A 144,179-nucleotide genomic window follows, 5' to 3' on the forward strand; every position below is an offset into this window, starting at 1 on the left:
GGCTCATAGAGCTGCGAGCAAAAATCAGTGGAGAAATTACAGTAGTAGAACACAGTTTATTGAATCTGCCTAAAGTGCTGTGGTTTAGGTACAGTAACTCCTCAAACAGTATAGTTTGTACTAATGGAAAAGTAAAACTGCATTTTTTTGTATTACTGCTTTGCGAAAAATTAGTACAATCTGGTTTGCGATACAGTTGCAAGTTAACAGTCAAGGGCTACACTGTATCTTTCTATGGATACTTTTTCTTATTAGCTTCCTATGAGATGGATCTGTCCTTATATCAAGCCCTGGAAACAAATACAAATAGTGTACAATACCTTGTAAAATACTTTCCACACTTACCTAAATATTACAGTTGAGTCCTCGGAAGGAATTAAATTCCCCCCAGAATTCCGCCGCAGTAACTGTATTACCATTAATACAGTAAATTTAACACAGCGTTAAGCCGGTATTGAAATTATCATATTACCGTAATATCTGTAATAGTGTGCAGGTAGCGTTACTTTTTACTGTAACACAGCCGATTGAATTTCCACCCTAAAGTTTGGCATGCTCGGGTGTAGGCACTCAGCAGTAAAGCTTGCCGGTAGCAAAAGAGAATCCATACTTTATATCATCAATTTAAACAGGATGCACTTACCAGTAGAGCAAATCCAGCTAAAGGTGCAAATGTGCAGGGAAAATACTGCCTGCTTTTGCATGTAGCACACAAACACTAGGCAGCTCTATTTTGGCACCGTGATTTAGAGTTGAGCTACGACACCCCCCCCCCCAACTCTGAATAACACAATTTAAAGCTATCCTGCATGTAGCACAGATATCTTCTTCAGCCTGCATGCCTTAGACTACTGTGTCTTGGGATCTTGTTAATGCACTATTGCAGATTAAGCAACACACATTTCACAGTGACTTATCTGGCTGTACAAGATGTTTTTTGCTTGATAAGGTTTATTGTTCACTTCACATGGGTGTCATCCTGTTTAAAAGTTTACTACTCACTGGTTTATATGGGTCATTTTATTGTTAATTGTTGTTCACTATACCTCTGTGACGTCAAAGAGTCGCTCAAACCTACACTCCTGATATATTTCATTGTGAAACCCAGAATCACTATGGGGCGTATTCAATTGTGAGTGTTAACACTGAAAAACGAGCGCTCGAAAAATATTACCGTTTAAACGGTAATATTGCACGGAAAAAGCGTTAATACGGTAGTTTACTCGCGGAATTTCAGCTCACAGCTCAGGGAGCAGCGAGCTGAAATTCCGCGAGTAATTACTGTATTAACGCTAAGATTTTTCGAGCGCTCGTTTGTTAGCATTAACGCTAACAATTGAATACGCCCCTATATGTCAGCAGACTAGGAACTTGGCTGCTTTTCCATATGTTTCTTTATTAAATGTAGTTTTCCTTTTAATTTTATTCTTGTTTGTAGTTTTACATACAATGCCTATAATTATAAATGATGGGGGACACTTAGAGTTGGATGGATAATTGTTTTGAGTTGCACATGTTTTACTATACAGAAAAAAATATGAGAAACAGTGTACAATCCACCCACACATAGAACTCAAAGGGCCTGATTCATTTGTTATCGGATCTGCCGTTTTTTGCGGATCTTATGAAAATCTTCTCTGCGCATGCAGGGCTGCCAAGAAGAATTCAGGGCCCGGGTACAACAAATTCATGGGGCCCCCCTCATAGTGAAGTAAGCCCCAAAATTTTTTTGCGCCGCCTTACGGCGGCGCAAAAAAATTTGGTATATGGTCATATATTCAGGGGCGTGGCTAGCCAAACGGCAGTGCAAAAATTTTGGGAGGTGCGGTCATGCATTTGGGGGCGTGGCAAACGTGCCATTGGGGCGTGGCTAACATAAAAACCACTAGGCTCTCAATTCGCCGGAGCGTCACATATGTTTAAGCACTCCTGACTTTCAGGACATCTACCACCACAGGGTAGTATACAAACAATGCAGTGTGTACACAAACAGTTCAGTCTTGGCCTACACCTTACATTGGACACAACATTCACCAAAAATTGGTATTGTCCCTACTAGAATCACAACATTTCACACACTGTGCTGCTCTCTCCTACCTGTTCTTCTCCACTTTCTCCACCTGTGGCTGCTGCTTTCTTTAGTTGTGGCTTGTCCGGATCCAGAAATGTTGAAGGACCTATTTTGAAAAAAAAATGGCTACATTTAGAAAATTACAGCCAGCCCCAGCGTTAAATCAATAGCACCCACGATTAATAATTAGGCCTTCCTCCAGCTCCAATATTACAATAATGTGCCCCTTCATCATCGCCATGCCTTATGATCACACTGTGCCCTCCATGCTGTTTTTGCCCCCTTCATCTGGCTCCCCTTCATCAGACTATACTATGCTGCTCCCCCCCTTTTTCAATCCCACTGTGCCATGCCTCCCCCCCCCCTTTGTAACCCCACTGTGTCATGCTGCCCACCATTTTTTAACCCCACTGTGCCATGCTGACCCCTGTTTATTAACCCCACTGTGCCATACTGCCCCGTTTTTTAACCCATCTGTGCCCCTCTCATTTTTTCACCCCCTCTGTCATGCTGCTTTCCCATTTTTTAACCCCTCTGTGCTCCCCCTCAATTTTTAACCCCTCTGACATGCTGCTTTCCCATTTTTTAACCCATCTGTGCCCCTCTCATTTTTTAACCCCTCTGACATGCTGCTTTCCCGTTTTTTAACCCCTCTGTGCTCCCCCCTCAATTTTTAACCCCTCTGACATGCTGCTTTCCCATTTTTTAACCCCTCTGTGCCCCCACTCATTTTTTAACCCCTCTGACATGCTGCTTTCCCATTTTTTAACCCCTCTGTGCTCCCCCTCATTTTTTAACCCCTCTGACATGCTGCTGCCCCGTTTTTAACCCCTTTGACATGCTGCTTTCCCGTTTTTTAACCCCTCTGTGCTCCCCCTAATTTTTTAACCCCTCTGACATGCTGCTTCCCCGTTTTTTAACCCCTCTGTGCCCCCCCTTATTTTTTAACCCCTCTGTCATGCTGCCCCCCCGTTTTTTAACCCCTTTGTGCCCCCTCATTTTTTAACCCCTCTGTCATGCTGCCCCCCCCGTTTTTTAACCCCTTTGTGCTCCCCCTCATTTTTTAACCCCTCTGTCATGCTGCCCCCCCCCCCCCCCCGTTTTTTAACCCCTCTGTGCCCCCCTCGTTTTCCTCCCTTCACTTACCTTTTCTCCTCTCTTGGTCTTCTCTGCTGCTCTGTGCTCCATTGTTCCAGACTGACTGAATGCTGGGCATGACATGATGACATCACACCCAGCATTCAGACAGTCTGAATAGAGCACAGAGCAGCAGAGAGGAGGGATGCCGGCTCCGCGATCAGGTGAGTATGTTTTTTTTTTTTTTTAAACTAGCCTGCTCCCCCCACCAACGACCGAGCCCCCCCCCACCCCCCCCCCCGCCAAAAAAAAAAAAAAAAAGGAAAGGAAAAAAAAACGTTTTGAAAAAAAAAATTAAAACATTAAAAAAAATCAGCAGCGCAAGGGCCCGGGCCGGGCCCCCTGACATGCCGGGCCCGGGTAATTAGTACCCGCTCCCCCCCCCTCTCGGCGGCCCTGTGCGCATGCCCAGAAAAGAGAGATACGGAAGAAATTCCGTTGCGTAATTTCTTACGTTTAGGTGAAACGCCATCGTAACAGCACTTAAGAAGTTTTCTGACCACTTAAGAAAAAGGGTTGGGAATGGGAGGGGAATCGGCGGAGAACCCGAAAGAAGGTAAGAAGAGTAGGCGTTATTTGTACTGACTTAAGAAGAGTAGGTGTTACCTCCAGGTCAGTCGGATAGTTAAGAAAAAAACATGTGAGTTTAAACTTAACTCCTTGCTGAAATTTAAGAAAGCTCAGGGTCATGTTTCAATCCAAACCAGCTACAGCAGCAGCGCTGAGTAACAATCACAATTAAATATGCACAACAAACATCTTAATACACTTCACCAGAAAATTACATTTAAAAAAAAAAAAAAATTGGGAACATAAAGCGGCCCTGGAAAAAAATCTGGAAGTGGCCTCATGTGGGCGGGACCAAGTCAAGTGTAGGCAGGGCAAACACAAAAAGAGGCGGGGTTTATACAAAGTTGATTATGCCATCAGAGAGCTGAATATTGCTCATACCGCTGTTGTCCCAACATTTCCACTCATGGGACAGAGCCCTAAATCAGGACTGTCCCGCTGAAACATATTCATGTTTATTTAATAACATGTTGCAGAGGAACTGCCAATATAGAAAAATACAGTTGGCAGACTGTCCTGCTCTCTCCTACCTGTTCTTGATGCTTTCCCTACCTGTGGTTGCTGGTGTCTCTTGATCAGTTGCTGCTTGTCTGGATCCTGGAATGATGGGGGCCCTATTTGGAAAAAAAATAGTACATAAAATTTAGAAAACTCCAACCAGCTCCGGTTTAAATCAAAAGCACCCACATTTAATAAATAGGCTTCCCTCCAGCCCCAACATTATAATGCTAGAATTCACATTTAATTAATAAACATATTTCCCTCCCTCCAAACAGCCCCAGCAATAAATCAACAGCATTTACATTTAATAAATATAACCATTTCCCACGACCATGCCGGCATTAAATAATTCATATTTAATAAATAGCCCTCTTCCCAAACTCACCCCTACATTCAATAGCCCCCAAACCATCCCATCTTAAATTGCCCCACCATCAATCCACAAACCAAATAGCACCCATTAATTAACCACCACCAACCTCACACCTATATTACATTGCCACAAGCTCCCTTTGCCAACACACACCATTTCCACAAGCCCCCTTTGCCAACACACACCATTGCCACAAGCTCCCTTTGCCATCACACACAATTGCCACAAGCCCCCTTTGCCATCACACACACATTGCCATCAGCCCCCCCCTGCTGCCTTCACATACACATTGCCATCATCCCCTCCCCTGCTGCCTTCACACACACATTGCTATCAAACCCCCCTGCTGCCTTCACACACACATTGCCATTAACCCCCCCCCTGCTTCTGCCTTCACACACACATTGCCATCAGCCCCCCCCCTGCTGCTGCCTTCACACACATTGCCATCAATCCCCCACCCCCTGCTGCTGCCTTCACACACATTGCCATCACCCACCCCCCCTGCTGCCTTCACACACACATTGCCATCATCCCCTCCCCTGCTGCCTTCACACACACATTGCCATCATCCCCTCCCCTGCTGCCTTCACACACACATTGCTATCAAACCCCCCTGTTGCTGCCTTCACACACACACATTGCCATCATCCCCCCCTGCTGCCTTCACACACACATTGCCATCAACTTCCCCCCCCGCTTCTGCCTTCACACACACATTGCCATCAGCCCCCCCCCCTGCTGCCTTCACACACATTGCCATCAACCCCCCCCTGCTGCTGCCTTCACACACATTGCCATCAACCCCCCCCCCTGCTGCTGCCTTCACACACATTGCCATCACCCACCCCCCCTGCTGCCTTCACACACACATTGCAATCAGCCCCATCTCCACTCACATACACACACTGGTATCAGCCCCCCTTCCTCTCATACATACATTAGAATCAGCCCCCTGCCGCTGCGCACACATAGACTAGAATCAGTCACCCCCTCTGCTCACACACAAACACTGGAATCAGTCCCCCCCGCCGCTCTCACACACACACACACAGGAATCAGGCCCCCTGCCGCTGCGCGCACACACTAAAATCAGCCTCCTCTCACACACACTAGAATCGGCCTCCGCTCACACACGCTAGAATTAGCCTCCGCTCACACACGCTAGAATCAGCATCCGCTCACACACGCACACTGGAGTCAGCCCCCCCTCCACACACGCACACAGACTCTGCCATAAGCTCGCTGCTTCCGCGCTCACTTACCTGTCAGCTGCTTCCAGCTGCGCTACTCTGCTCACATGGGACGGCACCTGTCACATGGTGCGCGTCCCATGTGATTATGGAATAGGCCACTCACAGGGGGAGATCCGCGGCACTTGTTTAAAAAAACAAAAAAAAAACCAGACAGGCGGCCTCATTAGGTCATCGGCCTACTGGTAAAGTTCCCGGTAAGGTCTATGACCAATCTGCCCCTGCTGTACCCTCACACAAACCATGATACACTGCAAGTGCTGCAAATTACATCTAAGTAGTACACACATTTGTGGACCACGCAATAAGGAACGGACAGCTCTAAATGTTTGGAGATTGGTCAGAAATGCGTCAATTAAACATCCATGATACTCATTTTTAAATATTGTAGTGTACTCTGACATTACACACTTGGGCCTGTGGAGCAAACAATTTGAGGGTCCTAAAGTATGGCTCATAGTTTACTATGTACCTTGGAGTTTGGGGGTATTGTCTTGTTGTGAGTGGATGCTTGGGTATATGTATGATTTCCCTCTACCCAAACTTTGTCCAAATAAGACATAGGATTAGAGTTTGCAAACACTTTGTAGGTCCATTTAAAATTGAAATGTATTGTAAGACAGTTGGAAATGAGCGCTTTAAGTGATGTGCATGGCCGGAATAAGGGGGGGGGGGCACAGGGGGCACGTGCCCCGGGCCCCCCTCTCTCTGAGGGCCCCCCGCCGCCGGCCACACGCTGATCGGATCACCTGTCAGTTGGTGATCCGATTCTTTTGCGGCTGTGGGCCCCCTGGCGCAGTCACACACCCCCCCCTCCCCCCTCACAAAATGTGACAGCTAGCTTAATGTACAGCAGCACCGCGGCTGCTGTACATTCTAAGATGCTGTAATGGAGCTGCTGCGCATGTGCAGCCACAGCATCTCCTAATCCCGGGACGACTTCATAGACCAGAGAGCCGGCGGTGCCCCAGGGGCTGATCAAAGCGGCCATGAAGAGTGTCCAGTTAAAACTGCCAGCCAGAGGCCTGACCAAAGGAGACTGAACACGGGGGGAGGGTCTGTGGTCTGTGGGTGACAGGAGAGGGACTGGGTGTTTGTAGGTGACAGGAGAGGGACTGGGTGTCTGTGGGTGACAGGAGAGAGACTGGGTGTCTGTGGGTGACAGGAGAGGGACTGGGTGTCTGTAGGTGACAGGAGAGGGACTGGGTGTATGTGGATGACAGGAGTGGGTCTAGGTGTATGTGGGTGACAGGAGTGGGTCTGGCTGTTTGTAGGTGACAGGAGTGGGACTGGCTGTTTATATGTGACAGGGGAGGGACTGGGAGTCTGTGGGTGACAGGAGTGGGTCTGGGTGTCTGTGGGTGACAGGAGTGGGTCTGGCTGTTTGTAGGTGACAGAAGTGGGACTGGCTGTTTGTAGGTGACAGGAGAGGGACTGGGTGTCTGTGGGTGACAGGAGTGGGTCTGGGTGTCTGTGGGTGACAGGAGTGGGTCTGGCAGCTTGTAAGTGACAGGAGTGGGACTGACTGTTTGTAGGTGACAGGAGTGGGCCTGAGTGTGACTGGGCGTCAAGAGTGGGTCTGGCTCAGGATCATCAATCATCTAATCATATATATATATATATATATATACACACACATATATATATATTGTGGCAAGAGCCTGCTACTGCAGAAGAACACGCGTACAACTTCTTCCTTTTTATGGTTCTTTATTGTCAGGATGGTAATAATGTTTTGACACCGTATACTTGCACAGCAATTATGGAGACCCTCAACGCTTACTATACATAGTCCAGCTCTCTGTCCAGATCAGCCAGCTAGCCCAGCGTTGATCTCCCTGAACAATGAAACAAGCAGGGTTTTATACCTGACACTCCTCCCACAGGCCTAGCTTGATGGACAGGTAACACACCCAGGGGCGCACGCAGGGGGGGCTTCTGAGTCTCCAGAAACCCACCCCCCCCCCTCCGCGGATTGTAGCTGGCAAAAGCATGTTTTTAAACATGCAAAACATTTTTTCTATTACAGCACCGCCGCGACGCCTCTGTCACAGCGCCGCCGCTGCTGTATAGCTCACGTTCTGCGTTTGCCCCTGACACCCACCTTCTCTTTAAAAGGAAACGCCCATCCCTGGCTCTGTTTAGACTATGAGACCCACCCTGTCTGTTTGCTGAGAGGAAGCAGCTTTTAAATTAGGGATGTGCACCGGCCACTTTTGGTGTCTCGTGTTTTGTGTTTTGGATTCGGATTTGCTTGAGGTTTTGGGTTTGGATTTGTTTCGCAAAACACCTGACGAAAGGTTTTGGATTCGGATTTATTTTGAAAAAAAACATAAAAACTGTTAAAATCAAGTTTTTTTGGTTTATTTTCACTCCTACGCTAACCTCAATAACATTCAATAACAATCATTTACACTAATTCACAGTCTATTCTGCAGAATCAGTGAACTTTGTAATATTGCAGTACCAATGAACCTATATTGCAGGATTGTTTTTGGATATTTTTTTTAATTTCTTTTTTTTATAATTATTTTTTATAACTTTTTTTTAAAAAAATTCGTGCTGTGCTGTGCTGTGCTGTGTCCTTCTAAGGGCATTGTTATTTCCCCAGCACAGCACAGCACAGCACAGCACAGCACGAGATATAGCAGGACAGAGGACCACCTAACACAACCTCCCTCTACCCTGATCAATGCCCGAGTGAAGATGGCGGCAGCTAGCGGGGAATTTATAGGATCCGAGTATCGCGAGATCCGACAGCGGGATTATGACTCAGAGCCTCGGTTTCAGTTTTGCAATAGGCGGGAATACCCGTATCTGTCTCGGATCCGGCTCGGATCGGCAACGTTCGGGTGGGCTCGGATTTCAGATATCCGAGCCCGCTCATCTCTATTTTAAATCATGTAAGTAAACCAATTCTAAACTACACATATGTTCTTACCTGGTTTAATCTCCACCTAAGTACATAACTGTGCCAATGTTTTACTCTACTTCCCTGCTTTATCTGCATATTGCCAGCTAAATGCCTACTTTTGTTACAATATATATATATATATATATATATATATATATATATATATATACACACACGTATATATCCCTGTTTTCTTGTCTATACAGTGTGGGCAACCCCCTCTTGCACCCCAGTCTGTACATGGTGAGTGCAGAGGACCTATGTCTGTTTTTGTTTATACAATGTAAGTCCCATGACTCTTGCCCCCCATTCTTTACATTAATTAATTCCAACTTGTGTCAGGTGAGTCCCAGGTCTCCTATGGCTGCTAGTGCTAGGGAAAGACTTGCCTTTAAAAGCTGTGTGCAGGTAAGCCTTAAGCCCAGATAAAATAGCATAGCATTTGATCATGTTAGGACTGACCAGAATGGGAAGACTTTGGCGTGAGTTGGTCAGCTTACACATATATTGCAATATGTGGAACTAACATATATAAATATATATATATATATATATATATATATATATATATATATATATACACCACACATATATATATATATATGTATTATATATATATATATATATATACACACAGGGGGGGAGCGGGTACTAAGTACCTGGTCCCGGGCATGTCAGGGGCCCTCGCGCCAACGTTTTTTTTATTATTATTATTATTATTTTTTTATTATTATTATTTTTTTCAAAACTATTTTTTTGTTGTTGTTTTTTTTTTCTTTGCGGTGGGGGGCTCGGTCGTTGGTGGGGGGAGCAGTATGAAAATATTCATACTCTCGTGATCGCGGCACCAGCATCCCTCCTCTCTGCTGCTCTGTGCTCCATTCAGACTCTCTGAATGCTGGGTGTGACGTCATCATGTCACACCCAGCATTCAGTCAGTCTGGAGCAATGGAGCACAGAGCAGCAGAGAGGACCAAGAGAGAAGAAAAGGAAAAGATAAGTAAAGGGAGGAAAACGGGGGGGGGGGGGGAGGGCTGTCATAGAGGGGTTAAAAAACGAGGGGCGGCCTGTCATTGAGGGGTTAAAAAATGGGGGAAGTCCTGTCATAGAAGGGTTAAAAAATGAGGGGGGCCTGTCATAGAGGGGTTAAAAAAGCGAGGGGGGGGCCTGTCATAGAGGGGTTAAAAAAACGAGGGGGGGCCTGTCATAGAGGGGTTAAAAAACGAGGGGGGGGGGCTGTCATAGAGGGGTTAAAAAACGAGGGGGGGTGGTCTGTCATAGAGGGGTTAAAAAAGCAAGGGGGGCCTGTCATAGAGGGGTTAAAAAATGAGGGGGGGTGGCCTGTCATAGAGGGGTTAAAAAAGCGAGGGGGGCCTGTCATAGAGGGGTTAAAAAAACAAGGGGGGGCCTGTCATAGAGTGGTTAAAAAATGAGGGGGGGCCTGTCATAGAGGGGTTAAAAAACGAGGGGGGGCTGTCATAGAGGGGTTAAAAAATGAGGGGGGCTGTCATAGAGGGGTTAAAAAATGAAGGGGGGGCCTGTCATAGAGGGGTTAAAAAACGAGGGGGGGGGTCTGTCATAGAGGGGTTAAAAAAGAGCCTATTGATTTTGATGTGTTAGCCACGCCCCAATGGTGCATTTGCCACGCCCCCAAATGCATGACCACACATCCGAAAACTTTTTTTTACCATACTCGACTATAAGGGGGGCCCCATTAATTTGTTGTACCGGGACCCTGAATTTCTCTTGGCAGCCCTGTATATACACACACACACATATATATATATATATATATATATATATATATATGTATATATAGTCAAAACTGATGTCATTTTATCAGTGTTTCTTTTTTTTTAATGTGCAGTATCAATGCTAGTTTCAGGGACGAGCTGGGACGGAGAGCTGGGTAGCATATGCCCGCTGGGCTGGACAGAAGAAAAGACTATTTTAGGCCGGTCCCTGCACTGGCCCAAGTCTCTATTACTTGGTAGCTGGCCCCTCCTCCGAGACCAGCCACCTTCTATCATTGGCCGCGGATCCTTACGATCCTTTCCCCCCTTCCCCTATGTGTCTCCTGCTATTGGTGTCACATGGGACGTGCACCACGTGACAGGTGCCGTCCCATGTGTGAAGAGGAACAAGGCCATAAAGCACACGGATAGAACAAATTTAGGGGGGTGCAGTATGTTAATATAATGTGTGTGTGAGGGGGTAGCATGTTAATAAAATGTGTGAGGGATGCGGGGTTCTTAATATAATGTGATAGGTAGGTTATTAATTTAATGGTGGATTGCAGGTGGATGCTAATTATTTAATGGGTGCTATTTTATTGTGGGGTGATGGTGGGACAATTTAATAGTGGGGTCTATCAATTTAAGATGGGGTGATTGGACCTTAAAATTTAATGCTAGGGTGGTTTGGAAGTTCATAAAGGAATGTGGGGCTGTTTTGGAGAAAATTAGGTCTTTTTATTAAATGTGAATCTGAATTACTTAATGCCATGGATGTGGGAAATGGTTATATTTTTTAAACGCCATTTAATTTATTGCTGGGGCTGTTTGGAGGGAAATATGTTTATATATTAAAAGGGAATACCATTGTTTTAATGCTGGGGCTGGTTGGAATTTTCTAAAATTACATGTATTTTTTTTTCCATATAGGGCCTCCAACATTCCAGAATCCAGACAAGCAGCAACTGAGCTAAAGACACCAGCAGCCACAGGTGGGGACAGTGACAAGAACAGAAAGGACACAGCAGAACAGTCTGCCAACTGTCCAGAATCTGGTTGGGCAGTCCTGAATTTGGGTGACTGCCTTGCGTAGTCAGGATTGGGTCCGACTACAAGGACAGTTGGGAGGTATGTCCTCCTTCACACTGTACTGCATGTGAAGGCAGAGCTGTGTGCACCTAATAGTAGTGCACACTGTATTGTCTGTGCATTTGTATAAAATGATAACCATGTTACATCATAGGGGCCCCGGGCCCCCCAGAGCCTTAATCCAGCTCTGGTGATGTAGACTCAGTGTACTGATGTAACAATGTACTGATAGACGCCAATATGTTGAAATTAGCACTGAAATCCTAATATGTCTACAATAACCAACAACCAGTTATAAACGCAAGTGTAATTTAGTTTTAATTACAATATATATGTGTTTCACACATAAAAAAAAAATAAGAACATTATTTTTTTCCCCGTTTTTTTCCCCCGCTTAGGTCTCACAACCTGTGCCTGGCTTCGAGTCACCCGTGATGTGGAGGGCTCAGAGCAAGCATCGGAGCTCTCTTGGGCAGCAGGTTGTGACCGACGGCATAACGAAGGGCCAGGGAGATAGCCAGGGGGTGAGGAAGGGTGTACCGCTGGACATGCCGAGGGGGGTGCGAAAGCCAGAGAAGGGGCAGGGGCAGCACCCACAGAAGGGATAGGGGCAGCAGCCAGAGAAGGGGCAGGGGCAGCAGCCAGAGAAGGGACAGGGGCAGCAGCCAGAGAAGGGACAGGGGCAGCAGCCAGAGAAGGGGCAGGGGCAGCAGCCAAGAAGGGGCAGGGGCAGCAGCCACAGAAGGAGCAGGGGTAGCAGCCACAGAAAGGGCAGGGGCAGCAACCACAGAAGGGAAAGGAGCAGGAAAAGTTGAAATGTGTGAATCATTATGAAGAGTGAGCTGGTGGTCTTTGGAGGAGAAGGTAGTGTGTGTGGTATGAGTTAAAATGGGTGAAGAAGTGAGTTAGTTGAGGGCGTTGTGTGTTGTCCTGGTAGATTTTGTGCAAGAGGGTGGCAATATTTGTGAGTGTAGCATTTAAAGTGGTCAGTTGATTGTCAAATTTGTGCTCCATACGGGTGAGGGTTGTGGAAATTTTTGCAACATGTATGTCTAAGGACTGAGTGGCGGATTCAAAATGGTGACTTATGTGCAACAGTGTCTGCTGCCTCAAGAGTCATGCATCCTAACTCCGAGAAGCCTCCACATCTCGGGCAGGCACCCCCACTTCTAGCCACCTCCTCTGCCTCACGTTCTGTATATAGAGAAAAAGAAAATAAAAGCAAAAATTACCTTCTAAACTAAGCAACCTAAAAAAATGCTCATTGTGTAAATGTTAATTCTGGTCAAGTGTGAAGCATCCATTTTGACGATGATGACTACAGGGAATTTAGCCACAATCATGACTTAGTATTCCAAACTAACACCATGGGGTAAGTGTATCAATCTGCGGGTTCTTCAACACCCGCGTGTTCAGCCTCTTTCGCGATTAAATTTCAAGCGGCGCTGCATTGTAAAGGGAAGTTAACCCTTTACAATGCAGCGCCGCTTGAAATTTAATCGCGGAAGAGGCTGAACACGCGGGTGTTGAAGAACCCGCAGATTGATACATTTACCCCCATGTCTGTTAAGTATATGTGGTTTGGACATAGGAAAGAGCCATATTTATGTTTTGAATTAGATTGCAACAACACATTAGCACATGTGCAAGTCAGTGTGGACATTTCATTCCCTATTATGTGGTGCACAAACAGAGTGTGAATGGAAAGGTTGCATTAAGGCAAATACTGATATAGGTGCCACATGTTCCTAAACACAACATAAACATTAACAGACAGAAATATTAAATATTTCTAATGTACCTAGGGGAGATAGCAGCCGTGTTAGGGGTGGGTCACAGCCTGTATCAATATGGCCCACCCCAGGGCCGGACTGGGACTAAAAATCAGCCCTGGCACTTATAGTCCACAGGCCCACCTTAGTTCCAGCGGAAAGAAACCGAGGTGGGCCTGCGCGGCAGCACCGAAAAAGGCGTGACCACATTGTGTTGTGGGTGTGGCTATATGGGGCAATGATACATACATTAAAATAAAACATTACATTTATCACCCCATCCCCCGAGGCACATTATGACACCCCCAGCCCACTGTACTTATCTATGCTTCTGGTGCTGCTGACATCCATCAGGGTGGGAACTTCCTGTAGAGTGAGCAGGGAAGCTCTTAGTCTCACAAGATTACCAAATCTTGTGAGACCTAGAGCTCCTCGGCTTACTCTGCAGGCTGTGTCCTATCCAGAAACTTGGAGCAGCTATCCGCTCCCTCCTGCTAACCAGAGCTGGATTAACACTTGGGGGGCCTGGGGTGTTTAAGACAGGGAGACCCTATTATGTAACATGGCTATCATTTTAGAAAAAATGTTAGCCAAATACACAGGCAATACTGTTAGTTGCACACAGCTCTGCCTTCACAAGCAGTACAGTGTGAAGTGGGACATACCTCCCAACTGTCCTTGTAGTCGGATCAAATCTCACTAAACAAGACAGTCACCAAAATTCGGGACTTCCCCACCAGATTCAGGACAGTTGGCAGACTGTCCTGCTCTCTCCTACCTGTCTTGTTACTTTCACCACCTATGGCTCCTGGTGTCTTTAGTTCACCAGGAATGCTTGTCTGGATACTGGAATGTTGGAGGCCCTATTTGGGGAAAAAAATGGGTACATGTAATTTAGAAAACTCCAACCAGCCCTGGTGTTTAATCAATACAACCCATGTTTTATAATTAGGCCTCCATCCAGTCCCAACATTAAAATACTAGTATTCACATTTAATATAAATAGCTGCTGCTGCTGATAAATAAACCCTATTTCCCTCCCTCCAAAGAATCCCAGCCATAAATGAAATAGGTATATTTATTAAACGTAAATGCTATTTCATTTATGGCTGGGATTGTTTGGAGGGAGGGAAATAGGTTTATTTATTAAACATAAATGCTATTTCCCGCCAACCATCACTGCCATTAAATTCATATTTTTTTCCCAAACAGCCCTACTTTAATTTAATGCTGGGGTGGTTTGGGGACTATTAATTGAAAGGTCCAATCACCCTATCTTAAATTGCTAACCCCTAATATAAAATTAACTCACATCACCCCACAAATAAAATAGCACAAATTAAATAATTAGCCCCCACCTAAACTTCACCATTAAATTAATAGCCTGCCTCCCACATTATATTAACATTCTCCTCCTTCCCTCATGCCTGAGTACATGCCCCCAATTGATATTATGCCACACAGTAGTGCCCCAAAATCATATTTTACCACACAGTAGTGCCCTCAGTTGATATTATGCCACAAAAGTGCCCCCAGTTGATATTATGCCCCAATAGTGCCCCCAGTTGATATAATGCCCCAATAGTGCCCCCAGTTGATATTATGCCCCAATAGTGCCCCCAGTTGATATTATGTCCCAATAGTGCTCGCAGTTGATATTATGCCCCAATAGTGCCCCCAGTTGATATTATGCCCCAATAGTGCCCCCAGTTCATATTATGCCCCAATAGTGCTCGCAGTTGATATTATGCCCCAATAGTGCCCCCAGTTGATATTATGCTACACAGTAGTGGGCAATATTATTTCCCCCCGTTTAATGTGTCAGGGAGGGTATTGTTAGCAGAGCAGGGTGTAGGGAGACAGGGGGTGGGGGTGAAGGGTAGGGAGGTCAGGAAAGTCTTGGTGTATTGGTTTGTCTGTTTTTGGGGGTGTCTGGAGATTGACTGATCCTTTACATTACCACTCTTTTCTCCCCTGTTTTCTGTCTGTCTGTCACCTTTCCTCTCCCCCCCCCCCCCGTTTTCTGTCTGTCTGTCACCTTTTCTCTCCCCCCCTCCCCCGTTTTCTGTACTTACCTTCTCAGCTTCTTGTCTGTCTGCTTCTCTCCGCTCTTCATCTGCTGACCAGGAGTTGTCAGTGCACACACCGTGCAGTGCACGGTCAGTGCACTGGCAGATCAGACCGGCCCTTCTGACCATTGGCCCTTCTGGCATTTGCCAGAAGTGCCAGATGGCCAGTCCGGCCCTGGCCCACCCCAACAGGAGACTCTTTGGGAAAGACGACACTTGCACGCTCCTCTAGGGTTATTAATCGCAGTTCTGCCGGTGGACCCCCACCGGTTTGCTGAGCGTGCCTCCTTTCATCTGTAATTTTCTTTTTCAATTGTTGCTTATAGTTAGCCCAGCTATCAAAATTTGTCAAAACTATTAGCCTTTAAATGGTTTGATAGTCAAAACATGGCACATAATAGTCCATTTACTATTTACACACAGAAGTCACACTACAACTACACTGTTAAATGTATGTGGCTTTTCTAGGGTGGATAATGGACCAAACGTGACCTTTAAATTTGTAAAAGTACACTTTGAGCCAACCATGGCCATTTGCTAGTTTAAGAAAGGCCTTGACAGACAAATGACTTACACAGGCACAATATGTGTCAAGCTCACAGTGGTCAGACTTGTACTATATTTTAAAGCATCAAAAGTAAATTGAGGGTTAGATCAAGCAAATTCATATTACTGTTTCTAGACTTCATGGGGCATACGGCCATATGGAGCTATGGCATTCACTTGATTGGTGACCTCTTCCCATGGGCGTGATTTCTCAAATGCGGGAAGTCGTCTGGTGCTTGTATGAAATTTTGCAGCCACTTGCTCCACAAGCACCTGTAATTCGCTATCTGTAAAATTAATTCGCCTAGTTCTTTCATCTGGACCGGGTGATGAGCTGGGCCTAGTATCAGACATTGTTAGCTATAATAGAAATCGAGTGTGAACATTGACAAATCAAACACTCATGTTTAACTTTGCAAATTTGAACACCCCCACCCCCTTAATCGACTTTATTGCATGCTTAAGCTAAACAATGCATTTCTCAGACTCCTACATAGTTTCCAATTTCATGCACATTAATATATAAATTTGGTAATGAACAGGAGTGAATAAAGAGCTTAGGTGCGTTTAAATCTAAATTTTAATGATAGGCCAGATGTACATGAATCATCTTCATTGCAAAGCACGGAGTACTCGTCTCATCGCTCCGTTCTCCACCTTTTGGATTACTAGGAATGACAGGCAGCCATTTTACACACAGGTGTAGGGAAGATCAGCGTGCGACGTGAGCTTGCCCATATGTGCTCAGACGACCAATCAGAGCGCATAGGGAATTGCGGGTTCTGACCGAGGGAATGGACAGCATGCCCTCGGTAAGATACATTTCCAACTAAATAGATATCTGCGGGTGTGCTTTAATATGCGGCGGACGGTTGTCCAACTTCAGCAGCGCTGGAGCGACCTTCACTGACATCAACCTGAGCTATTAAAAGAGCTCAGGGAGGAGATTAGGAGATGTGAGTTCTCTATTAGTCGCATAAATTCGTGCTTAAATCACATGACATGGCCTACCACTACATATCAAGCTTCCTCCAGACTAGAAATGTAACTCCCCCTCCAATGCAACATGCTTTTGTCCCTGTTTCATAATTTTTGTGGCTGAACATTTACTTTCATTAATGATTGAGGGACAAACTCCCGACCATTAAGCAGGTTTTGGATTCCAACTCTTGGCTCCAGTACTGTGATGCAGAAGTGCTACCCACTAAGGAAACTTGTTGACCTTACCTTAAAATCATTTTTAATATTACAGTGGCAGATGTGTTTTTGCTATTGCAAAAAGAATTGAACGCCATATTTCAAAACAATGTCCACACTCATAGTTGTCCTTCGATGATTTTCACATATTAGCAGGGCAAACAAAAATACCTACTGTATTATATCTCCCTAATCAGTCATTCATTATCTGGCTGTTTGAATTATGATGTGCCCCCAAAAATGATTATTTGACAATTGCTGAGTAAAACCGAGACAGTCCACATCTCCTAAGCCTAAAGCAAACATTGTTACAGGCCATGTGAAAGTGGTGTGTGTCTGTCATGTTTCTCTCCTTTTGGAAAAGATTAGCTTTATCTGTGTTGGCGAAAACATGATTCACAATGTCTGATCACAATATTATCTGACTACATCTGTATAATTGTCAACCAGGGTTGATTTTTGAACAATACACTTATATGTTATATTTATTCGAACAGACGTTGTGAAAGACATCAGGCGATGGAAGAGGTGGAGGCCAAGGATGAGGAGAAGAGGCAAGAGGTGGTGGTGGAGGCTGAGGAGGAGGGGCCAAAGGCAGTTGTGGCGGCTAAGGAGAAGGAGGGGCCAGAGGCAGTGGTGGAGGCCAAGCAGGAGGAGGAGGGGCCAGAGGCGGTTGTGGAGGGCGAGCAGGATGAGGAGGGGCCAGAGACAGTGGTGGAGGCAGAGGAGGAGGGGCCAGAGGCGGTTGTGGAGGCCGAGCAGGAGGAGGGGCCAGAGGTGGTGGTGGAGGCCGAGCCGGAGGAGGAGGAGCTAGAGGAGGTGGCGGAGGACAGGCAAGAGGCATAGGCCTTGGTAGATGATAAGTATTTACATTAAAGCCTTTACATAATTTTAAAACATTTACATGTCCATTGTACTGGTAATAAATCCATGATCAATTAAAGTTGACATAAATGTCACAGGTTTTCATCATGATGAGCCTACAAAGTATATTAGAAAAATACGCTCTCCACGCCCCCCCCCCCCCCCCCCCCAGCACAACAGAATTGTGTATATATATAAAACTGCAACACAAAAGCCTTAGGCCTCTTGCATCCCATTACACATTGCTGTCAGTTTAAAGTTATGTAACAGTACACATCTCTGCTAACTCCTGTCTGTTTTCAAAATTAGGTTGCCATGGATTTTTTTTTTTTTACATTTTCTTTTCCAGCTCCTCAAGACGCATCACTAAGTACCAGAACCCCTCATCGGTGGGTGAAATCGCTTTCAAAATGACCAAATATACTCAAAAATTTAAAATATATCTAAAAAAAAAAATTCAAACCCAATTATTGAAGAACCTGTATGAATATATATATTTTTTTTATACATGTACATAGTTTAACGGTTTTCAAAATTTGATAGATAAGCATATATATTCAAACACAATCATTGCTGTGTGTGTCTTTATTAATATATTACAATTGCACAACATGTGGGTATTAGGACAATAAAGACTGGATATTTCAATAAAACAATAATAGCATTTAAGGTACATTGTTTTGTTACTACTACATCATCATTGCAACATTTGTAGAGCACCACTAATTCTGCCTCTGTATACAGAGAAGGCAATCTGTCCCAAAAGATCTTACAATGTAAAACAGACAGATTCCAGTCAATTTGTTAGCAGCAAATGAAGATACTAGTATGTATTTGGATTTTAGGATGAAATCCACACTAACACGGGGAGAACACAAACTCCATACAGATAAGGAAATGGTCAGGAATCAAACTCATGACACAAGCACAGGGAGGCAGATGTGCTAGATGCTAAGCCACCATGCTGACCCAATCTTGGCTATAGTATTTGTCTATACAAGATTGATAAATAACATACAAGCAGTAGATGATGAAAAAAAGGTTTGCATTTGCTAATTGCATTTCACCTCCAAGAGGTAGCCCATCCGTAGTAATAGCATACACATAATGTGCCCTGAGGGGCAGAATCATTAAGAAAGGTATATGGCAAATGGCATACAAAATTAAAATCTTCCCAAAATCATGTGGCATTGGAGTGGGAGGCAAATATTAAATCTGCGCTCAAATTTAAATGTGAGAAAAAGCATATCTTACATCAACTTACAATGGCAGAGTAAACCTTTACAAACATGGAAGAGAACATACAAACTCCACACAGATAAGGCTATGGTTGGGAATTGAACTCATGACCTCTGAGCTGTAAGGCAGAAGTGCAAGCGACTAAAACCACCATGGTGCTTGACTGTGGTCTGTGTTCTTTTTTGTTAAAGCTGACTACATAACATAACATATAAACCGTAGATGCAGAAAAAACAGTGGGAGTGGAAGATACATGTAAAATATATGAGGGCAGATTTGTCATTGTGGTCGAGCGTGTAGTAGATCACGTTTAAACGAAAAAGTAAAAAAAAAAAGCTGGTGTGCCCAATGTTCCTGTGGTGTTTCTTTCATTGATGAATAAAGGTCACACACTGTACACAGATGCTACAGCCATGCTTGGTATTTGAACTCAAGGTGCCAGTTTTATGAGACAGAAATGCTAACCACTAAGGTACCTGTGAGGACCATACTTGACATGTATTTTTGGATAGTAATTAAGAGTACTATTAGCTAGCACTTTCATCTGTAGCACGCATGCTGTATTGTTGAGCTTCTCATTCTTTTTTCAAAATCAACATTGGCTTAGTGGTTAGCCAATCCACCTTCCAACAATGGAATTATGAGTTCAAATCCTGACATACACCCTTTCTCTGTTTGGAGGTTGTATGTATTGATTATGAAAGAGTGAGCTATGCATTTTTTTTTACGGTCGGAACATAATTTTAAAGCAATATGAATTTTAAGGATTAATATGCATATTTATTTATGCTAGCAAATTACATGCATTTGCATCTATATGTGCCAAGTTGAACTCAAACACAAACAAACCCATCATACGATCTTTCTTTCATGTAGCGGAGTAAGAAGGTGTGTGGATTTAGCTTATTAAAAACACTCTAATGTCATTTATTCCAGGTTCACAAAACATGTAAATGGGAAAAAGGAATAAGGAGATTACAAGTGTCCTGTATAAATACATACCGGATTGTGTTTTAACATTTGTAAACAAACTCAATGCACCTCCTGCTTGGCCTGACATATACATTTCTTATTTTAAAGAAGTGGAAGTTAAAAATCGGCTTTTTAAGATGGGCTAATTGCTTAAGATCCGTTGTATCTTATATTCCGTTGCGTAAAGGACTGAACATGGGTGTCTTTTTCAACTTTCCGTTCCTTATTGAATTGCAAATTTCTTATCTTGCCCGTTTCTTCTTAAAGTACTCATCGCAACTTAAGATGAGGAAAGATAAGATCCAATCGCTACTGAATCAGGCCCAAAGGCATTAATTCTATAGACTACTTTTAATTCACCATATCCTTTTGGACATAGATTTTCACACACCAAGTAGAATGTCATTTCTGCGACTTCCCCTTCACATTATTTGAATCTTAAACCTTAATAAAGACAGGGGGCCTGATTCATTAAAGAACTTAAATTAAGAAGTTTCTTATTTAAGTCTTCTGGACAAAACCATGTTACAATGCAAAGGGTGAAAATTAGCATTCTGTTTTGCACGTAAGTTAAATACTGACTGTTTTTTCATGTAGCATTATCTGCAAAAAAAAGCCCACAAACTCAGATTCAGGAAAAGGAATTCATTCTATAACACATCTTTGTGCATAGTGTATTCATTTGGAACTGCACATTTCCAATTTATTTTAATATAATGTACATAGTTAAACAACAACAAACTTGAGGTCTTTTGCTACTCGCTATGACAAGAACACTGCAAGCACAGACCCGGAGGGAAAGAAGGAGAAAGAATTGGACCTGTTGGACCAAAGAGTGGTTCCAGAGGAGAGAATCATTTTCTCATATGCAGGGCCATCTTAGCAACATTATGGGCCCCCGGGCAAAGCAGTGCACCGGGGCCCCTAGATATAGATATATATATATATATATATATATATATATATATAGATATATAGATATATAGATGTATACAGATACAGATATAGATATATAGAGATAGATAGATGTACTTGCTCAGTGACCCTTGTAGCTTTATTTTGCAGCTTTTTTTCTTTTGCAGGATTATTTTTTCTCATTAAGAGCTGTGCCTATGGGGCCCCCTTGCCCTTGGGGCCCCCGGGCAGCTACCCATCGTGCCCAAGGGAAAAGATGGCCCTCCTCATATGCCCTTGCTACAGGAGATACAGGACAACAACCCTGGTGACTTCAGGAATTTCCTGAGGATGAATGAACCCACATTCCAGGAGCTGCTCCAACTTGTCACCCCTGCATCCAAAAGGAGGACACCCATTTAACGAGACCCATATCTGTAGGGCAGAGACTGGTTATTATCCTGAGATTTTTGGCCACGGTAAGGACATTAGCTGATCTCAAATACAGCACAGCAATTTCACCTCAAGCTCTGGGTTTGATCATATCTTAGACTTGTGATGCTATAGTTCAAGTTCTGAATGGATAATATATGAAGGTTGGTAAAAGAAAGGTTGGTTAACAGATTAGCATCCCATGATGGGTTGTTGCATGTGGAGTGGTAGTGGCCGAAAGGTATATGATTGGGCTGAACTGAAATGTCTTGTGTGTGGGGAGATTGTGTTAATACATTATCTGGTGATCGTCCCTTGCTGACCTACAAAAGATGGCAGACACAAAGCTTTCCACCTCTATTCGTATCTCTGTACTTGCATTTCCCGTTTTGTTAGCAAGAGTTTCTCCTAGTAGATCAAATTCGTCCTGTGGTTGTTGTGATATCAATTGGGTTGCAGACTCTATTATCTCTCGTGTGAGAGCATCTCTTTGCTCAAGCTCACAGACCCTTTTTTTTCTTCCTTTCACTTTGATCCCCTTGTGGTTGTGTGGGTAGATCTGTTATGTCCTGACTGCCTACTGTCAGCTGGCTGGCATGCGTTGGTGTGCCATGTTGCTCTGCCACATTAGAGATTGCAGCTTCAGGTACGACAGCAGGCTGTGTAATGAAAACAGAATGTAAACTAATTAGTATAACATTACATGCATGTAACAATTTAACATTTCAACAATCTTTCTCTTTCAGTTTCCTGCAATGGCTGAGCAAAGGCAAGTTATTTCTGAAGATTTTAAAAGCCTTTGGATTTTCCCAAACTGTGGCGGTGCCATTGATGGCAAACATGTTAGCCACCCTCAAAAAGTGGATCCTATTACTGCAACTATAAAGGTAAAAAAGTATAAAGGTGTCAGGACACGAATAAGTAGATGGTGCCCACTTGCTGAGATGGACGCTGCTGCACCTGGAGGTGTGGAGTCTAACGAGCCCCTGGTCTTCTCCAGGGACCCTCGCAAGTGAGTTTAGGTTTCGCCTGACAAAAGTATTCTTCAGCATTATTCTGATGGCCATAATGGATGTCAACTATGAATTCCTATTTGTGGACATTGGAAAAAATGGAAAGACTGCTTTCCATGCCAAACTTAAAAACAATGAACTTAATTTGCCAACACGAAGTGACATGAGATATGGACAAAATTTTGTATTTGTAGCAGATGAAGTGTTTGCGATACACACCAAAGTGTTAAAACGTTATCCAGAATGAAATCTGTTAACAAAAAGGAGACTCTTTAATTATAGATTGTCAAGACCTAGGCGCATTGTGGAAAATGCCTTTGTTATTTTGAGCAACAGGTTTAGAATTTTTCATTCAGATATAAATCTACGCCTATACAAGGTTGTGATGGCTTTTTATGTTCTACACAACTTCCTCAGGTGTAAAAGCCCCAGTGTGTGCAGTACACCTAGCAATATGGAGAACATTGTAGAACTTGTAGGGTTGACACCACTGGAGTCATCCCAGGTGAGAAATGCCAGTCACATGGCAAAATTAAACAGGGAGGCCTATTTAGATTATTTTAATGGTGAGGATGCTGTGCTGTGGCAGAATGACATTGCATGACATTAGTATTGTATGCTTGTAAACGGTATTGTGAGGTACATGAAGGTAAATAAATATTTTTCGCATTTACAATGTTGTATGTTTCACATAGTGTTCTACTTGGCAATATGTAATCTGTTTGTACACGTTCAGGTGAGGAACTACTATCTGTCTCTTTGTTGCAGGTGGACTGTCTAGCAATTTCCTCATCACAGGTGAAGCCCAGGAAGTCAAAGTACCACAACTTGGGCTCATACACATCATCAGTCCCTGCCCCTGATTTTTTGGCAGCCTCAATTGTATTAATTTATTTTTTAAGTACAGTCCTAAGTTTCTGTATCTTTCCCTTTGCCCACAGTTGCTCTGGGATAATGTGGAAGATACACTTTCACAACATCTTCCAAAGCTGTACTCCTCTTTTGCCTGTTTGAGTATTCTTTGGACTTTGTTTTACACAACAGGCATGAGATCTTTAGGCCTCAATGAAGTCCCTCATGAGCTCCACATTTCAGTTAGATGCCATGGCAAATTATTTTCTAAGAAAAATAAACCATATATATTATCATATTACCATACACACAAAAAATAAACAAAAAGTGTAAACAGCTAGTGGCATTATTATTAAATACACACATATATTATCAGATTTACATACACACCACAAAACATACAAACATTCCAGTGCAAAACAAATAAAACATATACTATCATATTTTACATACAAAACCATAAATGAAAACTACAGAAAGTCTTGTGCTATAAAGTACATACCTTGCTGTAATACCAATGAAATCAGGTAAATTGTTCAATGGTATCCATTCGTTTGCTATAGAAAGTACAGGGCATATTATTTCAGACACATTTGCAAACACGAGGTTATTATACATGAATGAACATTCACCCACAATGCTCCATTATGTACCTATAGCTGCCGTGATTGGTCCATACCAACTGCGTACTCCTATATCTGCGTTTATAAAATTATAGAGGAGTCACTCTGGCGGTGGCGGTCTGAGAGAAGATGCAGGATGAGGAGCAGGTGCAGGAGAAAATTGACAGGAGTGATGTACGAGTAGAGGTGGGTGGAGAAGAAGGAATGCAATTGGTGGACATTAAAGAGCAAAGCTAATGAGCCCAAGGGAGATGGAGATGATGGTGAGAGTGCTGGACCAACACGACTACAACTGTTAAAAGTGAAAATACCGAAAAGTTAACAGAAAAGAAGTGATTATGCAAAAACTCATAAATCAGATCAGAAATGAACTTTGGGGGAAAAAGGACAAAATTCCAAATACAAAAACGGTGGTCCGACTTAAAAAATAAAGAACAAAGAAGGCTTTTGGGAATCCAAAAGAACATTAAAAAAAGTGAATATTTAAAATGTATAAAAGTAGTTAGTAAACGGTGTTAATAATTAACGGTAACAATAATGATTAGTTCGATTAATAAACGTTTGACATCTATTTACAGAAAGAAGAATGCATTAAAAAGTGTGCTGCGTAGCTTCTCCAAAAATTTAAGTGGAAGAAGATGCTGTAGCGACTACAAAATAAATTGTAGAAATAAAAGTGGAACGTAAAGAAGGTAATTAAATAAACGTTTAAAACTTTAAGAAAACTTAAGGTGCACCCTGTTCCGTTATAGTGAAAAAATGGCATCTATATTTCAGTTGGTATGGACCAGCATGGCAGCATGCCTGGCAAGACCCAGCATAAATTGATTTTAAACATTATCCAAGGTGAGCAAATGGTAGAGGTCCTTCAGGTAAAAATGCTGTGTTCCGTTTCTTCGTTAAACATAATTAAAATACTTGTCCTTTCCTTATATAGATACTATCTTTAGATCTAACAAAAGATCAGAAGGAGAGAAGGATGCAACATGCACTAATATTTATAGTGCCTTCGGTGATGGAAATGGTGTGGTCGAAAAGATGGAAAAGCTGAACGAATATTTTAAAGAATTGAGGGCTAACATAAATGATGAGAAAAGTTCCACAAACTGGAGAAAAATTACCTGGAATTATTTCAAACATACGAGAAAGTAATGTTAGAATGCAGTAGCCAGGTTAAACATTAAATATGTTAGTGGATTAAGAAGTTCTGCTATTTCTTTGTTTTCTGCATCTATCTTACTGGATATTGTTTCAAAATAAATGCTATTGATAACACCTTTGTGGTTTATTTGGTGCAAGAAAGAAAGATGGACTTCAAATAAAGGGAAAACCAATTACCATGTTTACTACACATCAATGGTCTTTAGGAGACATACAGGGGATGTAGGTGAAAAATTATCCAAGGTGACAAATGCAATACACAACTATGTAATACACAGCTCTGTTCTTTTGGTCTAGACAGGATGGAGACCTGTGTCTAATTATGCAAGGAGACATATGCACTACACAGCTATATTAATTGCTTTCTACTCAGCCATTACTTTATGATAGTTTTATACACACAGAGGTTTTAAACTTTTAATGACCATACAATGTACAATCATTACACATTAATATAAGGCTGCTATGCCATTGTATTTTAAAAATAATTACATATAATACGAAATAAAATACATTGACACATATGACATCAGGAAATAAATGATACTTTAATGAGAATGTGTTTTCACATGTGGTAAGAATATATGTTGCACACACTAGCACACAGGAACACATAAATGTCATGGATCATGAAAAACAGGTATATTATTGCTTCTCCTTTAAAAGCACATTATTCCCATTTGACCAACATTCTGACACCGCACCACGTTGGAGAGGTTGAGACAACATCATAAATCTAAACATGCACACCCAGAAAGGAGACGCTGATTGGGGAACTATCAGCAGTTGGTCGAGCAATTGGTAATTATTTCATACACACTACGGGATCGGAAGGTGGTTGGAACTAGATTTATAGTTCTGCTGAATGAATTCAAACGACGACAAGTACTTTTAGGCTCTGAATGGCTCTTGTTTATCAATATTCTTACACAGAGAAACAGTCACAATGCAACATAGACTGTAAACTTTATAGTTTTTTTTATAATGTGATGTTAATCAGATTTAAATGGGATGGGAACGTGGGGTTTAAGGACACAAAAGTAAATATTTAGTACTCATTTTATGGTAGGAAATGAAATAATTATCAGAAATGGCATTGCAAGAAAAGGAACTTCTTGGGGGTAAATTTATCAAGCAGCGGGATTGAAAAAGGATGTTGCCAATAGCAACCAATCAGATTCTAGGGGGTAAATGTATTAACATGCGGGTTCTTCAACACCCATGAGTTCAGCGTCTTCGGTGATTAAATTTAAAGCGGCGCTGCATTGCCGCTTTAAATTTAATCGCCGAAAACGCTGAACTCGCGGGTGTTGAAGAACCCGCATGTTAATACATTTACCCCCAGCTGTCATTTTGAAGAATGTACTAAATAAATAACTAGAATCTGATTGGTTGCTATAGGCAACATCTCCACTCACAAGTTTTCAGTCTATGTTTCATTGTAACTGTTTCTCTTTGTAAGAATATTGAAAAACATAAGAGCCATTCAGAGCCTAAAATGTCTAGCAATTAAGGGCAATAGTTTGCAGCTAAATACATACCAAGAACATGTATAATGTTAAACCAATCAAATTCTATTATAAAATGAAAGTGTTTGCTATATTCTTTTTAAATATATTTAATTGATTTTTTCAGGCATGTATTAAGGTTGGGAGTACAGAGGAAGCATTTTTTGATTGAAAAAGTAACTTTATTTGTATAAAGTACAAAAAACACAGGTCATACGTTTCATTCAAGTGTACACAGTACACCATAATACATGATCATGCATACATTTTAGTACAATACAGGGCATAAAGTACAAGACATGACATCCTACACTATATACATCAAGTACTGCACTAACCATTCAAACTTTAAACCATTTTACACTGCAATAAAATTACATTGGATGTGAGGGGGAGGTAGGTGAGAGGGGTAGGGTGGGGGAGTCACGAGCAAAAAGTTTTTATTGAGGACAGACACAAAGGGAAGGGTGCATAAATAGACATTACATTCAATAAAACTTCAAGCTGTGAAGGGGAATGGGTTGGAGGGGGTAAGGGGGGAGCACAAACCAAAGTTTTTTATTGAAAATAGACACAATGGGGAGAAGGAGAAGAGGGAGACAACAATCAATCATCGTCTTCATCTTCCTCAGGACTGTCAAGGGTGTAGTCTCTTAGCAGGCTGTGGATCAGCCTGCGACAGTCCTGAATGGTCATCTTCTCCCGCTTCAAAATGAGGCGATTCCTGGCAAGCCACATAGCGTCCTTAAAACAGTTCATAAGGCGCCAGGCCTCCTGGATTGCCCCAACGGTGTGTGTCCCAGGAAATAATCCATAAAATACCGAATGGTATGAAAGGCAAGTCCTGGGCACATTGTCCTTAAGTTCATGTTCCAGGGCATCCAACAATGCCTGTGCAGTGGGGCAGTCCCAAAAGATATGCTGAGCAGTCTCCCTTCTGGTGATACAAAAGGGGCAGTGAACATATCTGCACAGGTTCCGGGAGTGCATGAATGTCCTGAGAGGCAGACCCCCCTGGATAGCCATCCATGCAATGTCTTTACGTCTATTAGTCAACCTCTTAGAGGCCACATTCTCCCAGACATGTTTGGCCGTAGCCACAGGGAGCCCTGGAACAGACTCTATAATGTCCTTTGCTCTGATGATCTTGTGGATAGTTTTTGGCTTCCACAAGTCTGGTTTAAGTCCCTCCAGATGGTGCTCCCTCACAAATTGTCCAACATCCAGGTAAAACCAAGGTGTAGTCCAGTTGTAAGGGAAGGCGCTGTCCCACTTGTCCCAACCAAGGTTCCTCCAAAGAGGCAGAAGGAAAAAACGCCTGATGGACATCACGAAGAGCTCTATACAACAGACAAAAAGAAGAGGTGAAAGAGGGCAGCCTTGTCTGACCCCAGACATGACAAAAAAGGGGTCAATCTTCCAGTCGTTCACCAACACCGAGCTGTAAATATCAAGGTACATCAGGTTAACATAAGAACAAAACATATCACCCAATCCAAACCTGCACAGAACCTTACGCATAAAATCATGAGAAACATCGATCAAAGGCCTTCTCCTGATCAAGACTGACCAGGGCCACGTGTGCATGTCGATATTTGATGTAATGGACCGTGTCCCTCAGCAGCACAAGGCTGTCTGCAATCCTGCGACCAGGAATGCCACAAGTCTGGTCAGGATGAACAATTCACCCAATGACAACCTTTAGCCTGTTGGCTAGTACCTTGGCCAGGATCTTGTAGTCCACGTTCAGGAGGGAGATGGGCCTCCAATTTTTGAGGTCGCATCTCTCTCCTTTGCGCTTATACAAAATCTTGATCAAGCCCTCTCTCAGAGTCAGAGGCATTCTGCCCTCCACCACCATCTCCTCGTACAGCTCTAGCAGGTCCGGGCCAATAAGGTCCCACAGCGCTACATAGAGCTCCGCTGGGAGACCATCACTGCCCGGGGTCCTGCCCGGCCTAAAGGATTTAGCGGCAGAGTGCAGCTCCCTCCTGAAAAGAAAGGTAAACACAGACTGACGTCTAATCTTATCCTTCACACTCCTCACATTAATGGTAAAAAGAGAAAAATTAGCCATTAGTTGGGAGAAAAAAGAAAGTCAGAACAGTCAATACATTAGTTAAACTCCTTGTCCGGTGGGACTTGGTCCGGTCTGCCCGTGTCCCCATGGGGTGGGAGGAGACCTCGCTCTTCAAGTTGGTCGAAGAGGCAGATGTGCGGCAACTGCAGGAATTCCTCCCCTTCCTCCTCCTGCTCGGAATCCAGCAACTCATCCACCATCTCTTCCAGGGCCTCCTCCGCCGGGAGGAGGTCCTCGCCGAGCTCGACCGCTTTTTTCTTTGAAGGGTCAGAGTCGCCAGCTGGGCTGTCTAGCTCTTTCCGCTTCCTCCTTAGCTTGTTCTCTTTACCTGCAGAAACAAAAGGGGGAAAATCTTCCAGGGAAAGGGAGGGAGCTGCAGTAGCAGTGGAGAGGGTTAGTGCTACTACAGGGGAGAGAGGGTGGCGACAGGGGGAGGGGTGAAGGCAGGAAGAGGGCGGGAGGGGGTTGGGGAGGAAGGGGGTGTTTTAACAGCGGGACAGGAGGGAGGTGCTGTCACAACAGGGGTAGGGAGGGAAAGAGGGGGGAGAGAGGGTGGAAGGGGGGTGGGAAGAGAAGGGGTGGAAGAGCTCATACCCACTCGTGGCTGCATTATGGGCTTCTGTTGCTTCCTCTGGGCTGGCTTGGGCTGCAGGGCAGGGGCAGGTCCACCTTCCGACAGTCCATTCCCGGCAGCTGCAGCGTAGGTTCTGGCCCTCTGGGGGCAGTCCCTGTAGATGTGGCTGGCCAGGCCACAGAGGTTGCACAACAGTTTTCTTGGGCAGTCCCTGGTCTCGTGCCCTGCCACCTTGCAGTTCCTGCAGGCTGAGACTTTGCAGCTTCTCGCCATGTGGTCAGCACTTCCTGCAGTTCCTCGGCTGATCGGCATAGTGGAGAAGGCTGGCAGAGCCGCCCAGGGCGAAGCATGATGGCAGGTGTTGGAGACCGTCAGTTGTAGAGTTGTCTTTCCTCAGCCTGATAATGATGGACCACTTGCCTGTTCAGAAACCGTTGGCATCCAGGATCTGCGGCTCAGGAAGGTAGCGATGTCTTTACCAGGGGTGTGAGGATTTCTCATGGAGACCGTGACTCTTCTCTCCTCTCTCTGGATGGGGCAGTTCCCAACGAAGCAGGAGAAGGGAGACTCCGGTCTCGCAGTCTTCACTGCCTCCCAATACCTCTTATAGATGGCAATGGAGGCGAAGGTGATGTACCAGATCCCCTTCAGGTAGTTCTGCATGCTGAGGGTTTCAGCCTTGGAGAAGCCCTGGTCGAGAATCATCTTCTTCCCGAAAGTCTCAGCCGTCATGTCTGGGACTCTTCCGTCCACCTCCTTCAACTTCAGGACGACGGTCTGCCTCATCCAGGGTTCCAGAGTGGGAGTCTTCTGGGGGGTATCCTGGCTGGGCTTCCCTTGTCCAGCAGCAGCAGGGGCAGTGGAGGCAGAGGTTCCAGCCACGGGGAGAGGCTTTGGAGCGGTGGTCTTTCCTCCCTTCTTTCCAGGGGCAGGAGCAGGGGTGGAGGCAGGAGCTGCGGCAGCTGAAGCCATCGTCCTGGCTATTCTTCTTGGGGCAGAGAGGCTGGTCTGGAGGGCGATCTTCCGGGAGGGCAGGAGCAGTGCAGGTATCCTCCCGCTGGGCAGAGAGGAGCAGGGGCTTCCGCTGAAGGGGAGGCGCTTCTTCCGCTGGAGCAGGTCTCGAGGAGAGGAAGGCTTCTTCAGCTGGAGTTGCTCCCGGCGTCTTCTTCCCGGCAGGCAGGGATCAGCAGCGCTTCTTCCCCGGAGTCGATCTTCCTCGCAGTCGTCTTCTTGCTCCTGGCCGGCTTCGTTCGGGTAACACAAGTCTCAAATAGTTCCTCACCAGGGTTAGATTGTGCCATCGATGAGCCCCAAACGGGTTCTGTCCACTGGGTTTTGGGCAGGAGTGAGACAAGTGCACCATGCAGCAGAGTCTACATCAGCCCCCCAGATTTTTTTGGATTGAAAAAGTAACTTTATTTGTATAAAGTACAAAAAACACAGGTCATACGTTTCATTCAAGTGTACACAATACACCGTAATGGGCAGATACTACACTTGATCTTAGCCAAAAGGCCGAGAAGCGATCAGAGGAAGCATTGGGGGACCAGCAGGTAGATACAAAGATCAAACGTATTAGAGAGCAGTACAGTATATTTGTTACACATCAGAATATTTATATAAGAGAACAGAAAAACCTTTTAAGTTGGAGTGAATCAGCATGATGTTTTGATCACACTGCGTGTGCATGTGCTGAATTAGGAGAGGCGGTGGGAATATCAGGGGGCAGAAGAAGGGGAAGGGACAAGTTTGTTATGATGAATAGAGCAGCATCGGAGTCTCTCTGTCCTGGTAAATACCCAGTTTAAGTCACTAGCTGGAATGGGGGGTGGGGCCCTATACAATGCAATCCAAGCTGCCCAAGTGCTTATGGATTTATTAGAGGTGTCACAAATTATGCTTGTGATATGTTCCATATGATAGATTTGCTATATATATGATTGGATCGAGGGTGGCTCTGTGATTTTCCAATTTGCAGCTAATTTGCACTTGTCTGCCTTCAGTATATGCCATATGAACTTTAAAAGTCCATGGTATGAAATGCGCTAGAAAACAGGAAGAGGGGTGGGGGGATTGGTAGATGAACACCCATTATTGTCTTTTGTTACATGGTGTATTTCCTTCCATAATTTTAAGACATTTCACCATATGCAAGACAAAGTGCCATTCCGTACACAACCTTACCAATAAATGTTGAAAAAATTGTGAATATTGCATGTGGCGTATTGGTACTAGATGCCACCTATAGAAGACTTTGTAGGTATTCACACACAATTTTAGCATTTTGGAATATAATCTCGAATTGCTCTCCATTCTTCAGAATTAAGGATGTCCACTACGTCCTCTTTCCGCTTAGATTCATGAGGGTCTTTAGTTGTTTGATAACGTGCATATGATGTTAGGTGGATCTGTGCAAACAGAGACTCCACAGAATCATATAGGTAGAGAGCAGCTTAGCGAGTTCTACTTTAATATCTGCCCATATTGTGCCCAAGAGGGGTGCATGCAGCACACGTATATATTCGAAATGGGCATACGTATTCTAGTTTTCCCACCCAACAATATCATATTAGCGGTTTTAATTTTTTGAGACTCTCTGAAGCACTCATATGCAGTAGCGAACCATTTTTGTTGCGATTATTCACCCGATCCATAATAATAATAATTATTAAAAAAAAAAATAGATTGTCCTAACTAATTAACTATTTTTTTTCTGGATTTGAAGTTTGCTGCATATAGTTCATTATAGTTTCAGGTTAGGTGGGTACCCTGTTATTTAATTTTGAGTGTTTGTCATCAGTAAGCTTTGAGTATCAAGTTGAGATCTCTAACTTGTCAGTATTCGTTCAGTACTTCACCATACTTTTGGAGCTCTCTAAGCAAGTTGGAAAGGGCGATAGGGGTTCTGTAATCATTAATAATACATCATCCATGTAGAAGGCTATTTGAATACTTATGGAGGAGTTTGTTGCATAACGAGCCAGGCCTCTGTCAAATGCCTATCGGGTTCAAGGCCAGCACTATTGCAGGAAGAGCCTGTTTGTTAGCTGCATATACAAGGTCTGTTATTCTCCTACTGCTGCTTAACATTCCATTATGATGCCAACCTGGTCGAATCACCAATGTCAGCCAATTTATCAAAATGTTGCCCTGACTCTTTGATATGTAATATATTATATTACGAACTGCATCTAGGACAGTTGCACACTGATATTAGGGGTTAGGAACTTCTTTTGAAAGACGGTTGACCAATGGAACTACTTTTATGGAATTTACTATTTTCAGTGCACTCTGCTCTTAATTTTTGGCCAAGTAAAGTATAACTTTGTCCCCCTTTTCTTTCTTTGTTGTAACCATGAAGTATTGTGGCTGCTTTGTAAGAATAATTGGTTGACTTGGCCTTATGTTTAAGGTGGGTGTTGCTATAAGGGTGACATTACTGTTTAGCTGTTAGCGGTCAACAATTTTGGTCTCTAATTCAATCATATTTTTTCTGTACCATGGCCAAGCTTATGAATATACCATGAATGGTCACCTTGTGGGCATGTCGTCATACATTGTATATCAAAATATTTTCAATGTTTTCCTTTTTTGAGAAGTGATTCAGGGAGACCGCAGCACAATTTGGTGGGTATTAAAGTCTAATACTACCTCTGTGTGGTCCCCCCAGAAAACAGGGGAGATCCTGATATTCAGCAATTCTTCTGTGGCATTATGATCAACATACAAAAGATCTATGTGCAAATATATGTTGTTCGGAGCAGAGCAATAACTATATTCTGTGGCCGAAGGATGCAGTACCTGCCATAGATGTGTGGTTTTAAGAGTGAAGTAAGTTTACAAGCTGCTCTGGTAAGTTCAGAGTGTGATTTTTAGGGTTAAGGAGTGAACGTGTTTAGAAATAAGTATGGTATTGAAGTCACCACATAGTATAATTTGTCCTTAGGCAATCTGGGATAACTGTTGAAAAAAAAAAAAAATCAGAGATGAAAGCACCACATTGGTGGCATAGACAGACACAAGTGTGATATGGGATGCTCTCATTTTGCCCACTTGGATTATGTACCTTTGTTGAGGGTCTAATATGGTACAGTCTACCAGAAAACTTTTTATAGTACTGCTGTGCATTTTCATTTATAGTTTGCTGATGAGTAGCAATCCTGTTTTGTTTTTTTTCTTGCAAGTCCGAGGTGTGAACATTGAAAGTGTGTTTCTTGAAGAAGTACCAAGTTTGCATCGTGTGCCTTAAAGTATTTTATTGTATTGTATTATAGGGTATGGCTTGTTGTAGGGTACAGTTGTTAAGAGAGTTTTGGCCTTTCACATTTAATGATAGAATTGTTAAGCTACATGGAGTGGGGATATACTATAAAAGTTGATGGACACAAAAAAAAAAGTTGCATTATAGGTTTTCCAAACATCTCACGAAGTTGTTTTAGAGCAGGGGTCAGGGAACTTTTTTACCTTTTATCCCCAAATATATTTAGATACGCCGACGTTGCCCCCTTAATTTGAAAGGAAGGAAATCATATATTATTAATTATTGGAATTCAAAATTTATTTGATAACTTCCACTTCAAAACTTCAGGTTTTGGAGAAATGATGTTGCTTCATTTGTGATATGAGAGCATCAATATTGGGGCATTTTGATGTCAGAGCAATTTGGATACAGTCTTCAGCATCCAATCAATTTCTCTGCTTTGTTTTTATGTTCGTTAGAGTGGAAAATCCTTGTTCACAAAGGTAGGTTGTTGCAAAAGGCAGTCTCCTCATGTGCAGTTTTGAATGCCTTTGCAGCTGTTGACATCCAAATATATGACAGATCTGCTTTGTTTTCAAATGCAATACGTGCTTCATTATTGCATCGAAGCTCAAGAAGTGCCTCTGCCAACCCTTGAGGCTCTTCTGGTACAACAGCAATTTCACATTTAAAGGGATCTACAATCCAACTGACAGCATGCGAATCGGCAGCATTACCCACAGGAATTTAATTTTTACCCCATTTGGGGTAATTTACCGCTGTTCCCTGACCACTGTTTTAGGGTATGTAATGCACTTGATGACACTTTCCACTCAAATAATACTCTAGAGCAGAAAACTGCAGAGGAAAAAGCACAGCATAGAGATCTACTGTGCTTTGCAAAGAATAAAACAAGACATAATTTCCATTAACTTGTGTGTCCAAAGCACATTAAAAAGACACAACAGAACTGGCAATCATAAATGGAGTACAGTAATGATGTGTTCACGAGGGTGCGTTACTCCCGTTAGCAATGCAACGTTAGACTTCGACGTATCCTTAGACACACCATCTAGGAGGCTTGGTGTAAATATATGCAGTGATGATGACAGCAGCACAATCTTGCCACCTCGTACCTTTCCAGCTGATAGTACTTTATTCACCAACGTTGCGGCTAAATTATGTCAAGCAATGGCTGATTATTCACATTACGTATTTGTCAATTACCTATGTTTCCCATTGGATTTTGAAGGGGGCAAACAACGGGTGTGGGGGGTTTTGTATTTCACTGCATCTTATAAGGTAAATGTGACTTTCAAATTCTCTTTTATGTATATGACACTTCATTACATTGTTATATTGTGTACAGACAGGGTAATGTGACTTTTGCATTTACTATTAATACATTAAAGCTGCACTTGCGCTTCCCAAACGCGGGCTGGGAGAGGGATGGCCGGGGGGCACACAGGCGGCCGCATCATATGACAGGGGATGCAGCCGCGGGGGGGAGAAACTATGTTTTTTGCATCCGAGGGGCGGCCGGCCGGCCTACCCCCCGGCCCTAATAGCCGTCTGACCCAGCGGCCCGGGGGGCCGTTGCCCCCCTGCCTAGCCCGCCCCTGTCGCTACCATTAGGTGTAAGTATACCCATTTGTATCCTTTCTCTCGGTTATTTACATACAGAGTTAACATAAATAAACATCAGCCTTTCTGCACAACAACTAGCAATCTTACTTTTCACCTATGTGCAATCCATGTGAGGGCCTGTGCTTTGTTATTAAATAACGAACAAAAAAAAAAAGTTACATTTTATTTTTTCATGTTATTTATTAAAAGTAAAAATCTTTTACAAAGTCAGCCAAATGACAATCTGCATGGTCAAATATGTAATATTGAGCATTTTGGAATAATAAAGGACAGGTTAAGCTGGTCAGACATGTGCCTTTCATAGCAATATCTCTGCAATATATTATAATGTCAGATATGGGGCAGCACAGTGGCCTAGTGGTTAGCACTTCTGCCTCACAGCGCTGGGTTCACGAGTTCGATTCCCAACCATGGCCTTATCTGTGTGGATTTTGTATGTTCTCCCTGTGTTTGCGTGGGTTTCCTCCGGGTGCTCCGGTTTCCTCCCACACTCCAAAAATATACTAGTAGGTTAATTGGCTGCTATCAAAAATTGACCCCAGTTTCTCCCTGTCTGTCTGTGTCTGTGTGTGTGTCTATATTAGGGAATTTAGACTGTAAGCTCCAATGGGGCTGGGACTGATGTGAATGAGTTCTCTGTACAGCGCTACGGAATTAGTGGCGCGATATAAATAAATGATGATGATGATATGTATAGTATCCAAAATACTTGAATAAAGCTTGCCACAAATTAAGGTCTGGAAGTTTGGCTAAATTCATGTCCAATTGGACACACGCATTGAATAAAACCCAATTCTCAACATTTTCAGCCGGGAGGAATTAAAATCATGACAGATTTAAATAATTTACAGGCCACCTTTGGTCAGTGGGCAACCCACATGCAGCAATTAAGGGCCCATTTGCTACAGACAAGATCACTGACAAGATTGCCAGGTACAGCCAGTTTGAGGGAACAAAAAGTGTAAGAAAAAAAAAAATTAGGAAAAATAACAGAAGTGGTATTAAGAGGCTATTCTATGGGTTCTGGCTCTCATGGAAAATATGGATGAAGATGAGAGGGTTTCATAAGACGTCATAAAAGTATACTTGAGTGAGTAACGACCATAGTTTGGAGTCATTATAGGAACTGCGCATGTTACATCTTCCTTTTGTCTTTACAGTGGAGATAGTGAACATCACTAAGTTTCAGACTTCAAGTCCTAGAGAGGAGACAGGAATGTTAGGAGCAGCCTGAACACATAGAACTTCATGCATGTGCACAATGAATGATCAATCTAAAGTTGGTTAATCAGCTCATACCTTTTTGTAATGTCCTTTTTTCTTCATATTGACATTTTCCTCCTGCACAATCTCTGCTTCTCTCTGTAGATGTGAAAATTAAAAATTATTTTACACGTTTTTCCAAATTATTCTTATCTTATTTAATGTCATTCCATTTCAGTTCAAAAGCAGACATAATGAAGCTTGCATTTCCATATGTTGGATCTAGCACAAATTACCTAAGATTAATAGACACATATTCCTTAGAACTACCATAATAATGAATTAAACACACATGACATGAAAGAAAGTAAGAAAAGCACCCAAGACAGGAGATGGGGTCAGACAGGCCAGAAGCCCATGTTACAAGGAAACAAGACAGATAAAGGAATAAAAATACATAATATTATAGATTATATAAGATTACTGTGATAATTTCCTGACATTATTTTGTAATAATACATGTATAGACATAACTACTATGTGTCTTGTATAAATAGGATAAAGAGAGAGTACTTATTTGCAATTTGAAATATTCTTAACAAATCCAGTAGTTTGTACTTTATCCCTTCTATAGCTGGTTAGTGATGATGTTAATACTCTACATTAGGGAGTTCCTAACCTATGGGTTTAGACTCAAAACACTGGTCATCAAACCATTTAGGGTGGGTCCCTACTATCCTCAGTAATAATGTCTAATAATTAAATAATAAATAAATTATTTCTTAGGTTAGCTATACTATCCTTTAATATGATTTTAACAATAAAATACATTACTTACATTTGTTGACAACACTAATTAAAAAGAAATCCATTAGTAATAACTAAAGGATGACCATTGCTATAAATAACCTCAGAACCCAGTATATAACACTCAGCCTGCAGCCTTGTACTTTTGTATAACCAGAGAACGCCTTCCAGACTTTCAATATGCTTAAATACAATACACTCTAGGGGCTAGATTTACTAAAGGGCGATTTGCTCAAACTGCCACTTTTTGGCTATTTTTCTGGCGGTTTTGAAACCGCCGGATTTACTTAAGTCCAATCCGCCGTTAAAACGTCCAGAATTTTTTTTTTTTTTTTTTTTAAAACCACCACTTTACAACCCGCCATCCTGATGTTTTATTTCTTTTTCAATAATAATTTTTATTTAAGTTCTTTATAGTTACAGGGTAAACATACACAAAATCAAAACAAACCAATACAGTAAAGGGGTAAATGGGATAAAAGAGGGAAAAGAAAGGGAGAGCAATACATTATAATAGGCAGTGAAAATATACAAAATCCTCTCAAAATATTTACAATCACTATAGCTAAACTAGAGACAATACACTCTAGTAATTACAGTGGAGGAGATAGAGGAAAAGGGGGACTCTCTAAATGCGGTAGGGTTTGAGTTTTAAAGACAAATTAAGTCCAAGCTAACCATTTACTATGCGGAGAGGAAGCAGAAGAAGTGTATGGCACTCCCATACTTTCCATATCACAACTTAACTGAACCTTGGAGTTTATCTTATCTATCGGTGGAAGGGTGGGGGATTTACACTCTTCAGCAATTACCGCTAGAGTCGCTAGGAAAATGTGACCAATGACATAACGGTCACCCAGCAGGGCTTGAGAGGAAAAGAGTGTAAGAGCGCCACTTCTGGAGTGTTAGGAATTGCAGAATGGGTAACCTTAGAAATTAAATTAAAAACCTCTGCCCAAAAGGTACGGGCCACCGGACAGGTCCAAAAGATATGAAAAATGTCGCCTATCTCTCCACACCCACGCCAACAAGCCCTGGACTGGGACGCCCAAATCCTGTGGAGTTTATCCGGAGACATATAAAGTCTATGAAGTTTGTATAACATCTCCGTGTGATTCAAGCATTTCAACATCTTATGGGCATTATGGTAGCTAGTGTCCCATTGATTTGGTTCAAATATCCTGCCAAGATCTCTCTCCCAAAGTAGTTGAGAGGAGGCCTTAACCGGTTGACTATGAACTTTAAGATGGGAGTACCAGAAGGAGATGGCCGCCTTGTTAGTTCCAGAGGTTAATCTGGCAAGGAAAAGAGCTGGAGGTTGTTGTAGAGCAAGACGACACTTGCTAAGGGAAGTTAAACAATGCCGTATCTGAAAACTCTTGATTAGGAATCTGGAATTGCTCTCTTAAATCAGAAAAGGGCAATATGGACAAATTAGAGAGGCTAGTTTTAATGCTGGTAATGCCCCTAACATGCCACGACGACAGGTTTAGATTTGGTATAAGGTTAGCTAACGCAGGGAGAGAAAGATTGGTAGTGGGGAGAGTGACCACATTAGATACCCTTAAAAACGTGTCCCAAGTTACTAGAGCATCTCGAGAGAGACGGGGGAGGTCTGTGTGCGTGGGTTTACAAGGTTTAGGGATCCAGAGAGAATGGAAATAAAGTATTGAGACCTCTTTCCAAATCAACCCAAGGTTTAGAAGAACTCGGGAGGGACCAGACCCATAACTGGGCTAAAATGGCCGCTTCCTGATATTTGATTAAATCTGGTAGGGCTAACCCTCCTGTCTTTTTGGTCGAGACATAATCAAATGGGCTAATTTAGGTGGTTTACCCTTCCAAACATAAAAAGTGAGTATGTATCGTAACCTATCAATATAGAACTTGGGCAGAATAAAAGGTAACGTCCGAAATAGGTACGTCATTTTGGGTAGGAGAGATATTTTAAACAGTGCAATTCTACCTAGCCAGGAGACCTTGGCTAGCATCCAATTGAGTCCGCCATCCTGATTTTAACAATGATGAACATACAAACAGCCGTATTTACCAAGTTGGGGTTTTCAAAACCGCAGCAAAACAGCCAAACGGCCAAAATGAAAGAGGTGGTTGTGAGTGGCGAGATTGCTCAAACTGCTGCTGTTTGAAGTATTTTGCCATTCAGAACATAAGAGAAAGCACCATTGACATTTAAATTATTTGGGCAATCATTATTTATTGATTAAGGGGCAAAATTAATTTAATATTAAGTTATCAGGGTATTTTGTTTTATATTTTTTAAGGGGACACTATTCTAGCATTATATTATGTGGGAAATGTGAATATATAATAATATTGACTGATTGTTAATGGTGGATATAATTATTTATGTTGCAGAATTTGGCATTACATAGTGCCCAAATAATATAATAATTAAATAATTTTGTCCCCCTTAATATAATGATTTTTTTCCCCCCCATAAGTTAATATGAAATACATTTTCCCCTTAATCAATAAATAATGATTGCCCAAATAAATTAAATGTCAATAGTGCTTTCTCTTATGTTCTGAATGGCAAAATATTTAAAAACAGCATGTTTGAGCTATCAAGCCATTCTGAAGCAGGTATTAAAACTGTCCTGTCCTGTCTTTTGGATGGCGGTTTTGATAAAACTGCCTACGGTTTAGCTTTTTCAATCCGCCATCCATCGCCATTCATTTTAAAATGAAGCCTCAAACCGCCCTATAGTAAATGAGGCAGTTTGAAACAGCCATCCATCGCCGGCGGTTTAGTGGTCCAAACTGCCACCAACTCGATTCTTAGTAAATCTAGTCCTAGGCCTACATTATGCTATAAATACTGAACAGCATATCATCATCATCATTTATTTATACAGCACCACTAATTCCGCAGTGCTGTACAGAGAACTCACTCACATCAGTCCCTGCTCCATTGGGGCTTACAGTCTAAATTCCCCAACATACACACACAGACTAGGGTCAATTTGTTAGCAGCCAATTAACCTACTAATATGTTTCTGGAGTGTGGGAGGAAACCGGAGCACCCGGAGGAAACTGACGCAAACACAGGGAGAACATACAAACTCCTCCCAGATAAGTCCATGGTCGGGAATTGAACTCATGACCCCAGTGCTGTGAGGCAGAAGTGCTAACAACTTAGCAATCGTGCTGCCATAGCATATACACAACTTTGCATATTCAACATCCACATGTGCAATGTAAACAATGAAGAATACAAAGTAGGTAACAGTGTGAAAGAAATGACTTCATAAATAATATTAGCCACAAGTACCTGATCCACCGGGACCTCTACACGTGTTTGTTCATCTTCCTTCACTTCTTGGGCATCAACTAGCTCATGTCGAGTTTCTTTGACTTTGAATACTCCCCCTTCTTATGATAAAAGAATTGGCATCAGTTTAAGTTGAACAACATCAACACACAAACTTTGCCTTTACCCACTTACAATGTAAAATACAATAAAAAAAGTCCCTATGTCAGGGCTATAATGTACGGTTTAACATGACTGACACAGTAAAGAGTAACTGGGTAAAGTCCTTACCCCTGGTATCTTCCTGGTTGAGTCTTTGTTTCCGAGTTGGACGTACCCTCACTGGTTTGGCATAGAATACAGAATCCTCCTCTTTGGTTGGGTGTTTGTCACTAGAAAAATTCAGAGCTGCACCTGTGGAATGAACCCTACGACTATCGCCCTAAGAGAAAAAGAACATGGGTAAAGCACTACAGCAATTCAAAGGCTCATACAAATTCAATACACTTTACACTTCAAACCCCTAAAACGAAGTTTACTTGCCTGAGTTGGAGAGTCATTAAGAGCAGAGTCACTGACTCCATCTTGTGATAAACTATGTACCTTACCAGTCTAAGAATAAGAGAACATAACATAAATGGGTTTTTATCATGCATATGCTTATTATAATTCAGAGAAAAATACTAAAACAAGCAAATGTGGCATTTTTACAACTAGGACACATTAGCAAACTTGTTCCCCGTTTAAGTACACTGTGATCTTAAATCAGGAAACAATGACACTACAGTCATGGCCAAAAGTTTTGAGAATGACACAAATATTATTTTTCACAAAGTCTGCTGTCTCAGTTTTTATGATGGCAATTTGCATATACTCCAGAATGTCATGAAGAGTGATCAGATGAATTGCAATTCATTTCAAAGTCCCTCATTGCCATGACAATGAACTTTATCCCAAAAACGTTTACACTGCATTTCAGCCCTGCCACAAAAGCACCAGGTAGTGATTCTCTCGTTAACACATGTGAGTGTGACAAGGCTGGAGATCACTCTGTCATGCTGATTGAGTTAGAATTACAGACTGAAAGCTTTAAAAGGAGGGTGGTGCTTGAAATCCTTGTTCTTCCTCTGTTAACCATGGTTACCTACAAGGAAACATGCGCAGTCATCATTGCTTTGCACAAAAAGGGCTTCATAGGCAAGAATTTTGCTCCTAGTATGATTGCATCTAAATAAACCATTTATTGGATCATCAAGAACTTCAGGGTTAGAGGTTCAATAGTTGTGAAGAAGGCTTCAGGATGCCCAAAAACCTCCAGGAAGCTCCAGGACAGTCTCCTAAAGTTGATTTAGCTGCAGGATTCGAGGCACCACCAGTGCAGAGCTTACTCAGGAATGGCAGCAGGCAGGTGTGAGTGCATCTGCACGCACAGTCAGGCGAAGAGTTTTGGAGGATGGCCTAGTGTCAAGAAGGCCAGCAAAGAAGCCACTTCTCTCCAGGAAAAACATCAGGGACAGGCTGATATTCTGCAAAATGTACAGGGATTGGACTGCTGAGGACTGGGGTAAAGTAATTATCTCTGATGAATCCCCTTTCAGATTGTTTGGGACATCTGGAAAAACACTTGTCCGGAAAAGAAAAGGCGAGCACTACCATCAGTCCTGTGTCATGCCAACAGTAAAGCATCCTGAGACCATTCATGTGTAGGGATTCTTCTCAGCCAAGGGAGTGGCCTCAATCACAATTTTACCTAAGAACACAGCCATGAATAAAGAATGGTACCAAAACATCCTCCAAAAGCAACTTCTCCCAACCATCCAAGAACAATTTGGTGACAAACAATGCCTTTTTCAGCATGATGGAGCACCTTGCCATAAGGCAAAAGTTATAACTAAGTGGCTCGGGGATCAAAACAGAGAAATTTTGGGTCCATGGCCAGGAAACTCCCCAGAACTTGTGGTCAATCCTCAAGAGGTGGGTGGACAAACAAAAACCCACAAATTCTGACAAACTCCAAGCACTGATTAGGCAAGAATGGGCGTCCATCAGTCTGTATGTGACCCAGAAGTTGATTGACAGCATGCCAGGGCAAATTGCAGAGTTCTTCAAAACGAAGGGTCAACACTGCAAATATTGACTCTTTGCATAAACTTAATGTAATTGTCAATAAAAGCCTTTGACACTAATGAAATGCTGGTAATTTTACTTCAATATACCATAGCAACATCTGACAAAAAGGTCTAAAAACACTGAAGCAGCAAATTTTGTGAAAACCAATACTTGTGTCATTCTTCAAACTTTTGGCCATGACTGTACATATTGCTACAAAGAAACTGCAGGTTTTCCGCGAAATGGTTGAGTTTTAAGACAGCATAATAAGGCTCATTTAAGGATTACATGAAAACTCAATCTAAATATAAAGAAATGGTTATCAACAGCAAATTAAATTGCCAAAATAAGAGGCCACAATCACAGACAAGGAGGATTGTGACAAACAAATCATTTTAATACATTTCAGGCACACTGCAACCCAAAACCACCAACACAAAAGCAATAAACATCCTGGCCGGCCACGTACACAAGTCACAGAAATGAGGCTCCATACATCGTGCCATATACAGATCATCTTCAAAAAGACATCTGCTTACCACAACTTTCGGATTCCTGCGCTTAACGCCAGGGTGATTCCTACAGTAGACAGAAGGCTCAGGTTAAACAAATAAAAAATGAAAAGTGATAAATATGCTTATTATAAAACATAACAGGAAGGAAAGATTTGGAGAGAAATATGCAGAAATAGTTCAAGTGCTGTACTTGTTTCCTCCAGGTGGAGTGAGAAGTTCTTCATATGGGAGGCATTTATATTTCTCTGATCCAACAGCAACATAATATTCACCAGACACCAGCTCAGCTCCACATGAGATAGAGACTCCATCTAAAGTGCAGAGCCTGGGGACAGAGTTAGATGCACCCAAGAGATCAGAACACATACAGAACACACAACCCTATTTATGCCCACATACTGCACTTACTTCCTAACAGCTCCAGTGTACAGGTTGGCCTTCTCCGTTAGCAGGGTAAGGACCAGCTCCCACTCCTTCAGGATGCCTGAGGGTATAACAACCCGGATAGGTGGGGTCATAAGATCTCCATTACGGAAAACACTGTCAAAAGAGTATGCCAGTTAATAAGCTATGGGGCATATGAGAAAACAATAGTGAGGATGGAAAATGATCAGAAGAGACAAATAATGCATAATCAAACAGCAATCTCACATTGTACCATTATCATTATCAACTCATAGGCCTATCAATTTCCAGCAGTAGAAGATGTGAGGATTACATGAGAAATCCAAGTAATGGCAAATTCATACTCCCATTTTCTCTTATTTGTTTCTGCTACTATAAAGCCACTAAATTAAGAGCGAGTTGGGATAAAACACAACTAAATCATAAACACAAATAACCCCCAGTGTACAGTAAAAGCTTATCTGTAGGGAATTCTCACCATCAAAGCCACCATTTCATATCTTGTATTGATGAAAGCTAATCAACTGCAAACAGGTCTGCAAGTTGAAAATATGCCTCCAGATATGAACGTACCTGTGTTTCAGCTATCAACCAGCATTTTCTGTATATAATTGGCCAGAAAGGACATATATCCATTTGCCTCTTTCTATCCTCTTGAGAACTAAACACTTAATTTGGGAATTTTGTAAGGCATTCTTTTTTGTAAGAAAGTATTTACTGTATCTTAGGCACCGTAGAGGGTTTTTTGGTCTTTTAAAGCACCTCACCTTAATATCAATGGTCACTATTGTATGGAATCACTACAGTGTTCTCCCCAGAAAATTTTGCCAGCCAGGTGGCATTAAGAACTAGCCGGGTAAAGACAGTTGTAATACTTTGTAATAATATGGAAAAGTTTTGGAGGTTATTGTCCACACCTGCCAGGACTGGTCAGACTGGTGGCCAGTGGTCTAACACACACACTGCTGGCTGTAGTGCTCACATAGTGCGTATTATTATAGGAAAAAACAATGGTTTATTCTATTATACTAGGATTGTGTTGCGCTCCAAGAGCCAGATGGCAAGTAAAAATAGCTGGGTGGAACACCCAGGAAATAGGTGCTGGGGAGAACACTGCACTACAAGTCCTACATTGTAGACACCAGTTGCCCATACCTTGCACAGATGAGCGCTATTAAGTTAGTCAAAAGGCCGGTAAGCATACAGTTGTTTCTAAGATCGAGTGTAGATCTGTCTGTATGTAGAGGGGTTTAAAAGGCACCCCCTGCAGGTGAAGCAGCATCACTTGGACCTCTGACCAGGGTTTGATGTGCTGAAGGCATCCCATGGTATCTGACCTTCTGGATGTGAATCATCGTCACATGGTAGAAAGCATAATACCTAATCATGTGGTATACATACACAAACAGCATCTATTGCCACAAAGCGCAACACTTTTCCATTGATCTGTTTTTAAGACAGATATATATATATATATCTATATCCAGCCAAAAAAGGTTTGATCTTAAAAGGCGCTTATTGAAATAATTGACACCATGTTTAAATCACTCTACTTGTTTTGCTTGCCGTTTATCACATATTTGTTTTTGATAGGGTAGGAGATCAGCCCTTATGGGTCCCTCTATCTATAGCAACCAATCAGATTCTAGCTTTCATTTATTTAGTACCTTCTACAAAATAACAGCTAGAATCTGATTGGTTGCTATAGGCAACATCCCCACTTTTTCAAACCCGCAGCTTAGTAAATCTAGCCCTAAGTGTCCTTGTTTCTCCAGGACTAAAAGGAGTCTTTCTACATTTGGAGGGGGTCTAAAGAACCTAAAAAAATCCTGGGCCTGTCATGTAGGGACACAACTTGCATGCAAGTTGCATTTTAAAAAAGAACACAGAACTTGAGCACAGTTCCGACCATATTCAGATCTCAAGATGCGTTTTGATTTGAATCTGGGAGTAAGTATGCCTTGCCTAAACAGACAAACTGAACAGACTGCAGTATACACACAATAGTATGTGCAGCATTATATTATCAAATAAATGAACAACTATTAACAGTGTGAACATTAAAACTAATATGAATAATGAATTTTCAAAGAATTATTTTTTTCACATTCAATGCATAAATTGTAAGATACTTGCAAAATATACAGTACATCTTACTTGCATACACATGTTCTGTGCTAGCTAGCTGCATGCACATGTGTAGTTAAAAAAAAAGAACTATGCTGTTGTCAGCCATCAGAGGGAGGAGACAGACGTTGAGCAGGAGAGGGGGAGGGGTGAGACAGTTGAGTGGGGGAGGGCCAAGGGCGAAACGACATGCGAAAGGGGGCGAGACGTTGAGCAATAGAGGGGGAGGAGGGCGAGACATCGAGTGAGAGATGCAGACAGACAGAGATACAGCGAGAGACAGGTTAAGAGAGAGAGCACAAGAGACGTAAGAGACATTGTTTATAACAAACAAAACCGGTTGTCAGGAGAAGAAACTAAAAATGTCCGCAACAGCCCGTAGCAGTAAAAGACGACGACTAAATCCAACTTTATAGCTAAAACATGTAAATATTTCAGTCTCAAAACTGCACTGGTGCTAATGAAGTTACATCTACTGCACCTATGAATTACAGTACTAAAATTTCTCTAAATAAATGCCAAGCCTTATTTCTTGAAACTTTGCCACACCAGTTGATATAGATGAGTCAATACTCACTGAATGATACAAGGAAGGCGATATTCCTCCCTCCAACGGCCTGTGACTTTCAGCTTGTGAGAAACCTAGAGACATCAAGATAAAGGTGAGAATATATCGCTGCCAAAATTAAATTATACTGTAGTATATTAGGTTCATGCTCTTCCTGAATTCACATCCGAACACCATGACACCAGTTTAACACACATCCTGGTGACCTAATTCACACGCCTCTCCCTGCTGAACTTGTGATTCACTGAAGCAGAGAAAACCAACCCTGCACTGCAAATGGTTTAGAATGTGGAAAACTCCTAAAAGCATTTGAGAATGTGGTAGATTCTTGAAATTTTTTCCCAGTTCTGTGAAAGACAAATAGGTCCTTATCAAGCAAAAAAGGTTGTGTAAAATACACCAAGCTGTGTAGAATTATAGTTTACATAAACCACTCATATTAACACACTATAGTTACCAAATAGTAAATTTGATAGCAATATTACGGATACAACTGATACCCGTCTGCCAATAAAGAATAACAGTATAGTAATAAAAAGTGCTGAAATTTAGCAAGACTGAAAGTCAGAGCCATGGATATAATTTTTTCAAATCCAAACTCCTTTTGTCCCATGACTCCTCTAGATATCCCTCCACAACCAGTTACCACTCCCCCTCCCCCACTTCTCTTCTATCGCTTGCTCTGCTTTCTTTTTCTTTTATTGACAGTTTTCCACACCGCCTTCTAATCTATCTTGCCTACTTTTCTCTGACTGGCCTCTCTTTTCTGTTTCTTCTCTCTTTTTATCTTTATAGTAAAATTTTGGTCAATATCATGATTCTTCTCTTTATAATATGCACTGATTGTATTAGTCCCTGAATATGTATAACTCGATTGTAACGGATTTTGTCTTGGACTGATGCTCATTATTGACCTTTTCAAAAATAAAACTTTAAAAAAAAAAAAAAAAAGAAATTTAGCAAGACTTAACAAGAGACACGAAGGGCCAAATTCACAAATGTGCAGTTAGGTCAAAAACAGTGTTAACAACAAACTTTCTTAACTCCATAATCACAAGCCATTTTTATCACCTATAAAATCAAAATGATAAATGTGATCTGTGATCTGAAAACAGAAATAGACCAGTTACGTTTAATGGCAAAATTCAAGAACATAGTGTTAAAACAGATTAGAATGTTAAATCCATATAATCAATGCTAGATTGTTCAATTTTTGTGAATTGAAAACTTCTCTAAAAACGTAACTCCAACAAAAACTGAAAATTCCTTTTTGAGAATATAATATGACAAAGAAATTAAGCCCGATTAATTACAAACTATCCAGTGGGTCGTCCAAAGTCTGGCACTAACCTAAAGCTGCTCTGCTGGCACCGGATGACAGACAGTTTTTGTTGATTATCAACATGCTGTCTGTATGAAAAGTCTGTTAGTTAGAAAGAGCTAGGAGAGACCTATGATGTCTGCCACTGTCTGCTGACCTGTCATTTTGCATTGTAGCAACGTGTTGCATGCTGGCAGCACAGTGGGAACGCCAGACCACAGGTAAATAATCATCTGTAATTGGGTTAAATTGATAAAATTCCACCTAAAATTGGATTATCAGTTAAGGGTTCGAATTGGCCCTTATTAAAGTAGTGTCTTTTATGAACTTACCTGTCGGATGTCTTTATCTTTAGCAGCCACAGGTAGCTTAACCTTAGTGTGAAGGTAACTGTGTCAAAACATTAAATAAGCAAAGTCAGATATGCAGGGCTCTACACCATAAAGTACACTGGTAGCAATTTCCATTCAGAGAACTAACTTTATCACGAACGATTAGTTCATCTCAATGTCAAATAAGAGAAAGTCTAGAAATCATCAATGTTGTAAAACATGAGAAAGCTTTATCTGTTGCCATCTGCTTGCTACAACTAAGCATACAAAATGTACACTATATGTCATGGGTAACAAGTACATCCAAAACATTTATAAGAGGAAAAAAGAAAAATTACTATAAAACCTCATTTTGAAAACCAAAAAAATCGTATAGGACAATTTCTTGCATAAATTCAGAGCATTCTAGTGTGTGATCTATAGAATGTTATTGCTTATGCATTCTACTATTTTCCACAATACACTATCAATGATACTATTGTGTACATATAGAAGTTTTGTTTTTTATTTACATAGGATTACAGAACAGTAACAGCCCTCAATCCATGAATATACACATCCAGCACAGGGACACCTGTATTTCTTATCCTCTTTAATAAAAGGTATCCAATCTCTTAAACAGAAACCCATTATCCAGAACAATTTAAAAACAGATGGAAATCACAGGGCAGTGTGGGGAACAACAGGGGTCATTTTTAACTTTGTTAAGTAGATTTTAGGCATGGTACTCCAAATCACAGAACAATCCCAAGTCCCAAGCAGACACCACAGACATGTGTTTTAAAGAAAAAATATATAGCCATATACACATGTAATGTATGTCTGCCTACATTTAATATATTGAAGAAAATATAAATTACACACACACACACATTATATATATATAACAAAAACATACATATTTGATATAAAGCGACAATTACACATAAAGTATCACAAATACTCACTCAAGATTTCTGAATTTCTCTGTCCCTGCAGCCACATATTGACCCTTATTAAGCAGGTCACTGAGCTGTGTCACACGGTGGCCATTGCGTGGGGTGTAGATATTGCGCACGGCGGTTGAAGCTTGGATGCAAGCGGTCACCTCGTTCAAGAAAGCCTCAAATGTCACAAATTGCCTTTCGTTGACTACCATCCGGCGCCCATTGTGGAAATGGTCACCATTCCTAAACATCAGCACATTTTTGCCATGTGGGACCAACACTACCCCTGTAGTGGAGCTCATCTTCCAGAAATGATTATTTTATTTTAAAAAACAAAATAAAAAGGTAACAGCAACCTTGTCACCCTTAAATCTGCTCCTTATGTAGCCCAATTACAACAAACATATCACAGTGCTATTCCTGCATAAAGCACACACAGTTCCACTCACAGCTCTGCGCCCTCCCTTTCTGTCATTCAGTTTCCGTGACTCTTTGCTGTTGCCAGGTGACAATAGCTGGTAACCACCATGTGTAGGAGAGCAGAGTGCTCGGTAACAAGAGACACGCCCCCTAGAGAAGAATAGCAGCTCCTTGTACTAATCATGCATACCTATACCTGACAATAACTGACACTGGATTTTCACTAATTCACAACGGCTCACAAACAATAGTGATCATTATTTCATCTGGTTCAGTTTCCTAGTTCAACATGACATGATCTTACCACAATTCTATTATACACTTATTATCATGAGCAAAGCTTATATCACGCAGGATATTCAAAGACACAGAATTTAATACATTTAGGGGGGTGATTCAATTCCTCACATTGTTCTACAACACGAGGGGGTAAATGTATCAAGCTGAGAGTTTTCCGGCGGGTTTGAAAAGTGGAGCTGTTGCCTATAGCAACCAATCAGATTCTAGCTATCATTTTGTAGAATGTACTAAATAAATGATAGCTAGAATTTGATTGGTTTTTCAAACCCGCCGGAAACCATTAGTACGGTGATTTCAACGCTCATTTTTGCTCACAACTCCCGAAGCCGCGAGTAGACATCAGTGTTAAAATTACCGCACCAGCAATAATAATGCGCACCTCGCGTTGTTCTAAATAACGCAGGGAATTGAATCTACCCCCTAGAATGAAACACAAAAACTGGGCAGTTACTAAATGGAAAGTAAATCAGAGAGAGTGGGTGACTGGCATTTAGTGAATGTTGACAAGCGTTAATGAAAACAAATTTCATATGGTACTTTACTTTATTACGCATTAGTGTATTGTCAACAGTGAACATTATTATGTTGTATAAAATGTCTGTTATCTGTTAGAACAGTCAGCAAAAATACAACATGATCTCCACTTAATCAACGGATGCAGCATAGTCCAACAGATCTTGCACCAACTGCACAGTGTCCAGCATTTCATAGGGTTGGTGGAGATTGGAAAGGCCTGTGGTGAATACAGAACAGCATTCTGGCTTCCATATTGCTCTCGGAATGAGATATAATGTCCTGATCAGTTCCGGATCTCCAACTGTTGTCTTACCATTAGATACTGTGGGGAAAAGAAGATTGATTACACAAGTTATATAAAATTGAATAAACACCAAATGTGTTGGGGCTGTGGGTTTGGAAGGATAACAGAAATATATATATATATATATATATATATATATATATATATATATATATATATATATATATATATATATATATTTATATTTGAGCAAACTCTGAAAAGGATTTATTTCCATCAAAACCCTTTTAGTTGCTAAGAGTGAGTGTGCACCTTAAAATGTGTTTGTGCATTAACATTAATAGTACATGGACAGTGTTTTTTTTTAAAAAAAAACCTTTTTATTTATAACAGCAGATATATGTATAAAGCACAACAGTACAGGTCATACATCTTATCCAAGTACCAAGATTACTAAATATAAGGACATCATATAAGAAAAATGAGAAACGCATAAAAATAACAGACAAAAAAGATACATTCTTCTCATCCAGGTACATTCCGAGAGGGAGTTAAAGATCTGCAAAGTGAACAATTGAGATAGAAAGTTTTCCCAATAGCAAAGGTGCATCTTGTACCATTGTACATATCTAGCGAATAGAACACACTACTATGATTTTTTATTTTTTGGGGAGGTGCGAGGGGAAGGGAGGAAGGGGGAGGGACAGAAGGGGAGAGGTGGATAGAGGGAACACAAAGAGAATAGGAGAAAGAGAGTTATCGAGATTGAAGAAAGAAAAGGAGGGAGAAGCAACTTAGGCTTATGAGAGGCCTGGCATAGTACTGTTGTTAAAGCTATACCAAGGATCCCATATTTTGTGGAACGTGGGAACTTTGTCATGGAGGAGACTAGTCATATATTCCATGGATGCCGTGTGCCAAGTTCTTTTCATAACTCCCTCTTTAGAAGGTTGTGAGGCCTTCTTCCATTCACTGGCTATTTGTAACTTAGCTGCATTATAGATGTGTCGGATCAGCTTATCTGATGTTTTAGTAATGCCCTTGATAGGTTGGTATAGAAGCACCGAGAGTGGATTCTTAGGCACGTTAATTGAGGTAACCTGTCGGACCAGCGATATAACTTCGTCCCAGAATTTAGCCACCAAAGGGCAATCCCACCAAACATGAAGAAAAGAGCCCACCGCCCCACAATCACGCCAACATAAATTTGAAGTTTGGGGAAAGATAGAATGGAGCCTCTCAGGGACCATATACCATCTGGTGTAGACCTTGTATGAGTTTTCACGGATAGCTGTATTAATAGATGACCTTGAGATTTTTCACCAATGAGCGACCATCTCTCCTCGTCTAGGGTCACCCCAAGATCCTGTTCCCAAGCCTGCTCAAATGGTTCCTTAGGAGGAGATGAGGAGGACATGAGGGAACTATACAGGATCGATATATAGCCACGGCGACCCGGACTATAAATACAGTGTCTCTCGAAGGATGTTGGCAACCGCAACCTAGATGAATGAGTCTGGGCTTGAATAAAGCTTTTAATTTGTACATAGTGAAAGTAAAGGTTGCTTGGAAGTGCATGTCTCTCGCTCAGGTCTGTGAAAGAGCGTGAAGCATGCTCTCCCATCAAATGAAGAAAACGGTCTAATCCTGCTTTCCTCCAAGGGTAAGCAAAAGCATTGATGCACCCCTGTGGGAAACTAGGGTGTCTCCACAGCTGGGTGAGAGGCGAAGGGTATGGGGCCAGTGTATATTTTTTGTTCAATTTGTCCCAAACCTCCAGTGTAAAAAGGATGGAGGGCGTAACAAGGGCTGAGGCTGGTCTGACACTCCTAGGAATCCAAGGTAAAAAGTGAACTCCTATATCTGGAGACAAAAAAAATAAATCTTCAATATCCACCCACCTCTTGATTCCCAGTGGCGAGAGCCAAGAAATGAGATGAGTCAATTGTGTAGCTTGGTAATATTTGTCAAACAGGGGGAGACCCAGGCCACCATTATATTTAGATTTAGCTAGACAAAGTTTGCTGCGTCTGGGCCTCTTACCCTGCCATACAAACACACCGCATATAGATTGAATAGAGCCCAAGAAAGAGTCAGGGACTTTAACCGGAAGGGTCTGAAATAAATAAAAAAGTCTGGGTAAGACATTCATTTTGATGGCATTGATCCTTCCGAACCATGAGATGTAAAGAGAACCCCAGGTCGATAGGTCATGTTTTATTGTGGACAACCAAAGGGGGAATATAAGCTCCTACGAAACTTTGTTTCAGGCTAGTTATATAGACTCCCAGATATCGGATTGCTTTGGGCCGCCACTGAAACTCAAAATTAAGCTCTAAGACTTTCTTTATGTGAGGTGAAAGATGTAGCGCAAGCGCTTCCCATTTGGAGTTATTTACTTTATATCCGGAAAGAAAGCCGAAATTTTGCAGTTCCGTGAATAAATTAGGAAGAGAGGTTTGCAGATGATGTCCTTCTAACATTATCATCACCTCAAACAGCGATATTTTATATTGTCTACTCTTGACCTGGATTCCCCTCACATCTGGGTTCAGCCGAATCCAAGCAGCAAGTGGTTCGATACATAGTGCATAGATAAGAGGGGAGAGAGGGCATACTTGTCTCGTCCCATATTTAATGCCAAACACGGAAGAGCTCAAACCATTTGTCAACACCGAGGAGGATGAGCTATGATATAAGGCTTGAATACCTTGAAGAAAATTGCCAAAGAATCCAAAGGATTGGAGGGTTTGAAACATAAATGGCCAGGAGAGCCTATCAAAAGGTTTTCTCTGCGTCTAATGCCAAAACTACAGAAGTAAGTTTGGTCTGGTTTATGTAAGAAATCAGGTCTATAGTTCTCCTAGTATTGTCTAGAGCTTGTCTGTTTGGGACAAATCCAACTTGATCTGGGTCTATAAGGTGCGACAGATGGTTGTTCAACCTATTCGTTTAGAATTTTGGCAAATAGCTTAATATCCGCATTTAGCAACGAGATGGGCCGATAGTTAGCACATAATGTGGTATCCTTATTAGGCTTGGGTATTACTATAATATTGGAACGTGTGGTGTCTCTGTGAAATTGTTCCCCCCGTAGGATAGAATTGAAAATAGTAAGTAAGTGCGGAGACAAGATATGCTTAAAGGTTTTATAGTAAGAGGTGGTGAATCCATCAGGACCAGGAGCGATGGAAGTCTTTTGAGATTTAAGAGCTGCCTTAAGCTCCTCCTCACTGATGTCTTCGTTCAGTTTGGAAGCTATGTTCTTGTCTAGCTTTGGAAGGTTACGTGTCTTTAGGAATTGTTGAATAATGGACGGTGAGGGGGGTACAGGGGTGCCCTCTTTATTCAGATTATATAGAGATTTGTAGTAACTATAAAAAGTCATTGATAACTTTCGGGTCATAACTCATCGTACCCTTCTTGTCCCTTACTGCCATTATTGCCTGAGCAGCCCGTTTTGCCTTCAATTTGTTTGCTAGCATAGTGTCAGACTTATTACTTTTCTCATAAAATTTTTGATTGAGCCAGCGGAGGGCCCTCTCAGTCTTCTCCGCTAACAAAGATTGGATTTCACCTCTAATGGAGAGAATTTGCTTATATACTAATTTTGAATGAGTTTGTTTGTGAATACCCTCGAGCTGTTGCAACTAGGCAGTAAGAGAGTTTAGTTTCAAGGTTTGTTGTTTTTTACGAAAGGAGGCAAACTTAATGGCCCCTCTGATAACTGATTTATGCGCCTCCCAGATCGTGGGAAGAGGGGTGCCAGGAGTTAGAATAAGATCAAAGTATTCTTGGAGGTGAGACTCAATCTGCTCTTTAAACACGGGTAGCTTGAGTAAAGATTTGTTTAATCTCCAGGATGAGTTACTTTTAGATTTATCCAACAGATCAAATGAAGCCGTGACTATTGAGTGATCCGACCACGGGTTGGTGAGTATATCAGTACGAGTGAGAAGTTGTATAACTTTACTGCAGCCCATGATCATATCAATTCTGGAGTAAGAATTGTGTGGATGTGAGTAAAAAGTATAGTCCCGAGAGGAGGGGTTATGGGCTCTCCAAGAGTCGAACAGACCAGCCCCAGCAGGTGGGGGGACATGACGTGTTCCTGACCTATCTAGATCCTCTGACAGTATAGTATTAAAGTCTCGGCCTATCAGGAGAAGACCTCTCTGTATTTTACTTAGCTCAAGGAAAAATTTGTTAAAGAAGCTAGATTGTCCCGTGTTAGGGGCATACATATTCGCCACAGTAATAGTTTGATGTCCTACCTGACCCACCAATATAACGAAGCGACCTTCCCTGTCTAGACTAGACGCTGTAAGCTGAAAGGGCACGGAGTTCCTAATCATGACAGCAACTCCACATCTCTTGACTGGTAGGGAGGCATATTCCACAGTGGGAAATCTACGGGAGGACAAGGAGGGATGGTCGCCCTGTTTAAAATGAGTCTCCTGTAAGAATACAAAATCAGCTTTCAAATCTTTTACAGTTCTATGTAGTAATGATCTCTTTTGTGGTGTGTTCAGCCCCTTAACATTAATGGAAGCAAAAGTCAAAGACATGATGCTCTGTAAAAGTACTAAAGTGCATACCAAGTTAATCAAGGGGAGCAAGTAAAGCTTGGGTAGCAAAAAAAGAAGAGAAGGAAGAGAAGATAAAGAAAGGGGGAGGGGAAGTGTGGAAGGGGAGTATTGGTGAAGGGATAAGGGTAGCTAGTGATCGACCACCTCGCCCAGCAAAGTGAGGGGGAAGAGGTGACCACTGAGGTTGAGCCCACAGAAAAGTGGGAATCCGAACCGTCTCAAGTAGAACGGGTCGAATGGGCTCAGGAGTTGGGTTTCAAGTTACTAAAGTTAGAGTAATATGAATAGGGAGATTATGAGGACTAACCTGTCCACACACTCCAATGACCCAGTATATATGGGGTGCGAGGCCAATAACGTAAATGAAGGAACATTTTAAGCATTTTTAAAGACTTAAATTCAAAAACAGAATTCCAGGGGACCTTAAGTCTCCATCCAGACTCCGGCACCAGGAGGCCGCCATGTCCCACGAGCAATCCAACAGATTCCAAAATACCGACTATAAACAGGACCATATTGTCGACCAGGCCCCAACACTCACAGTGTGCAAAACAGCAGGAGGGCCCAGGAGACATGGCCGACCCTCAACATCAGGGAGTTATCCTAAAGAACAATTTGAAAAACAAAGTATAGACAGAACCTGAACACATTGAAACGTGCAATAACAAGAACATGTGAATAAATGAGCAACATATTAAGTATGACATATTTATAGAACAAATTAGCAAATATAATTTGTAATTCAAACTTTACTTAATCAACTACACATAGTTCCTTTCAGTTGAGAGTGTCAGGACCAATGGTACTTGCCCAGGGCGACAGATTTTGGTTTGTGGAACCGTCACACCAGCCTGGAAGCCGTAGAAGTCCAGCCTCCAAACCAGAAGGCTGACGTTTAGAATGGACACCTGGAACCAAAAGAAATAGTTTCTATCTCTGACTGGAGATCGGATCCGGAACCGGACGGCCCAAATCAAGTTTACGTAGCAAGTCCTTGCCTTCGGTAGAGTCCCTTATGGTGATTTGGCGACCACCTGCATCTACAATTAAACGAAAGGGAAAACCCCACTTATATTTATATCCATGCTCTCGTAAAGTTCTTGTGACGTCCTTCATTTCCCTGCGCTTCAAAATTGTGGAAGGAGCCAGATCCTGGAAGATTTGAATCCTGGAATCTTCAAATAAAATATAAGGAGAGTTTCTTCTTGCGGTAGTGATGCTTTCCTTGGTTTTAAAGGACAAGAACTTAAGGACCACATCCCTGGGAGGTTCTGTGTCTTTAGGCTTAGGGCGCAGGGCCCTATGTTAGCGTTCAATGCAAATGGTTTGTTCTGAGAGCTCAGGAACTAATTTTTGGAATAATCGGACCAGATAGGGTTCCAACTGCTGATGGTCCACCGATTCCGGAATATTACGAATCCGAAGATTATTCCGCCGTTCTCTGTTTTCAAGATCTTCTGATTTCTCTTTGTAGAACAAAAGCTCCCTATTCAGATAGTCAATATCTTGCGTTCTTTCCTGCAACACTTTAGAGTTGAAATCCACTTTATGCTTCAATAGAAGCAGTACGCTTAGACAACAGCGCAATTTTGCCGCGGAGATCCGCCGACAGTTTTTGAAATTCAGTTGTGAAGGTGTTCTGGAGTGAAACCATCATGGCCTGAATAGTGGCTAAAGCGTCCACAGAATCAGTCGGGTTTCCCGCTGAGGCTTGAGGAGACGGAGGGGGAGAGGTGGTATGCATGGGAGAATCCTGTCTTGTCATGTGTTGGAGGATTCCCGTCTGCGTTCCCCTTTTACCTCTGGAGCTGTTTTTATGCATGATTAATAGCAGAGCACCAGGCAGGATTTAAAGATGTGAACAAGAGTGTCTCCAGGTGGGCCGGGCCAGAAAGTATTATTTAAACGGTCATGCCTACTCTGAAATGAAAAGCAGAAGATTTTGTTTAAGGCTTGAGTGGTTAAAAATTCACTTGGTTGTGTTAAACTCGCTTCAGCTGAACCGTCGTTGTCTGGCCACTAGATTGCAGTATAGACACAGTAACAGAGAAACTGTATTGTGCAGCAGGCATAAGGCAGCACCTTCAATTACAAGTTTTGAGTTAGACAGTAGAGGGTGGTAAATCTTCACTCTTCTTATAGGAACAGAGTTGAGCTGGATTTATTTGATGTTAACCTCTTAATGCCTTGAGACTTTTTATATCTGTAGACTGCGGGCAACTGGTGCTACAGTATCCCTGGATCACACACTGGGGGGTTCCCACGGGTTTATCTGATGACAGCACAGGTCCCCCTGCTGCAATAATGGAAACTGATGCGTTGATAACTGTTGTGAAGCTCTGCAGTCAGGTTACTTTCCAAACTGTGACCTAAGCCAATCCCCCGTTTTGCATCTGAATATGAATGGCCACTATGCACTGTGTACTGCGCATGCCTTCAGGGCTGACTTCAGTGGCAAAATGAATAAATAAATGAGATGACTCACTGAGAATTGAAGACTGCTGCCTGGGGAGTTATAATTATCGGAGGAGTGCTTTGCCCTACCTCCGTAGTGTAGTACAGCGTAGCTCCGCCCCCTTCTGCGCCACAGCAGGTCCCAGCAGGCACCACGAGGATCCACTCGCCGGAAGAGAAGGGCGAGATGGCGTCCAGGGACTTCCGGTCCCACAGCACTATGTTCCCCCAGTCCACCACGGACAGCGAAAGCAGCTGAAGAGAAGGTCCTGCGCCTGGACACCATGGATGAGTGTCGCGACACCCGCCCCGCGGTCCCCCGATCGGGGCTGCTGAACTTCTAACCGCAGCGCTTCTCAGACTGCCGGGATCGTGGGGAGAGCTCCAGGATAACAGTTGCTTCAGCTGTCGGAGCCCCGGATAGGTAAGCAGCAACTCCCATATGGAGTATAAAAGCTCTTTGGGGTGGAATATTTTAGTGTGGGTGGACTATAACTGGCGATTTTAGCCTCTTGGCACGGAGCTACAGGCAAGTGCGACCGTCTTGAGTGGCTACCTAGCCACGCCCCCGGACAGTGTTTTTTAAATTTAATAAAGGACACTCTCTTTACGGAGTTTGTACGTTTTATGGTTTCCTCTGGGTGCGCCGTTTCTTCCCACAGTCCAAAGACCCAACGATCAATTAACTGGCTGCTGACAAAATGCACCCTAGTGTGCATATGTGCGTTTGTATGGTAGAGAATTTAGACTAAGCTCCAATGTGATAGTGACTGATGTGAATGATTAAATATTCTCTGTAAAGAGCTGCATAATATTGTGGTACTGTATAAACAACAATAATAATAATAAAGATATCCATGTTAATTTATGTGTATAAGAATGGATATATTAGTGATGGGCAACAGGTGGCTCTCCTAGTTCTCATCTGAGGCCCTCAGCTCCATCCAGCTTTGTTATAGCTTGTAACACTTATTTAAAATGACAGTTATTAAAGATAGACGTCTCTTATTTTATTAAATGTATTGTTTTAACTTATTACAGAGATTAATGTGCGGCTCTTTGAAGGTTAGAGGGTGACCCCACATGGCCCCTAACACGTGTACAATGTACAAGGTTCCCTATCACTGTGCTATATGGTTTACTCTGTTAAACGAAGATGTAATGTCATACAAAAACTGCAAAGATCCTTGTAGGACAGACATTTAAGAACCTCTAAAAAAGTAATATTTTGCACTAACTCTCAATTAAAAAATAATATAATGATATATTGATACTATATATTAAATACTGATACACAAGGGTCTCAGAATTTGAATTACAATCACAAATAAAAACTCTATATCCGTGGTAATAGGCAGTGCTCCAAGGAGAACAAATATATTGAAAATTTTAAAAAATTACCCCAATTTTATGAGTAAACACATAGATGCGTTGGCAAAGATTGCGGGAGCTGCAAGAATGATGAAGTTTGCATCATGAGCGGAGTTGTGAGGATTACTTGCCAAGTGCAGATTACGCGCTCAAGTACTCCTAGTTTTGCGCAAAAGTGAAAAAACAAGATTCCATTTTGCAGGACATTATTATTTAAATGAGCTAGCAGGGAGGAGAATGCTCATTGACCACAGCCGTTTTCCTCCCTGCGCTAGCCTTGAATTCTATGGCTGGATGCATTTAAAGTTTTCTACATGCACAAAGTAATAAAACATTTCAAAACACACAAAAGTTATACATATAATAAAGACCGGTATTATCACTCTTACAATTAACTGAAGACATAAATGAGACAAACTCGAGAAGCATTTGGGAACAAAAATTAAAAAAAGGTAATTTAATAAAAAGGTGCTTATCCGAAAGTAGAAGTAGGTAGCCTTTTCTAAAAACCATGAAGTTAGCGTGCACGTTCAAATGCGCTTTGTTGGACAATTAGGGGCACTTGTACAAATAAAAAGAAAATAATTAAGAAAGCAGTGCGGTCCTGGTTTTTGTAGTTTTGTAAATTACCCTGTGTGTCACTGTTTGCTCTACTTAGCACCAGGCTAGTTCTCCTCCCAATGCTGAAAGATTATACTGGATCTCAGAGAAGAGTACATTAGATCCAGTTTACATGGAACTAGAGTCTAAGCAGCAGCAGGTGCTGATTGTACTCACATTCTTTCTACTGGCAATTGCTTGTTGCACCCACAGGATCTCCATTGCTAAATGGCTCCTATGCTTTCGGAGTTCATTCACATTCTTCAAAGTCAGCTCTATGAAAAAGTAAATAAAAATAGCACAATAGTAAAATTCAAACAAACATCATTTATATTAGATGTATTACAAGTTTAAAAAGGGTTCAGCACTATGGATGGACCAGTGTTTTTTTTCCCCCCAACCTATGTACAGGTAGTGTTCAAATAATGGAAGCACCAACAAAAAGCCACTTAAAAGGGCGTTGGGCCAGCTTGCAGCCACTATGGTCTTTATGCGCCATGACATGGATTTTATCAATGCCTTGGACTGTGCAGGTTCCACAAGAAAAGTCTTACTGCTTGTTATACGAGCTACCCAGGGCCGCCTTTAAAGATACAGCTGTAACTAAACATGTCCGGTAGCTTATGGGCTGTTCGGTTGATGCATATAGTGCAATAGTGAACAGAATGATTTAAATGTCGGAGAAGTTATTGAAAAGGACACATAGCGGTGAGACCTTATCGTTTATTTACAACATCAGGCAGTCTTGAAATTATAGGAACAGACACTTAATTACATTACCGTGATATGTTCATGCATTGAAAAACTATATTTATGTAGTAGTGACTGCCGGTTAATGCTCTCCTACATGAAAAAAAAAATCTGTGCTCTTACCGAGTGATTATCATCCTTATTGAAATATAGTCGTTAAAATATATGTATTTATATTTACATTTTATGGCATAATAAAAAAGCATGCTACCTTAGTAACACTAAGCAAACTTAATAATTATTTCATTGGAATATTTATGTTGTATGTTTTGTATCTATATTGTTAGGAAGATTTATTTATTTATTTCAAGTGGAAATGGTAATCAGCGCAGCAGAGGCGTGGTTTATTGGTTAGATTTGGGACTGTGCAGCCTGCCTTCAGCTGCAGCTACTGTTTTTGACTTGTAGGAGCAGAATGCCATTACTAGGAAACTTTTTGGAATTATTCATTCAGTTTCCATATCTCTGTCCACTATCTGTATGTAACTATGTGAGATAGATCACATAAACAGGTTGATGCAATATATTGCTGTATCCAACCCCAGTTCACACTAGAGGAAGTCAGAAATTCACCCACACATTCCATATCTAGCAGGGTCCAACATTGAGGAAGAAACATGCTGATGCTTGGTCTTACCAATATTTGACTACAAACTACACAGCACTATATAAGCAATATTGTAAATACAAAGAGGTTAGTGCTTGTCCACATCTGTCTATCTAAAAAAACAACGCTCCCCTCTGTATACTGTCAGCTTAGAACACAGGCTAACAAAAACAACAACATTCCATCAAGTATGACATTAGAAAAAATAATTAAACAGCAAGCAGAGTCCGACACTGTTCCCTATCCCTATTGAGAAAGTTGCTAACGGAAGCCTCTTTTGAATGAGCCACAACATCCTCACCACAGTCCTCCTATTCTCTCAGCTTCGGACATAATCACCGGTGCAGAATTATTGGAGAATATTCCCCTGTGGTTCCAAAATTATCAACTATGCGACCGGAGAAAGGGATGGAGCCCCCAAAATATACAACACTTTTGTTTATGGAATACAATTAATCCTATGGGAGAATATGCTTTGTCATTTGACTGCATGGCAGCTTCTTGGTTCTTTTTGTATATAATTAGAAAGATGTTGACATATAGTGGAATGAATACATTTGAATGCACTTTTGTTAACAGAATATACTTGGAGGTTAACAAGGGAGGAGAGATCATCACACTACCAAAGCATGTAATCAAAGCTGCTCATTCAACATGAAAATTACAGCGATTTACTTTCCTTGTACTATGAAAATTTACATGAAATGTGTTTTTATTCAACACCCACACAATAGCCCTTTCATGATCAGTATGACATGTTATGTCCTAAAGATCTACCAATTTTCACATGTATACAATGTGTATGTTACACTGGGGATATCTGCTTATTACTTAGAGTAACCAAATGTTAATTGTTTGACAGAACAGCCAGCCTATCATTACCCTATCGGAATAAATATTTGGATTGAGCGGGATAAAAAGAGCAGACATAGAAACGAAATTGTAGTTTACCATAGTTCTAACAAAAACAGAAAAACAGCAGGGATAAGTGCAGGATATGCTAAAGACTCTAAATTGACATGTGTATTCACAACATTTATGGCAATTTCTGTGTTCTGATGTCCATGTCATGCGTCTCCCAAGAAAGTTTCTGGAACGTGGCCTTACACGCTGCTGTACCCAGCACTGAGAAATAATAGTAACAGATGTACTAATAAACGATGCAGTTATTGGCTGTTAAGGCAAGTGTAGTTGTACTAATTTTTGTTTCCATAAAGAGTTTTCCGCAATTCTGCTGCCATTTCTTCAAAAGTACCATTTAAAATAACAAATGGGCCAAGCTAATGTCATACCCAATCATAAAGTCAACCCATGATAAATCAGAGCTGATGAAACGCTGATTAGGGCAGAGAAACGCATCAGAATATGAGTGACATCACTTCCGGTACACGATCGGCTGTTAGGACGCTAACAGCTGTTTACTGTGAAGTAACCATAAACTTTCTCCCCGGACTGAATGGCCATTCCAAGCGATGGCAGCATATAAGATTCTCCATTAAGATAAGTTATATCAAATCATATCATCGAACTGTAAACATTGGATGTGTCATGGCGTCCTAATTTATCTGTCTTTGGAGATCTTTACACATTGAATGAAACGCCGTCTTAGGAAAATCATCCACATATTGATGGATATTAGTTATGAATGCATAATAGATCTGTTTTATGGACTGAGGATTTATGCTGATACAGTTTTAACTGGACTTTCAGAGATCATTGTTTCACTACAACCCCTACACATTATTTATGTTATGGGAACAAACTGAATTGATCTTATCTATTGTTCCAAACATCATGATGTGTTAAGACCCATATTGATTATATATGTGCTGGTTTATAATTCAATCCGGATTGATTTGGTTTTGGGAGATACTGGTAATAATACATTTATTATACATAACTTTGGATTTAGTTTTATTTATTAGTATTGTTTTTAATAATGTGTCTGCAACACTAGTGAATAAAGTAATTGATATTTTTATCAGCGCTTTCCTCACTTATCTACATACTTGTTTTTTTCTGGGGAAATTTCTGCAGATTGCCAAGAAGGGGCTGCAGATAAGAATTCCTTCCAGAGAGAATTGTTTTTTTTAGCGCCTGTGTTTTCTTGTTGCTTACTTAAAAAAAACATAACCCTTTCTTTCTCACCTGTGTCCAAAAGTTTGTCACTCCATAATAAGTTGTCTCTTCTCCACTCTAGACTTTGATCTGTACTCACTGTAGTGTAGCGCTCCCTTTCCGGGCCAACAGTCTCTGGAGGGCAGCGCTCCCTTTCCGGGCCAACAGTCTCTGGAGGGCAGCGCTCCCTTTCCGGACCAACAGTCTCTGGAGGGCAGCGCTCCCTTTCCGGGCCAACAGTCTCTGGAGGGCAGCGCTCCCTTTCCGGGCCAACAGTCTCTGGAGGGCAGCGCTCCCTTTCCGGGCCAACAGTCTCTGGAGGGCAGCGCTCTCTTTCCGGGCCAATTATATCTGTTTCTTTATCAACCCAAGACATAATGATTTGTGAGCTTTTGGCATGTAGACAATCATGATCTCCACCTCCTCTGCAAGTCACCCTGACAGGTGTTTCTCTGTGATGGGTATAATGCTTAGTACCACAAGACCACTGTTCTTTGACTCCATCCTGAAAACAAAGAAAATGCATCGTTAGAGAAGGGGAGATAATATTTAGAACCTTAAACGAATCATAATACACACCATTGTTATGAACTGTGGGGTGGAGAGGAGCCATTTCCCCCAATACACAGCAACCTCCTCTCCCTCGATCTCCCGCACTACCTCTAAGTACTCCTGCAGCACCCTCCGGAGCCTCTGGCGGGTCAGCAGACCACGGATGTGTTTCTGTGGGAGAGAGGATGCATCAATAATTCAGTAAGAGCTCAGTATCGCAAAGGCTATAACGCTTTTCAAGTTCTCATACCCACCCCCGGGATACTATGTCAATACTGTGATTTGATCAATTATACTATCACTGCCGATCTCTCACCTGCAGGAATCTCGCAGCTGCTTCTTTCCGTTCTTCCATCATTCAACCGCCGTTTCCTTAGCAACTATTCTGGCAACTTTTGATTACGTCATTGACAGAGTTTACACAAAGCTCAAGTTTTTTGAAGGAGTGAAAGAACTGCCACTTTATATTAGCGGCCATTTTGTAGAAGATCGCGATTAGCTCAGGTCATTGTTTTCCCGTAAAAGAGACAGGCATGTTACATTGCCTAGGGAAAGTTATGGAAGCTAGAAGTTGGTGTAATTGTTTTTATATATATATTTTGCTTTTATTATTTGTTTAATAATCTACCCTAGTAAATTAGAATAGACTAGACTAGAGTTTGGGGGATAATGCTGTCGTGATTAGGGCCTAAGCACAAGATAATAAAATAATATATGAGAATATACATGTTCATTCCCCAAGAGTGTATAGTACCTTCTTTGTGCTGATACATCAGGAGTTAAAATTATAAGAAATGGATTGTGTTTAATTTCTGAACTCAGTGTGGAAGTAGATATGGGGTTAATCTAATTTTGCTACATCTTCCCTGTCCATCTGCTGTGGCCAGTGGCCCTGCTGCTGATTATGCATGGCTTCAGGGAGGTCTCGGGGTGAGGTGGGCAGCTTGATGAATCACATCATTTTGGCCCCACCCCCTAAATGATTGTCACAATTTTGGCCAATTACAACAGGGTGAAGCTAAGATGATGCGATATTTGCGTAATTAAGCCCCTCCACCACTTATCTATTGCGGGGATGTGAACCGGGAGGTTGCCCTGTGCTCTACTGAGAGGTTTCCCAGAAATGCGGGAGTCTCCCGGACATTCCGGGAGAGTAGGCAACTATGCGTTTTACATTTCTGTTTCCATTTCTGAAGTCATTTTGTCTTACCTGTCAGTCTTTGATTAAATCTTGGTCTCCATGAAAATGGCCACCTCCATAGGCATCAATACATAGGACACAATTTCTGAACCGTGTCATCATGCCACAGATGGCGAAGCCAACCACGTCTTGTACTGGCTCAGCATCAGGGAGAATGCCAGACTCTTCAGGGAGTGAGGGAGATCACCCCTATTTCACGGAGACTAGCAGGGCAAGGTCAGGGCAAAAAATATCCCACTTTGTTACACACAAAACACCTGTTTCCCATGCCAACCCTGATGATGGGTTGGCATGGGAAACAATGTTTCCAATGGGCTTATCCACTTTCCAGCTGGCAAGAGCATGTTTATGAGCCTCTGCCCGTCAGTTGCCAGAATAGGCATCCACAATCTGTGCTTCCTCATCTGCAGTTTTGGGTACACGGTCCTGCACAAACATCCACACTTCCTCAAGGCAAATATGAAGAAACTGGTCTGTAACCATCAGATCCTCCAAATCCTCAAAAGTAGTAATATACAGTACACCGACCCATGGTTGGAGGGTGACCCTCAGATTATCTACCATATCATTAGGTCCACATTGAAAAGTCTGGAGCCTTTTACGACACACCTCTAGGGTAAGGTTATATTTCCAGATTAATGCTTGCTTTATAGTGTCATAATCCTCATCAAGGTCAGGGACAGGGCTGCAAACACTTTAAGGGTTTTGCGAACACCTTCTGGGTTTTTTCCCATTTGTCCCTGGGCAGCTGATATTGTCTGCAAGTCTTTTCAAATCATTGTATTATTATTATTATTGCAGATTTGTAAGGCCCCACAGTGCTCCACAGCACCATATAGTAGGGAAAACAGGACATACTAGGCAGACAAAATAAATGCAGACATGAAAACACAGGGTATGGAGGACCCTGCTCATTAGAGAGCTTACATTCTAAGTGGAAAAGGGCACAGCTGAAGCAAGAAGTGGTGATTGGGACAGCTGTGAGGGTGTATTAGTGTGAATAGTATCACAAGGAATACGGTAAGCTTTAAAAAAGAGATGGGGTTTTAGAGAACTTCTAAAGATTTGAAGGCCCTGGGAAAGCCTGATTGGGTGTGGAAAGGAAAATCCATAAGTGGGGAGCAGCATGGGTGAAGTCTTGTAGGTGCGAGTAAGAGGTGGTTACCAGAGAAAAGACAAGGCGGGAGGAAGAGTATTTTGATTTCAGATTTGAGGTGTAAGAAGGGGTGTTGTTGTTGAGGGCTTTGTAGGTAAGGATAATTTGAATTGGAATTTGGAGGACACAGGTAGCCAGTGTAGGGATTTGCAAGGTGATGCAGCAGATGTGGAGCGGTGAGAGAGGAAGATCATTTTTGCAGCAGCATTTAGGATAGACTGAAGTGTGGATATATGGGTGTCAGGAATGCCAGAAAGCAGGAGGTTGCAGTAGTCAAGATAGTTGATAAGAGAATGGATAAGAGTTTTGGTAGCATGTTGAATAAGAAAAGGGCATATTCTGGCAATGTTTTTAAGGTGGAATCGACAGGACTGGGATGTGAGGAATAAAGCAGAGGGCGGAGACAACTTTGACACCAAGGCAGCGGGCTTGGGAGACTGAGGAAATTGTGGTGTTATTGACAGTGAGGGAGATTTGAGGGCAGGTGGTAACTCTGGCAGGAGGGAAGATAATAAGCTCTGTTTTGGACATGTTGAGCTTTAGGGAGCATTGGGACATCCATGTGGAGATAGCAGAAAGACAGCTGGTTACACAAGATAGTACAGAAAGGAGAGTTGTCAGGGGAAGAGATATATATTTGGTTGTCATCAGCGTAGGGGTGGTACTGGAAGCCGAATGAGTGAATTAGTGCTCAAAGAGAAGAGGTGTACAATGTGTTATGAGCCACGGCACAACTCACTGTGCCCGTAGACGCATCCTGGTCGTCTCCATAACGACCGGGATGTCACTTCCTGTATTCACCCCGGCTGTTGCTAAGGCAATGGTCGGGACGCTATCTTGTTTAAACGCCGCGTCCTGGCATTAGGAGCAGTCGGGTGCGTGCACAATTAATTGGAGTATGACCCTCTTCTTGTTTCTTGGATTTTGATTGTGTGCTTATTGCCATGACCTCTGCTTGGCTACCTGGACTCACTTTGTTTGCTGCCAACCCCAACCACTTCCCTGTACCTGACCTTGTTACCTGCCTCGGATACTAGACCTCGGCCTTCCACCGACTACGATTTGCCTACCATCTTCCGCTACCCTGTGCTGCGGTATAATCATAAGCTTGTACTACGCTGAGTACAAGACCTGGGGGTATCTGAGTACCTGTGAGCATTACCAGCTCTACGGGAAAGGCAGCTGCTATAGGTGAAGACCTCTACATCCTGTTCTACAAGCTCATGATAGTAACCGTAGCCTTAACACAAAGAAAAGAGTAAAGGGCCAACAACAGAGCCTTGTGGGAGAGGTAGAAACACTAGTGTTTTGATAGGAAGTGAACCAAGAAAGAATTGTGTCATGTAAGGTGAGATGATGAGATGAGTGTAGAGACTTCGTCTTCAGTTACTGGGGTGATTGAATTAGGGGTGGATTGGGGAGTGTAGGTGAAGGTGGGTAGAGTAAGTGGAGTGTGAGGAATTTGGCATGGAGAAATATCTTGTCGAATGGTGTTGATTTTTTTCTTTTAAGGAAGTTTGCAAAATCATGGGCTGTGGGGAAGAAAGGGTTAAGAGATGCAGGTGGGCAGAGAAGTGAGTTGAAGGTGACAAAGAAGCGACGTGGATTAGAACACTGGGTGGATATTAGAGATTTGAAGCATGTTTGGGAATTGAAAGGGCAGTGCTCGAAGATGAAAGGATGAATTTATATGAATTTATAGTGGAGAAAGTCGAGATGGGAATGAGATTTCCTCCAGTGGTGCTCTGCAGTGCGTGTAGAGGGTCTGTTTGCTGTGCCATGATTAGGGTTTAGATCGTTGGAGACTGTATGTGGTAGCTGGAGCTGCATTGTCTAGGGCTAAAGTGAGCGTTTTGTTGTAGAAAGAAGTGGCCTGATTATGGCAGGACAATGCCAACATAGGAGAAAATAGTTGTTTAGGTAAAGATGAGAAGTGAATTGGGTTAAGAGTACTTAGGTGTCGTTGTGTACATGTAGATTTGGTGCAGGGGGGAGGGCATGAGGTAAGGTGAGGCTGAAGGAAAGGAAGTTGTGATCAGAGGGTGGGAATGCTAAGCGGGTAAAACTAGAGATGGAGCAGTACTGGGAGAAGACAAGGTCAAGGGAGTGTCCATTACAGTGGGTGGGAGATGAGGTCCACTGGGAGAGACCAAAGGAGGAAGTAAGTGAAGACATATAGTAGCAGCACGGTGGCTTAGTGGTTAGCACTTCTGCCTTACAGCACTGGGGTCATGAGTTCAATTCCCGACCATGGTCTTATCTGTGTGGAGTTTGTATGTTCTCCCCGTGTTTGCGTGGGTTTCCTCCGGGTGCTCCGGTTTCCTCCCACACTCCAAAAACATACTGGTAGGTTAATTGGCTGCTAACAAAATTTACCCTAGTCTGTGTTCCCGTCTGTCTGTCTGTCTGTGTGTGTATGTTAGGGAATTTAGACTCTAAGCTCCAATGGGGCAGGGACTGATGTGAGTGAGTTCTCTGTACAGCGCTGCGGAATTAGTGGCGCTATATAAATAAATGGTAATAATAAATAATGGCAGAAGAGACAGTGGGAAGATCAATGGGAATGTTGAAATCACCCTGTATGAGAGTATGCAGGTCAAAGGATAGGTAATAAGTAAGCCAGGCCACACAGTTGTAAAGAAATTGGGAAACTGGACCTAGGGGGCAATTAATGACAGCAACATGAAGGTGAAGAGGATAAAATAGACGGATAGTGTGGACTTCAAAGGTAGTGAATGAGAGTGAGGGTTCAGAGGGTATGACTTGGAAGGTGCAACTTAAGAGAATGTAGAATGACTACTCCACCAACTTCTCTGTTTCCGGGTATGGCTGAGGGAGAGTCCACCATAGGAGAGAGTTGCAGGGGATGTAGTGTCAGAGGAGGTGACCCAAGTTTCTGTAATGGCAAGGGATTTAGAAATTAATGGATCCATTCATGGATGCAAGTTTGTTACAAATAGATCTAGCATTCCATAGTGTACAGGAGAAAGAAAGCGAGGGCAGTGGAGATATGTGTATAAGATTGGTGGGATTTCAAGTACGGGGTGGATGGAAAGGTTTGGGGTGAAGCGAGGAAAGTGAGCAGAGAGTGGGAATTGTACGGGTTCCTGGGTTAGGTGAGATGTCACCAGCACCCATGAGGAGCAGGATGAGGAAGAGGACATGCGAGGAGGATTTGTGGGTGTGAGTTATTTCTGTTTATGAAGGCTGGTGAGTGTGGTGTGTGCAGGAGACAAAACAGTTCTTGTGTGCAGACTAGTGAGAAGAGAAGTAGTGTAAGAGTGTAAATTGAGTAGGTGCATGATGGAGAGATGTGAATGAATATGTATTAGCTGGGGTAGGTAATGAATGTAGGGAATAATAATATAAATAATAATAATAATAAAATAATGTACGAAAGGGTCCAAGTTCCCATCTTTTTCCATAACCGGAAAATACTTCAAATGGGGTTTAAAAGACGCTATATCCCTGGACTCAACGTGCTGTGGCCACTCACTATGGCTTTGGAGTTGTGCTAACGCCAGCTGAAACTCTCTCCCTCTTCCTGGGTCTGGTATTTTGCAGAGTTCTGCAACTCTCGCTCTACCTGACATTCTTGCAAAATAAGCTGCATGCGCATTTCAGGATCACACATACCCATCTGTTGAAGAATCATTGGCAGAGAAATGTCAATACTGTACCGAGAACAGTGTCTGCTGGCATGCTGTGGTTTGGATAGTTCTTGAACATCCATTGCAAGCTCCTCTGGTGCTGTACTAGTCCCCTGTTTGGATACCCTGGCCTATTGTTACCTTGCATCATTTTACACTTATGCACAGATTAGCAACTCTTTCGTTTTATTAGTCCCCTCGAGACCTCTCTGCTCACAGATGCTAATCAAAATGTCTTTATCTTGTCTCTTATAAACAGCTGCCATCTTCTCAGTCACTTCTGGCAAATAAAAAATGGAAATGAAAAACATAGAAGGGGAATCTTTTGCACATCATTCTAAATAAAAAAATAAGCCCCAAGTCTATCCTCGTGAACTGTTGTATTCTTCGCATGGATATTACTAGTACTTAAGTGCAAGTGTTAATTACTTAAACTAAGCACTTATTACTCTAAGAACTTAAACTATCCCACCTCTCAGCCACCAGTCTGTCACAAATGGGCTCACTACATCTGTGTTGAATAATAATTTATTTATATAGCACCTTTCTCCAAGAAGGACTCCGAGCACTTTATATTGTTGCAGAGGGTGAGGCAGCCATCATGGGCAGCTCAGCTGCTATTCTATGGAATCATTCACATCAGTACCTGCCCCATTGGAGCTTACAGTCTACATTCCCAGCCACACACACACTGGGGTCCATATCTTTCTGAAGTCAATTAACTTACCAGTATGTTTTTGATGATGTGGGAGGAAACTGAAGTACCCAGAGGAAACCAATGCAGTCAGAGAAAATGCAAATGATGTCAATTCATACTTTATTTTAACTATATCACTACACAGGTCTCCTCTTTTTCCCATCTGTTTTGCTAGATGAAATGTAGATCTTTTCATCTAGCAAAAGTTATACTTGGGCAGTCAGTAAGGTACAATCCTAACAACACAGGACAGTCACCCATTAAAGATCTTTTTACTTATAAAGTATTTATGCACAAATCCTGTTAGTATTTTGCTTGGTGGTGCTTAACCCCTGGAGCAAAGATCTGTGCTGATACAGTGTTAAATAAATAAATAACTGTTAAAAGAAATGTGTGTTAACCCCTAAAAAATAAAACATGCATCAGTGCTCATCGGCTGTGTTGGTTACAACTGATGCATGTAGACCAGGCCTGTCCAACCTGTGGCCCTCCAGGTGTTGTGAAACTACAAGCCCCAGCATGCTTTGTCAATAGACAACCAGTTGATAGCTGGAAGGGCATGCTGGGACTTGTAGTTTCACAACACCTGGAGGGCCGCAGGTTGGACAGGCCTGATGTAGACGAACAGTGTGAATTCCCTCTGTAAACAACACCAGGCTATGATTTGCTGTGCACAAATGCTGACTTTATGTGTCATATTAACAGATTCAAGTGTCAGCTAGGCTTGAACATTATAACGCTGCATTTAACTCATTTTTAGCTTATAGTAAATAAAAATTGTGAGTACAGCGAGATAAGTCAGATAGTAACTGGAGACTTCATTAATAGTGTCAGCTCTTGAACCAAATCTTATTGGTGGCAGAACTGTGTGTTTAATAGGGAGTGTGATATATAAATGTGGTGCATTTTTGTCATTTTTAGACAGACCAGGTGGTTTTATGTTTGTGAACCCTTTCACACCCAAGCATAACACATACTCAGGTGAAGATTGCTCTGACACCCTATGATTGAATTAAATAACATAAGAGAAAAGTGACACCCACTAATAAAAAGCTGGTAGCTAGTTCCTGGTACCAGGAACATAAAAAAATTGTTAATATAGTCAATATTTCCACAGTCATGTAAACAGTAACAAGACATTAGTCAGAAATGCTGACCAAGAGATCGCAGACCTATACATAGTAAAAGCCAAATAGCAATATACAATACAATATAAATATCAATCAAAAACTATAATGCCTTTCATAATATTTAAATTATCTGTGCCTCAACATCTTATTACACTAATGGTATATGGTATACCATTCAGAGTCAATGTGCTGAAATTTGACGAATTCCTGAATTTGGGAATGTTGCAAACTTTCTCAGGAGCATGGTGAGCATGCATGCCACTGTGTTGGGTGTCCCCTCTATCATTAATGCTCAAATATTTATATTTATGTTAAGAAATAGGATCTCACCTGCTTGTCTGATCTGTCATTTGTGCATTACTGCTGCAACTATGTGTAAGATCAATCCTGCAGCTACTGATTGGCGCTGCTACCTTTATAACCTCTTCCTTGCAGCATACCAATGCTGGTGATAGTTTCAGTATGATCTAGTGTGCCTTTTATCCTGACCTGTTCTATTATCAGTGTTTGACCTGGATTGTTTAAAGGATTCTTCCAACTTCTCCACTCCTGACCTTTGGCTTGTTAATCGGATCTGCATACATATCTCTACCTGCCCTGACCTCTGACCTGCTTACAGGTCTCTGCAGTGTTTGGCCTGTTTATAACTCTGCATTTATCCCTTTCTATCTGGCTTTGAGCGCTACTGCCAACATTTTGGTTGCTCACTACCTCTTACCATGTCTAAATTCTTACTGCCACCCTTCAAACCTGCTCTGGTGGTCAAGTACAGTTTCCCCATGTTTACCCAGAGAGACAGTTGGCTCTCATTAGCTGAAGTCAGTTTTGTCAGTGCACACACTTACATAGCGAACTTACAGTCTCTAAGTTAGAGGGTGGGCTTTGTGGAATCAAATGTAATTCTGCATTGTTACAGTCATGTTACATACAGCCTCATGCTTCAAAATCCAAGAACACATTGAAATGTGTGTTGCCCATTAGCAACAACATATATCCCATTAATGGAACATTCTAGGTATCATTTAAGTGCTGTGCTCTTGTGACATTGATAAATAACACAAACACCTGCTTTTTACATAGTGAGCTATTTATTATAAAGTAATAAATATGTACACATACTGTATATATTGAAATTTGGCTAAAGGCAGTCTACTTTGCTATCTTGTATACAAAATTCTCTTTCCTGAACTTGTATTCTCTTAATTTTGTTGGGTTTTCTATACACTAATGCACGTCAACTATCTATTGAAAAGCTGATCAAAGCATTTACTATTTTGTGCTTGTACCTCTCAAAACTAACTGCACAGCAATTACTTGTGAATTCCTCACTCTCCAGCTCTGTGTTCTTAATTCTCTATAGCTTAAACTGCTTAAGGGAGCAGTAAGTTTCCCGTTGGATGTTTATTCTCCTGGTTCAGTGAACATTCCATCTTTGCCCTTTGTGTAGTTTGTCACCATTCTATTGCTTCTAGTAGATTTATATCCAGTGCTCCCTACTGGATACGCTCCGTCACCTCTTCACTAGGAGAAGGCGGTGTCTCCTGGTTTTCTGCCAAATTCAATTTTTGTCTAATTGATCAATCATCAGTTAAGGAAACTATCACACAGCTATACATACTGAACACAATACTGATGACATTTGCAACAATATCTAGAACATCATCTGAGAATAGATATAAAGAAAAGCATTTCTTTCTCCTGTAATAGGAAGTGAGTTGCTACCAAGTTTGTGATCATCAACGTGATCAACATTTATTTATATAGCGCCAGGAAATTCTGTAGCGCTTATTGACTAATCATCACAAATACAGTAATAAATCAATACTGAGTAATACAGACAGGGATGTAACAGGGCCCTGCTTGCAATCTATGGGATCTGTAAGATAGTAGTAGTCTATTGCAATCCTACAGCCACAGCCACTTATGCCTCTGCTTGTATCTTGAGTTTTGATAAGTGGGAGAACCTAGCCAGGGAATAAAGCTGGCCACACACGTTTCAATCTGATCCTTCAGCACAATCTTTTTTTTTATTGAGATAATAAGTTAATAAAAAATTGTCAGGTGCATTGGTGACAGTTGGTCCAGTACAAACATATGTAAATAGTAAAACTGATCATCTAAAAGTTAATGGATTATAGCTGATCTAAATGAGCACTGTCATTGTGCAATTAACGTTAAATGATTCTAATACTGAAACTGACTTACTGTTCTGTTAGATCATTTGTCAAAAATGGAAATTTCTTCACTCATCTGATTAAAAAGCCCAAAATAAAAACAATCAGTAATAAATGTGCCTTAATTGTATATGTATGTGTACAGAAATGCAGTAATGTGTTTTGTCAACTTAACAGTAGGAAGAAAAGTGAGTAGTGTTGGTCCTCCTTAGACGTCTTCCCAGGTGAAATGTAAATGCTCTGAATGACTTAGAGAAGGTGAGCCGCTACTATTTAACTGCTTCACAGTATTAAAACAAAAGGTATCATACTTTTTGATAGTTTAAGGAGGTAAGCTTCTTACCTCCTCGCCTCATTCCAATTGACATATGAATATTAACTTAACTTTTAAATAAATTTACTGACAGCTGGCAAGCAAGCTATTTGGAGGTAGTATGCACCATGCTCTTCTCTGTTTGCCTGTGTGCTCTGTGTATCAGCAAGATGCCAGATCAACAAGATGGATCTTTAATGCATTTCCAACTATAGACAGATGAGAAAAATACTTTCAGTTACTATGTAATGAGATGGTTGCTACTATTCTGAAAAGGTTTGCAGTTACATCTAGTTTTCATTTTAATAGGTAATGTATTAATTGAATTTCCATGATGTGGTCACTAGATGGCACTATCTCCTTTTCCTTAATGTGTGATATTAAGGGAACATGATCGCATAAGGATACATGGAGTTGCTCAGTTCTTCCAGCTGAAATATAACAAGTAAAGGTGAGTGTGTAAGCTACATGAACAGCACTACAAAATAACACAATGTGAATGTGTTTTCACATAAATATCCAAATAAATACATACCTATAAAATATGCACCCCCACATATTAAAGACCAACAGTAACATATCAGGACAACATATATAAACATACTTTCTAAAGAAGTAAATTGCATAACATTCATGAAGACATCTTCATAGTGTTCCTGTAGATATGACCTGAGCAGCAGGTATAGGTGTGGACAGATTATCCCTGATGCACAATGCAGGGAAGAAAACAAATGCTCTCATATTAGAGCTATAGTCAACAAACAATGCCAACGCAGTGCATACATTCTCGCTTGCAGTTTTTATTGCCATGCATAGTACAGGTGTCAATGTCCCCTATTCAACACAATTGGCTGCAATTGTTCTTTTGTGTCATTGACATGATTTTATAAAAATACATTGGATAAATGCCTGGCTAAACAAAGTTATTTCAGTGTACGTCTATTTATCTGCATTTCCTTTTAGCCCAGCTCAAATTTAAATTAGCTTTTAAAGCAAAAACATACTAGTAGGTTAATTGTCTACTATCAAAATTGACCCTAGTCTCTCTCTCTCTCTCTCTGTGTGTGTGTTAGGGAATTTAGACTGTAAGCTGCGATGAGGCAGGAACTGATGTGAATGAGCTCTCTGTACAGCGCTGCGGAATTAGTGATGCCATATAAAGAGCTATGGTGTTGTGCTTAAAGGAAGGAGGAAACATTTAACATGATGTCTGTGTGTGTGGTGTCTGCACTTCAAAATAGGGTGTCCCCTAAAAGTGAAGAAACAGAGGTAATTCACTTTCTTCCTGCAATCAGCAAAGTGCAGTTGAACAGAGGATTATGAGTTTACATGGGTGGCTTTGCTTTTATAGAATACACCCACCACTCCAAAATACAGGCATACTGTATCAGTAGACAGACAATAGTGGACTTTTAAAAAGTGTACCACAATTATATATCTGCATATCTCATCCCAAAATTTTGTACCTTTTGTATACATTTTTATTCCTAAGACAATTGTATATATATTTATTCAGGGTCGGACTGGCCCGCCGGGGAGCCAGGCTATCCCCCGGTAGACCCCGACCCTGATCGCTCCTCTTTGTTGGTGGGACACTTTAAACAAAAAAACAACAACCCATAATCACGCGATTGTGGCACCGGCGCCCCTCCTCCCTCCTCTCTGCTCCGTCCGCACTGAATGTTGGGCGTGACATCATCACGCCTGGCGTTCAATGAAGAGCGGCTCAAAGAGGAGTCACAAGAAGAAAGAAGAAAAGAGAAAAAAGCCTATAGAAAAGGTAAGTGAAGGAACGGAAGCAAGGGGGGAGCAAAGACAGCATAGCAGAGTATGACGAGGGGCAAAGGCACCATGGCAGCGAGTGAAGGAGGAGCAAAGGCAGCATGGCAGTGAGTGAAGGGGGAGCAAAAGGCAGCATGGCAGAGAGTGAAGGGGGAGCAAAGGCAGCATGGCACAGTGTGAAGGGGGCCAAAGGGAGCATGGCAGAGTGTGAATGGGGCCAAAGCAGCATGGCAGAGTGTGAATGGGGCCAAAGCAGCATGGCAGAGTGTGAATGGGGCCAAAGCAGCATGGCAGAGTGTGAAGGGGGGGCCAAAGCAGCATGGCAGAGTGTGAAGGGGGGCCAAAGCAGCATGGCACAGGGTGATGAAGGGGGGCCAAAGCAGCATGGCACAGGGTGATGATGGGGGGCCAGGAGAAGGGGGGAACAAAAGCAGCATGGCACAAGGTGATGAAGGGGGGAGCAAAAGCAGCATGGCACAGTGTGATAAAGGGGGGAAAGAAGAAGGGGGGGGCAAAAGTAGCATGAAGGGCGCATTGTGATCATAAGGAGGCACAGCATGGTGATGAAGGGGCACAGTAATGTGTGTGTGATGGCACAGCGGGCTTGTGGCAATGTAATGTGTGGTAGGTGGTAGCTAACTAATGGGTGTTATTTTGTTTGTGGGGTGATAGTGGGGAAATTTAATTTTATAGTGGGGACTATTAATTTAAGATGGGGTGATTTGGAGGCTATTAATTGAATGTGGGGCTGAGTTTGAGGAGCATGAGGTCTATTTATTAAATGTGAATATGAATTATTTATTGGCAGTGACGGTTGCGGGAAATAGGTATATTTATTATACGTAAATGCTACTAATTTATTGCTGGGGCTGTTTTGAGGGAGGGAAATATGTTTATTTATTAAATAGGAATACTATTATTTTAATGTTGGAGCTGGAGGAAGGCCTAAGTATTAATCGTGGGTCCTATTGATTTAAGGACGGGGCTGGTTGGAATTTTCTAAATGTACCCATTTTTTTTCCAAATAGGGCCCCAAACATTCTAGGATCCAGACAAGCCGCAACTAAAGAAACCAGCAGCCACAGCTGGTGAAAATGACAAGAGGTAGGACAGTCTGTCAAATGTTCTGATTCTAGTGGGACAATCCTGATTTTAGGTGACTGTTCTGCCGAATCTAAGGGGCAGGTCAAGACTGTGTACTCTTTATATACACACTGCATTCTTTATATACTACACTATGGTGCTAGCTGTCCTTCGTGGGCTGACTCCTCCCCCTCTAGTATCTGATCTCGCCTCTATGATGGCTGGACACACCCCCTCTGGTGGGCCCCTAGTGTTGCGGTCCCCCGGTGGGCCCTTCATGCCCCAGTCCGACACTGTATTTATTGTTCTGACTTATCTCATGCTTAGCTAGAAGTCAGAGACCTTGCAAAGTGACACAATAAAATAACTGACATATAATGGAAAAAGAAATATAGATGGAAAATTAGGGGTTTTTGTCAAGGTTTCAAATCATTGTACAGCATGAAGCTGTATACAATCTGTTATGAATGTAAAATATGTAATAAATTGGGGAAAGTGGGCATGGTAATAAATAATTTGGCAATCAGACCACACAGTTGACATAAATAACTACAAATATACTGACAATTTAAATGTTAATGTGAAAACTTTTTTTTAAAAATAAACAAACACAACAGAATTATTGCTAGAGGATAAAGTGCATGTTACCTTTTTACTTAAGATCTATTTAATATGTCTTTTTAAAGAAACATAAAAAAAATCTGTCACTTTGGAATATATCCCTCTATATGATGATATGTGACATGTCAATGTAAACTGTCTTACATTATTTAGTAGTTGCTCCAGGTTCCTCTCTGCATGAGTCTGGTCTCCAGGCTCCTCCGCACACACGTCTAGGCTGAAGTGAAGACGTGCTAACTGTTCTTGCATCTCTCTCACCCGCTCCAGCTGCTCAAATGAGCAAACTCGCCCTATGAGAAATGTATCAGCTTGAGAGAGTCTACTCAGAAACGTGATAATACAAATATCACATAAAGAAGAACAGTGCACTTTCAAAAGGAGATCATTGAATGCAGACAATGCCTCATTTTAAAGAAAGAAGTAAATACAATATATTCACTGCAACACACACACACTTTCTCACACATTGATTACCAAATGCTTGAAGTTTTCCAGAATGAAAGTCATTTAAAAGGCTCAGGAGACCCCCCTCCATTTCACACACATGGGATACATCCGTTAGGAAGGAGTGCTGAAGACTGGGACCAGGAGTGACCACATCACAAGGAGCAGAGGGCCGAGTCTGCTCCTTAATGCCCCTGAGAAACAGCAAGAGAGAGCTTTTTGGGCTAAGACTCTATATAAATACATGACTGTGTCTACAATATGTTACTGCGTTTAATAATGGATGTTTATAGATCTAGATTTTCTATGGGAAACCGGTAGAAATTTTTTTCCCTTTATCTGAGCAATGAAGAAATGAAAGTTTATTTTGATAAGAGAGCCACTCCGAAGCTCTGCATTGAGATGCAGGAGAAACTGCTAATCAGTTCAGCGCAACCATATACAATGGATTTTTTTCTAACACATTCAGTATTTTCAAACTTTCATTTCCAGTCGCTCAGGTTAAAAGGAACCACGCTTTGGAATCATGTGTATCACTGAATACATATATAATAGCTGAAGTATTGCATATCACAAATTATATTGGGGTTTCTATTAGTCTCATATGTAAAGATGGCATGTTTGCATACAACCCAATACTCCTAAATTGCAGGCCCCAAAAGGGTGGCATTTATCTCAAACTGAGCGTGACCTCATAGAAATCTGAGAATGATTGGGCAAATAAGGCAGAGATTCAGTCACATCAAAGTTCAAGTGGATCGAGGTGGAAATGATTTTGTTTTGGATTTGCACTTTTAAATGTTGGGGATGTATGTGCATGGCACATGAGTCATAGTCTCTGCTGTCACTCCTATCCAGGTTTTGAGAATGAAAACGTATGTTGGTATATCATATTGACACAGATATTTGTTTACAAATCTATCCTTATGCTAGCTATTGGTACTAAAATGGACAAGACTATTATAAACATTGAATAGGGTTACCTTTTGATCTTACTCCTTTGCTTTGGGGAGGGTGGATGTGGAAGCCCCAGGCTGAAGCTGGCACTCTTACAAGGAGGAGCAGAAGTTTTTCGCACAGGCGCAGGTGGAAGTGTCTGGGTTACACACACCTTGGGACTCCTCTTCTTCTTCTTGTCTTCCATTTACTATACCCTGTGGAAAGCATGTATTAAAGTGGAGTAGAAAATAAGAGTCACAGTCGTTGCTCACTTTTGGACAATCCATCTTCTTTACCCCAACATATAGCACTTCACCCCCTAACCCCCAACTCACCACCATAAATTCAAACCATCTCCCTTTGGCAGGTAAGAAATCGTTAATAGCTACGTAGTATTATGATGATCAAGAAACGTGTGACTTACTAAATTACCACTATAAAAGAGATTTTAGTAACAATAGGTTTTAGTGTTAGCAGCTAAGCCTGAAAAGATCTTAAAAGTGCGTGCTGAGTCCAAATGTGATTAATGATTATTAATTTTATTAATTGACAAGAACATTTCGTTGTGAGATCAGATTTAAGTTACCCCATTCTCTTGTTAAAGTGTCAGCTATTCTTGGGTCCTGTCCTGCTTTGGAGTAGCACACAAAGCTTCCTAGAATATATATTATTATTTTTTTTTTATATCTCCAAAGAATGACTATGTAAAATATACATGTACAAGAATACCCTTTCTGACAAGGCATCCATATACAAGAACACCCTATCTGAAAAGACATGCAGTTTAAAAATCTAAGTCATGTAGGAACTGAAACTAAGTAAAAAAAAAAAATAGTGTTAATCACAAAAGGAAAGAGGTTCAGAAACCTCTTCCTTAAGTTCTTCAGTAAAGTGACTAGATATCAATAGACCGTATGGTAAACCCATTGGATCCAGACCTAATGCTGGAGATAAATACATTTCCTCCATTGATGAAAACTGGATCAAGAAATGGAAAGAGTGTTGCCTATATGTATATATTTATTTCACAGTAATCCTGCAAATCTGGTTGGCAAGTTTCCAGAAAGCCACCATTAGCTACATAATAAATATGTACTGACTGAATATTATTGTATTTTATATGATCAGATATCATGCATTTATCACACACTAATGCATAAATAATGTGTGTATGTATCCTAAATGTATGAATGAGAAAATGCTTGAATTAACACGAATATGGGTGAGGGCTTGTATGGTAGCTGAAGAGCACGCCTGGCATAGCCAAAGCCTTGTTCTTTTTCCTCACCTTTAACAGGGCTTTGGAATCATGTTCTACACACTCAAAGCTTCTATATTAGCCCTTTCTATTTCACTTGGGGATTAGTAGTGACCCCATATATTTTCAAGCAGCGAGTGTATTTGTATTCTGTTATATTTTAAGAGTTAATAGTTTTGCTGTAGTCTTTTATTATAAAGTTTTATAATATATATATATATATATATATATATATATATATATATATATATATATATATATATATAGTTTAACCATTTTGCTCTTAGTGCTTGAGTTTTACAGGTTTTTCTCATATGGAACATTTACGCCTAACAATGTTGTGTGTGTGGCCTGGCACATACTGCAACACCAAATTTAAAGTGGCTCAGAGGGAAACGGATTGTTTCTCTCCGATGGAGCAGGAGTGGGCCTGGAGCTCTGCACAGATGTATACGGAGGGGAACGGATGTATGTTTAGTATCCCATTGGAGCAGCATGACGGCCCAGGTGTGTGAGGCGTAGGATGAAATGTGCTGTGCAGTGCACACCTATAGATTGTAAATGCCTTATATCCAGATCCATTGAAAAGTGTGCTGTTGAATGTTCATACCATTTGAAAACATTTCAAACACACATCATCATCATCAGCTATTTATATAGCGCCACTAATTCCGCAGCGCTGTACAGAGAACTGACTCACATCAGTCCCTGCCCCATTGGATCTTACAGTCAAAATTCCCTAACACACACACAGACAGACTAGGGTCAATTTGATAGCAGCCAATTAACCTACTAGTATGGGGTTTTTTTGGGATCACATAATATAAATATATGTCTGAGTACAATGAATTTATTAAAATTTAGAATAAAAGAGTCTCATGTTTCTAGATGCAAAGATTTGTGGACAATATACACTACAGGAAAGGGCGAGTACAGAAAGTGTATGTTCATGTAATTGACTAATAGCAACAACATCTAACTATTTCTCAATGACTGATTGCATATTAACACCTCCAGCTGATAGTACTTAAATCACTACCAATATTATATCAAGTCTCAGCCGTCTATTTGCAAGACTTGATTTATATTTCTATATATTTTGTAAAGGACAAAACAACAGATGTTCTTTATTTATTTTTTTATTTGTATTTTGCATTTGTGCTTGTATTTAATTACATTTTATATTGAAAATTCGATTTTCGTATTTATTAATAACTGTCCAGACAATTTTTTCTCTTGTGTACAGTGATGGCGGGTGGACAAACAAAAGCCCACAAATTCTGACAAACTCCAAGCACTGATTAGGCAAGAATGGGCCGTCAGTCAGTATGTGGCCCAGAAGTTGATTGACAGCATGCCAGGGCGAATTGCAGAGGTCTTCAAAAAGAAGGGTCAACACTGCAAATATTGACTCTTTGCATAAACTTAATGTAATTGTCAATAAAATTATGAACAATTATGTACAATTATGAAATGCTTGTAATTGTACTTCAGTATACCATAGCAACATCTGACAAAAAGGAATAAAAACACTGAAGCAGCAGACTTTGTGAAAACCAATACTTGTCATTCTCAAAACTTTTGGCCATGACTGTTGTAACAAAGGGAGGCATTTTTCTGACAAGAGGCAGAGAAAGTATACAAACAGAATAAAACATTGGCACAGTTATGCACCTAGGTTGAGATTAAACCAGGTAAAAACGTATGTGTAGTTTAAAGTTTGTTAACTTACATGATTTCCTCTCAGCAAACAGACAGGGTGTGTCTGTGCAAACAGAGCCACTGATGGGTGTTTTCTTTTAAGGTGGGTGTGTCACCTATCCATCAAGCTAAGGCTGGGGGAGGAGTAACATGTATAAAAGCTTGTTTGTGCCATTTGTTCAGGGAGATCAACGCTGGGTAAGCTGGCTGGTCTTGAGAGAGCTGAGCTATGTCTAGCTAGCGTTTAGGGTCTCCAAGTACTGCTGTGAAATCTGTACGGTGTCAAAACATTTACCATCCTGACAATAAAACTACATAAAAAGGAAGAAGTTGTTCGCGTGTGCTTCAGCAGTAGCGGGCTCTTGCCACAAGTGGTGTCAGGAGTGGGATACTCCGGGAAGCAAGATTCCGCTACCCAACCCGCGCAGACATCAACATGGAGGAAGTACTGAGAACCCTTGTGAATGTGGCCGCTGCGCAGCAACAGCAGCAAGCTCAGATGCTACGAGTTGCCGAGGCACATGTGAAAATACAAGGCTCTTAAGAGAAGAGTTAAGCCAGGTGAGACATGACAAAAATGAACCACTTGGTCCTGTTCTCCAGAAAATGTCGCCAGGTGATGACATAGAAGCATATCTGGTGTCCTTTGAGGGACTTGCAAAAGAGGGCAAAATGGCCTCCTAAAGATTGAGCTGAGAGGCTGGCGCCATATCTGACTGGTAAAGCTCAGCGAGCTTATATGGATCTTGATAAGGAACGGGCCTCTGACTATCTGTGCCTAAAGTCTGAGATATTGGCTCGCATTGGAGTTTCCGGGCCAGGCCGGGCCCAGCGCTATCACCAATGGTGCTATATTAAAGAAAAAATGGTCAGAGCGCAGGTGGCAGAGCTTTCTAAAATTTTAAAGATATGGCTGCAGCCTGAGGAGAATTCGCCTTCTCAGATTATTGAAGTTCTGGCGATAGATCACTGCATCCGGGGGCTGAACCGCGATTTGCAAAGGTGGGTTCTGCAATCAGACCCACAAACTTATGAAGAGCTTGCCACCGTGGTAGAAAGGTTTTGTGCGCTACAGCAAATGACTAAAGAACCTGCATTTGTGCCAAAGCCACTGCCACGCCAAAAGCCAGGTTTGACCATCTTTGCTACAGGGCCCAATGGCAAAACTGCTACGGACAGAGGGCCAGGTGCAAAGCTGTCTAATCTGAAGTGTTTTGAATGTGGTGAGCCAGGCCACTTTAAGGCAGAGTGTCCTAAACTACCGGAACCCATGGACTGTTCTGTGGCACATATTGGGCCTGCATTTCCAAGCTGTTTTACCATGAGTCCCACATCAGGAAGTCCTTGTTTTTTCTGGGTGACTGTGCTAATCAACCAAAACCTTGTTCTGGCCTTGGTTGACTCGGGGAGTGAACTCTCATTGGTTTCCAGCTCTGCCTTACCCGAAACCATAACTTCTCGGTTGCCCAAGGTGAAGGTTCTTTGCGTACATGGCACGACAGAGGAGTATGAAAGAACAATACTACCAGTCACACTCAAAGACAAAACTGTTATGGTGGTAGCTGCCATAGCACCTAAACTCCCTTATCCACTCATTTTGGGGCGAGACTTCCCACTGTTTAATGATGTCCTCGGTGAGCGGATCCGGCCGGACATGCCGGCAACTGATGCAACGGTCGGAAGCCCGGTTTTAAAGGAACCGCCTAAAGATCCACAACATCTGGACATCGATCTTTGGAAATCGCCAAACCGGAATGCCATCCTGGGAGTCACAGCAGGAGTTCCACAAAAGCATCCACCTGCGGAGAAACATGGACAGTCCAAACTAGCATTGGGCGGTGATGTAGCAGATGAGCCCACCCCGCCTGTCAGTGAGGATACGGACTGGTCCGCAATACTAATTTTGTTTCCTTTGCAGGACTTTGCTCGAGACCAACTTAATGATGCCACTTTGGAACATGCCTTCAAAAGTGTGACTGAGGTAAATGGGGTAGCAAAAGCCGCCCAGCCTGCAGAAGGTATACCATATTTTATTGTTAAAAATAATTTTCTGTATAGAGTTGCTACTGTACAGGGGGATAAAGTAGAACAATTAATGGTTCCTCAGGTCCATGTAACCCTAGTGTTAAAAGCAGCACATACACATGTCTGTGGGGGACACCTAGGGGAGGATAAAATACGGGAACGAGTTCTGCTTAAGTTTTACTGGCCCGGTGTACACATGGCAGTGAAAAAGTATTGCCGGTCCTGTCCCATTTGTCAGAGAACCTGTCCCAAACCCATGTACAGGGCACCTCTCATTCCAATTCCAATAGTACAAGTTCCCTTTGAACGGATAGCTATGGACCATGTGGGGCCACTGGAAAAATCCGCACGTGGGCACCAATATATACTAGTGGTGCTTGACTATGCAACCAGGTATCCAGAGGCAATTCCCCTACGAAACATAAAGTCCAACACCATAGCTAAGGAACTTGTATTGATGTTTACACGCTTAGGAATACCCAAAGAAATTCTCACAGATCAGGGTACTCCATTCATGTCTAAACTGATGAAGGACATGTGCCAGTTGCTAGGGGTTATGGCGCTTCACACCTCTGTATACTATCCACAAACAGATGGCTTGGTGGAACGCTTTAACCGCACATTAAAGCACATGCTCAGGAAAGCAGTGGCTCAAGAAAAAAAAGATTGGGACACTCTTATTCCCTATTTGATGTTTGCCATCGTGAGGTACCTCAAGCTTCAACAGGGTTTAGTCCCTTTGAGATATTGTTTGGGAGACAGCCCAGGGGTATCTTGGATATGTTAAAAGAAGGGTGGGAGCAGCAAGGTCCCAGGGAGCCAAATCTGGTACAATTTGTGTCACAAATGTATGAGAGGCTAGGAAAGATAGGGCCCATTGTGCAGCAACATGTTCAAGAGGCTCAGGAATGACAGAGGAAAAGTTATGATAAAAGTGCTGTTGTTCGATCTTTCAAGCCTGGGGACAAGGTCCTAGTCCTGGTTCTCACCAAGGAAAGCAAACTTTTCGCCCATTGGCAGGGTCCATATGAAGTTCTAGAGGCTGTCGGTCCTGTCAATTACAGAGTCCACCAGTTAGGTAGGAGAAGGGAGGAGCAAATACACCATGTTAACCTCCTTAAACCTTGGCATGATGAGGAAACCTCTCCTCAGGTAGTCAGTACTGCCATTGAAAAGTCTGAAGTGCCCATAGAGCCAGCTTTGTCCATTCAGCAGAGACAACAGACTGAAGAAATGATTCGCCGGAACAGGAATGTCTTCTCTTCCATTCCTGGGCGCACTACCTTAATCGAACACGACATTGTCACTGCGCCAGGAGTCATTGTAAAGCAGAAGCCTTATCGTATTCCAGAAGCCAGACGGGTGGACGTGAGGAAGGAGGTCGAGAAGATGCTCCAGTTAGATGTAATTGAAGAGTCCACTAGTGAATGGAATAGTCCCATTGTGCTTGTCCCGAAACCCAATGGGACAATTAGGTTCTACAATGACTTTAGGCGCCTAAACAGTATGTCGCAGTTTGATGCCTATCCGATGCCACGTGTGGATGAACTAGTGGAAAATCTTGCTGGTAGCAATTATTTAACAACCCTTGATCTAACAAAGGGTTATTGGCAAGTTCCCCTGACTTCCACGGCCAAGCCAAAGACTGCATTTTCCACCCCTGATGGTCTCTATCAATATAAAGTCCTACCCGTTGGGTTGCATGGGGCACCTGCCACCTTCCAAAGGGCTATGAATAAATTGCTACGACCTCACACAGCTTATGCAGCTGCTTACTTGGACGATATAGTGATTTATACCCCAGACTGGGGATCACATTTAGCCAAAGTTGAGGCGGTCTTAGCTTCATTAAGGTCAGCAGGATTAACAGCTAACCCAGAGAAATGTGCCATAGCCATGAGAGAAGCCAAATATTTGGGGTACATTGTTGGTTGAGGGCATATAAAACCCCAGCTAGACAAAGTGGAGGCAGTCAAAAATTGGGCAAGACCAGAGAAAAAGTCGCAGTTAACCCTTTTAGGCTTAGTAGGTTACTACAGGCGGTTTGTAAGCCACTTCGCCACTAGAGCTGCTCCACTTACGGCCATGTTAAAAAAAAGTTGTCCAGATAGATTAATCTGGTCTGATTCTGCAGAAACCGCCTGGTCTGATCTTCGGTTAGCTCTTTGTTCCTCTCCAGTTCTACAAGCACCAGATTTTACCCGGAGGTTCTTCCTCCAAACTGATGCTTCTGGTGTTGGCTTAGGTGCAGTCTTGTCACAGGAGAAGAATGGAGTAGAAAACCCTGTCCTGTACCTAAGTCGGAAGTTGCTTCCAAGGGAACAAAAATATGCCACTGTGGAGAAAGAATGTCTCGCCATAAAATGGGCTACAGAAGCTCTGCGCTATTATCTCCTAGGCAGAGAGTTCACCTTAATAACAGACCATACACCATTAAGACGGATGCAGAACAACCGGGAGGTAAATGCCAAGGTAACCCGCTGGTTCTTGGCACTGCAACCTTTCAAGTTCTCAGTAGAACATAGACTTGGGATTCTGCACAAGAATGCAGATGCATTGTCACGAAAATACGCGCTGCTCGCGAAGTCCGCGCCCCCCTACTTGGAGACGCTAGGGGGAGGGATATGTAACAAAGGGAGGCATTTATCTGACAAGAGGCAGAGAAAGTATACAAACAGAATAAAACATTGGCACAGTTATGCACCTAGGTTGAGATTAAACCAGGTAAAAACGTATGTGTAGTTTAAAGTTTGTTAACCTACATGATTTCCTCTCAGCAAACAGACAGGGTGTGTCTGGGCAAACAGAGCCACTGATGGGTGTTTTCTTTTAAAGAGAAGGTGGGTGTGTCACCTGTCCATCAAGCTAAGGCTGAGGAGGAGTAACATGTATAAAAGCTTGTTTGTGCCATTTGTTCAGGGAGATCAACGCTGGATAAGCTGGCTGGTCTTGAGAGAGCTGAGCTATGTCTAGCTAGCATTTAGGGTCTCCAAGTATTGCTGTGAAATCTGTACGGTGTCAAAACATTTACCATCCTGACAATAAAACTACATAAAAAGGAAGAAGTTGATTGCGTGTGCTTCAGCAGTAGCAGGCTCTTGCCACACTGTATATGACACTTCATTACATTATTTTATTGAGCACAAACAGGGCAATACAACTTTAGAATTTACTACGGACACTGTTAAGCCACATTTGTACACTAATGTGGAGCATTAGCATTATACGCCTTCATATGCACATACATACTCTTTTTGTACAATCACCTTCCTACTTACGTTCAGAGCGCAAAAGTGTTAAATTGTATTTAATATGTAACTGATATGTTCTTTGTCAGGTGCACATAAATGTTGTTTATACTGCCGGAATAAAAACTTCAAGATGAGCCTTTGACTTCTTTCGAAATTTGAATGTTATATGAATGTGAGACACCAATGACAGTTCAGCTTACTTTTACAATTAAAATCTACATCACGCTACTGATTGAGTGTCTCTTTACAATAGCCTAATGGCATTATTCTGTGGTTATGTCTTATATGACTGATTTGTATAGAAAGCTCATATTCTGTATACGTATTTTTAGTTCTAGAATACATTTTGTTATTGATATAGATATATCTCCCTTTTTATATAATTACTATATTTAATTAAGAGGAAGACTATTTCAGTTGTCTACAGTCACTTTGGAAAGATACTTACTGTTAAAATCTCACTAACATGATATCTTTAGCTGAATGATTTAGTGATATAAGATCTTCCTGGCATCTGGGGACATCAGAAAGTAGCCTGGCCTCACTCATCACGGTGCTCACCATAGCACTTTGAACTATTTATTAATGTGATCTCATCAAGAAGACATCAGGAGCTATACTATTCTATCTTATTACCATTTTCACTGAGAGGAGGATCAACAGAGTATTTTCCAACACTATATTGCCTGCTCTATTAGTAGACACATTGGCACTGCAAGGGATGCAAATGCAAACTATTTTTGCATGCAGGGCAAATTCTGCATACTCTAGAAACATACTGACCAGTTCTATTTTTACACTGCATTTTAAAATTGGGCTAGGCCTGCCCTCCTCACAACTCTAAATCCAATTGTACATTTTATATTTATTACCCTGCAGAACAAAATGTTTTTCCTGGTGCAAATTTTACAACCAGTAACTAATTTGTTCTTAGCACTATATTAGCCAATACTTTCACATATAGGGGCATATTCAATTTAATGCAAGGTGACGCAATGTGTCTTCAGAACAGTCCATGGAGACATATTGCGTCAGAGTTTTTACAGAAATCTTTTTCCTCGTGTCCCATAGAGGTGCGCAGAAAAATTAGCAGAGATTTCTTACTGTAATAGATGGAAACATGTGCTTGTGAACATCGAAGCGATGTTCACTGGCACCTCACGCTGAATTGGATATGCCCCATAGGATCACTAAGCCCTTATACTCACTAGTGTCAAAAACCATGATTCTGCGGTCCAGAGTGTTTTCTAATGTTGCATGCTTCATTTATCTCCAATGTACACATATTTTATTAATTTACTTTTTTGGCTATGGGAAGTAATAAGTATCTTGTTTAAAGTAAACTTACAAAAAGAAAAATATCAAATTTGTATTTTAAGTTTAGTGCTATAAGCTAAAGTGTTCTTATTACCCCACATAAAACCACTTTTGCATTTTGAAAACATATGTTATAAGGATTGATATGAGTAGGGGTCTGCTGTATTTTTTACATTTCTAAGATGCCTTCCCTTCCTTAAATCTGGTCATATACACACACAAAGGCCTGAAAGTTGAGAGACAGGATAACTGTCCATTTTGGCAGCAAATTACATGAATGGCCGAATCACTTTTTGCGTTACTGCAACTCAAGATGACGGTACACAAAGGCCGATATTGCAGCGTGCGGTCAGAATAACAGACAACAATTAGCGTTAGGGAGCTGGGAGTTAAAGAAAAAAAAAAGAAGAAAAAAGAAAAAAGGCACCGGAATGACTTTATTTCCTTACAGATGTATTTTAAGGGAGTACCTAATAATAAGATTCGTAAACAGATATGTAAACAATTATATAAATCTTCTATCAATTTATCTTCAAATTTAAAGCTCAAATTAGTTAAAAGATAATATCATTATGTAAAATATGTCTATTTAACAAAACAACTGTACATTGCACAGATTGAAATCTTATAACATCCCTTTGTCACACTATAGAAATTTGGGATTAGCTTCTGCATAATGCTCCATATTGTAAATGCAGGGAATGCCCCTAATTGTAACCACAGTTAATATATACTTATCTACTCTCCTTGAATGTCTGGGAGACTGATGAATTTCATGGGTTCCTCCTGGGAGAATACACCCTTCCATATTTCTTATTCTAAAGGGGGAGGGTCCTCAATGACACGATTTGTGGCATTATGGCCAGCTCCCGATGCATGATGCCATCACTGCATCATTGTACAGTCGGGGAGAGGGATGAGGCAAATTTTGCTGTCACGGCCCCCACACTTACCATTTGGACCTCCCAGAAGGGAGATACAAAAAGCAAGCAAGTATGAGGTAAGATCCCCAAATTGTACCATCAGCCTGATTGCACAGCTACCAGTCAACTTACACATCAGGCCACTTGCACAGCTGTCTATATTTAAAAATACACTCCAGAACATAGTAACCAGAAAAAAGTTGACATGAAAATAAGCCATAGGAAAATTGCTCATGGATAAAACCCCAGACATAAATGCCCATAAGAAAATTGCTCACACAGAAAAATGCCCACATGGAAAAATAGCCACAAATAGTAATTATGTATATTAATTTATTGCTATATAAACGTGGCCTGTGTATGAAGAGGGCTTAAATATGCTCGCTTAAATGCCAGAGGTTTCCCTCTGATTAATTCTTGGAAAATAATACAAATATTGTTAGGATATAGAGCGTTAAGAGGAATTATTGTAGGCCAGAGGCTTCTTTGTTTAAATATGTTTAAAGTATCCTATTGTAAGCTACTCCTCTGATAGCTCCGTATATGAATGATCTGCGATCCCTATATCCTCATGCAGGGCTCCTTCCTAGTGCAAACAATGGAGTTTTCAAAAAAGCCAGAAACACAACAAAGTTGTGATTTATGTGGGGTTTGAATATTTTGCCTTTCGCCCTATCAATGGAGTGGTGACTTGGAGATGCAGACACTCTATAATGTGCCTTTCAATTATTAAAACAAAAGATGGAAACATAGTTCAAGAACCAACAGAACATTGCCATACCTCTTGTCCTCAAAAATCAGTTGCCAGAAGCAAAATGAGAGCACCAAGTGCCACTCCTCGCAATGTGATGGGATATGTGTTGTCAGAGTTAAATAATGAGATATTGTCCCATATGCCCAGACAATCTACTCTCGCAAGAAGTCTTCTCTATCACACAGTAATTTGCCCAATTCAAAAACCATAAGTTTTGATATTCCTGAACAGTATAGTAAATTCATTCTTCACGATTTAGGTGTGGATAATTCAGACAGAATTCTGGTTTTAGGTGATAGAGATCTTATGCTGGAATTGAACAAAGGTACCATATATGGAGATGGTACTTTGATAAAGTGCCAAATAAGTTTTACCAACTTTACACGTGACATGCCAAGGTGGGTAATACATATCTGCCATGTATTTATATTATACTACAAAAAAGAACATGGACCGCTAAAATAGAATGTTTGAAATAATGAAGCTATGGATTCAAGATCTGGAACCTCAAAAGTTTTTAGTCGATTTTGAGAAGGCCTGTATGAATGCAGTTAGGATTGCCTTCCCACATGCTGAGGTCAAAGGGTTTTATTTTCATCTGTGTCTGAGTCTCATTAGGAAAATCAACAATGTTGGCTTGAAGAATGAATATGAAACTAATATGAACCTAAAAATGACACTGAAGTCTCTTGCTGCATTAGCCTTTGTTCCAATCTATGATGTCAGAAGGCTTGTTGCCACACTTCCAGAGGAAGACCGCTATAATGAGGTGCTCACGGACTTCTTATCTACATATATTGAGGGTGCAGCAGATAGAGATTCTCAGTTTCCTATAATAACATGGAATCATCATGATGCAGCCCTGGAACGGTCGCCAAAAACTACAAATTGTTGTGAGGAATTTCACAATGCTCTTAATTCCCTATTCCACTGCAGTCATCCCAGCGTGTGCTTTCTATATGATGGACTGCAGAGGAACTTGGCTTGCCACAAATTAACACTGGCTAATGCACAGGCAGGTTGCCTAGAGGTAAAAAAAGAGGACATATGAGGCACTCCATGACATGGTTGCCACTTCTGTGCAGCAATATGAGCAGGTAAAAGATAAACTAAATTACTTAAGAATACTGGCAATTTGCAAATAAAGAATTTTAACTGATGTATTATTTAATGTTGGGGCTCTCTGTGAGGCTCATTTCTCATTATGGGTTAAAAATGTATTATTAAAAAATTGTTGTTTCTATTTTTTTTGTTCTCAATAAAGTTTGTTGATAAAAAACTGACTGTTCACAATTTCCTGTATTTACCTTACAAACATTTACACTTAAGAGCAGTGATGGGCAAACTACGGCCCGCGGGCCAGATCCGGCCCACTTAGAGGTTCTATCCGGCCCGCCAATATTTTAAAAAATTTCATTAAAATATGCATAAAATTATTAGGGCCGACCATGTGTGTCAGAAGAACCTTCATTTTTATGCCTTCCCAGCTAATTCCCTCCATTACACTACATCCTCCTTCCTTAAAGGACACTTCGTATGTCAATCACTCAAACACCTGCCCGCCCCCTAATGGCTGAAAGTCATGTGAGAAGAGATGGGCTGGGCCATATACTAAGGCGGATTTCGATTGGCTGCTGTGTTGTCAGTTAGTGGCTCACCAGAAAGACGGATCTGCAACAACCTGCTGAAATAAGTGCTGTGTCTGTACGATCGCTGCACTTATAGAGGTAACACTGCCATATAACACCCTCCCGTCCCATTCAAAAAATTTGTATTATATATTTCGATATTTGAGTTTTTTAACAAATGATATTGGCCCGCCTAAAGTTTTTCTTTTTAATTTGGCCCGCTCCTGAAAAAGTTTGCCCATCACTGCTCAATAGCATTAAAGCCCTCTTCATACACAGGCCACTTTTGTTTAGAAATGATTTAATATACTAATACAGTAATATTAACATACTATACGTGGGTATTTTTCTGTGTGAGCATTTTCCTTGTGGGCATTTATGCCCTTGGGCATTTTTCTGTGTGGGTTTTTATCCATGTGGGTATTTTTCTGTGTGAGCAATTTTCCGTGTGAGCATTTTTCTCGTGGGCATCTATGTCAATGGGGTGGGGTGTTATCAGTGAGCAATTTTCCTGTGTTTTTTTCTTCATGTGAGCTTTCTTCATAGAACGGCTGCATGATAGTATGAGGGCAGATGTAAAATGTGTGAACAGAATAGAGTGTTGGGAGTGGGGAGCGTCATAGTTCAACTTTAAATTACAGTGTAAAAATAAAGTTCCACTGAATATTTTAGGTTAATTGAGCTACATTCGAGGGCTAAAGGACGACAATTTTCCTTCTTGCCCCAGGTGCTAAAATTTCTAGTTAAAGTTCTGCCAATAGAAGAATGGACTTAAACTGTTCAGGACTTCCACTAGCAACTAGGTAATCACAAGCAGTCATTCACAGGCATCCAGGGGCGAACACTAAGTCATATCAAACAGTTGTGTTAGCTTTAATCGAGGGGGGGTAAATAAACATTACAACAAATTAATTACAAAGAGTAAAAATTGTATCTAAGAGGTAAAAAGTAAGAATTGATAAGCAATTGGTCTATATTGAAAAATAGAGACATTTCCAATTCCAAATTTCTAAAACCTGAGACTGCTGCTTTAAACGAAATTACCGTTATTACGGTAATAGTAAGCTGGATTTCAGCTTGCGGGGAAATCCAGCGAGTAAACTACCGTAATAACGGTATTTACACGCACTATTACCGTAATCACGGTAATAGTGCGCGCCGCAAGATTTTTGGCTATAACGCCAAGAATTGAATATGTCCCATGCCCATGGTCTGTTTTACATCCACCCATGTTGTGACACCGTCCAGTGCTTAAACGTATGATGCTGATAGCTTGATCATTATGACAAGCTTTTTAATACTGTTCACTGGAATTTTTACTCAATCCCTATGCACTATATATTCAGCAAAGAAAATGTGGCATTCATAAGTGTAGCACAGATACTAGTCTAAAGGACTTCACTTGCCTTATTCATATAGAAAAGTGTTCTATAACAATTTTATTATATATTTATTTATTTCAACTAGTGAGAAAGCCAATAATGATGTGATTTCTGTTGGTTACATCACACAATTGCATTAAATAAGTTTCACAAAGCACGTTTTGCAGTATATGTTAATGAGCTACATGTGCAATGGGGAAAATAATACTATGTAACTAAGTTAATATGTGTAAACAAATCTACTTCTAAAAGGTTATGGGCATATCTGCCAACTTGTCATATAACTTTCAATGGAATATATTAGACAAGCAAATTTACAATGTTCTTTTTCAAGCTAAATTACTCATGCAACCTGTAGTGTACTAGAAGACTGTAGTAGTATGGGGGAGACAACCAGTTCTATAGATCTTAAGCATGTTAAAAGTTATCAAGAATTTAAGTGACCACTAACTGAAAAAGGACAAAGTCCATGTGTATGATTATGCCATAAAATATGTATACATTAATCATGTTACATTGTATCACTAAATACTATACTTCTACTGTAAATAAAATATTTATTTATGCTTCCAAGATGGAAAGTATAATTTTTATGATGTACAGTTCTAAAAATAATATTATATTGCTACAGAAATAGACTTTTTAATTTTAGCATGAAATTGGTCAATATTGAAGAATAGACACATTTCCAGTACCACATTTTCTAAAACCTGGTAACTATATGAGTGATGAGGATAAAGGATGCCCAGGGAGTGGCTGTGACACAACAGCACACAGCAAGCAGCAGGACCTGTTTATACAACACGCTAGGTACAAAGCCCATACTCTGTAGAAGACGTGTAGCTTCGATGCTCTTCAAATAAATTGGAAAATAAACTCCAACTCACTATTACAAGCATAAAACAACAGAAGGGGAGTACCTGGAATGATTAAGCTAAGATTGAGGAAGTTGGTTGAAGACAACGCACGGATTATCTCTTCTTCACACAGGACGGGTCTTCTCTGCCTCCGTCTGTATCATTCACTCCTCCATTATCCCGTCCCCGTACCACTATTCCATCTTGTCACCCACATTGTCCCTCCTCTGTATCTGTCTCCTCCTTCCTGTCCCAATGGCTGCTGCATATTAATACTACTAGATCGTCTGACAATGTCCCCTCCTCTTTATCTATCCCTGACGTTACAGTGTTGTACATCCCCTACGCTAAGCCTGATCTTGATACGCTTCCCCTCCCCCTTGTTTTTCTGACCCACACCATCTTCAAAATGACTTTTATTACAGACAGCTGTAGCTCTTGCGCCTTCAGCCCTTAATGTGATCTGATAATATTTCAAATTACATAATTAGATTATTATATATTACAGCTGTACAACTCACAAAAAATAGCATTATAGTACAAAGTGAGAACAATATCACTGAGAAATATATTCACCAGACAACTGGATAATTTGTTCTGGTAGGACTGATTCCTCAATTACCATATAAGTCAATTAAGTAGATTCCTCTTGCTGCACTATTCAGGGACAGCATGGGAAAGATTGTATACTTATTATACAGTTCTCTGTCTTTATACTGCCTGCTTAAAACACAGGCCATATGTGATGTGTATCCAGGGCCGGTGCTAGGGTCCACGGCGCCCTAGGCATTTTTAAAAAAGCGGCGCCCTCCTCCCTCCTCTCCTTACCTTGTCTCACCACCGCCGCCTCTCTGCTCCGTCTCCTCCCCTCCACTCACTGACACTAGTAAGTGGAGGGGAGGAGACGGAGCAGAGAGGCGGCGGTGGTGACAAAATAGCCTCTTCCCCCCTCCCCGTGCATCTGAATGCTGTGTGGCAGCCGTGACAGGTATGGTCAGCGGTCGCCTCACAGTTTTAAAGTCTTTTAGAATTCTGTGGCGCCCTCCAGAGCCCGGCGCCCTAGGCAAGTGCCTAACCTTGCCTAATGGGAGCGCCGGGCCTGTGTGTATCTGAGGGTGAAGTTGTAAGTAATGGCACCCACATATAAACATTTTTATGCAGCATTGCATTATAAAGGGGAGGTATAAGGAGGGAGCAATTTTTTCCCTATTTTACAACTACATATTGTCCCGGTGAATATAATGAAGTATTGTGTTAAAAGTCTTGCCTATGCATATAACATTTCTAGATTTCCCACATATATTCAGGGTATTAAGCAGCCTATTTATCAATCAACTTTTTCATTAAAATTCCCCCCAAAACAGCAGTTTAGCTGCATATTTAATGATCATGTAAATTTGTCATTAGGGCATCGCTGTTGTCCCTGAATCTTTGAACGCAAAAGCAGCACCCATAGGTTTTCTATAAAGGAGATACATCAATCCCTTGGCACTGGCTCAATATCTGGAGAGCACAAAGCTCATGAGAAGAGGCTACAATATCCTATAAGGAGACATGCAAGACATCCACATGGACCATTTTGGGCCTGTGGATCGCTGGCTTTGCAAAACAAATTGGCCAGTATTACTCTTTTAAGAAGTATCTCAAGAAGGAGAATACGAATCAAATGACATACATTAACCTGGATATGTGGCAGTAGGTGTTTCAGAATTGTAAAATAAAAGTTTGGGATTAAATACGATCCAAACTAGCTTTGATCAAGAAAACATGCTTAGTCCACTGCAAAATAGATTGCCTCCAAGTATACATGTTATCTATAATTTCTTAAAGTTAAAAAAACAAACAAAACAGGATTCCTTCCAGTACTGGAAGAGATTAAAGAGTTTTATAATATAACAGTACAAAAGCAGATACAAAGGAGTCTATTTTTCAAAATGTATCTAAAATATATTTGATTAAAAATCAAGAGATAAAATAATAATAAATGCAAAGAACCTTTAAAATACATTGTAAATAGAAGACAAGTCAGATTTAATGAAAATCTTGGGTTTGTCTTCAAGGCTTGTTTGCAGACAGGTGAGTGAGAAGGCTCAGCTGCTTCTAGGGCACATGATCTCCAAGGCTGCCACAGGTGGTGAAAATCCAGTACTGCGCCTGCATTGACAATGCATAAAGGAGTCAGAACATTACAGTTCTTTTCCATGATTAGCCTTCTTCCATGGAGAGGATGTCATATCACAAACCTTAGGCTGGATCTACTCAATAACTGGGATCACAGGCCAAAGTCTCTGTTCCATGTTATCATACTTACCAAGGGCATGAGGGAGTCACTCAACTGGTGGCAAAAACCCAATATTGAAGGACCTCATGGAACCAGAGTGGATTGTGCTATCAACATATTCCAATTGCAGAGGTTGGGGAGCACATCTACACACAGAAGTTGTGTAGGGTACATGGATTCAAAGCACAAGGAACCTACATGTAAACATTCTGTAAGTGAGGTTCATGTTGCAGGCAATTCAACACTACAAACCTCTTTTATGTCACAAGAGCTCAAGATCTTTTCAGACAACCGTACTGGTGAGGCATTCATAATTGCCAAGGAGACACCAGGAGCAGCTCCATGATACAAGAACTATCAACAATTATGTTGTGGGCGGAGAACAATTTAATATCCTTTTCAGCACTTCACAAGGACAACAGTGTAGCAAATTATCTCAGCTGGTATCAGATATACCCAGGAGAATGGGCATGAAGAAATGTTTCAGCTATTAGTAGAGAAATTTGGATTTCCTCAAATAAATATGATGGCGATAAGTTAGAAGACCAAAACAGGCCACTTCTACTCCCATCACTGGGACACCAGAGGGTAAGAAATAGATGCCCTAACGAAACTTTTAAACTTTCGCCTGGAGTATATATTACAAGGTATTTAGTGGACTGTATGCTCAATCACATAACTATGTTGGTCAGAGGGTTTGTCACGAAAGCCAGCTATTGGGAATGGTCTGATCTCTGCTCGAGTGACAGCTTACCCCAGAGAGGTGTGGAGTCTAACGGAGGAGAGGAATTCACCAGGGATTCCCACAAGGGAATATGGTGTTTGCTGCACTCAAGCGCAGGTCGCGGTCCTCTAGGGGCGCAGAGCAGATAATGCGTAAAACCACCAAGTAGTTGTTAGGCAGAATAGAAGTAGTAGTGAAGAGATGAGCTGCAGAGAGCTGGAGCATTGAGATCCACACAGGTGTATAACTCTAGAACAGGACCAATGATGAGCAATGCTCTGCAGTGAAGCCACAGGTCTTGAATGTGAGATAAGCTGAGCGAATAAGGTGGTGAAGTGATGAGCTGCAGTGAGCAAAAGCACTGAGATCCACACAGCTGTTATAACGCTGGAACAGGACCAATGATGAGCGATGCTCTGCAGTGAAGACACAGGTCTTGACTGTGAGATAAGCTGAGCCAATAAGGTGGGGAAGCGATGGTCTACAGAGAGTAATAGTACTGAGATACACACAGGTTTATAACACTGGAACAGAATCAATGATGAGCGATGCTCTGCAGTGATAATGCTGGGAAGCAATGAGCTGCACAGGTAAATGCTGGGAAGCGATGAGCTGCACAGGTAATGCTGAGTAGCGATGAGCTGTACAGGTAGTTGCTGAGAAGCAGTGAACAACACAGGTATTGCTAAATAGCGATGAGCTGCACAGGTAATGCTGAGAAGTAGTGAGCTGCACAGGTAATGCTGAGTAGTGATGAGCTGCACCATCCACGATGTCAGGAACAACAGGAGTCAGAGGGGATGCTTCCTATTAGGTAGAGAGACCTGATGATCTGACATCCATTAAAGGGAGGAGGGCCCTTATAAAGGGAACTGGCTGCAGATGATCCAATAACTGTGGAGCAGAGGTTTTGATGGTTCCCAGGGTAGCGCATGCGCAGACCACTAGGCAAGTTGGCGTCCGATGATAGAGGAACGCCAGAATTAACAGCAGATAGCTGTAACCAAGGGAAACCAAAGCACACAATAAAACACACGGAGCAAAACTGGTAAGATGCATGATAGTACCTCCCACCCAAAAAAGGTGGGCACTGAACACCTAAAGTTTCCTGGGATTTTTCTTATGAAATCTTTTCATCAGAGCTGGTGCATGGACATCAGAGGCGTCAAGCCAAGAACTCTCCTCGGGACCGTATCCTTTCCAGTCAACTAGATATTTTATTTTGCCTCGTGAGATCTTAGAATCCAATATCTGGGAAATCTCAAATTCATCTGAATGCTGCACAACCGGAGGAGCCGAAGTAGAGGAAAACCGATTAATAATAAGAGTTTTAATGAGAGAAACATGGAAAGTGTCAGGCACCGCCTGTGAGATCGGGACGGATGTCCTGCTGTGCCGTTCAGCGCATCTGGTTGCTAGGCAACTTCCGCCCCCGATCGGCCGTCCGGCTACAAGTTCAGAAAGCGTTTCCGTTGCTAGGCAACGGGACGCTGCATGAAGGAGGCGCTAGTATTATGACAGCGCTGCGGCGCTGAGGCTTATTGGCTACCAGGAGTATTTAAGCCTCTCTGGATCCCACCTCCTGTGCCAGAGTTTCAGGTCTTCCTGTCCTCCAGCGTTTCCATTGTGTTCCTGTGATATCCTATCTCCTGACCCTTTGCTTGCCTCCTGATAATTGCTGTTTGCCTGTGACCCTCGTGACCCGGATTGCCTCGACTACTCTTTTGGATCTCCCTTTGGTACCTTGCTGTCAGAACGCTACCGACCCGGCTAGACTCACCACCCCTTCGGATTCTCCTTGTGTATCTGCATTGCCCGCATCATTGCTGAACCGGCCTGTCTGACATTTCCTCTCGTGCTTCGCTATCTGACTCGTGGAAGGACTGCGACCTGCGTGTTCCCTGCAGTTGAGTCCATACCTCCTTGCGGGGGTCCCTGGTGAATACTAGGGGAACGTTAAACTCCGCACCTTCCTCCGAGTAGTGCCAACGATAGCAGGTACGCTATACTCAGTCGTGACGGAAAGATTTAGCAATCTGCAGTGAATCTGGTAATTTCAGCTTGACTGACACAGAATTAATCACTCGGAGGATTTTATAAAGACCGATATAACGGGGTGCAAATTTCATTGATGGGACTCGAAGACAGATGTTCTTGGTTAATAACCAAACTTTGTCTTCACTTTCAGTGGAGGTACAGCTCAGCATATTCTATCTGCAAACCGTTTATATTGATGAGATGCCTTCCTAAGACACTTGAGAGTCCGATCCCATATGGGCAAGAAAACTCGGTCAAGTTCGTTGGCAGCCGGAACTTAAGTTGGAGAAACTGTCTTGAAGCTGGGTAGATTAGGATGTAACCCATACACAATAGAAAATGGAATGGATAACGTGTGTTACCATATGGGGAATTGTTTCATAAAGGAATGAAGTAGACAGTTATAGTAAGGGTAATTGTTTAAATAAAAATGAAACGTGCTGGTTTAATAAATACAATTGAGTAGGTGATAGTTTGAGGAATAGATAATGTATTGTATTGTATAGGATAGGATATGTATCCGTATATATATATATGTGTGTGTGAGTATGTGTATATATATATATATATATGTATATGTATAATTGTAAGAAATAGATAGGTTAAGATACAATTTTGTGCACATAGTGAATTAAAGGCTGAGAGAAACTGAGTCATTGTAAATTAACAATTGAGATTGACCATTAACCCAGTTTATACAATTAGAAGGTGTGGGAATAAAACAATGGCAGATTTATCAATTAGCCAAAGGGCTATTTACATATCAAAGGACCATCAGTGAAGAAAAGACATCCTTCGTTTACGGCCTTTCAGTTAAGCCGGAGATTAAATAACTTCAGACAATATGTAGGCCAAATTATATTGAACCAATACAGACATCTCATGTTTATCCCTGTTTGTTCACTTCATGTGAAATCCTTAGGACAATAATTATTATACTGAAACTTATTCACATCAAAGACTTGGCTTGTCACCTTGGGGAACAAAAGGACCTCAATTGGTTTTATGACACTTGAAAAGCAGTCATGTATTGTGTAAGTTTTACATAGATTGCAATCATGCAATGCCAGGTTTGGAGTGGGGGTTCTATGGATATATAAATATGAGCGTTCAGTAGTAGAGAAAAAAGAAAAGAAAAAGAAGTTGAACAAGAGAGAAGGATCCTATTTTAAGAAAACAACTCACAGGTAGTATACTTATGATTATCTTGCAAGAATACAATATGTATATGAATTGTTAATGTTTGTAAAAGTATGTCATGTTTTTATGTTTGTTTACTGTATAGTTAGATAAGGAAGCGTATATAATTAGAAATCTTATCCCATGGTGTATTGTTATCTTATAACTTGTATCATTTGAATATTAAATAATTGTTGAAATAGAGCTGAGTTTTCACATCGAACTTATTTATTTGGAATCACTAATATATCAAAACTACATGTAAATATATGTTTATGTCAGCTTGACAAGGTTGGACTTTCCGCAAAGTCAGATGAGCCAAGTTAATATATCTGTGTATATAGTATATTTATTATCGCATAGATATATTTCTTGGACTGTAGCAATATAGACATTCCCTGTTAGAAATACATGAGCCAGTCATATGCACATACGTGATAAATGTGATTATAATATATGTGATTGGACTAGAAGTAGTTTCGCCATTTTTATGAGCCAACCAATTGCAAGTCTGATATGATATATTTGCAGATATCTATATGATACATATAAGATATATATATAGATATACATAGACATAGATATATGTATATATATTTGAATACTTATATGTAAAATTTAATAATAGGAGAAAAAGATATATATTGATTCCAGTCTCGTTTACACGTGGATTCATGATAAAGATTGTTATGGGCAAACTCTGCCCATGGTAGAAGGTCCGCCCAATTGTCTTGTTCCAATTGTCAGATGAGTATAACCGAATAAAAGTCTCTGGATCCTGATTTACCCTCTTGGTTTGACCGGTGGACTGAGGATGATAGGTTGAGGAAAAGTTTAACTGAATATCCAGCAGTTTACACAATGATCTCCAGAATTTCACAGTGAATTGAACTCCCCGATCAGAGACAGTTGCGAGAGAGCACCCATGCAGGCGGAATATCTCTTTCATAAATAATTGAGCAAGCAGCGGAGCTGAAGGCAGACCAGTCAGCGAAATAAAATGTGCCATTTTCGAAAAGCGGTCAACAACCACCCATACAGTATTAAGTGTCTTGCATGGCGGAAGGTCTATCACAAAATCCATGGAGATGTGCGTCCAAGGTTTGGAAGGAATTGGAAGCAGCACCAGGGGACCAATTGGAGACTGACTAGGAGTTTTATGTTGCGCACAGATTTGACAGGCTGCCACGAATTGTTTAACATCTGCACTAAGAATATGCCATCAATAGATTCGGGAAACTATTTAAAAAACTTTGGCCGTGCCTTCGTGACCCATAAACCGGGAACAATGATAGCAGCGTAGAAGTTTTTTGCGCTGGTTAGGAGGTACAAAGCTTTTCCCCGGAGGAGGCGTCAGGAGAGGAGATACTGATGAAGCTTGTAAAAATTTTGGTTCCAAGATGGGACGATTAGTGATATCGGACAGTCCTCGTTCACATGAAAAAGCTTTGGACAATGCATCTGCCTTCTTATTCTGTGATCCTGGCCTATATGTAACATGCAAGTTAAAACATGAAGAGAAGAGAGACCAACAAGCCTGTCTGGGATTCATGTCTGAAGGTAAAGTATATTTTTGTGGTCGGTAGAAACCGTCACATGGAACAATGCTCCTTCCAACAGATTTCTCCATTCTGTCAAAGCTAACTTCATTGCTAAAAGTTCCTTATCCCCAATTGAATAATTCTTCTCCTGGTAGAAATTTACGAGAGAAGAAGCCACATGGGTGAAGTTGTTTTTCTGGAGGGAACCTCTGAGATAATACTGCGCCGACTCCAACTGCTGAAGCATCCACTTCTGCTGCAGTTAACCATGGCTGCTCTCCACTCAGAAGCCCTGTCATTTTACCTCATTAATTGTCCATCCATTCCATTAATTTTGGGCCATCCCTGGCTCTCCCTCCACAACCTTGTAGTGGATTGGTTAAAGGGGAAATTATTCAGTAAAGCCCATACTGTTCGCAGTCCTGCTTGACCTTGCCCCTCTGGATCTTGCAACCAGTGTCTGAGCAACTCCCTCCTCAATATCATGAGTTCCGGGATGTGTTCTCTAAAAAAGCGGCTGACTCTCTGCCTCCACATCGTGACTTTGATTGTACCATTGATCTGATTCCTGGTTCCAGACTACCCAAAGGGAGGTTATACTCTCTCTCTGGTCCAGAGACCAAGGCCATGCAGGAGTACATAGAAGAAAGTCTGGAAAAAGGGTTTTCTAGGCCTTCTAAATCTACAGTAGGAGCCGGATGCTTCTTTGTATTAAAAAAAGACGGTGGAATGCGGCCCTGCATCGACTACCGGAGTCTTAATCAAATCACGATTAAAAACACCTATTCTTTTCCCTTCATCTCCGTGCTTTTTGACCAACTAAAGACTGCCACCATTTTCACCAAGATTGATCTCTGTGGAGCATACAACCTTATCCGCATCAGAGAGGGGGACGAATGCGAAACGGCATTCAACACACATTCTGGCCACTACGAGTACCTGGTCATGCCATTTGGTCTTAGTAACGCACCTGCAGTGTTTCAAGATCTAATTAATGAAGTGCTCCGTGAATTTCTTGGCCAGTTCGTTGTCGTGTATTTGGATGACATCCTGATATAGTAACAGTCATTGTCTCTACATTGGTGTCATGTTAAGCAGGTCCTCCAAAAACTTTGTGATCACCATCTTTTGCCAAGTTGGAGAAATGTGAATTTGAGGTACAGAAGGTGTCATTCCTGGGGTACATAATTCCCTTTGCTGGTTTCTCCATTGACCCAACTAAAGTCCAAGCCATTCTAGATTGGGTACAACACAATAACCTCAAATCTGTCCAGAGATTCTTGGGTTTCGCAAACTATTATAGTAGACTTATCTGCGAATTCTCAGATCTAGTGGCCCCTATTGTCGCCCTTACCCGTGAGGAAATGGATCCCACTAATTGGCCCCTTCAGGCGGTAACGGCATTTGAAGCCCTCAAAAAAGCATTTCTCTCTGCTCAGGTTCTCAGACACCCTAATCCAGATATACCCTTTGTAGTAGAGGTTGATAACTCTGATGTAGGAGCTGGCACTATCCTCTCCCTGAAAGACCCTCATACTCACCTTTTACATCCTTGTGCATATTTCTCCCATAACTTTTCTGTTGCTGAAACCAATTATGATGTAGGAAATCGGGAACTGTTGGCCATCAAATGGGCCTTTGAAGAATGGTGCCATTGGCTGAAAGGAGTCATTCATATAATTTCCATGATAACCGATCACAAAAATCTGCAGTACATCGAGTTTGCCCAAAGGTTGAAATCCCAGACAGGCCCACTGAGCACTCTTTTTTTACCCGCTTTAATTTCATTATTACCTACAGACCCGGTTCCAAAAACATCAGGGCAGATGCCTTATCAAGGAGTTTAATTTCACATCATGTCCCAGTTTCTGAACCATTCCATATTATTCCACCATCTATTATGCTGGATTAACTCAGGACTTGGGGTCATCCTTCGTAGATTTCAAAGATAGCACCCGCAGAAACTCCAGTGAACCGTATGTTTGTTCCAATCCACTTAAGAAAAGCGGTTCTTTCTGAAACTCATGATAGTAAGATGGCCGGGCATCCTGGTATCTCTAAGACAGTGGAGATATTTCACATTCTGTCTGGTGGCCCTCATTATCCTCAGATGTCAGGACCTTCGTTCTATCTTGTCAAAACTGTGCAAGGAACAAGATTCCCAGGAACCGCCCTTCAGGCCAGCTTGTCCTGTTGTCTAATTCTTTGAAACCTGGGACGCACTTATCAATGGATTTCATTGTAGATCTTCCACCTTCTGCAGGGCATAACATTGTATGGGTGGTTGTTGACTGATTTAGCAAAATGTCTCATTTCATGCTGTTGACTACACTTCCCAGTGCATGAGGTCTAACTACACTTTTTTTTTTAACATGTGTTTCGGCTCCATGGTCTCCCTACTGATATTGTCTCTGATCGTGGCTCTCAATTTGTTGCGCAGTTTTGAAAATCTTTTTGTACCCTCCTCGGGATCAACATCAGTCTCTCGTCCGCATACCACCATCAATCTAACGGACAGAAGGAGAGGGTTAATCAATCCCTGGAACAGTTCTTACATTTGTACACCGCAGAATTCCACGACAATTGGTCTTCTCTATTACCATGGGCAGAATTTGCATACAATAACTCTTGTCACTCTTCTACCCATACTTCTCCATTCTATTGTAATTTTGGGTTTCACCCTAGGTCCAATTCTCTGTATTCGCTCAATTCTTCTGGCCTCCCGGGAATACGTTCCACAGCTTCTGATCTCAAGATTATTTGCAAATAAGTACAGTCTTCTTTGAGGCGGGCCTCATTTCAGTCTAAAAAGTTTGCTGACCGCCATCATGCGACTTGTTCCTTTAAAGTAGGTCAGAGGGTCTGGCTCTCTACTTGCAACATCAAACTCAGACAACCCTGCAAAAAACTTGGCCCTAAGTTTATTGGACCTTTCACTATCATCAAACAAGTCAACCATGTAGCCTTCAGGTTAAAACTTCCTTGCTCTCTGAGAATTCCAAACACTTTTCACTGCTCCCTTCTCAAACCGGTGATCTACTCAAGTCAGGTTTGATATTCTCAGCCCTCAAGTACTCGCTCACCTGATCTGGATGGACGTCAGAAATTTTAGTCCAAAAAATTCTCGATTCTAAAACAGTCCAAGGGCAGGTCGATTTTCTGGTTCAGTGGAAAAATCGTGGTTTGGAGGAACAATCCTGGGTTCCACGAAGATGCCTTCATGCTAACAGGCTTATCAGGAGGTTTCTCAAACAATTTCATAGGAAACCAGGGTGTCGGGGTTCCTTAACTCCTCCTCAAGAGGGGGGTATTATTATGAGCCATGGCGGGCACCACTGCGACTCACTCCCTTTTGGTCCCGGCTTCCCGGCCGTCTCCATGACAACAGGGATGTCATCTCCGGTACTCGGCCTACCAGTTGCTAGGGCAACGGCCGAATGCAGAGTTGTCAGCTCTCGCATCCTGCCAAAACAGGGCAGCCGGGCGCTTGCACCACCAAGCCTGCAAGCTGTCAAATACTAATTACATTTGTTAAGCCACACCTGGGGGGCTCATTATGCTGTTTCCCTGCCTGTCCCTGATTGGCTGTTTTGACTATTTAAGGCAGGGAGTGCTTAGCCTCCCTGCCGGTTATAGCATGGATTCTGTCTGTTGTTGACCTGCTCATGTCCTGTTCCTGTCTTGCTCCAGTGTTCTTGTGGATTCTCTGCCAGTTTACTATTGGACCTCCTGTTGTGACCTTATTGCTCTGTCTCTGGATTCTACTCTCGTGCTGGTGACCCTGACCCTTTGGCATGTTAATTGACTATTCTGCTTGCTTCTGACCCCTGTGCTCGGCTTATGTCTGACCATCCGTTACCATCTATACAGCCTCATCTATACACCGCAGCGGCAGGCCCCTGCCACTGCGGTGTTCTTAATAAACTTACACTACATTAAGAGTAAAGTACTGGGGGCATCCAAGTACCTGTGAGCACATAAAGCTCTATGGGAAAGCTGGCTGCTATAAGCAAAGATCTCTTCCATCAGTTCTGTAAGTTTATTATCAGACCAGCAGCCTAACACCTGGTTCATCAAAAATTTTCCTGAATGCAGCCGTGAAGGCAGCAATATCTTGCAGAAGGGAATCATTCCTTTCCCAAAGGGGCGAAGCCCAAGCAAGCTTATCCTGACAATAGAGATACAATATCAGCGCCATTGCCGTCTTCACTTATGGTAATTCGTCTGGAGAGGTGCCTGCTGGGAATGGTTCTGAGACTTGGCTGACAGTGGGGAGCAGCGATCTGACTGCAGAAACGGTCCACTGGCGTTTACCTCCATGTCCAAGCTGCAGAGGTCTGAGTGTGAGTTGCCACTGTTAGGTCCCTCACAGACCTCTGGTTGTCTCTGCCTCTATATTTATTTAACCACTTCTATCATTGTGGTTGGTGCCTGCACTTTTGTACAGAGAGCTATACATCACTGACACCTAGTGTTCAATAAACCACACTACAAATTGTGTCTAGTGAAATTACATAGACTATTACATTGACGCTCCTGAGGTCATATTTGCATGAGAAAGCAAACTGTATTTAACATCACGTATTCCATCACCCTGCACACCCCGGGTCGCCCTTGGACTCTCTCAACCCACTCCGTACTGGGCACAAAACTGATAATGCCCATTTTTTGATTGAAAAAGTAGCTTTATTTGTATAAAGTACAAAAAACACAGGTCATACATTTCATTCAAGTGCACACAGTACACCGTAAGACATAATCATGCATACACTTTAGTACAATACAGGGCATAAAGTACAAGATATGACATCCTACACTATATACATCAAGTACTGCACTAACCATTCAAACTTTAAACATTATCCTATTACAATAAAAAACATTGGATGTGAGGGGGAGGTAGGTGAGAGGGGTAGGGTGGGTGAGTCACGAGCAAAAAGTTTTTATTGAGGGCAGACACAAAGGGAAGGGTGCATAAATTGACATGACATTAAATAATACTTCAAGCTGTGAAAAGGGAGTGGGTTGGAGGGGGTAAGGGAGGGAAGCACAAACCAAAAATTTTATTGATAAAAAAGGAGAAGGAGAAGAGGGAGACAACAATCAATAACAATCAATCGTCGTCTTCTTCTTCCTCAGGACTGTCAAGGGTGTTGTAGTCTCTTTGCAGGCTGTGGATCAGCCTGCGACAGTCCTGGACGGTCATCTTCTCCCGCTTCAAGATGATGCGATTCCTGGCAAGGCACATAGCGTCCTTAAAACAGTTCATAAGGCGCCAGGCTTCCTGGATTGCCCCAACGGTGTGGGTCCCAGGAAATAATCCATAAAATACTGAATGGTGTGAAAGGCAAGTCCTGGGCCCACTCTCCTTAAGTTTATGTTCCAGGGCATCCAACAGTGGCTGTGCAGTGGGGCAGTCCCAAAAGAAATGCTGAGCAGTCTCCCTTCCGGTGATACAAAAGGGGCAGTGAACATATCTGCACAGGTTCCGGGAGTGCATGAATGTCCTGAGAGGCAGATTTCCCTGGATAGCCATCCATGCAATGTCCTTGTGTCTATTAGTCAGCCTCTTAGAGGCCACATTCTCCCAGACATGTTTGGCCGTAGCCACAGGGAGCCCTGGAACAGACTCCATAACATCTTTAGCTCTGATAAGCTTGTGGATAGTTTTAGGCTTCCACAAGTCTGGTTTAAGTCCCTCCAGATGGTGCGCCCTCACAAATTGTCCAACATCCAGGTAAAACCAAGGTGTAGTCCAGTTGTAAGGGAATGAGCTGTCCCACTTGTCCCAACCAAGGTTCCTCCAAAGAGGCATGAGGAAAAAGCGAGACATGGACTTCCCAGCAGAGCAAAAGTTCTTTTCAAAGAGTGTCCTGCGGATGCAGTTGCAAACAAAGAAGGTCCGCAGCATGGTGGGGATATCAGGGATCCCTTTCCCACCTTTGTGGGGCTCCTTGTACATCACTGACCGCTTCACTCTGTCCATCTTGGAGCCCCAGATGAAGTGAGAGACTGTCCTCATGATGGTCTTACAGATGGCAGCAAGGTGGCCAAGCTTGGGCCGTGTACTGCAGAACGGGAAGAATCTTGTTGCGCAGCACCAGTGCTTTCCCTTCGATGGTAAGGTCTCTGAGGCTCCACAGTCCAATCTTTTGTCTGACTGTCGCCAGTCTCACTTCCCAGCACTTCAGGGCCGCCTCCTCTCCACCAAACCAAACTCCAAGGATTTTGATGAAGTCCGGCTTGATTGTGAAGGGGAATGCAAAGGGGGATGACAGGTGCCACTGACCAAACAGCATCGCCTCTGACTTCCCGCAGTTGATCTTTGAAGCTCGGCCGAAGTTCTCGCAGGTCTGGACGACTGCTGCCACCGAACGCTGATCAGCATAGAAGACGGTGACGTTGTCCATGTATAGCGAACACTTGGCCTCTAGACGGTCTGGACCCGATGCGGTGATGCCTCTAATCTCTGGATTCCGCCCAATGCACATCGCGAAGAGCTCTATACAACAGACAAAAAGAAGAGGTGAAAGAGGGAAGCCTTGTCTGACCCCAGACATGACAGAGAAGGGGTCAGTCTTCCAGCCGTTCACCAACACCGAACTGTAAATGTCAAGGTACATCAGGTTAACATAAGAACAAAACATATCACCCAAACCAAACCTGCACAGAACCTTACGCATAAAATCATGAGAAACACGATCAAAGGCCTTCTCCTGATCAAGACTGACCAGGGCCACGTGTGCATGGCGATCTTTGATGTAATGGGCCGTGTCCCTCAGCAGCGCAAGGCTGTCTGCAATCTTGCGACCAGGAATGCCACAAGTCTGGTCAGGATGAACAATTCGCCCAATGACAACCTTTAGCCTGTTGGCTAGTACTTTGGCCAGGACCTTGTAGTCCATGTTCAGGAGGGCGATGGGCCTCCAATTTTTGAGGTTGCATCTCTCTCACTTGCGCTTATACAAAATCATGATCAATCCCTCTCTCAGAGTCGGAGGCATTCTGCCCTCCACCACCATCTCCTCGTACAGCTCTAGCAGGTCCGGGCCAATGAGGTCCCACAGCGCTACATAGAGCTCCGCTGGGAGGCCATCACTGCCCGGGGTCCTACCTGGCCTAAAGGATTTAGCGGCAAAGTGCAGCTCCCCAACATGAGGGGGCGTCCATGGCTGCTCTACCTGTAGGATCAATAGGGTTAATGATACCTGACAGGAACGATTCAGCCGCGTCGTTGTCTGTAGTCTTAGGGGAGTAGAGGTTGCTGTAGTAGTGTCACTCACCAGACTGTGAGTGCTTCTTCCCGTGTGTTTAGGAACCGTGGCCGTCCACCATCCTGAGGGTCTGCGCATGCGCAGCCCTTTCAAAACCTTCAGTACCTGTTCCTTTAACTTAATTGGCTGATCAGGCAACACTCCCTATTTAAAGCACCTGCTGTCCATACCTCGTTGCCTGATCTTGGAGTCTCATTCCCCATGAGCCTCTGAAGGTGTTCCTGTGTTTCCTCGTGTATTCAGCGCTGCTGATTCCTGTGGTTTCCAGACCACTTCAACTCTCCTATGTTTCATCGTGACTGTTAGCTGATTCCTATCCGCTGCCTCCGTGCACTACAGTCTTCAGACCACTTCAACTCTGCTGTGTTTCATCGTGACTGTTAGCTGATTCCTATCCGCTGCCTCCGTGCACTACAGTCTTCAGACCACTTCAACTCTGCTGTGTTTCATCGTGACTGTTAGCTGATTCCTATCCGCTGCCTCCGTGCACTACAGTCTTCAGACCACTTCAACTCTGCTGTGTTTCATCGTGACTGTTAGCTGATTCCTATCCGCTGCCTCTGTGCACTACAGTCCTCAGACTACTTCAACTCTCCTGTGTTTCATCGTGACTGTTAGCTGATTCCTATCCGCTGCCTCCGTGCACTACAGTCTTCAGCTCATCTCAACTCTCCCGTGTTTCCTCGAGACTGCTACAACTGATTCCTATCCGCTGCTCTCCGTGCTCAACAGTTCCAGCTCAGCTCTACTCTCCCGTGTTTCATCGTGGCTGCACCTGCTGGTTGCTATCCGCTACCTCCGTGTACCTGCAGAGTCCTGCTGGCTGCTACTCCTCAGTTCTACTCGTGTCTGCAGCAGCTGATCCACTCTCCGTGCTTCTCAGTGTTCCTGCTGGTCTCTACTCGCCAGTCTGCATTGGATCTGCGCCTCACTGCTTTCATCTCGTCTAGACCATCGCTACTCTTCAGGGTCCTCCAGGAGTCCAGTTCTACATACTACTGCTTCCTGAGTATTTGTTCCCCTGCTGGTCTACCTACCTGTGCGCTGCACCTACTTGATTACCGCTTCACCCTCCAGGGACTTCGCATCCTGCCGGCCTCCAGCCGTTCAGGTATCTCTGCACTCCTGTCTGACAGCCTGCTCCTGAACCACGGTATGCATACTTCTCATTGACTGTGCTGGTGTATTGCATATCTTGCTGGACTGAGTTGTTCTCCTCTGGAGCTCACTATCCGCTGAGACTTTTGCCATCATTGACTGTGTTATCTTTTGCCCGGATAGTTTCTATGACTTTGTATTATTACAGTGCTGTTCAGTCATTAGGATATTGTGCATGTCATTGTGGATCAAGTTCAAGGTGCCCGTGTATCCTCTGTATTGCAGTCTCTCCCCGTGCTCCTCCTCACATATATATTCAGTGGTACAACTTGCTAATGCAGACCACTGACTTCCCAGATACCTTCACCTGGATCCCATTCCTTCACCCAGACAGCGGTACAACTTGCTAAACGCAGACCGCTGACTCTCATCACCTCCTCGTTTCTGTTGGACATTCCTCCTCTCTATAGCAGTGGTACAACTTGCTACCGCAGACCACTGACTACCCTCACGTGTCCTTTGTCCATTCAGTTCCTCGTGTATTACTACATATATATTACCAGTGCTGCTAGTCATAGACTTTCCCGAGCATCTCTATCAGTTGCTGTCTCCTGTTCCGTGATCACCCCGCTACCAGAGTACCATATTACCACCTATACTGCTCTGGTAATCTTATCACCTGGTGATCCCTGGGTAAAGACTCCTAGTGCCCGTGACAAGTAGTCTGTGATGACTCTCATAACGCCCTCTTTCCCCTTTCTGGTCCCGCAGTTCAGTTAGGGGCGTGTGGCTGGAGTGGAGTTTTCTGAAAAAGAAAGAGTTACATTTCTCACCCTTCTCCAGATTCTCCACCTTGGAATGGAAGATGATGCGTCTGGACTCCTCCTCAAAGTGCCTTTTCAGGCCCCCCTTGGCCTCCGCCAGATCATTCTTCACGTCCCAGCCGCAAAGTTGGAGATCCAGTAGGGACTGCAGCTGACGCTGAAGCCTCCTGAAGTTTCTCTTCCTCTCACACGCCTGTTGTCTGACTTTTACCTTGAAAAAAACTGCGAAACTTGGACTTGACATACTCCCACCAGTTAGACATAAAATCAAAATACATTTTGTCATTTTTCCACATTACATAAGCATCCCTCAGCTCAACCATGACCTCCTCTCTTTCCAGCAGAGCATATTCAATTTCCAGGAGACGGACCCGGGGGGAAAACCGAGACCCAGAACCCCCTCAAAGAGAATGGCCCTATGGTCAGAAAAGAAGCAGGGAACCATGACATGCCTGTTCTGTCTTACCGCTCTCGAGGTAAACACAAAGTCAATTCGGGAACGCACTGAGCCATCAGGGCGGCTCCAAGTATAGTTTACAGAGCCGACCCCCATGGATCCCACTGCATCCCGCAAGGATGCTTCGGGTACCATCTCCTGCAGCAACCTGGAAGAAATATCAAATTTAGAATTGTTTTTAGAACTCCTTCCGTCTTCCTCTATAGGACAGTTAAAATCCCCAGCCATCACTACTACCCTGGTGGTTGCGAGCTGGGCCCGCAGGGTCTGGAAAAGCTCCAAACACTCATTCTTACCCAGGGATGCATACACACAGATAAGCCTGATAGGGTCACCCGCCCAAGAGCCATCTATGATAAGCAATCTGCCGCAGACAAACTCCTGAACGGAATCTAGTGTGAAGAGGCTTCCCCTGATAAGAATGGCAACCCCTGCAGACCTACACTCACCCCCCCCCCCCCAGACCAATAGGAGGGCCCGTGAGACCACTGCCTACCCAGATGCCTATAGGAACTAAAGAAAGACAAAGAACATTAGTGCAACATGTAAACATCACATTACTGACTATCAAGAAAGGTCTAATCTTAGCTGATTATGCCCATGGAGCAGGAAGCTAGCGTACAGTTTAGTGGCTAAATGAATTACTGAAATGTCGGGACACAAGGTAATCCATGACGCATCAGCTTTAGAATAACCCCTTCATAGCTACGGGAGAGAGAAATATAACTAACTGTTAACTGGCCTTAGTTGTCCAATCAGCTGGATATTGAAGTGATTGACCGCCCATGAGGCCATACTAACCCAATGCCGCACAAGAATAAAAAAATGACCACTCTGAGTACAGCCTTTATTTTCAGTCAAGCTAAAAAAGTTAACGCCTCTCACTCGATAACGTCCTCTCCAGCGCGTCAATCTGGCTCGGATAATGATGATGCTAGCTCTAGCAACGAAACATCTATATCCACAGAATTGAGAGACATTATCAAGTCTACCATCCAGTCAGAGGTTCGCATAATTATACAAGAGGAAAACAAAAAAGTGGTGACTGAGCTCCGCAGGGAAATAGCAGCCATTGGCACGAGAACGGCAGACTTAGAGCAAAAAGTAGACAAGATCTGTCATTTCCAGGAGTTTGTGACAACAGAATTATCAGAACTCCGCACGGACATGGAATCGTTCAAAGAACACCTTGAGGATATGGAGAACAGAAACAGGCAGAATAATCTCTGCATCCGGAATATTCCAGAAACAATAGATAACGAACTGCTAACTAACTATCTGGAAAAACTATTCCAGCACTATCTTCCTGAGGCCTCAGCGCTAGAAGTCCAAACAGACCGAGCTCACAGGGCATTGCACCCTAAACCTTAGTTGAATTAGCCGCCCAGAGACATCATTGTGCGATTTCACTACTATAAAACTAAAGAACAATTTGCCATGGCTACCCAAGCTGCTGCATCGCTTACTTTTGAAAGAGCAGATCTCCAGGTATATCAGGATCTAGCTCCTACAACACTACAAAAGAAGCGGGATCTTGCTCCAATTACCAAACTCTTGCATGACCACAATATCCATGGGGCTTCCTGTTCCACCACTTGGTAGGACACGAGGGCCACTCCCACATAATTAAGACTTTAGAAATAGTCACTTCCTTGATTCCGGCAATAAACACAACAGAGACTGCAAGACCAACACCTCCGACGACCTCGTGGATACAAGCTTAAATAATTCAACCTAAAGGCTATACAAATGCTGGCTACTGCTTATAAGTACACGCAAATTGCTTGAGATAGGTAGGAAAAGTCGATCAGGACTTTACTTGCCTTGCATCGGGAGGAGTCTTCAGACCTGATCAAATGTTCTGTATCAAATAACTGTATCCTACTTTGATATCAAGGGCATCTCAGGAGACAAGTACACTTTATGATACAGTATTACTGTTACTAGTTAATTGTTTCAAATCCCAAAATGTTTGCTTAACTGATTAACCCAGCTGATAGCAATGTGTACTAAGTTGGTAGAGGAGCTCGGCCTCGTGGTCTGGAGAATGAATCTATCCTCTGTAGCTCCCAGTAATTTTTGGGGCTGCTCCCCAGATCATGATGCAGATTTCTAGGTTATTTGTAGGATGTTGGCCTGGCCATACCTAAGCCAATATGCCTTAATTGACAATGTTATTTACATTACGTTAGAATATCCAGTTCGTATTACCTGTTAGTTTTTACTATCTGTCTGACTTCATGTTACTTTGAAGTATCCCATTGTTTCGCTCAAATGTTACACTCTCTTACCAGAATATTATTCAAAATATTCATGCATATACTTACCTGTCAATAAGGACTAAGATTCCCACCCGACAAGTGTTCCTTTTGCTACACAACCACCCCACGCACTGCCCAAGTACACAGGATGTACTGGTTTCGATTCTCGGAAGACATACCTTGCCAGTCAAGCTGTCTTCTTCCCTCTGGTTACATCCCTAAACCCCCACTAACATCCCTGCTCGAGCAGATAACACAAGGTGAGCAATCGATTTACTAGAAGCAGCTAACTGGGATCGGACCCCTGCTCTGTCTCTTGACGCAGAAAAGCCTTGTGATATGGTCTCCTGGCCCTTTATGAGAGCTACCCTCAAAGCAATTTGAAGGTCAATTTATATGTGGACTAGCTCCCTTATATTATAATCCATCGGCTACCGTTTGGGCTCATGGCACTGCGTCACCCCCCATTTCAAATTGCGAACGGCACTCGCAAAGGCTGCCCACTCTCCCCGTTGCTGTTTGCTCTAACGATGGAGCCATTCGCAACAATCTGATGATCACAGGGATACAGACGGGTAGGATCGATTACAAGATCTCCATGTATGCAGATGACATTCTACTCACAATAACTAACCCCCTCACCTCCCTTCCTGCCTTGCAGAGTGAACTTAGAAAATATAGTGCAGTATCTAAATTTAAAATCAACAGACAAGTCCGAAATCCTCCCTCTCAACTTACCGTCTCACGTATTAGACTCCCTGAAGCACCAATCGAACTATAGATGGCAACTAGATAAGCTCAAGTACCTGGGAATCTATCTGACAGGTCAATATAGTCAACTATATGCTGCTAATTATCCCTGACTATTGAACTCACTGAAACGAGACATCGAGAAGTGGGATAGGTTATACATCTTTTGGCTGGGCTCTATAACAGCGGTAAAAATTAACTTATCAAATTGCCACGGTTCCTCTACTCGAATAAGAAATGTCTGGAACGAGTACCGTCACTGGCACTTAAGACTCTTCAGAAGCAAATTGCCCGATCTGTCTGGGCAGGCAAACGACCCAGACTACAAGCCCGTTCTCTTTATCCTCCAACTTCAGAGGGAGGATTGGGGCTTCCAAAAATCCTGAAATTATGTTCCCTTTGTGGAATAACCCAAGCTTCCCCCTTGGGCAGCACCACTCTTTTTCCAACACTGGTCCTATCGTGGACTAAGGTTCCTGGTCGACTTAGCTCCTATGCGTATTTTCCTTGAATTTGCAGACCTACAATGGCGATATGAAATTCCTCATAGTTGCTTCTATCAGTATCTGCAACTAAGGCATTTGTATCATTCAGTTCCAGTGCTTAAAACCTTTTACCAACTCACACTATTAGAATCTTTTTGTAAAAGTAAGTCCCTCCCTACGGGCTTAATCTCTACATTTTACAGCCTGCTGGTGGCATATCGTCAACCTGTTAAAGATTGTTATGAACCAAAATGGTGAGGTGCTGGACACAAATGAATGGTCCGAGATCAGGATGCAAATCGCTAAGAGCTCTATTTGTGTATGGACCAAAGAGAATGCATATAAGCTATTGTATAGATGGTATTTGGTCCCACCCGTTTAAAAGCCATATATCCTGATTCATCGAGTCTATGCTAGCGATCCTGTGGTAATGAGGGCTCGTTCTGTCATATTTGGTGGTCATGCCCCAAGATGGTTAGGTACACAACCTAATTCACAGTCACCTCTTTACAAATCCCCCGTCCTTCCTATTCTATCCTGCACAGACCTATGCCTGACGTCGATAAACATACAACAGCAATGGTAAGCCATATACTTAATGCTGCCAAATGCGCGGTAGCAGCAAACTGGAAACAACCTGAACCCCATACGTTTCCTGAAGTTATTAAGAGTATGGCAGACCTACCGCTGCAAATATATTCCAAGCATAATGATCGGCCCAAGAAATTTCGAAGTATCTGGCATCCTTGGCTTGCTACTTGCGTTTTGGATCTAGCAGTGAATCACATATGGAATATCTAACAGCCACCAGGCCGGCCCCCATTTCCCCTTGCTAACTTCTCCCTTTTTCTTCTGTGCCCTTACACCTGCCCTTCTACTCTCTCATTTCTTTTCTTCCTAAATCTCCCTACCTCACCTTTCCCCCCTTGACCCCTTCTTGTATTTCTCTGTTTCTCCATTCCTAATTCTGTAGTTTTACGAAATAACAAGGTTCTTAATATTTGTTTATTGCTACTGTTTGATTTGTAACATAACCAGTATGCTGTTAAAACTTCAAAAACCTTCAAATAAAATATGTTATTTAAAAAAAAAGAAAACAAGTTTTCACGCTATACTTTATGAAGTTTCCTGTTTCTGCTCTACTGACCAAGGAGTTAACCAATTGTTAGAGCTGCATTCAAATAAACAGAAGTAATGGTAAATATGATTTGCTTATTTCACTTAGCACTAAGGGGTAAATGTATCAAGCTGAGAGTTTTCCGGCGGGTTTGAAAAGTGGAGATGTTGCCTATAGCAACCAATCAGATTCTACCTATCATTTTGTAGAATGTACTAAATAAATGATAGCTAGAATCTGATTGGTTTTCCAAACCCGCCGGAAAGCTCTCAGCTTGATACATTTACCCCTAAGTGTTGATTTTGCTTGAGCCCATCCTTTTTCCTGTATTGCTTGGGTATGTCCCATTCGTTATGTCTGCCATGGAGTTGGAAAGTAAGGAAATGAGAAAAACTATTACAGTGAGAATGCAATATTCTCACCTGTATTGTCTGCCGCAATTTGTTTTGGTTAGCAGTTACAAGAAAAGTCAATGAATACTATCCCAGAAAATAATCTAACTGGGAGCTCTATTTAACACCATAGAAAGGACAGCCTTGCTGATAGTTTAATACTCTTTGAGATCCATTTGACCCAGCGGTTCCCAAAGTGTGCGCCGCGGCGCTGTCACAGGGGTGCCGCGGGCCTGCCATAGAAAAAACACAGAAACTTACCAATTCACGCGGCGCCAGGACCCAGCATCCACCTCTCTCACCCAGCTTGTCAAACAAGCTGCATGAGAAAGGTGGATGCTGGGTCCCGGCGCCACGCGGATTGGTACGTTTTTGTGTTGTTTGTTTTTTAATCCCCTATTCATCAGCAGCTGTCCGGTGCATTCGGCGAAGAGATCGCACATTGCATACTCTAGTTATTGATAAATAACTAGAGGGAATTAACCTTTAATATGATGCTGACTATAAAATGCTAATAGACTAGTTGTAACTGGAGTCTTGGCGGGAAGAAAGGAGCACATCCCCTGGAGAGATGACCCCCACCTTTGGATTCTTTAGTTTGAACTAGCCTATGACCTGTTTACCCTGAACCCACCTGAAGTCTGGACCTATAGAAGCAAGCCACGTCCCCTGCATTGTTCACTCTGTAACACTGAATGTGTGTGTGTGTGTGTGTGTGTGTGTGTGTGTGTGTGTGTGTGTGTGTGTGTGTGTATATATATATATATATATATATATATATATGTGTATATATATATATCTATATCTATCATAGCTGCGCTCCCACTTTGTGCTTCGGAAACACAATACAATCGCCTATGCAATGCTGATTTGAAAACTATAGAATTACTTTAATACCCATCAGTATTTTATGTGGTCAAGCAGGGTCTAATTATGCTAAATGCAACAAAGCCAATCATGTTATGAGTATAAAATAATAAGTTTTATCTTGCAGGGGATACCCTAATCAGAAGTGGGCATTGGATCATCATTACTTAGATCATATCATTAGAGAGTGGGTAATACCAGACGTTATGACAAACAAAACGTCAACATTTTTCTTGAGAACCAAGGGCCACAAATCTCTACGGATAGTTACACTAGGCCTGATTTAGGGATGCATGCAAAACTGCGTGTAAGCTGGTGCATTTTTGTTTGGATTTTGAGTTGCATTTATCTGGAGATTAAAATTGTGTATAGATGCAGCTATATCAGATACGCTTGAACATATAGATATGGCTATTGTCCTTACCAGTTTTCAGGGAAGAGGCTGGCGACCCCCACAACATCATGGGGCCACCTAATGCATCTTTTACCCTCTCTTTTCTATTAAATATAAATGAAAAAATAAAAATAAGGAAGGGGTGGGAGAGCGAGGGGCCAGTCACAACAATGACGGGGACAGCCCATTTTAGTCCATGTCTGGCCCAAATAGACCCTGGGACGCAAAGACTAGGGCAGGCTTAACTAGCCTGTGGCACTCCTGGTGTTGTGAAACTACAAGTCCCAGCATACCCTTCCAGCAATAAGCTGCAATATCTTGACAAAGCATGCTGGGGCTTGTAGTTTCACAACACCTGGAGTGCCACAGGTTAGCCAAGCCTGGACTGGGGTAACAGGTTTCCAACAGCCCTCTCCCAACCCCCATGTTATTCCAACTCTCCTCAATAAGCCACTGTAAAAGTAGCTCATTAGGCCGTCTTCGATCTAATTTGGCAGAACTCTCAGTGGGTGCAAAGTAATCTCTGATTCCAATCAACTTCTACCGGACAGCCATCAACTGTTGAGCAGGGTGGAAGTTCAATTCAGTCAGTTGATGACCACAGAAGATCATGTATTAGGTCCTTGTCCTTCCACACTAATGATGTCCTACAATAGTCCATTCAGACTGAGATGGGGCCCACATCTGAAAGATCTGGCCATGTGATGCTATATACGTATATGGCCAAGTCTGACAGAGAATCAACCTCCTAGTGGTCATAAGTGACCAGTGTATAGCCCGCTTAGCAAACATTTTACCAACTCTGAGAATATAAATAATGTAATGGAAAAATGCAGCATGGAGTCCCCCAATCATGTGATCCAACCCAGCTGATTCAGCATGGGACTGAAAAGCATATGGAAAACAGGCCCACACCAAAAAATTATTAGAGCTGTGACTCAAGTCCCAGCAAGCACTGGCAGTCACTGATTTGGGCATGTTGACGTTTGTGAAAGTACAAGTGCCAGCCGACCCATGGCCACCACTGCATACTGGAGCTTGAACAAGTACAAGTACCAGCACATCCCGACAGTTTAGCCCCAATATGCAACAGAATTATTTTGTTTTGTTATGGATTATTCAGGAATAAAAGAGTGCAATGAATATGTAATAGGAGGGGTGTTATTATAATTTGAAGGTTTTTAAAAAAAAAAAACAAAAAAAAACAACCACCTTTTTTTAAATACAAAACACTATTTTAGAATAGATGTTCCAGAGGGCCCTGGCTGCTACAGCATGCTAGCATTTATACTGAGTAATGTCAGAGTAGTCAATGGCTGCCCAGGCTTGGTGGGACTTGTTTCACACTATTAATATTTTTTCCAAATTATAACCATTTCCCTGGCACCAACCACACCAGGGGTGCCAAAAACCTGTTCACAATTATGTTGCATGCCACCCTGGCTATTGCTTTTCGTGGGGGACCCAACTATTGCTGCCCCCCTGCTAACACTGCAGTTACAGCAGTCATCATTATCAAGTTGATGATGATGATGACTGACTTATCTTTACTCCAGCCACATCAAGGAGAGAATTGGGAACTTGGAAAAAACAAACCATGGATTAAAATGTAGATGGGAAAATAATGAACTGCTTGTATCATATTTTACTTCACAGCATCTTCTCTACCATGTAGTGTTAAGAATAAACAAGTTTGTAGATAATAAAACACAAAACTGATGGAATAGAAAGCCAGTATTTATTTATATTGAATGATACAACCTACATTTGTCATAACAATAATGGTGAACCAGTCTTCTTGCCTCTCTCACAGAGCAGGACAGTCTCTTTGGTACCTAAGTGCAGGGGTACATAAGTAACCACACTACAGCCTCCAAAACTTCAGTACAGACACTGGACATAGGAAGCTTTTTATCACTGCCCCCATTCCACAACAAAACAAAAACTGAAATGTAGTAAAGTAGCAGCAGTTTACTGTTAAACATTACTTTCACTTGTATATACTGTTAAAACATTATCTCTGATGTTTTTTTTTTTTTTCTTTCAATAAAATCTTAAACCAGAGTCTTGGTATTTGTTTTACATTTACGTTAATGATTATCCACTCTGTTTTGAAGGTGGGATATATTTTGCATTGTTTCTCTTCTGCTTAGGAAGTGGCATCATCTTGCAAGGCACAACAAAGTATCCTGTGCACTACTAGCTAGTAGCAAATATTGCCAGTATATGGCTTCATCAAGAGCAAGTTCTCATAAACCTCATAACCTACTATGTGGTCAGTAAAAATATACCCAACTGTCCAAAGTTTGTTGGGGATTATTATTACAAAAGGAAAGATGTTGCTGCTAAATTTTAGGGCAATAATAGAAAACAAATACTTGGCCTAACCACTGTGATAATTAAACACTTCTATTTGAAGATGAAAAAGGATTATACACTAGGCATGTAATATATTTATGTGCGAGAACACAAAGCAATGCTTGTAATGGATACATTCAGCAAATGATAATACTGCAAAATATATTGCTGCAAAGAGATCCGAGTTTGGGATATTTAAATCAGGGAAATGATAGATAATCCTCCGCTGTATTCCGCACTGATTTATTCCACATGTGCATAATAACAGATTCCATGATAATTGGGAGTTAGGAAACTAGCAAGACTAGAGTAAGCCATTTCATGCCATGAGGAGACTGCTGTAGCCAGTTGTGCAGTATTGTGCTTTGCCTGGTGAGCAAAGTGAAATGTAGTTTAATTTTGCAGTAAGCAGATTAAAAAAAAACAAAAAACACTAACATCCCTAATTCACAATACAAGGAAACTAATTTAATAACGCACATCTTCTACACAAATTGGAGGCAGTAATTTTGTGCTAGTGATGTCACTGGCTCCTACTGAATAGATAGGCTGAGGCCTCATGTGCACTTTAGCTATTAAGGAATTTCCATGACAAATAGAAATAGAATTGATCAGTTCAAGAAATACAACTGTATTTAGATCCTACATGTAATGGAAGTAGAAGGTCAAAACTGAATTGCGAGGGGGCCTTACATTCTCAAAATGGTTTATTGGGAAACACCACCAACTGCAGGCTTCTCCTACGTCATATACAATTCAGCACTGTATTCCCATTTATTTTAAATAACAATTCTGACAAAAATTTCACTGAGTATATTGTATTTTTTGTTCTCTGCCAATGTCGACAAGAGACATGGGGCCGGCAGCACAGTTGAATAATGGAATAGTTTACAAAATATCAAATTTACACAATGATCGCAGAGTGCAAATATTTTACACACGTTAAAAAGCCTTATTTTAATTAAATTCTATAAAATGAATAAAGACAAAATTAGTGCCTGCCAATGCCACAAGAAACTAATTTCTGCATGAGCAGCCTGCGGAATGGATCTGTCTCCAGGACTGGCTGTTCTAGGTGTCGGAAGATTACGGTAAACTAGTTTTTATTTTTGCAAGGTTGTAATTATTCTATAACACCTGAGTGCTCAACTTATTCCCTTCTACAGGGAAAGCTGCAGACAAAAAAAAAGTGAAAGTAAAATAGACGCAGGAAATGGGTGTGTAAGGTGGATATAAAAGTGGAAGTCATTGTATAAAAGGAATGAGGACATTAGATACGAAGCATTCACGCCTGTCTGTACTATTCGCTGGCTGCAGTTGGAAGAGGAGGTGGTGTTGCAATTTGTAGTACATTCTGCCCACATACATCACTGCTATTCAGTTCTACATTCTCACTACTAGTGGGTGCTGTACAGCTCGTACAATCCTCTGGTGCGGTCTCTGTAGACGGGACTGGAGGTCCACTTAGGCCTTGCACTTTCTTGTTCAGATCGTTACGTTCGGTCTGTAGTGCCCGGCAGAGTTTCTCTAACCGTTGGATCTTGGCCTGCAAAGCCTCCTGCTCTTTGTCACGTAAGGTTTTCTAAAAGGAATATTCAAGAATACTTTTACAGTTCAATTATAGCTTACAAAGAATCATGCATGATAGAGCATTTTAATACGTTTACACAAAAGTAGAAGTGTAATATAAATTCTAAAGACACAAGGAGATTTGCTTTATTCAATGGCCTACTGTAACATTGTAGTGCAATAAATAACAACTCATTCACAACTTTAGGCTGTACAAAGTGAAACAAAAATAGGAGAGCGGTGGGGTACACAAGAAGATTTATGGCCCGATTTACAGTTGGGTGCAAATCCAGCTAAAGGCTGTAGATTTGTACCCATGTTGCAAGGCCAAACAAAAACAAAACTTAAAAAAAAATAATCATCATGGAATATAAATTTGATTGAAGTTAAATGTGGTTATTTTTTTATTCAACATAAAGCAGTTTTTATTTCAAATATTTAGAAATGTCCATCTGCTCTAAGTGACCCTTCCGAGGGCTTTTAGACCTCTCTCTGTAGCTATGCTTACTTGTTTTATTTTGTAGTTAGCCAATCACTTGTGTTTGTTTAATTTAGCCTTCGATTACATACAAGTGCTCTTAAAGCCGGGACACGGTGTCCCAGCTTTGGCCTCAACTACCCTTCCCCCTCCCACAATAAAGTCACACATTCCATTAAGCCTGATGCCATTTGTTTTTATGGTCAGTGCCAGATATCAATAAGCACTTGACGTTCCTTCCTCTGTACTATTTAAAATAGCCATGTTCACCTGGTGGCTTGTTTACCCATTTGTACAAATGCTACTATTTTCGTCTTGAGTAATTGTTATTATATATGAAAACATAAAAAACCAAAAAAAAACCACAACAGACCCCAATATAACGCTTATTAGAGATTAGCTTTACAAAATTAATATAATCCCCCAATGCAACATTTTAGGGCTTTAGTAGGCTAGCTATGGCTACTAAAGATAAAATACACATTACTAGAATATGTCTTGTTTTCATTCTTTGTCATCTTTCATTTAAACCAATGACAAAAATGAGCCATCGCGGAGTCCTTTCAATATGATAGCAAATCTGCTGTGAATAGAAAATATATCTACCACAATCAGAGTTTTATCTCAAACATCTTCTATTCTAATAAGCTCATGCAGTAGATTTGTAACTGTTATTGCTAGTGGTTGTAGGTAATGGAAATTTAGATTAACAGGTCCTTGTCTTCACAAGTCTCTCACCTCCTCAGCCATCACCAGTAGAGCCTTATTACTGCTCTCCCATCGGGACCGATACATAGTCGTCTCCTTCTCCAACTTCTTTATTTTCTTTGTCATCTGTAGGTTAGGGAATAAATAAAAAAAAAAAACGAAATAATGTTTAAACAGATAGAATGAAGAGCCAATGGATCCTCATCAACATTTATATAGCGCCAGCAGATTCTGCATCTCATTACAATTGGGAACAAACATAGTAATAAAACAATACTGGGTAATACAGAGAGGTAAGAAGGCACTGCTCACAAGCTTACATATCTAACAAATCTCCAAAATGCACAACAACAAAAGAGGTCCGTTGAATGAAGCATAATAGATGATTAAAGTTCACCTTTTCCATCTCCTGTTTGAATGTTGTGAAGACCTCGTTGCTTTTAGAAAGTGTGTTTTGAAATTCTTCAAACTTCTCTGTGTACAGAGCCAGCTGCATGAAACAGGAAAAACGGGATGTAGATATACAAGTTCATATCCAGACAATGAACGACAAACAGAGCAGTAGATACCTCTTTATTGCTGAGATAGCATTTCACCATGCCCCAACTGATCTAACTATGAGCTTTATGTGTTTGATACACATAACTGTAAATACATTTCCCTGCAAGTGCAAGAGTAAGGCACTGAATGTGGTAAAAATGAGGATTACTTGCTGCTTGAGGTGGGTCTCCTGCTGTTTCATGAGCTCACACATTCGCTGCGATTCCACAGCTTCTTTCAGCAGCTGTAGGTGGAGGTAAAAGTGCACATTAGAGAAGTGTGACAGGAGACCATTCAAAAATATTTCACATTTGGCTGATCATACACAAGTCTTAGGTGCCGTTCAATTAGCTGCGTAGTTCCATAGAGAACCCTTGCGGCTATGTTACTGCACGATTTTACTGCAGAATAATCTTCCTTCCATTTGCTTGGAGCAAGAAAGAGCAAAGTTTTCATTACTGTAATTGACGGTAACGGGTGCAGATAAATAGCCGCAAAGTTACTATAGAATCTCACTGCTAATTTCATCAGAACCTTATAGTTAAGTGTCTAATATCACATAGCTTTTATACCAAATTCTCCTGGGTATAACATACTGTAGCTCAGGAAATACACCTTTTTCTTTCGTTTACGATTCAACCACAGGACTTGCAGGACACAGGCTGTGGCTGGAGCTAAAGACACAGCTGATTTTGCCACTATAAGTATATTATGCTAGTTAGGCCATAAGGATATTGCTTCATTTTCTTAGTTTTACCATGACCACAATGATAACCTTTGCAAAGGTTCTTGGTGAGGCCGACAGTCCATATCGAAGACATTTGTAGTGAAAATGCATATTAGGTATCAAACTTTAGGAAGGTCTAATGTACTTGGTATATTGGTACATGGAGGTAGGTATCTTTTACACCCACTAATGTTAGGAAACGTCCTACTTCCATGCCATCTAATATAGTCTGTACTGACTGACTTCATTTTTAATTTACTGGATGTGCTTGTTGAGCTTCCTTAGACCTAAAATGATGCAAGAACCTATGCTGTGTTTTTCACAATAAATATTTTTGAATAGAATCCTGTTCTTTGGGTTGTTGGTGCTTTGTAAATAACCTTTGCTGTAATAGTGTTTTCAAGTTTTCTTTCATGGCCACTCTTCCCTGCATCATGGAATTGGAAAATTGTTCCCTGTGGGCACAGCCATGATTTCTAGCAAATATCACTGCCTTACAATTGCTAATACCCAGTTGTTGGTAATAGCGGAAGTCCATTCTTCTAGGAATTCTAATAGTCTGCCTCCCCCACTTTGATCTCCTCTGAAGAGATTTTCTTGGCATCACTGGGGAAAAAGCTCTGAATGATCCTTGAAGTTCCTTCCCTTTCTGCTGGTGAAAAAGTTGCTTTGATGCTCCATATAGATAACATTTGCGAAAGCCACTACCAGGCCTGCAGTGGCTCGGTTCCCTGAAATATCTCCATGGGCTTCTACCCCCTGTTATTTTTCCTAGGCCTATCTAAGGCAATCAATTTGACCTGCCACTTAAAAGTGTAGAAATTAAAGCATCAAGCTTCTGACCAAAAGCAATATTTCCCCTGAAAGATAAGCGAGACAAGTTTATTCTTAGACTGAGATTCTGCGAACCAGGGACATAACCACATTGCCCGACGACCACAATTCTAGAAGACAATCTGATTGCATCCATAGAGGCTTCACAAATGTATTCTGTGGCAATTTGCTTATCTTGTACAATTTTAAGAAGCTCACTCCTCTTAATCCCACTTTAATTTTCTCAATTAACGCCCCAAAATCTCATGGCTCTTGATGTCACTATAGTTGCCATTGTAGGCCTTAAAGCAGCCCCAGCTGTTAAATGTAACTTCCGGTTTCCCCTTCAACCTCCTATCCATCACAGCCTTAAAATAATTGGCATCATCTAGGGAGATGGTGGTTTTCTGGTCTAATCTAGCTACCACTGCAGGTGGGGTATCTAAAGCTTTAGTCTCCTCAAAGGAAAAAAGGATACATACGAGTTATCCTCTTCAACAAGAACATAGATTCCTTTAATAACTGTTAAGGGGAAATTGCCAGGTCTTTTCTTTGACCTCTGAAACAGTGTTTCTTGGAAGGACTGTCTCTCTTGACTCACCAATATCCATACCTTTATAGATAGCATAGATTTAACAGGTTGTCTATTAAATTCATGTTAAAATTAGAGTCCTCTGAGACTGGAACTGAGCCGTCATAATTCAGAGGCATCAGACTCCATCTGCTGAACACAGGATTCATATTCCTCAGAGTCAAAATGGACTAATGACTGTAACGTTTTGGATTTAAACAGACACAAACCTTCCTTAGTAGCAAAAGTATCAGCTAATGCTGCTATCTCCATCCATTAAATAAGTTCAGACATGTGAAGGAATAGCTGCTGCGACTCATTAGAACTGCAATTAGTGCAAATGTTCCCAGAAAATCCTTCAATTTCTGGTCACAAACAGCACAACTAAGTGTGTCAGTTGAAGTTCATTATTTAGCCTCGGACATACTCCAAATTAAAATATGACACTAAATGGAAGAGTAAAAAAAACAAAAAAAAAAAAAACACCTATCTGAAAACAAGGACTACTAAATACTGCCTGGGGTATACCCTGATCTTGGTTGGAACCACTTTTCCGCCACACGTGGTTGAAAACACACTATAAACACACACATATACATATATATATATACATATATATACATATATACACACACACACACACACACACACACATACATACATACATACACGGAGGGAGAAATAAATTAGTCCTTGAGACCCTATTTGGGGGAGATTTGACAGAAATCTCTGCTCATGATGAGCGAAGACCTCTACTGTAAATACCGGCAGCGTGCATGGCGTCATGTCCGCAAGCCACATTGCCGCAAACTGAATTCTCACCATATAGTCAAGTCTGGCCTGCTTAACAGACTCCCAGTATCCTACACAGCTGTGCACAATTCATCACGTCAGATCCCACAATGCACCATCTTAAAGAGCGCACTAACAGCTGCTGAAGGATGCAAGATTGCCTCTTTCAGTAAGGTCGGTCCCGCCACCTTTCTCTGGTTAGTGCAAAAGAGCATGTACAGAGACTTCATGAAGGAGCAACAGACCTCCTGCTTCCCCCCCTGGCAGTGACACAGCCGAAATTAAGATCCCTTACCCATAACTTAACAAAACCTGTCTACATTGAATTGAAAATGAATGACAAGAAAGACGACATAGGAAGGAGGGTGGTGTGGCCCTACATACTCCCTACAGGTGTGTCTTCTTTCCTGTCCTGACTCTGGAGGGATGGATTAGCCCAATTGTGCATGCTGCCAATACAGGAAAGAGTAAAAAGAATTACTGGATTATAAAGAAAGGATTACAGAATTAGACTTGATGCCATCAAGTCTTAAAAAAAACCAAATAAAATAAAAACCCACAGACCACCACCTTAAAACTCCAGAGCCATTGAACACTGCCAAGAACATCTCAGAACCACTAGTAAAAGGAACTTCGGTAGGAGGTAGGTACAAAAAAAAAGAAAAAAAAAGAAGAAGAACTGGTATCCAGTTTCAGGCAACATAAGACCTGGTTACACATGAACACCATTAGGGGGAAATTCAATTTGGCACGAGGTGCTGCCTGACATCACCTCGATGTTCAGATGTGCCTGTTGACAGTCATTATGGTAGAAATCTCCGCTAATTTTTCGGCGCACTTCTATGGGGTGCGAGAAAAAAAAAAATGAGCAGAGATTTTGGCGCAGTGTGTTTCTGTGGACATTCCTGGAGACAACTTTAGCCAAATTGAATGATAAGTACTAAACCACAAAAAGAGATCAAATATTACCAAACAAGAATAAAACATAAAACATATATTATCACATGCAACACAGGTGTTTATTTATCACAGTGTCTGTGCAGGCTACAGAATGAGTAAAACAATTACAAAATAAAGGACTAGGATTGCTTAACACAAGAAATATCCCATGTATGAAAAATAGTATGAACAAAATTTTAGATCAGGTATAAAACAGTCTGATGGACATTCAGTCCATCATATGCATTACAAAGTGCGCCAAATTGACTCAGTATTTAGAAAGAGCAAAATAGGGGTGCATTCTTTGCAGCAGGCTCCTGTACAATGCTCACTGCTTGACCATGAGGGAGAACTAGTCCTTCCATCAGCCCACACAACCACAATGATAGAGCAGCGGACACGCCCCCCCCAGATATGTGATACCAGATATATTTCTCATTACACAGGGAATGGCCGGTGTCAATTTACTTTGCTCTTATTTGATTGCTGAAAAGAAATTTACACAGACGCAAACAATTTGTAAAGCGCAAACATGTCTGCATAAATAATAGCTAAAGTGCATCTTTATGTCAATGAAAACAGAGAACAGAACAGAGCGATTGACAATATTTTCCAATCAGATATTGTACATTTGAATTGATGGGTAGACAGATGAACAGGAAAAGATAAACAAGTGGAATATGACTTACAAAGTCCTTTTCCCGCTGGTGACGCTCCTCCACTTCCTTTAACATCTCCTGAGCCTGCCGTAGTTTTGCATCCACCAGCTGCTGCTGAAGGTCTTTGTGTTTAAAAACTTTATCAATGTGCTACAGAAAGGAAAGAATGTGACAATCGGCACAAGAAGCAAAACTACAGGACAATGCCTTCATGCTCAGACATAGTGAAAGCTCACCATTGTGTTTCAGCAATTCAAGTGGAGCCATCAACTATAAACATAGTGGAGAAGCAGCTATAGTGTGTGCTGTACCACACAGCTTCATTTTCTGTTTCCTCAGTCAACACCCTCTTCCAGTCTACTCGCAAATACCATGCTAAAAAGTATATTCATATATCCTACACCCTCTACTTCACTATTTTTTATACCTGTACCAATCTCCACAAATATTTATTTCCCATTTGTACCTTATTTTAATTTCACCTCTATTTTGCTTACCTCCTCCCTCAGCTCATATTGCTCAATAAGTTTCTTCAGCCTGTCCGCCAGCTCCATGTTCTCCTGACGGAGCTTAGTGTTACGCTCGTTGTGCTGCTCCATTTGTGACTGGATGTCGTTGAGGGTCACCTGGAAGTGAGATGTCACCTCCTTGCGTTTCTCTTCTTCCTCGCGGGCTCTTTGCACACCCTCCTCCTAAGCAGATAAAACAAGAGAAACTAATGGATATGGCGCTCAATATACATTCCCAAATCTGTACATTAAACCGCTGGTTAATAATCTAAACATTTATATGTTGTAACCCAAATCCATTCGATTTTAGCTCCATTAATCTCACTCCTGCTATCAATGTCTAGTTGACGTGAGGTACAGTGTAGCACAATGTTTTCTAACTGTTCAATTATTTTTACCTAAGCTGTAACGCCAGTAGAACACATTTTTATTATTTACTATTGGAGAGCAACTCATTCTGTCCACCAGGTGAGAATGTATATTCGCTGGAAGATTAGTTATGTATGCCTTACTCCAGTGTGTACTTCACCTAAACATCTTAAACGGCTACTTTCTTTTGCTTATACAATACGTATGGCCATTTTCAGTATGTTCCTGCAAACGGCGTCATATGTTTTCCTGCACTCGTTAGCTGCCTTTAATATGGGCCTATACTTGCCTTCAATGTGCGGTTGTGTCTCTGCAGCTCCCTACAAAGACTCTCCAATTTGCTGCGAGCTAGAATGGCCTTGCTATGTTCATTGCGGAGCTGGTCCTTTTCTTGAATGAGTTGAGTCTGTTTCTTCTGTAGAATCCTCATCTGCTTCTGAGAAGTCCTATGTTCTTCCAGCTTTGGGGAGATGAAAGAAGAAAATTAAGTGGAATCACAGGCCTGTGCCCCTAAAAAGAGGATGATAAACTATTACACATGCAACGTCAGATTTCTAGGCCTGCTCTCACCAGTTCTGCATATTTCTTGCACAGGGCTGTTAGTTTTTCTTCTGGGGTGCTGAGCGTGTTGAGAGTCTGCATTAGTAGAGTGATTTCTTTGCCTGGAAAACAGATGGGCTACATGAAAATAATCAACGTTACAAATCATATGACGCAATTTTGAAGATGTTTCTCAAAAGATGCTTCACAATCAAAATCATAATATAGTGTACATAGAAATTGATTTAAAATAATGTATAAACCACTACAATTGTTTATAAAACTCTTATAAATGAACAGGCTAGTAAATACACAATTTTACATCCCAATCCTATTTCTGGAAAAGTATTGTCTTTTTATTGGGCAATTCCAGACACCTATGGACATTATTTTAATCGAGATCCACTTTTCTCTCCCAACTCAATGCCTTTAATGTATTATGAGAAGCTTTGGAAATAGCAATACAATGCCAACGAACATATAGTAGTGTAACGTTCAGCAGAGGAGATATTAAACAGTTCATTAGCAGCAGTGAGCACCTAGTTTTGCACCACATAATTTTAATATGAAAATCAGTTGCATGCACGACCGCCTTTACGCAGGATATTTTTGTGGCAACATAACTAACCTGATATTTTTCATTTTTTGTTCACAGTGGTATTTGGAAGTATGACAGGAATGTGCAGTTGACAATTTAATAGCACCTAGGTCCTTTGAACAATCATACACAATACACGTCACATGAATGCTTTTGTAAGAATTTCAAGGATTCACATAATGAAAAAGCAGAGCCCACAAGATTCCGCATTAAATGCAAGGGACAAATATTAATGTGACTTTAAACAAGGTTATTGTGATTTGTACAATAACAGACAAATCTGCAAATTAACACATCGTTCACTGCTAAAGGTGCTTCCAATTTGCTTTGTATCTATAATTAGCATAGATATACACAGTTCATGTGGGAATTCACTTTTACTTGGAATGTAGTCATGCACTATTATTTATACCAGTGACAGAAAGCCTGATACACTTCAGGAGCAGTCTTTTAATACTTCAAAATGGGCCAACATCACATTTTATATCCGTGATAAGTTAAAACAATACATTCAATAAAAAAAAAAAAAAGACACCTATCTGTAATACCATATCAGCAGGAATTTTAAACAAGTCTTACAAACAAATCTGACAACAAGGCAGAAAAGAGAGGAGGGCTGCGGGTGAAGGCTTGGAGGGCCACCTGTTAACATCACTCATTTATATTGCATCTACTGCAGTATAGGGCCATGACAATTCGTCTCAGCAAGTTGTGTTTGGATTTCAAACAGTTTGGTCAGCTGATGACCACATCAATTTGTGCGAGAGGTCAACCATGTAATATTATTTGGTGTAATCTGAATCAGTGCAATAGTTCCAAATTTGGTTATTCAGAGATCCTGCTGAATAGTCCTGGTTTTTGATAATGTCAACAATGTATTACATTAATGCAATCATAACTTTGTATATTACAATTTAGATTTAAAACTATTTTGGTAGTCTATAATACGTGCAGGCTCAAAACAAATGTTTTTTTTATACAGCCATATAATCTTGTTTCCATGGAATGCAATTCTACATGTAACAGTGTTTTTCACTAATCTGTACATGTCGATATAAAAAAAATAAGGATAAATATTGATTAAATTGGCTTTTTTTTTTTTGGAACCATGGAAATCTGTGGTAATACGACAGCAGCGAACTGCAACCACTGAGACCATTCAGCAAGTGCATTTTTTAAAGGTTGCTTATACTGATAACAAGGAGAAATTGACCAACCAAGAAACAAAATAATTAAATATGGGGAATATTTGTGCATATGGACTGAGCCATATGCACGTTGCCATGCAGAGCAGATTCTGGTGGCCATACTATATTACTCACCAAGTCCCTTTGCCTTTTTCTTGTCTTGCACACGCTTTGGATCTTTATCTGTGAGATTAATTGTCCTATTATCTTCTGCACCACGCAATTCCTCCTTCACTCCATTAACTTCTGGCACCACTGGCTCAGGTTCTCCATTCCTTGTAGGCTCTGGTGGACCTCTGTCTGTCTCCTCTGGCTCTGCCACCCCTTCTTGGCCCCCATCTACACAATAAGTATTTAAAATGTCCTCCAGTTGCCTGCTAAGTTCCTCAGATACATCACATTGAGTAGGAGGATGACCAGTGACTCCCTCATCTGCAGAGATAAACAAATCTTAGTTATGAGTGTTGTTGAAAGACACTACAATTGTATTACTACTAAATGATGCACCACTTTTTGAAGCCATTTTTTCATCTGAAATGGTTTACCTGAGGTCTATACTGGTCCATTACCCAACATCTTAGGAAGTTGAGTAACACATAGAAAAATATTTATGAATCTACCTATCTGAAATACAATTACTACTATTTTCAATCAATGAGGAATATTACTTACATGACAAACAACTAAGAACTGTAAGAAACTTAATGACATAGGAAGAGGCTCACCTTGGCTGACAGTGGTGCCAGAATGGCATGTATCAGATGTAGCCGGGACCACAGGAGTTTGGGACTGATTTGGCAAGGAGGCAGGAGGAAGTGGTTGGCTGGAGGAGGACTGTGGAAGCACAGAGTTTGTACATGTGGGTATTTCCTGATCCTTCATTGTCTTCTTCGTGAACTCAGGAACTGAAAAGACAGCACAAATGAGGAGTATGGACAATGACTCTGAGTACACCAGCCTTTGTGTTTGGGGGGAGTTATGACTGTGGTTGCTATGCTGCTATGTGCCGATGGTAACATCTTGGTAGCAGTTATGTGAATGTTATAATACATCATATGTCGTGTTCTACCAGAATCCTAGTTATTACACACCTCAACGTAGTTTTTATTCTATATTCATTTCAAAGACAGTACAGTCAAGTCGGTATGCACTTGTCAAGAGTACAGTCTGCAGAAGAGAAGTTGTAGAATGTCTTTTCCTATTACATTCCCGACCTCACCTTATCTTGTCGCCCGCTGTGGTATACCCTCTTCCGGAAGCTAACAGCACAAAGCCAGGCCCCAAGCCGGACATCCCTCATCCAATCAGATGCTGCATTCAAATGAATGCAACAAATCACAGAGAGAAGGAGGGGCTAACGGGACTACTCGTCCAATCACCCTGCTGCGTTTGGTGTCCAACTATCGGAGCTAACAGAATTGATACAAGGGCGGGCTCCCTGGCGCCACTTAAGAAACTACAACTCCCGAAATGCATCTGTCAGGTGTTTGCCCACCACCGACAGCGCGAATGTTGGATGACTGTGACCCTGAGGTGACCTTGGACTATCCCACTCCCGTCATTTGACCAATATAGTGAATCAAAAAAGATGTGATATTCGCCAAACGATGCCATAGTTTAATGTTGTAATGTCTCCTTGCTATTGAAACGGGAAACCCGCGTATCCATGTGACATGGATATTGTCCCGTACATTAAACTTTGGGGGCGAATGCAGTAAAATAGTTATATAATACTATTCATGTTATATCTATTGACTTCTTACCACCAGAGTCGACATGGAATGATGAAAATAAATGAAAGTGAAAGTTTTCCAATGGGAAACCGATTTACGCAGCCAATGAAATATAGGATTTTTTTTTATTTTTTTTAAAGAGTCATATTCAGCCACAGTGCAACCATATTTAACAAGAATTTATAATTTGCAACACGTAATAATGGTTTTAGAGATTACTAAAGTATTCATCTGCATTGACGTGTCAGATGCACTGAAATGGAACAAGAAACGTTCAAAATAACAGCACAACACAAGTTCTCTGCCCATAAAAAGCATAATAATAATAATAATAAAAGTCTTATTTGGTTCCATTTTTTATTTTCACACATATTTGCATGCCCTTAACTTGTGTTACAAATGTTTTTTTATTGCATAATACAGACACCAGTGTCTAGCTAGCCTTGCAGCTGTTACAGCTGTTGCCTGGGCTTCACTTCTGGCAACTTGTACTTTTTCCAGTGCAATGGTTGAAATGATAGTATAAGATGGACACTACTAGTGTAATGGATATTACTGATATATGGTGGGCAGTAATGGTATAATGATGGGGGGTAATATTATTATGATGGCCAACTAATGCTGATGGAAAGTACTGCTGGTATAATTGTGGTTACTACTACCAAACTGATGGGGAACATCTGATCTATTGATGGATACTGCTGGTCTACTAGTGGGTACTATTAATATACAAGTGAGCATTTGAAGTATATTGGTGGGACACAAGTTATTTATGGTATATATTTTTGGACACTACTGATATAATGTTGATCACTGTTAATATAATGATGGGATTACTGCTGTAATGATGGGCACTTCTATTAGGATATGTATGGAAACTGATTTTATAATATTGGAAACTTCTGGTGTAATGGAGAGCACTGCAGCTATAATGCTTTGAACTACAGGTATTATTTAGGTGCCAGCTGGTATGATACACTACTGGTGTGCTGTCTGTGGTCACTGTTGATTTCCCTCTTTATAGTCAGCTTAAAATACAGGCAGAAAAAAGTTATAGTGAGGGTGGCATTATTAAAAAGTTATACTTTTAATTCAGTTTTGTGAAGAGAATACACCTAAAGGTGAGGATGGAGTTGTAAAAGGTTTGATATATAAAGGGAGCACTGTATACAGATATATATTTATATTGTATTTGAGTTAGAAGAAAATGCACACAACAACCCCAGTTTGCACATGCACTCAGAATTTGACAGAATATACTGCGGCACGTGAGCTACAATTTATCACTCCCCTCAAACTGTTCAGCACAAAGGTGTTCCTGGAGTTCCTGATCCACAACTGGGAGGATTCAGTGCCTCACTACATATACGCCCACATCATAACCATTTTAATAGTTTACCCCTCCATTGTTGTCCATTGCCTCTACACATTACTAGTACAGATAATGTACCGCAATAGTTACTCCAGGGCAGCCTCTCCTCTTATCTGACTCTTCCACTACTAACCTCTCATTTTGCCGCTGCTTCTCCTTTTCCTCCCCCAGGTATGAGACGTACAAATGTACTTTTATCAAACAAAACCACTTTATGACCTACTTCCTTACATTTTATTTTTTTCTAATCAACTTTTTATTGAGTTTTCAGAAGAAATATGGGGGGGGGGGGGGAGTGCAGAATGCACAAAAGGGAGTGTAGTAAGCAGGGAGGGGTATAGTGCAATCCACATAATCAACAGTACAGTACATGTCCTTCTTAAGTACAATCAAATATGAGAGAGTATGACAGTTATTACAATGTCAGAGATCATTCTAAAATACTTCTACAAGGTATGTGAAGATATGAGGGAGGGGGGCCAGAGATACACTCGGTGTCCCAGTCTCCCAGCTGAAGTCCCCACATGGGTTAAAGACCCATGCGGGGACTTCATGATATTCCCACCCAGTTGCCAGGATGGTCGAGAATTTAAAAGGGGTTTTAGTAATAATACCAACCACCTTTTACCAAAGACCTAATGAAATGGAAGAGAATCCACGTAAAATATACAAATATACAAATATATATATATATATATAACAGTGCTTTTTTTTTTGCCATAGAAAGCACGAGAACGGAGTTCTGGCACCTTTTTTAAACGGATTTTCCAAGTATTAAAAGTAACTTTTGAACATTTGAAGTTTGGTCCACGTGGACTTGAATCGCCCTGTCGAGCTTAGCAGGTCGGCGGCAAAATCATTAAAACGGTGCATGTGGGCTGCTTGTGTGTCGAGTCCGGTACATGCGTACTTTGTCCGCCCAGGTTGTGATGGCACTGCTCAGCTTGTGATTGGTCGTGTGCTGAGTCATTACCTTCAGGCGGCTACCATTATGTTACACACGTGACGTATATGGGTGTGTGTACAGTGATTGACTACGTGTTAAAGGTAAATCATTTTTTTAATAAAAGATTAACAAGATGTGAGTTCCTGCACCTTTTTTCTTCCAAAAAAGCACTGTATAGAAATGATGTCTTTTGAATATACATATATCACCTATGCAAAATTATAGGAATTCAGGTATTACCAATCACACTGCAGCTCACTCACTATTGTACACCCTATTTATAAAATACATTTAAAATACAGAAAAGAACAGCACTGTGTAAATTAATAAACCCAAAGATTGAAAAGTGACATGGCAAAGTTACACTTCCAAATAAAAAAAGGATTAGTCTCTGTAATTAATACAAGCACATTTAATAAGCCTCACTTAAAAATCAATTGAAAGATAAATCAAATAAAATATACATAGAATATCACCATCACCAAACACATACAAAATTAACATATTTCACTAAATCACAGTTTATAATAATTTAAAAAACTCAAGATTTGTTCCCAGCCCTGCGGAATTCAATTTGAAATTATTTAAACAAATTAATTCATTAGGAATGTAAATCCAAAAAAAACAATCTCCCGAAGAATCCAGAAATAGTGCTTTTAGGGAAAAAAATATCTTAACTTCAGATTAGTTTGTGCTCAATAATAAATCACACATATTAATTGTAGAAAAAAATAATAATGTTCCTTTTTACTTATCCAGCATAAGAATATTTGCACTTATTCACTCCGTTACACTCCTCATCACGATGGCAATAAGCAATCCTGGTTCTTGAGAATGTAAAAGAAACTTCTTACCAGTACAAAGTTAGTTTCAACCCTCCGGAGGGATATAAACCAGCACGCAAGCCTGTAGCACTTATTTAATTGTAAATAAAAATTCATAAATAAACATGCAAATACATTACTATATAACATTGCTATAAGAGACAAATCACATCTTCTTTATATAATGCAATTAAAGCATATCAATAGTCATAAAAACTAAGTTTAAGTTTAAATTAAGTTTTTTTCTTCTTTTTTCTTTTTCCTCAGTATGCCGATTATAAGGAAGCCCTAATAATCCAAACTGGAATGTACAACTCTCTAATGATTATTATAAATTTAATTAAAATGGAAATAAAGATATTGAATGATAATCCTAAATAAAGTCAGAAATTATATGTTATAATAACCATGCTCCCCGCAATAAGAATACAATTGATAATAATGATAATAGTAATAATAATAATCCTGAAAATAATAAAAGTATCATAGAAAGATCATTAAAAAACATTAATAATACCCCTCATACATTCATTACAGACATGACAGAAGACCTATAAAATTTATAAATCACTTATACAAATATTTAAATATACCCTGTTCAATAATAATACAATCCCTATAAGGATACCTTCAAATAACAAGGATGATTGCATGTAGAGACTACCTAAGAATAATACTCCCCGATCTAGTAACTAATTTAAACAATTGTGGTCCAAAGCCTCATTTAGCCCCATTGGGCACATAGTACCAATATTCAGACGGGACCTCGTGCGTTTCCATAATTTGGCCGCCGGGCACTTAGCAGCTGCCAAGACACGAGAGGCCAGTTTTGCAGAGTGGGTATCAATATCTTGTATAGGATAGCAGAGGAGGAAGGACCAAGGGTCTTTCCTGGTAGGGTACTGGAGGAGGGAGGACAGGAGGCTAGTTACTTTATCCCAGAAGGAGGAAATGACAGGGCACGACCACCAAATATGTAAAAGGGTGCCTCTATAACCGCATTCTTGCCAACACATAGGGGAGGCAGTCAAATACATTTTTGCAAGTCTATCAGGAGTAAGATACCCTCTATAATAGATCTTGTACACATCCTCCTTAATTAATGTAGATATGAAGCTGGAGGCTACGCTCAATCTGATGGTCTCCCAGCAGTCCTCCTCCGGGGAGGGCAAGTTCCTCTCCCACTCTCTCTCATGACTGTTCCCAGGAGCTAGTATCTCGTCTAGAACTAAGTTGTACAGTGAAGAGATCATGCCTCTTCATAACGGGGAGGAAAGACAGAGGGTCTCAAATGAGGAGATCAGAGGCGGTGGGTCACCCGACAGGAGAGAGTGCAGAAAATGCCTAATCTGTAGGTATTGTTAAAAAGGCGGGGATAGATCTGGGTATTTGGAGCGAAGGGCATCGTAAGTCATGCTTGTTCCAACAGGTCCCCAGCAAATCGGACACCTGAAGCAGTCCATGCCGAGGAGAAAAATCAGAGCACACCAGGGGGGGGAAGGCGGGATTATGCCATAAGGGCATGATGGACAGAGGAGTTGGGGCGACAGAGAGATTAGTCCTGCAGGTCTCCCAGGTCTTAGCAGCAAATAGTAACGTAGGGAAAGCACTTAATGAGGGCAGCCCGAGAGGTTTTAGGTAGACCCCAGATACCAGATAGGTCTGATAGATACCAGATGGAAACATGCCAAATCATCTGTATAGTTTTCACTGTATCACTAACTGTATTTAAGCAGGAGCTTTAGGCCCAGCAGACACTCTTTTCAACCACAGACTTCAGGACTGAATGACTGTATGCTGGATCCAGGGTGCCTGCGTACATAATCGGCTTACTTACATGATTGAATTGTTACTCTGCTGCTTTTTGCTATTAAATCGCATTGTGCTTTGGAACCACACAATTTGAAGTGGACAATCGTCATTGGATAGCGACTAGACGTACATAACAGTTGATATTCAAAAAATAACCAAATTTGAGTGCTGAATCAATACTCCCATTCCAAATAATAAATAAATTGTCAATTAAACGGCCATATAGGACCAGATATGGGCTGAAGGGTCTGTTACTTATATATTGATCTTCAAAATAACCCATGTAAAGATTAGCAAAACCCGGCGCAAACCTGATCCCCATCGCCATTCCAAGGACCTGAAAATAAAAATGATTTTAAGTAGTTGTGTGTCAAAATAAAAAGAATAGCTTTAAGGATACATTCACACCTCCCGCCTGAAATGTCTACATCTGTTTCATTAAAAATTCTTCTTGCTTCTACTCCACCTTCATGAGGAATGTTGGTGTATAGTGCCTGGACATCTAAAGTCAGGAATCCATATCTTTCATTCAACTCTACTGTCTCCAGTAATTTTAATATATGTAGCGTTTCCTTAATTTGTGCTTTCAGATGGGAGATATGACTTTGACTTCTAATTTATCTTCTTTTGTGTATTATTATTTGCAAAGAACCCACCCCGAGATAATAGGATGCCTAGGAGTTGTAACTATAGTGTCACGAGGAAGATTGCGGCACCTGCGGGTATTGGCACTGCTACATTAGGAGGCACGGAGTCTAACACTCCGCCGTCTTCACCAGGGACCCCAGCAAGGAAGTTTGGAGTTCACGGCAAACGACGTGCAGGTCGCAGCCCTCCCAGGAAACTACCTGCGAGTTGGCGGTGGTAATCATGGTCGTACTAGCAGAGGTCTGGAACCATGCGGGCAGACCAGTACCAAATGAGGAAGCGGAGAGTAGTCAACAAGCCAAAGGTCAATCCGGAGAGTATAATGCAGAACCAAGGGAGTATTCAAATCAGAGTCAGGGAGAGCCAGGTCGGTACACAGGAAGCAAACAGGATATGGATATGGATATAGATATAGATATAAACGCTGGAGGCTAGGATACAAGGAAACTAGATGCGCTGGCACCCTAGTGGTGTCAGAGCAGGATATTTATACATGAGAGTCTGCTCTCATTGGTAGGCAGAGGGTCGGCGGTCAGACGCGCTGACCGCTGACAGAAAGCGGGGAAGCGCGTCCCGTTGATAGGGCGCGCATGCGCTGTGACCTGCCAGAAGGCGCGTCCCCGTTGCCTAGCAACAGAGAGCTCCGAGAAGAGAAGACGACCGTCCCCGGAAAGCGAGGAGGCGCGGGGACGGCGTCTGATATATAGATTTGGATATCTTAGGGAAGTGATAAAAAACAGGAACAATAGTGTGCTCTGTGTATAGAAAATAAAGTTCCTCCCTGGATATCACCATTAATTCATTTTCAAGAAGTCCTTTGAGTTCAGATTGAAATCTCTGGGTTGGAACGCTTTTAAGTGGTGATAAAAAAGAATATCCCCCAGTTGATTTAAAACTTCATTAATAGTAGCTTTTTAGAAATAGTACCCCATTCTATAGACAATTCAAACTCTTACTAAGGTGGCTGCTAAAGGTTTTTTCAAATGCATTATTTTGTTATCTGACAGCATTCTGGATGTGTCATATTAGACTTTTTGATTTTGAGTGTCTGGAATAGGCAATTGGAGCAAGGGGTAAGAAAGATATTGCGGCATACGTTCATTTGTAATATTAAATATAAGGTGGTAGACCGCCATCCATATCTGTATCATGTCCAAAATATGTGGGGCAGTGTACTCTCCTATCCACCTCACCTCTAACAGAGGTTCGTTTAGCTTGGAAAAAATTTGTATGTCAGTGCATGACCAGGTAGCAGCATAGATATACCTTAAAAAAGCTGGCCATTAGAGCATACTTATTTAAGATTGAATTTACAATACTTTTTTCAGAGGAAAAAGACCTCCTAGATAAACTGTTCACCTTTATGGAATTAAGCAATCTCTTCCATCCCTATGGGTAAAAGTCCGGGGTCTGGTGGCTTCAAGACGTTCAAAGACAAACTTGCTCCACTACTATTAGAGACAAGTAATGCGGTTTCGGACCAAGTGCCTTTCTATAACCAATCCCTGGAGGCACAAATCACTGTCATCCCCAACTAGGGGAAGGACCCTTCCCTTAGACCCAGTTACAGTCATATCTCATTCCTTAATGTCGATGTAAAATTATTCGCCAAACTGCTGGCAGGCTGAAATGCTTTTTGCCACCAAAACTTGTGCTCAGAGACCAGGTGGGATTCATGCCGGGTTGTGAAGCCTGAGACAACACAATGAAAGTAACAATAAAATAAAGAGAGTAACGGCGCTAATGTCCTTGCAACATACACAAAAAAATAAAACAATAACAAAGGGCCTGATTCATTACTGATCTTACCTGCCGTGTTTTGCGGATCTTCTCTGCACATGCCCAGAAAAGGAACTTAAGATGGAAGATCCGTTGCGTATGCTAAGAATTTCTTAAGTTAAGATGAAAATCCTTCTTAACTGCATTTAAAAAGTTCTCCAAACACTTAAGAAAAAAGGGTTGGGAATGGGAGGGGAATGGGCGGAGATCTGTTCTGAGTTAAGAAGAGCAGGCGTCATTTGTACTGATTTAAAAAGAGTAGGCATTTTCCTCCGGATCCGTTGGATAGTTAAAAAGAAATGCTAAGAGTTTAATCTTAACTTCCTGCTTAAACTTTAGGAAGCTCAGGGTCATGTTTAAGTCCAAAGCAGCTATAGCAGCAGCTCTGAATAACAACAATAAACTGTTCAAAAAGCATTGTTCGTTTAACACTCACAACATACATCTTAATACACTTCACTCAAAAAAAAATAAAAAAAATAAAATTATTTTATATTTATATCAAACATTAAACAATGTGTACTTTTTTTTTATTACAAGCACAGTTGTAATAAGTTGCAATGTACAGTGGTTGATGTGTCTAATAGTTAGCCTATACCTTTGTTGATGTTTGTAAAAAAATGGCTAATAGTACGCTAATAATAATATGAAAGCACAACAGCTTAATTTGTTAAAATTGTACGGATAAATAGTGCGAACTTAAACCAAGCGTACTCTTGCATAAGGGACACATAGGAAATCCACACAAACATGAGGAGGATATATTATTCCTTAATATTAATATGCATATTCATTTATGTTAGTTAATTAGATGCATTTGCATCCACATACATTCAGTTCAACTAAAACACAAACAAACACATTACAAGATCTTTCTTGTAGGTGAATAAGAAGGTGTGTTGATTTAGCTCATTAAAAACACTTTAAAGTCATTTGTTCCAGGTTCTCTAAACATGTAAGTGTTAAAACGAATAATGAGGTTACAACTGTCTTGCATAAATACACTTGGGGATAAATGTATCAAGCTCCGATTTTTTCAGCGTGTTAAAATCGCGGCAAAAATCAGTCAAAAATTTCTCAAATGTATGAAGCTGCGATTTTTACCCTGCTCTTCAAAATCTGCGATGTAAATCACTCCCGTGTTAGCTAACTCTCCTGTGTTGAAGCAGCGTGTTGTATAAACACATCACTGTTACACTGCCTGTCGGAGGTCCGGCAGCTGTCAAAAGTGTTAACAATAGATCAAAGTTAAAAAAAAAAAAAAGCGTGGGGTCCCTCCTCTATTCAGTTTTATCCCTAGTGCTGCCAGACTACTGCTGGTACCGTGAAAATTGGGGACAAATTTGCGTGGGGTTCCCCCGATTTTCAAGGAACCAGCACTAGGCAAACCAGCCGGGGTTGGTGGCACTATAGCAGGGGGACACGCGGCAGGGGTCCCCCTGTCATAATGACAAACCAACCCAAGGCTGTTCAGTGCTAGGCTGAATTCCCTAGGGAGTGGGGTCCCCGATTTTCACGGTACCAGCAGTAGTCTGGCAGCACTAGGGTTAAGACTGAATAGAGGGGGGACCCCACGGTTTTTTTTCTTTTTTTTAACTATTTTTAACACTTTTGACAGCTGGTGTGTTTGAAAGCAAACTCTCCTGAGTTTGCTTAATCGCAGCTTCATGCATTTGAGATTTGTATAGCTGGAGTGACAAACAGTCGGGAGTTTGATCGCTATCGATTTTGAAAATAGCGATTTTGACAGAAGCACAACTGAGCTTCATCTGCGAGTCTTAACTCTCCCGAGAAAATCGCTGGATTTGCAAAATCGGACCTTAATACATTTACTCCTTGGACTGTGTTTTAACATTTGTAAACAAACTCTTTGCACCTCCCACATTTTCCATTATGTAACACTTTCTTATGTTTAACTAAGAAGAGGAAGTTCAAAGCGGATCTTAAGATGAACTAATTGCTTAAGATCCCTTGCATCTGAAGGTGGGAGTGTATTTGAACTTTCCGTTCCTTATTGAATTGCAAATTTCTTATCTCCCCGTTTGATCTGAAAATACTCATCGCAACTTCTGCACAAGATAAGATCGCTAGTGAATCAGGCCCAAAGTCTCTTTCTTATATGAATCATTTTTATAGTTCATAAATCTTTGGAGATTTTCCTTAGACAAATTGTTGTTTGTGAAAAAATATCTCAAAACAAAAATAGAGAAAAAAATATAGTAATATAGCATGTAGATTAAATTCCAAATTTGACACATACTGATTCAACTTGTGTCAATCATGAAAAACAGTGATACAACCGTGTTTATAAAAAGTCAAACAGTGAAAAGCTGATAAGCGTAGAATACTAGTTAAATTGTATAATAATTGTCCGGATAGCTCTTTGGTTCTAACCTCAAACAAAGGGAAAATAAGTTTGATATTGTTAGATTGTAATTTCATGTGGTAGATGACAATTTTACATTCAAATGAACATGCAATTAAATCAGCATGTCAGTAATCAGCCTTTTCTGGAAATCCCTTTGGTCCTAGAAGCATGCATCAGTCTCCAGCAACATATAAAAAAGAAGAATAGAAAACCCTTTTGTGTAGTTTGTTTAAAACATAGCCTTTTTTTAATATTACACAAACAAATAAAAATGAAGAACAAACAGACTACTTCAAGCAAGTATATTAGGACTCCTACCTGATAGATGATAGGAATCAACGTGTAGTTTTGATCCCCTATAGATGTGAGAGCCGGAATAGAAAACAAACATCAGCATATTCCAAACAGGTAGAAAGAACATCCAGCTGGAAGGAGTCTGCAATCATCAACACGTTTCAATACCGAAGTATCTTTCTCACCTGCTTTGTTGTTATAATTCTATATTTGAGTTTTGTGGGTGTGGCTCAGAGGTGGAGAGGACTCAGGGGTGGATCTAGATTTTTCTTTACCTGGGGTGATTTAGAGGGGGTAGGGGGTGTGTGATTTAGTCCCCGCCCCCTTTTTGAAAACATCTGCTGCCGACGGCTGCACACTATGTGCAGGTCCGTTTGGCAGAGACAGGCAGGGACAGCGTGCTGCCCGGCTAGTCTGAACACAATCAGAGCAGCTGGGCAGCACACTGTCTCTGCTTGTGGCCGAAACGAATATGATTGGGTGGTTTGAGCTTGCTGTTGTTTAATTGTGGCCACTATATTAAAATAAACCATAGTAAATCGTAGCAAATGTACAGTTATGAATGAACGTACACTGTACACAAATATGTGCTAAAGAATGAATGCCGATGACGTATTTCCTTTTACGGAATCTGAGCTTGTGGGATTTTTTTTGCCGGTGATGTTCAGCCCTTTATTTAAATTTATTTGGCATATTGCTTCAGGGAACCCATATATCGTTTCATTGTGTACGTCAAGTTGTCTCAATCTTTTGAGACGACATTCTGACTGACAAAAATCGTTGCCTGAACAGTTAGTCATGCAAAAATTGTTTAAAACTTGTATAGTGTGTACGCATGAATCAAACGACTGGTTGGAACTTCAGTCATAGGTAAATCGTTGTAGATAACACATTGGCCTTACATGTTTGGAAATCTAAGAGTTTCTCCTGAATAGGGAGGATTAACATTCCCAAAAATGAATTCTCTATCTAGAATACTATGTACAATGTAAATGCCAGGTAGGTTTACCACATTATTTGTGCCTTACCCCAATAGCTTAAGTAGTTACAGTCACCTGGAAGTTCTGACTTGCAGAATTGAAGACCCAAGGAGTTCTTCTTAGATTCATATGTACCAGCTCGATGCTCAGTCCAGCAGAAGCCTAGACTTCAATGCTGGCGTGCCTCCCAAGATTATATCAAAATGAAAATACAACCCATCCCTGGCTCTCACTCTTTCCTCTATACTCTGAAGATTTCCCATGCTCCAGGGGTGGCCTTAGATAGTGGGATCCTCTGATAGTGGCTGTATGTTAAAAGGGGTTGTTACAGGGCTGTCCCTTCTCATCCCAATACCTCCCTTGGTCCCATACTGGGATTACTACAAGGAGTCTGATGGAATACAACCTCAGACAATGGGGACATAAGGGGCAAGGCCAAGATTATTAAGTGACACTCCCAGTATTAACCCCTTACAAGCTTTTTCAGCCAGAACTAGCTTTCAGCTGATCAGGACTCCCTGTAAAGAAAGAAAGGAGAATGAATGCCGCCAGCGTCCCCTCACCTGTATCCTGGAACTGGACCCCACCCGATCTATACCCATAACCCACACTGGCTTCAATTTGAGAACAATGCATAACAGCATCACTGCAATAACAACAAACACATTTT

The 144,179-nt window shown here is 41.6% G+C and overlaps 4 protein-coding genes and 1 pseudogene across 5 annotated transcripts; all 5 read right to left on the minus strand.

The window, feature by feature from the left end:
- Positions 1-30,833: 30,833 nt before the first annotated feature.
- Positions 30,834-30,964, minus strand: LOC142142019 (U2 spliceosomal RNA; annotated as a pseudogene).
- A 4,381-nt stretch (positions 30,965-35,345) lies between these two features.
- Positions 35,346-49,857, minus strand: DCDC2B (doublecortin domain containing 2B). Its single transcript, XM_075197741.1, has 11 exons — positions 48,930-49,857; positions 47,983-48,040; positions 46,339-46,403; positions 43,638-43,769; positions 43,420-43,554; positions 43,254-43,293; positions 41,113-41,217; positions 40,897-41,047; positions 40,627-40,727; positions 36,624-36,686; positions 35,346-36,523 (listed from the first exon to the last, which is right to left on the minus strand). Exons 1-11 carry the CDS (start codon positions 49,208-49,210, stop codon positions 36,503-36,505), a joined length of 1,152 nt encoding a protein of 383 aa, XP_075053842.1. The 5' UTR covers positions 49,211-49,857; the 3' UTR covers positions 35,346-36,502.
- Positions 49,858-50,144: 287 nt separating this feature from the next.
- Positions 50,145-64,336, minus strand: IQCC (IQ motif containing C). Its single transcript, XM_075195197.1, has 5 exons — positions 63,746-64,336; positions 63,457-63,600; positions 62,908-63,382; positions 59,580-59,677; positions 50,145-50,466 (listed from the first exon to the last, which is right to left on the minus strand). The coding sequence occupies exons 1-5, from the start codon at positions 63,785-63,787 to the stop codon at positions 50,428-50,430; spliced, it is 798 nt and encodes a 265-aa protein (XP_075051298.1). The 5' UTR covers positions 63,788-64,336; the 3' UTR covers positions 50,145-50,427.
- Positions 64,337-72,390: 8,054 nt separating this feature from the next.
- Positions 72,391-93,985, minus strand: CCDC28B (coiled-coil domain containing 28B). The gene is made up of 6 exons (XM_075195198.1): positions 93,779-93,985; positions 78,664-78,834; positions 77,711-77,874; positions 77,381-77,526; positions 74,159-74,181; positions 72,391-72,832 (listed from the first exon to the last, which is right to left on the minus strand). The coding sequence occupies exons 2-6, from the start codon at positions 78,822-78,824 to the stop codon at positions 72,757-72,759; spliced, it is 570 nt and encodes a 189-aa protein (XP_075051299.1). The 5' UTR covers positions 78,825-78,834; positions 93,779-93,985; the 3' UTR covers positions 72,391-72,756.
- Positions 93,986-119,117: 25,132 nt separating this feature from the next.
- TXLNA (taxilin alpha) lies at positions 119,118-132,080 on the minus strand. Of its 2 annotated transcripts, none has more exons than XM_075195199.1 (11): positions 131,973-132,080; positions 131,479-131,658; positions 130,889-131,185; positions 128,999-129,090; positions 128,718-128,888; positions 128,048-128,242; positions 127,581-127,700; positions 123,219-123,293; positions 122,907-122,999; positions 122,540-122,635; positions 119,118-121,336 (listed from the first exon to the last, which is right to left on the minus strand). In XM_075195199.1, exons 2-11 carry the CDS (start codon positions 131,633-131,635, stop codon positions 121,055-121,057), a joined length of 1,578 nt encoding a protein of 525 aa, XP_075051300.1. In that variant the 5' UTR covers positions 131,636-131,658; positions 131,973-132,080; the 3' UTR covers positions 119,118-121,054. The 2 variants fall into 2 exon arrangements, with proteins under 2 accessions (XP_075051300.1, XP_075051301.1); XM_075195200.1 differs by lacking the exon at positions 131,973-132,080 and adding an exon at positions 131,845-131,938.
- Positions 132,081-144,179: the final 12,099 nt, after the last annotated feature.

The sequence above is a fragment of the Mixophyes fleayi genome, chromosome 2, assembly GCF_038048845.1.
Source record: "Mixophyes fleayi isolate aMixFle1 chromosome 2, aMixFle1.hap1, whole genome shotgun sequence".
Classification (NCBI taxonomy): domain Eukaryota; kingdom Metazoa; phylum Chordata; class Amphibia; order Anura; family Limnodynastidae; genus Mixophyes; species Mixophyes fleayi.

Bases quoted from the DNA above. Each gene is read 5' to 3' on its own strand.
- DCDC2B (XM_075197741.1), bottom strand. From the start codon at position 49,210: ATGAGCTCCACTACAGGGGTAGTGTTGGTCCCACATGGCAAAAATGTG. The intron at 43,555-43,637 runs GTAAGTGCAGTA...CTCTGTCCCCAG, and splicing joins TACACTGGAGCTGTTAGGAA to GCTCTGCACTTTAGATGGAG. The intron at 41,048-41,112 runs GTGTATTGAATT...TTTTTCTCTTAG, and splicing joins TTAGGGGTTTGAAGTGTAAA to GGCGATAGTCGTAGGGTTCA.
- TXLNA (XM_075195199.1), bottom strand. From the start codon at position 131,635: ATGAAGGATCAGGAAATACCCACATGTACAAACTCTGTGCTTCCACAG. The intron at 128,243-128,717 runs GCAAGTATAGGC...TTATCTGCTTAG, and splicing joins GACACAACCGCACATTGAAG to GAGGAGGGTGTGCAAAGAGC. The intron at 122,636-122,906 runs GTGAACTTTAAT...CCTAACCTACAG, and splicing joins TCAAACAGGAGATGGAAAAG to ATGACAAAGAAAATAAAGAA.
- IQCC (XM_075195197.1), bottom strand. From the start codon at position 63,787: ATGATGGAAGAACGGAAAGAAGCAGCTGCGAGATTCCTGCAG. The intron at 63,383-63,456 runs GTGTGTATTATG...CTTTGTTTTCAG, and splicing joins CCCCACAGTTCATAACAATG to GATGGAGTCAAAGAACAGTG. The intron at 50,467-59,579 runs GTGAGTACAATC...TTTTCCCCACAG, and splicing joins CAATTGCCAGTAGAAAGAAT to TATCTAATGGTAAGACAACA.
- CCDC28B (XM_075195198.1), bottom strand. From the start codon at position 78,824: ATGGAAGACAAGAAGAAGAAGAGGAGTCCCAAGGTGTGTGTAACCCAG. The intron at 77,875-78,663 runs GTAACCCTATTC...GCTGTTTCTCAG, and splicing joins CAAAGGAGTAAGATCAAAAG to GGGCATTAAGGAGCAGACTC. The intron at 77,527-77,710 runs GTAATCAATGTG...CATTTCTCATAG, and splicing joins TGGAAAACTTCAAGCATTTG to GGCGAGTTTGCTCATTTGAG.